Source organism: Python bivittatus, unplaced genomic scaffold (assembly GCF_059951505.1).
Source record: "Python bivittatus isolate LINGU-HERP-01145 unplaced genomic scaffold, Pbiv_v1 ctg000570_np1212, whole genome shotgun sequence".
NCBI classification, from domain to species: Eukaryota; Metazoa; Chordata; class Lepidosauria; order Squamata; family Pythonidae; genus Python; species Python bivittatus.
This window is the reverse complement of record NW_028277097.1, coordinates 20,325,221-20,438,284: the sequence shown is the minus strand read 5'-3', so window position 1 is coordinate 20,438,284 and position 113,064 is coordinate 20,325,221. Positions and strand designations below refer to the sequence as shown.

Below are 113,064 nucleotides of genomic sequence, written 5' to 3'. Positions count from 1 at the left end.
ACAATAACAAAAAAGAACACACACACCAATCCCTCCAACAGTGACTAAAATCCATAAATAATTAAAATACAAACATACATTAAAAATGTCCTTAAAAAAGCCTGTATATTTTAGCACTTTACCACTACACTAACTTGTAGTACTACATAGAAGGTAAGATATGAGTTTTGGAGTTGTAGAAGTCTGTTAAATAAAATATAATAAACCAAAAGTATAAGCCTAAGAAAAAAATTAAAGGCAATGAGATTTGTTTGTAGACAAAAAGAACATTGTGCATTTTACCTTATGATTGGAAGAACAGTTTACAGTCTCTTAGCAACACTCTTTTTAATTTTTCACACTCCAGTGAATGAAAAAAAAAATCATTTACTACAGATTGCTCCATAAACACATGAACTGCTTTAAAATTATAATTATAATGGATCTTTCTTTCTTTCTTTCTTTCTTTCTTTCTTTCTTTCTTTCTTTCTTTCTTTCTTTCTTTCTTTCTTTCTTTCTTTCTCTCTTTCTCTCTCTCTCTCTCTCTCTCTTTCTTTCTTTCTTTCTTTCTTTCTCTCTCTCTTTCTTTCTTTCTTTCTTTCTTTCTTTCTAAAATAAAACTAGTCTCTGCTTTATTGCAGGGGAAAAAAAAAATTGGATAAATTCTGATCTGTATGTGTGTGTGTTTGTGGCTCTAAAGGCAAAGTTAATTAGAATTTACCCATTAAAAATATTAAACCTTTAGTTAGCGAAGATTAACATGAGGCTGATACAATGATTTTTTGAGTGAATTTGAAATATACTTTTTCTCCTACAGAAAACAAAGTTTCTAGAGAAATGTATTGAAGGATAAGGTTTTTCACAAAAGAGTGTTAATTGGTGCATCTTAAATATGTCTATTAATGTCTTAGTAACAATGAAAACATGAAACACAACACTCAATTGGGGGGGGCTCCCCCTTGAGGAATTTTCTCCCCCTCCCTTCCCATTAATATTTTGCTTTAAAATGATGAAACATTTTCTGGTATGTATGTGCATGTGTGTGTATTAATATATAGTGTTTGCTTTTAGAATCAACTATCAACAGTAAAGGAACAGACTTTACTTAGTCAAGAAATATGCCATAGACCAGCTCTGGGTAGAGTAGCCATGAAGGCCTAGGGAAAGTTATTCAGAGGCACAAATGACCACACTCAATTATCCTCCTTCAGACACATTATGCAATGAGCCAGCTCTCTGGAGAAGGCTGTGATGCTGGGAAAGATGGAAGGAAAGAGAAGAAGAGGATGACCAGCAGAAGGTGGATGGACTCAGTTTTAGGGGCAATGAGTGCACTGTTGGGAACCTGAAAGACCAGGTTAGGGAGCGATCATCAAGGAGAAAATCTATTTATGAGGTTGCTAAGAGTTGACATCAACTTGATGGCACATTATGTATTATTCTATAAACCAGTATTCAGGCTATCTTTAAGACAAGGCAAAAATAAATAAATAAAATAAAAATTCTACTACCCTTTGAAATCAAACAAATCAACACAGAGTTCTCACTCGAGACCTTAATGACCAGGCTCAAATTATCCTACTTATGTGAAGACCCAGCTCTCTGGAGAAGGCTCTAGTGCTGGAAGGGTGGAAGGAAGGAGAAGAAGAGGATGACCAGCAGCAAGGTGGATGGACTCAGTTATAGGGTCCAATGAGTGCGCTGTTGGGAGACTTGAATGAACAGAACAAGGGATAGATTATCATGGAAAAAAAATCTATCTATGTGGCTGCTAGGAGTCAGAAATGACTTGATGGCATATGATCAATAATTTAAAAAAAGCTACCTTTTGAAAGATAACAAGTTTGATGCTGTTTCAAATGGTACTGTGGATGTTCTTTGAGAAGCCTAGTAGCTTCCCTCTTGGCCATATGATCTAGATCAGAGATTCTTAACCTTTTTGTGCCCTGGATCCCTTTGAGAGCCTGGTGAGACTCTCTGAACAATGTATTTAAATCCATTAAATAAAATGCATGGATACAGATTGTATTACAAAGGAAAACAATTATGCTCAAATAGAGTTATCAAAATATTAAAAGGAACTCAAGTAATTATGGATAGTGAAATTTATTGATGATACAAACATTTTTGGAGTCTAGAGGCCATTCATTGCTTTGTTGCCTACAGTCACTGTTGAATGGAATCCAATTTTTCAGATCCCTTGAAATGGAAGCTTAAGAACCCCTCATCTAGAGTCATCCCATTGGCATTTCTTTGAAGGGGAGGGAAAAGGCATTTCTTATTGCTCAGTGCAGAGAGATATCTCTCCTTCAAAATACCCATGATCCATGCTGTAGTCTACTGGGGGACAGGAGGAAGGAAGGAAGGAAGGAAGGAAGGAAGGAAGGAAGGAAGGAAGGAAGGAAGGAAGGAAGGAAGGAAGGAAGGAAGGAAGGAAGGGAGCTTATTACTGCTTTGATTCAATGAGCTATTCCAAAGGAAAATTAACAGCATTTCTCTAATTCCCAGCAAAATGAAATGAATAGGACACATTTTCCCCCTCTGGTGAACTACACAAGAGAAGAATGGTCTAGACTACACTGACAATCTTTTCTGAGCCCAAGCCAAAACAGACAGACAAGCTTTTCTCGGCCATAGAGTTGAACGAGGACAAAAAGATAAAACCAAGCAAATAAATCAGAGGGCTTCCTTCTTGTTTGCTTGCTTGCCTTGTTTTGTTTCATTATTGATGTTGTTGGGTTGGATCAGTTGCTGTAGTGAGAAAACACTCATAAGGTGTTTTGCTTTCTTTTTTTCTTTTTTTGTCATTTAGACATTATGATCTGCCAACAAGGAAAGGTATGCTAATCTACCCTTTTAAAAACAAGCATGAACTCCATTACGCTTTAAAAGCTAATCGAGTGGGCACAGAAATCAACTTACTGTGAACCATAACTTCTCCTTTATTGCAAAATGCATTTCTAGTCCATATGGAAGCAAGATATTTAAAGTATTTGGGCCCCCTGTTCAGTCTCAGGGGGCAAAGCATTTATTTGAGTAAGATTTATGATGATTAAGAAGACAGTTTCATTACGTTAGGTGGCTCCTTGCAAATCTGAAAATGAATATGGAAGCATAGGTTCAAAGGGTGCTAAATATTGGCTTTATGCAAATTGTTCCATTTGCATCACTGATTCAAGTTGCAGAATTGGGCTTTGGATGCTGCATTTCAAACATTTCATGCAGTACAGTCATCCTTGTGATGATCAGGGTAAGTAAACGTTGGGGAAGAAGTCCTCTTCACTGTCCCTTTCCCCTTCAGCCAGTTGGATTCTTGCCAGCAACTTCCTACATACATATTTTGGTAGTGTAATTGCATGTGCAATTATGGGATGCCGTGGCCACGGAGCAGGTAATTGTGTGTGCAAATGTCTAATGATTGGCCTTTGTGTGCACAATTAACCAATTTGCCTATACTGTAGCCAAAGCTTTGCTGCTAAATTAGACTTGCATCTGCATATACAAATGAGTTGCGTGTAATTGCACAGACACAACAAAATCAGACTGATTCATAGATAATTATTCTGCGCAAGGTTGGTTTTGTCCTGACTTCAAGTGATGTAACTCGGAAGACAGGCATGTTGGATCAAAAGAAAACCAGTAAAATGTGAATGGACGCTCCGGTCCTGGTTTCCTAAGCGATTTTGCGTTCTTGTTAGAATGCTTATGCTACCATCTAATCTTCATTTCTTTTGCTTCTATAGGAAAATGTCATGTGGAACTGTGCCTAATGCATTAGGAGATTCAACAACGACTTTTGTCTCCCACTTTTTCTTTTCTCTCTCTTTTTTTTTTTATTTCAGAAAAAATGAAAATGCCTTGGCACTTGTTATCTTTCAACAGGGAGGGAAAAAAAAAAAACTTTCAAGGGAAATGTCACTATCTGCAATTAAAATTCTGGGTTATTGGTGAGAGCCGGTATGTTCTAAATGAACACGGACCTGGGCGAATGGGATCGAATTTATCATGACCCATTGGCAGACCTATCATGGATCCTAAGAAAATAGGATTATGAATTGGGATGGTTTAATATATAAAAAAATAAACAAGCCTTCTTTTTTCTCTCTCTCTTTAGGCTCAATGATAAAGAAAGGGAGGGAGGAATGAGAAGAAAATGTAGAAAAGAAAATATTGTTAGTTGAATGGATGGAAGTTGTCTTATGTTCTTAAATTTGAAGGCCAGGATGTGTTGTTTATTGATGAATATACAATCAAAAAAGAATCTGTACAAACTTGACATAAATCCTCTGAGGTCAAAGATACGGGTCCTATGTGTTTTTAACCCAGCAGCAGCTAGCTTCAGTGGAGTCATTACATTTCTAAGTTTTATTGCATTGTTTTTAGATATACTGTAAACTGTTGAGATGCTCCTTGATTGTGGCAGGCAGAAATCAAATAAATGAATAAATAAATACAAGATTCAGCATTGCAAGTATTTTTGCATCTTGCAACCCATTGTTTTCAGTGGGAGGGAGATGAACAGCGCTTAACTCTGACAACAAAACCATAGGACATTTTTTGGCTGGGTTTGCACAGTTCTGTTTCATACAGATCGGTTAAGGACCTTGTAGCTGCCTTTGAATCACATGCTAAGGTTGGTTAGTTTTAATTCCTCCCCACCCTCACATCCTTTTGGTGGTATCTCAGGCTGAGGGGACTCACTTTGTTTGGTTAGTTGATGAGTCAATGGATTCTGCAGAAAATAGGTTCATTCAGACACCAAGTTAAACATCTTGCCTAAATACAATAACTGAATCTGGATTATTTAGTGTTCTGATTGCAGATAAATATACTGGATTAAAGAAATATCCTGATCACAAAACAAATGGTTTTTTGATGTTTGGACAAAGAGCCTTCCTTCCTTCCTTCCTTCCTTCCTTCCTTCCTTCCTTCCTTCCTTCCTTCCTTCCTTCCTTCCTTCCTTCCTTCCTTCCTTCCTTCATCTGGGAGTTGTTTATGTCTTTATATCTGCCATTCTTCTCCTTTCTGCTGATTTTTTTTCCCATCCACCTCTCCCAAATTCCATATTTGCATTTTATATCTTTTGCTACTAGCTCTGTTTTTCTAACTTTCCTCCAGTGACATTTGCTCTTTAGCCAATTGTCATCCTGCCCTTCTTCATCCTGCTTCCTCCCCTCGCAAAGAATTCCAGGACTTGTTCCATGCACCAAATTCCAGTCTGCAGTTTGAGATTAAACATTTTCAAAAGCAAAGTTGTGCTGATGGCTATTAAAAGAGAAGCAGAAGTTGAGGAGTAGAGGTAGCGTCGTAGCTTTGATTTACTGGAAAATTACATGGGGATGAAAAGATTCTTTAAAAATAAAAAATAGGCTTACTTGTATACTTCCTAGCAAAATACAAACACAGGGACCACCCTGGCAAGCTACCACAAAATTCTGTTTCATAAAATATTAGCTAAGGTTTGATGGTTGGTAGAGGATGATCTATGAAGTACAGTATAGTCAAACCAGCCTGTTTCCATCTATATCAGTTTTATATGTGGATCTCCATTTCCATATTAATCTGCAGACTAAAAATGAGCAGAAAAGCACTTAAAAAAAACACAATACAGCTGCATTTAAGTATGCATTTATTTTTTTCCAAATGTACTTTCTCTCAAAAGCCATAATTCTAAACCTCTTTTTTTTGTCTCAAAACATGCATCTTTAATATATTTTGATGCTTCTTTTCCCACTGAGCATTAACTCAGAACTTACAGAAAATAGAAAAGCTGGTGGATAACTAAGTTACAGTCAGCCTATTATTTCGGGAGGTGAAGAGGTGGGTCTGATCATATTGGAAGCTGCAGAAATTGAATCCTTGAGTCTCCCTAAAGGATGAAGAGTTCCTCTCCTTTCCTACCTTTTATTTCCCTAATTCCCTCTTGTATCACATTCATCTCATCCCCTACCATGATTCTGAAAGGATATAAACTATTTGATTTATGGAGAAGGAGATGGAAAAGGAGAAGATTTTTCAAAAATGTATATTTTAAATTTACCAAGCATACATGTGCCATTTTGTTCTTGCCACTCTTAAAGGGAGGACTAATGCTTCAAATTCCTAAATCATCATCATCATCATCATCATCATCATCATCATCATCATCATCATCACCACCACCACCACTATCATCTTTTTTGTTGTTGTTAAATCTCATTCTCAGAGTGCTTTAGAATTTCTTCAGAAATTATTCTGAATTTACATTTCTATTGCAAGGAGCTGGTAAATGCTACTGCTGGTCTTCTGCCTGCCTGGATGGACTCTCCCTTACCCTGGTGTCTCCCAAAACTGCATATACTTCTAATCTGAAAAGGACCTAATGGGAAAAATTGCTTCTTAAGATCTTCTCATGGAACTGAGCAGGTGCATGTAATGCCAGGGAGAATACAGTTTTTGAAGAAATGCGTGTACAATGAAAGATAAGACATGCACACATATTCCTAATAACTCAGATAAGGTCAAGTCCCTTGCATCACACTTGTAAAAATATACCAACTATTATAACTACCTTTATTAATGTACTTTTATTTAATTATTTTTTGTTGTTTTCAGTTATACCTGCTATCTCGGTAATAAAGATTCATTCATTCATTCATTCATTCATTCATTCATTCATTCATTCATTCTCAACATCAGGACACCTAAAAAGGATGCAGGGCTTCAGTCAAAGAGTTGCGAATACCATCTTATACATACATGCACCCCTAGAGACAGCCCTGAATTTTACTAACTTTTTCTTATCCCTTGAGGGGGAAAAAAAGGCAAACATTTAAAATTTTAGCAAAGCACTAGACTGAGCTAGTTCCCAGAAGGAATTAGTTTGGGTTGTCAAAATCCATCTTTGATCATAATTAAGGGAGTTAGAGTATTTTCTCTGTTAAGGTTTTCAACCTGAGGGTTAACAGCCATTTCTTATGGAGACTTCAGTTCCCAGTTTCCTGAATGGACCATCAGGATTGTCCTCTATTTCATGCCTCACTTTATAACTTGATTGTCAAATTCGTCCAGATAGTGTTGTTATCCAAAACAACAACTTTAAGAGAAGTTTGGAATGTCCTTCTGAAACTGTTGTCCTGTGTCTTCTTCAGTTCCTCTTTTGGACTCTCTGTTGGGTGTTCACAGCAATTTGGGTGCATGGTTCAGCTTGAGGAGGTGCAGTTCTGAGTTTCCAGTCTCCTGGACTTTCCCTGTTTACCTTTTGCCTGCCCTGTGCAGAAGAGGGTCTGCACTCAGCCTTTTGTAGTGCTGGTGGCCATTTGGCTTTCTCACACAGACCCTGACATAATATGTTTCCCATTTATCTCACCACCACCACTAGGAGGAGACAGGATGAACCTCCATCACTAGAACATCAAGTGCTGTAATGGTATGTGGGAAAGACTTTGAGAGATGGGGTGAAGAGATGCTGCCTATGGAATGGTCAGATAAGAGAGGGCATAGCCCACAGCTGTATAGTAGGCAGAACAAGAGGCTCAGAAGGGACCCTCCCAAGTTTCTCAAGCTGTAAAGGAGACGGCGGGAGATTTGTACTTTTAGACTTGCAAGATTCTATTGACGTAGCCTTTCAATAAAATAGAATTAGCTCATCTAGTTGTGCTTCCTGTCTGGTTTACCTGGTAAGTGCACTGTTAAAACACTGAGGAAAATCGCTCCTGATGTGGAGATATGCATGTTTGCATTAACCAGTTTTGTATAAGATTTTATGAATTTCTCCTTGAGTAATATGTCAGCCCCTTCCTGATTTATTTGCAGAACTCCTTGTACTTGGGACTTACCAGGCCATTATAACCATACTACTTCCTGAATTAGGCCTTTTTTTAAAATGAGACACGAGTAACTGAATCAAAGACCATACAAAGGCTCTATTACTCACATCCAGTACTCTATGATCACATCCATTTGGAAAGATGTATGTATTTATTTATTTTTAAACAAACTTATATTATACGGTTCCCCCCATCTACCCAAAGGAACTCTGGGCAGTGAACAAAATAATAATAACATTAAAAAATAATAGTATAAATTAGAACAAAATAGATAATGAGAACAAACAATTGAAACAACAACAAACTAAGGTTGAGTCACCACTAAACCTTGCATCCATCAATCAACCACACCATACTGGTTCCATGACAGAGAAGATATGTTTCCAAGGTCCCACCAGGCAACACTGTTTCTCCAAGGGGACTTGGAGCATGCTCACCCTGTCAGATCTAGGGGACAGGAAGAAACCACAGGGGATAGGTGGTTCTGCAAGTAACCTGGCAGTATATCATTTATGGCTTTAAAGGTGACAACCAGGATCTTGAATTGTACCCCGAAGCCTGCTGGGAGCCAGTACAGCTCATGCAACAAGTGGTGTTGGACCAGCTGCAATTTCTGAATGCTGTTCCAGTGCATTGTAGTAATCCAATATATTCACTGCCTGTGGAACGAAGCAAAATGAAGCTAATAAGATATGTATTAGATGTTTTCCCATTCTTCCCATATCTGGGGAGAGAAAGAAGCAGGAGGTTCATGCAGATCTAGTGATCTGATATACTTGTTTGGTTCAGTGAGATATGGATTTGTTTGGGGCTTCGGGTTGTTTGGAAAGTATATCACCCACCATACCACGGAGGTTAGCTTTTGTTGTTGGTGTTGTTTGGTTGGGGTTGAACCACAAAAAGTGGACAGACTGACAACATAGAAGTAGAAGTAAAATTGAATTGATTTAAATTTAATTGATCAGACGAAATGAAATACTTCCAATGTCTTTCATGATGTCCTCTCCTTTTGTTTTATTTTGATTGATTGACTAGGTGCCATCAAGTCTGTGTCCACTCTTAGCAACCATACAGACTTACAAAGTGGTGTATGTGCAGAAAGTATGCATACAAGCACAAATGAGGATAGAACAGAAATACACACAGAGATTGATGGCTGGTGTGGGTCTTCCGGGCTGTGTGGCCGTGTTCCAAAACTTCCAGAACATGGCCACACAGCCCGGAAGACCCACACCAGCCATCGTATGCCGGCCGTGAAAGCCTTCGACAATACACACAGAGATTGATTGATTGATTGATTGATTGATTGATTGATTGATTGATTATGTGCTGTTAAGTTGTTTTTGACTCCTAGGGACCACACAGATAGATGTTCTCCAGGATGATCTGTCCTCAACCTGGCCCTTCAGATCTTCCAATGGTGCACTCATTGCCACTGTAACTGAGCCCATCCATCTTGCTGCTGCTGGTCTTCTTCTTTTTCTTTCCACCTTTCCCATCATCACATCCCTCTCCAAAGAGCTAGGTCTTTGCATAATGTATCCAAATCGATTCTACTAGAAAAAAATCTGTAAAGTTTGGGGGAGTTTAGGAGAACCCATCCAAAACTTTAGGAAAGAAGACAGTGTGTACACTCTTCTTCTATAGTGTTTCCATAAACAATGTGGAGTCTAGGTCTTTTTCTAATTGGATGTCTCATAGCATGTCACACATATCCTTCTACCCAGCATTTCATATTCTGTTAATGATTCTCTTTCCAACAGAAATCGTACGAGTCACCCAATCATTTGGAGATGCCAAGAATTGAATGTAAGTCCTTAAAGATACAAGTATGTCCTTCCAAATGGCATGTGCAATTTTCAGAGTTATTATTTGGGACAAGAGAGAATGCGCATTTTCTAGGAAACAGAAAGAAAAAGCTACACAAAGCAATGATGAGGAAAAGGAGTCTTTATATTCTGAATGTCATCAGTTTCCCATCCATTTATGATTTGGTTAATTCTTTTTCTTTCTGTCTGCCTGCCTCCCCACCATTGTAAATCTTATTTTTTCTTGAGTTATTTGTCATATCCCAGCTTACTCAGGAATGGATAAGAGCTACAGATTCCTCCTTAGCAATGATCAGGATTCAGTTGTTCTTGTCAAATTGTGTGCCACCACTGTTTATGGCCAAGGGGACTTTTCTTGTATGCTTTGTGTATGCTCTGATCAAGGTGTTCATTGTGACAAGAGGCAATTTCAAGTGTTGTCTGTGACAGAATGGGATGAATAATAGGGGTGGTGTTTGTGACAATGTGGCACAGCTAAGCAACATCTACTAACCTGTCACATGATTTCCAGCTACTCAACTACCACTACCACCATCCAGAGAGTTTCTCACACTGAGGAGGGGAGATGGCTGTTTTGCAATGTGGCTTGCAAGATGGCTCATTGTGGTCAATGAGATGGAAAAAACGGTAACGGGTGGCAAACTAAGTGGAATGTAGGCAGTTTTGGTTGTTGAAGAATTGCTTGTTCCAAGGTGGTTTGGAAACTACTGAAGACTTTGGGGTGATGCAAAGTTCACCAAAGGACTCTTCTTCAAGGGATTATATCTACCTGTCCATAGAGGAAGAAAAGGATCAGAAGAGCCACGGAGAAGATCAATGTGTTGCTAGTGATGAGAAACTGCCAGCTAAGCATAAATAGCATCCTTCTGGAGGACAGGAACTTAGTGTAGTTATCCACATAGCTACATTCTAGAACAAACACACTGACTTCAGAAGTGTTAATTTGCAGGCAACAAAACAGTTGATCACTGGATAACAGAAGCAATTAATGTCTTAAAGTGATTGTTTTACTTCATTCCAAACTTACCTTTAAAGTCCAATGCAGGGCAGAGGAAGATCCATTTGTTTATCTGCTAAAGGCCAGTTTCATGATTAGACTTGCATGGCTGAAAGAGAAACCAAGACTTTCCTACAATAGCTGTGAATCAAGCGGAAAGGGTCATAAGCAGGTCTTTGCATGCTGGAATTTGGCTGGCTGGATCCTCAAAACCCCACACTTCCACACAAGGTCTTAGAGGAAAACTAAACAACCTGTGACACACTGGGTCATCATTTCAGCAATATTGCCTTACCTAAACAGAGAAACAGAATGACCAAAAAAGCAGTGAGAGTGTGAGCAAATTGCTGCTGGGTTTCCCATTGACTTTGCCATTGGGAAGCTGACAGTAGTCTCCCTCCCTCCCTCCCTCATGGCTGGCACAGCCAGAGTGCAGAGGGACTGGTGGAGATTACATGGTGCAGGAGCCACTGAGTTGTGGGAAGCTGCCAAGGACAGTTTGAAAAGAGGATCATGTGACCATGGTTGGCTGGCACAGTGAGAACCTAAAGGGACTGGCAGAGAGTGTGTGGGTTGGGGAGACTTACATGAGCAACTTGCAACTTCCCCTGCCAGTTTCTCCATTGACTTCACTAGCAAAGGTTTTGTTAGCGGTAAGGTGGCAAGGAGCATTGGCAATTATATCAGTTCCTCCCAGCTTCCCCTTTGACTTGTGGGAAGCTGTCAGGGAATGCTGGAAATGTGGTTCATGTGACCGCAGCAGCACCGCTGAACAGCAGCAGCAGAACAGCACTGAATTGGCAACAACTTTCCAAAATTTCATTCCCACAGGAGTCATGGGTCCCTACATTCTGTGAGGTAGCCCATTTGAGGTACCTTGGTTGGAAAATTGTTGCCCTATGAAGCACCGTTTTGCCCAGTTAAAGGTTACAGACAGGAGAGTTTTAGTAGTATATAGATGCAATGCATTTTGAAAAGAAACAACTTCATGGCTTTGTCCATAAATTAAAAGCAAAAAAAATAAAAAAAATTGCTAAATGACTTATTAGGAGGGATTATCTATATTGGATTTGTATGCTACCAAATTGAAGGACCCTCATTGTGGCTTACAAAATAATGCTTAAAATGTCCACAGTGTAACATAAATGTAAACACCCACAATAAAACTTAAAATATAAAACAATAAAATATCCACAGTAGGTATAAATGTAACATTCATTATAAGTTACACACCTGAAAACAATCAGTACTAACAATTAAAATCCACAATAATACTTGAATACAGCCATTAATTAACAATATTAAGGGCTCTATAAATGATCCTTCAGTAATGCTAAAACAACACTTTCACAGATACATAGAAGGTGTCATTCTACTTCCAAGGCCTTTAGAATAGCTTAGTCTCACTTTTCAAAACAAGACAAAACAAAACACTTCAGGGCTAATCTGCTGTGAAGGGGAGAAGGAGAAGGAGATATCCCACATCCATGTGTCTTCTTCTTCTTCTTCTTCTTCTTCTTCTTCTTCTTCTTCTTCTTCTTCTTCTTCTTCTTCTTCTTCTTCTTCTTCTTCTTCTTCTTCTTCTTCTTCTTCTTCTTCTTCTTCTTCTTCTTCCCCCCTCCCTCCTCCTCCTGCAAATCCCATTGAAGGAGGTTTGTGGAATAAAAAGTGAGTACCTTCCTAATATTTTCAAGGAAGCATCCATTAAGCACAGCTACTTACAGTGCATGGTGACATTACCATTCCTTCCTAATGGATAAATACATCCGTGGTGGATGCAGTGAGCTCCAGTTAATACTATTACTATACTAACAGTAATATATACTAATACTATACTATTAATAATAGTAAATGTAGGGTCGCATGGGCATTCCAGGGAGTGTCCAAAAAAGAGGAATTTTTTTTATAGACCCTCATACTGCTATGAACAGGGTACTTTAAAGTCAGGTATAAGATGGAAGACCACAGGCTAAATATATATATATATGAAGGAAAAAGTTAGGGTCAGGGTTAAAATTAATGTTAAAGGTATGGGAGGAGCGAAGTTGTGCGGCACTCCTCTGAGCCACCTGAAATATATAGGCCAGGTGTGGCTCTCTACGCCCTGATGAGTGAAAGGTGATTCCCATGTAATTAAAACATTCACCTTGTTCTATTTTGTTACCATTAATAAATCAGCTATTAACCTTAGGTCTCTTGCTGAAGCCCATAATTTTCAATTTTTGGTAATTTATCGTCAGTTTTATTTCTTCACACTGTTGAGCAAAGGATTTTAAGTCCCTTCTCATCCCTATCATGGACTGTAAGAGAATTATCATAAAATAAATGTTGAACCTTAAAAAGATAAGAACATAAGCAGTGCCCTGCTGGATGGAAACTCTGGCCGATCTAGTCCAACAATCTTTTCTCACAGAGGCCAACCAAATGCACAGGGAAGCCCACTAGTCTCTCAGCTGATGGCCTTCAGAGGCAGTCCCACTGCCATCAAGTCTAATAGCCATGGATCCCCAAGACTTCCATGAATTGGTCCAATCATGGGCTGCAGCCAAAGACCACAAAGAATGCTGGACAGATGATTTAGAAAGCATCTAAAGATGCCTTCATTCTGCAATGGATATATTTGGGTTGCAACTGCTGCTTACTTCTTCTTCTTCTTCTTCTTCTTCTTCTTCTTCTTCTTCTTCTTCTTCTTCTTCTTCTTCTTCTTCTTCTTCTTCTTCTTCATCATCATCATCATCATCATCATCATCATATCTCCCAACTCTCTTCTGCCCACAAAGCATCTGACAATTTTTCTACAGAATTCTAAATAAAATTTGTGAGCTTCAGCTAGACCAAAATCTGAATATAGACATCTTACAGCCAGTGATCCCAGGAGACAGGTTTAATAAGATACTTCTATTGCAAACAGAAGAGCACATTCTCATTGGGAGAAGTGATTGGCCTCTGTGTGTTGTTGCTGACCAATCTGGTCTTGGGCCTTTTGCTTCAGACCTTGCCAGATCTTGCCCTCAGAAAAATATACATAGAGGAAATGTCCAGACTAGAAATCTGTCCCTGAAAATAGGTAAGATAAATAAAGTGGTCATACCTTGCCCTACTCATCCTATTCTTCCATGATTTCTCTTTATTTTAAATATAATTTTATTAAAGCTTTTAAACAAGAAGATAAAAACTAACACAAACTAATATAAAGTAAGAAAGAAGAAGAAAAAAGAAAGAAATCAAAGAAAAAGGAGAAAGTGCAAAGAAAGAAAAAGAAGTTAAGGAAAAAATAGAGAAGAAAGGAAAAAAGATATAAAGAAATGGCTTCCGATATTCTTCACAGCAGTTATAAGTACAAATATATTTTAACATCTCTGTCTAAAGGTACATCATATTACTCTTCTTTCTATAATCTATCCTGTCTAATCATCAAAACCATAAATCACAAGTTCATTTTTTTCATTCTTGTGCAAAAAGTCCATAAGAGGCTTCCAATCTCCAATAAATGTTGATAGTTTCTTTTCTGTAATCAAAGAAGTCAATTTATCCATTTCAGCAAAATCTGTCAACTTTACCAACCATTCCTCCATAGAAGGTAGTGTTGAATATTTCCATCTCTGTGAATATACAGTAGTAATCTTGCCACAGTAATCATATATTGAAATAATTTTCCATGGCTTTTTTCTAACTGTTTATTCATTGATCCTAAAAGGAAAAGTTCCAGTTTCAATTGAATATTAAACTTTAAAATTCTCTGTATCAATGTGTGTATTTGAATCCATTTTTTAAAACTTATTTACATGTCCACCAAGCATGATAAAATGTCCCTTCATTCTGTTCACATTTCCAACATACATTTGAAATGCCTTTATACATTCTAGATAATTTCTCTGGTGTCATGTATCAACAATACATCATTTTATAAAAATTATCTTTGAGATCATAACACAATGTAAATTTCAACCCTTTTAACCACATATTTTCCCATTGATCCATTTGTATATTATAACCAAGTTCTTAGCCAATTTTATCATATATTCTTTAACATGTTCTTCCTCTGTTTCAAATTTCAACAAAAGTTTGTACATTTTAGCAATTACACGTTCATCATGAGTACACAACTATATTTCAAATTCTCACTTACTTTGATCCATACCATGTATTTTTATCAATTTTAAATCTTTCAAGTAACTGTCAATGGGAAAACCATTGACAACTGTATCCTTTTGCTATTCGATGCTCTCTTGATTTGATCTTAAATTCCCTTTGATAGTTTTCCAATAAGCCCCAGTACATGAACCATTTATCTTTATCTGCCATTTCTTTTCTTGAAATATACTTCTTGAGCTGAGATCCATAAAGGTGTTTTTGGGCACAAACTGCATTTATATTTATTCGATATTCTCAATATGGCACATCTAATAAAATGATTTTTTAAGTCCACATTGATTTTTACTTCATCATACCATAAATATCCATGCCATACAAAACTCAGGTCATGACCTCCTAACTGTAAAAGACTCTTGTTTCTCAGCAACTTCCATTCTTTCATCCAGACCAAACAGCAAGGAGCAAAATATAATTTCAGATCTGGTAAACCCAATCCTCCTCTTTCCTTTGTACCTTATAACACTTTATATTTAACTCATGTTTTTTTTCCCTTGCCATATAAATTTAGATATGTCTTTCTGCTATTGTTTAAATCGTACATCCATTGTCAAAACAGGTATTGCCTGAAACAAAAACATCATTCTTGGCAAAACATTCATTTTTAACACAGAAATTCTCCCCAACAGTGACAGTTTTAATTTCCCCCATCTTAACATGTCCTTCTTAATTTCAGTCCACGTCTTAACATAACTATTTTGAAATAACATACAATTCATATTTGTCATAGTAATATCCAAACATTTTATCTTTTTTCTTAATCTTAAAGCCAGTTTTCTCCATCGGTTCTATTTGATCTTATAATTTCATATTTTTGTTAACAACTTTGTCTTCTGATTATTAGTGTTGAAACCTGCTAATATACCAAAGTCCTTTAATTTTCCCATTAATGCTTATACTCCTTCTAGTGGACCTTCTAAAATTAATGCCAGATCATCTGGAAATGCCCTTAACTTATAAGTTTCTTTTTTAATCTAGCTTCCATAATTCTCTGATCTTATCTTATGTCTCTATGCAATACCCCAAGAATCAAAAGGAAGAGAAGTAGAGACAGTGGATATCCTTGTCTTGTCCCTTTTTGAATCTCACAAAATTAGTTCTTCATTAACAATTACTTGTGCTTTATGTGAAGTATAAATTGACCTTACCCATTCCCCCCTCCTCTATCTCCAAGGTTTCTATGTTCCAAAACTCTAAACAAAAAATCCAATTCAAATTGTCAAAGGCCTTCTCTCTTCCATGATTTCTCAAGTATGCACAGGGAGACAGCTGAGGCAAAATGAAGCTGTTCTATGCTAGGAAGCTCAGGGAGGACTTTAGATGCCCTTAATATTTCCACAGACTCCATTTTGTCGGGGAAAATGGTGTGCATCCCCCCCCCCCACCAGCTTTTATTGAAAATCCAAGATCCAAATGCAATCTGCACCTATCTGCATTTGTTAAATTTAACAAGTAAATCTATTTCTAGTACACAAGAAAGATGTCTTTCTAGAGAACTCTTATTAATTTACTATTAATCGTCTGTGACCTTAAAATGGCATAAATGGATTTGGATATTTCCAGTTGGGTCCTGTCTGTTCAAGACCCAAGGTTTCACATGATGATATCCATGTACATTATTCTGAAGCACTATATTGTTTTAGTAAGGTGAGACTTCCTTAAAGTCAGAGGAAGGAAGGAAGGAAGGAAGGAAGGAAGGAAGGAAGGAAGGAAGGAAGGAAGGAAGGAAGGAAGGAAGGAAGGAAGGAAGGAAGGAAGGAAGGAAGGAAGGATCATATTCAGTTCCATTCTTCTCATTCTTCTGCAGTGATGGCTGAAACCAGGATAATTTCTTCTTAATAACCACAAGTTTCTCTCCTCACATCTGTTGCTCTTAAGCACCAGCTCTGAACACCTTTCAGAGTTTTCTGCTGCTCATCCCCATGCATTTCTCCCCTGACTCTTTCTTTATACCTTTTCTCCCTGGTCCTTTCCTTTATTGTCCCTTTCTCCTTTGCTAATTCAGTATCTAATTTCCCCTCTCTGAAGCTGCCAGAATTCCACTATAAGTCCTGAAATGTTTTATTCCTGTTCATTCATAATTTTATTGCAACCTTTTTGATGCTTTGATCATCTTTGGCCTGGTTACATATCTTATTGTATTATACATATTGTATCATATGTATTTTATTGTACACCACCCACCACTCCACACTCTGGGGGATAAGGGTGTCCATATAAATTTACAAAATAAATAAAATAAAAATATCTTCAGCAAATTTTCCCTACTTCACTATTGCACTTGCTTTCCTCTCACTTGTGGCTACACAGAAGGAATTGGGTCTTGATCCCTCTCTGTCACAAGGGATGCTTAGAAAAGCACATGATTTTATTTCTGCCATTTTTATTGCCTTCTGTTTTTCCCCCAGCCTCTCTCTAGAAGTCTAGAAAGTCTAGTCCTGGGCAAAAAAATACAACATTGACTTCTGTTACAAACACTTAGGACCTGCAGCTACAGTTGTGACCTCCAGCTATTGTAAGAATTAAAGAAAATGTGTTGCCTACTTATAATCAGTGTTATCTGGAGATGAACTTATTCTTTTTTCCCTTCCTTCCTTCCTTCCTTCCTTCCTTCCTTCCTTCCTTCCTTCCTTCCTTCCTTCCTTCCTTCCTTCCTTTTTTCCATCTGAATGATTCAGGAACACACTGGGCAAGGGGAGGGGTAGCAAGGAGAACTGTGCCAATCAGATTCATAAATTTGAATAGAAAAGAGTTAGCTAGAAATCATTTTGGGCAACAGAATTACCAACAAATCCTTGGGACACATTATAAATTCTTATTTTAAGGTTACAGGACAGATGCATGGTTTCACTATGCACTACAACCTATTTTATTTCCAAGTTTGTTCTACAGCTAAAGGTGAAATAAGGGGAAAGAAATATTTTGCCTTCATGTGAAAGCAAACGGACCTAATACAGACACTCAGAAGACAGTTGAGTTAATGTTACTTGTACGGTGTGTGTGTGTGTGTGTGTGTGTGTGTGTGTGTGTGCTGTGTCTTCATATTCCTGCTTTGGAATGAAACCTTTGAACTAGAAAATAATATACTTAAAGCGAGAAACAGCTTAAAAACGACAGTTCTAAACCAGATCAGATTGTATATCAGCATTACTTTGACCAAATACCTGGATAATGGACACATCTATATTAGTATCACAATGAAACATCTTGCAACCCACTATATCTAAGCAGGGAGGAAATTTAATGATACAAGCAAGTGGATTGTTTATTTCAAGAACACCGTCTTTTGAGTTGACAGACAATTGATCTCTACAGATGTGGCACCCTTAAGTTGGGATCCCAAGTTGATCTTAATCATGACATCACTCAAAAGGAGGGACAGGCACTCAATTTTGTGGACCAACTGGGAGATAGAGGTGGCCATTAGAGCCAATGGTCTATGAAATCCCAATAGCATAACTGGTGCTTTGCATCATGGTGCTACAGAAAATCGTTTAGAATATCTTGGATCAGAAGAAGAAGAAAACATATAATGGTAGATGAAATAAAACCCAACAGCTCACAGGAAGCATTAATCATGAAGCTAAAGCTTAAATATTTGGAATGGATGTGAAGGCAAGTGTCACTGGAGAAGTTCCTGATGCTTGGAAATAAGGAAGGCAGTTGGAAAAGAGGCTGATGGAAGACTAGACACCATTGCTGATGGATCAAGTAGGAGTAATTAGAAGTCAAAGAAGCAACTCCTGAAGGACACCCCTCACAAAATGATGTCCATTGTATTATAATGAGTCAGAAGTGATTGAATGACTGAACAACCATTTTATGCAATCTAGGTATCTTTATATAAAATATATTACCAAAAAAAAAATGTATTGACAATTTAAAGGTAGATGTGCATGTCTGCTTTTAAAGAACCCTGTGGCATGACTTCTGAAGAAGTGAGAAACATTTGCTTAATGGTGGATTTTATTCTTTTCCCTGAAAAGGTTTATATTTGTTATAAATTCTGCAATGAAAAGTGTACCTTAAAATATACCCCACATTGTCAGATGGTAATGGAGCTAAGTAAACAGATGCCAACCTCTTCCTCCATTTTCTTATGACTTCTCAAGAGTTTTCAAGCAGATCTCCTCCCATGTATCCTTCATCTCCTCTGCCCAAATCTGTCAGTTTTAATGAGTGAGGTCCATATTTTTCTCAGGCTATTCTTATCCAAAATAAGCCAAACCAAACAAACAAACAAAACTGTGAAGAAGGTTGGCATTTAGTTTTAATTTCTCAATGGTTCTAACGTCTTTCAATAGTAATTTGACTCAAATTCCTTCCATCTGCTGCTGCAAAGCTAATCTAAATGTAAATGAAAATAAATACATTTCTGAAAAATAAAAGAGAAGAAAATGCAATCTTTAAAGATTCAAAACTTTGGCATGCTCAGAAGTGTCATAATGACTGTTGTCATCTGTTTTTCCATATTCTTTGCTTCATCTCTGCCTAGATTTCTAACAAACTCTCAGAAAACAAACACAAACAACTCTAGGCTAACAGGGGAAAAAACTTCCTATGAATGTCACTTTTTTTAGGAAGCAAGGAGTTGCTAAATTGATAAATCTTCTGAAATCCTCAAACTCTGGAACTGGATGGAAATGTTTTTTTTGGGGAAAAAATCTCTGCATTGTTTATCATTAAAAATCAGATACCTGTCTAACAAATTCTGGGTAATATAAGACGTTACTATAGAAAACTTTGCTTATTTACTATAGCTGAAAAGTTAGAAATATCTGGGCACTTGTGGTATAAAGTTTGCCATTCTTCCCTTTGTATCTTCTTGTTCTGAAAGCAGAATAAGACGTGCCGTATCTAAAGGACAATGATCTCCATATATAGTAACAGTGTCCTGCAGATGTCAGTACACTGCATGTTCCTCCTAGCCGGTGGAATGAGTTGTTACACAATTTTCTGACTAGCCCTACAGTTTTATGAGTTCCACTTATAGTCAAGCACGCTCCTTGTTCTCTTTTCTTGCTGGCTTTGATCAACTTTGATCAACTGAACAAGCATCTTGAAGGAACTAGTTTTGCACAGCTCAGGTGAAGAAAAAGATGGGAGTTCATGGAGGGATAACATGCACACAACACTTGCTGGGACCCCTTTTCCTTATTTCCCCTTAGATACTAATTAGAAGAGCTTTTAGAATTCCATAGGTTACAATTATTAATGAAATACAATTGTGGCCCTCACTGTCACTTTCACTCGCACACTCATTCCTCCAAACATTCACTTGACTCTTGCAACTCAACATTCCTCAAACATTTAGCCCAACAGCACAAGGAGTTTGTTTTCCAGTTCCCAGGGATTGATAGGCCAATATCTGATAAGATGTTAACCTTCTTCTCTTCCTTCCAGTTAATAACAACTTGAACTCTCTTTCATTGATGCTAGATCTCACTTGTTTGGAGGCCTTCTTTTAACTTTTGTCACAGTGAAGAATAGTATAATGGCTTGTGAGGCAGTCTCTATATTAAATATCCTTGTTGGTGAAGCTTTGGTACTTCCCTATCTCAAGCAGGTTCGAGAAGAGCACCCTAACAGTCTTTGCAGAAATTGCTGGTGAGATTTGATTCTGCAGATGAAGCATGAAGAGGTGTTTGCATTGGGGAGAGCTACTGTCCCTGTCATCTGGCAGTCATCAAGGTTTCCTAAAGAATGCCAACTTTCACATGAGCCAAGAGGAGTCTAGTGGCATCTAACAACTGCAAGTTTTGTTAAAATCACTTTTGCCAAGTAAATTTGTTTTGTGTCAAGCTTGGATGCCCTCTGGTTTGGTTCAGTGCAGTTTTGACATCTGCTATAGCTCTGAAATTTGCCGGGGATTCTCAGTGTCATTGGCATTCAAACATTTGACTCCCATCCTATGGGTTACAGTTCCTAGCAAATAATCTGAGAATAAGGGGGGGGGGGGGGAGTCAGAGTCAGAGTGCTGCAATGGAACTGCAACCCCCCTGGAACATTGGACTGCTACCATTTTGAAGATGTACAGTAATGTTTAGCTTATTCACTTGACCTTTTTGATAAAATCATGGAATGTAAGGCTTGAAAGGGATCTTGGGAACATCTAGTCCAACCCTCCTGTCCAGAACAGAAATAAACAGCTACAACATTCTTAACAGAAGGCTATTCAAATGCTGTTTAAACACCTTCAGTAGAGAGTAATCTTCCGATAGAAGAGAATATATGTAGCTCAGGGTTGAACCGTGCAGTCCTGGGTGCTCTCTGAGCCTGGTTGTTTGCTTGCAGACGTTTCATTATCTGACTAGGTAGCATCATCAGTGCTAGTGAGTGTGGGGTTTGCTCCCTGTTTCTATACAGTAGCTTGCCCAGGCAGTTTTGGTGGGGGTGTAGCTTTTTCCTTGGTAATCCCTTGATTAGAGTATCATTTTCTGCTTGATTCTTTGTCTGGTGTTAATCCCTGCTTATCTGGGTGTAGGCTGCTGAAGAGGATGTGTTCTGGTCTTTTTGTTTCCTTCTTCGCTTTTTTATTGTCTCTTTTGAATCTTGTGTAAATGTGGTTTATCTCTGTGTGTCTATTGATGGCTGATGTGTCTGAGTGCCAGGTTTCCAGGAATTCCCTAGCATTTTTGGATTCAGCTTGGTCTAGGACGCTCACAGTTTTCCAGTTGAAACTATGGTTGAGTCTGTAGATTCAATACTTTTTGATTTGGGCAGGTTCAGTTTACTGAGAACTCTTCTAGTACCCATGAAGGGAAACCTGGATCCATCACCCTACCACAGATATGGTGGCAGGGATCTGCTTAGTTATCTTTGGAGATTCCTATTTGGGGAGGAATGTGAATTATTATTATTATTATTATTATTATTATTATTATTATTATTATTATTATTTAACATAGCATTTTTTGAAAGTAGAAAACTGGGCTACTAATCCATGGAGTCAACAGGTGGCAAATATATATAGCAAGAGTTGTGAGAGCCTGTTTCCCAGGGTGGATAAGCAAGATGCCAAAATATCTGAAAGTGCAAGAAAGAAAGCGGAAGAATTTAATTAAATTTTGACAATTCCAATCCAAAACAGGGTTGACAGTGCTGAGAAGGGGAATCTGTGGGTTAACCCATCTATTACCCTGCCCTTCCAGTCAAACCCCTCCCACTATCACCACCCCCAGTCACCATCTCATTCCTGGATTTATATTAAGCTTTATGGCTGGGGATAAAACTGAGTTTCTTTAGAAGTCCCATAATGAAAAGGTGCTAAGCAGAGCCAGACTATGTCAAAGGCACCCCTCAGTCAACCAAAACCTGCCCCTCTAACCAAGGCTGGAGGATGTTTTGACATTTTGCATTTTTTACAGAACAAATGAGGTGTTATTGTAAAAATGCGGAAGTAGAGGTGGAAAAAGAAATTTGAATTTCCAAAGGTGCCGTTCCATTCCAAGAGATTTCTTTGAGAAAGTCAAAACACTTTCTTCCTCCCTTTGTGACAGAACTGATGAATATTTCTTTCCTTTGGCAAAGATCCTGATGATCAGGCATTGTGGATTCATACAAACAAATCCCTTCCAGGGTGAATGTATTAGTGGGAAGATGATTAATCTCAAGCCTGGACCTGCTGTTGGTGCTCTTCTTCATTTTGTGGGTGCTGATATTTTAGCAGGCAGTGAACACCTGTATTCTAAACCTCTTCTTCCTCCTCCTCCTCCTCCTCCTCTTCCTCCTCCTCCTCCTCCTCCCCCTTCTTCCCCCTTCCTCCTTAGAATAAAATCTATTAATCTGGGGGTGAAGTGAAGGGAAAATACCATTGGATCCAAACTTATATCTGCCTATGATTGATTCTGAAGTCTTGATTGTCACTTTCCCACAGCCTAAGTAGGTTATAACGAGCTAGCTTCAGGCTGGAAAAGGCACTGGAGTGCAGAGGAGAGAAATAGTTGCCTCCAAACTTGTCTTAAGCCTCAAGAAAAAGAATGATTTGGCTGGGTGGGGGGGGGGGGGGTAGGGAGGCAAGAGAGGGAGAGAGAGAGGGAGAAATGAAATGAAATGAAATGAAAAGAAGGAAGCTATGCTGGGGGAATTATTTAAAAATGTAGAATAAATAAAATAAATAAAATACGAAAAGCTCTTGTCATTAACTTCAATCTTCCTTTTCTCAAGTTCTGTTGTTGTGGCTTTTTCTTAATTGATTTGCTGGTTCTCTTTCATTTACATTTCACCTTCAGGGAGAAGGGAGAAAATGATCTCACAGACAGTGATAAAATTATTATTCACCTAATCATTCACAAACAAGGGTTGTTGTGGTTGTTTACTCTTTCTTAGAGCCACAGTCAATGCAGAGTTCGGAAATTTGCTTTTTTTCCCTTTCACATATCGTATGACAGCAGCAGTCAAAAGGAGAGCAAGATACAACAAATAATAGGCAGATAAACATAGGAAGCAGAATGGGCAAAACTGTGTCCCTAATAAGCATTTTAAATTCACTAAAACAACAGAACACTGCAGCCCTACGTATGTACTTGAAACCTCAATCTTATTTCCTTTCACTGGGAAGTTAGGGGTATAAAAGAATTTGGCCAGATTCCACTGGGATTTTTCTCCCAGAGGCTCAATTTCAAAATAAGTACAAAGGCATCAGTTATTAGGTCTCCTTCTCCTTCTCCTTCTCCTTCTCCTTCTCCTTCTCCTTCTCCTTCTCCTTCTCCTTCTCCTTCTCCTTCTCCTTCTCCTTCTCCTTCTCCTTCTCCTTTCCAGAAAAATTCCATCCTTGCAGTCATGGATCCAAAGAAAGTTTAAAAAAAAAATCAAGATGGTAACCTGAAGCACCACCCCTTTTTCACATGCCTTGCCCCCCCCCCCACACACACACCCTTTGTGTCTTTCCTGCCTCTTTCCCACTTGCTTCCCCTCTGTGGCTTTCCTCTAGCAACCATGTGAACATGCAGCAATGCCTCATGCTTCTATAAATGTGTGGGACACACACACACACACACACACACACACACAGAGGAAAAGAAAAAGGCAAGCATAACCCCTTCTACCTCCACTCACAAGTAGGTCAATAGTTATTTCTTTGGATGATGATGATGATGATGATGATGATGATGATGATGATGATGGTGATGAAGATGATGATGATGAAGAAGAAGTTTAACTCTATCATAAATCTGCTAGAGAGAAACGTCTGCTGAACATGAACTCCAAAACTCCTACCTCCTTTATCCTTCTATCCTCTTTTTATCTATCAGGGTTCTCATTAAACCATTGAGTTATATGTGTGTGTTTCTGTCTGTGTGCATGCATGGATGCACACATTTAATTCCAACCCTTCAGTATCATGGTAGTCATCCTCTGAACTTGCTCCAGTTTGCTACTGTCTTTTTTGAACTGTGGTGCCCAAAATTGGACACAGTACCCCATTTGGGCCAGCTCAGGGTAAAGTGAACAATTACTTTCTACAGTTTGGATTCTCTGCCCTTGTTAATGCATTCCAAGATAGCATTTGCCTTTTTAAAGCAGCTACATCACACTGCTGGCTCATGTTTAACTTGTGGTAAACAAGGATGCTAAGATCCTTTTCACATGTACTACTGCCAAGCCATGGCTGAAAGTATTAGCCACCCATCCCACCTTTGTGTCCTCTGCAGAGTTGATCAGTATCCTTTCAGGTCCTTCATCAAAGACATTGACAAAACCGTTGAACCATGCAGAGTTCAGGACACAGTCCTGTGGCACTCCACAGACCATTAATAAATACTATTTGGATGTAGTAATTCAGCCAATTGTGAGTCCATTTAACAGCAGCAGCAGCAGCAGCAGCTAGCTCATGGTTTACTATTTTATTAAGGAGGATGGCATGACTGTCAATAGCTTTGCTGTAGTCTAGTTACCATATCTCTATAGCAATCCCCTGAGGCTAGTATCTCTTACCAAAGAAGGAAATAATGTTAGTCTGGCACAATTTGTGACAAATACCAGCTCCTGTTAATTACAGCATGACTATCCAAGTCTTCACAAATATGCCATTTAATAACCTGTTCAGAGACCTTGCCCAGTATACATGTCAAGCTGACAGGTCTGTCGTTTCCTGGATCCCCTTCTTCTCTTTTTTTGAAAATGGGGGTGACATTTGCTCTCCTTCAATCTTCTGGGATCTCACCAGAGATACCAAGAATGGTTCTACAATCAGTTCCACTAGTTCCTTCAGTACCCAGTAATATAATCTATCTGGACCATGATATTTGAATTTCCTTATTTTAGCTAAGTTCTCTCTTACCCTCTCCTTGTCTGTCTTAAGGTGCAGGGCCCTCAATCCCCCAGTGGCATAATGATGATCATCTAGGCTTCCGTTTTTCTTCTGAGAGAAGACAGAAGCAAAATAGGAGTTAAGAAGTTCTTCCTTCTCCCTCTTTCTCCTCTTTGATTTCCTTTTATTTCTAACATACTCAAATAACCCTTCTGTGTTGTTTTTTGGGATGTCTCACAAGACTTCGTTCATTCTGAGCGTTAACCTTTGTGACATGGTTGTGCAGTTTCTGGACACAGCCCAAACCCTGGGACTTGGGGGGAGGGGTTGTTTACGATTTTGGAAAACTTCCTCACCCAGGAAGTAGCTGGTCAAGTGGAACAATAATATTTTCTTGTGCCTATGGCAAGGTTAGCTTCAGGATCAAAGTTAGGACCCACAGGAGTAAGTTGAATACAACTGTAGCCTCATACACATCTAATATATATGACCTGTCTCTTAACTCCTGCTTGAGAGCACAAATGTGAATTTCAGACAGTTCTTACAAAGTTGTGGTTTTATCAGTCCATACAGTAACTCCCCCTCCTCTCTTTTCTCCCAGTGGAAGTGAATAAATCATGTTAACTTTGCATTTGACAAAGCTGACAAAATCCAGTTGACAGAAACTCTTAGCACAAAACACTGTTGTCTCAGTAATGTTCATAAGCCAAAGGAAACAATGGTTAAAGAAGAGAGAGAGGAATATAAAACTACATCCTTGAGAAATGGACCAGATTCTCTCTTTTTAATATGCTTAAAAATCATTTGTGTATATCTGGTTTTCTTTCGGTTGAAAGTGGGTTATTCAAAACAGAGAAAGAGAAACAAGCTGCAGTTTAGAGCAAGAACATGGATCTTGCATAGAAATAGCTTTATATACCTTCTAGGGTATTTTCAGATAAGGCACAGAAATGTCCTGTGCGTAAGCTTTCAGTGGTTAAGTTCACATATTATCCAGAGTTATGTCCTGATTATTGATGCTTTATTGGATAAACCACAGTTGTCTGTATTCACACAACAGCCACTTTCAAGAAGGTAAAAAGGTGGAGTTGCTTCTGGCCATTCCTTCTAACATTTTAACATATTCTGTATCCTATCATCAACCTTCCTTCCTTCCTTCCTTCCTTCCTTCCTTCCTTCCTTCCTTCCTTCCTTCCTTCCTTCCTTCCTTCCTTCCTTCCTTCCTTCCCTCCCTCCCTTCTGATTCCTTCAAGTAATAAAGTGGCACGCTTCCAATGTACTTTTTTCCAATAAAATAATTCAATAACAAAATAATTGGTTAGCGTAAGTAGCCTGGTGGGTATTCAAGATGATTATGTATGTATTGTTTCTGTTGTTATGTGTTCCACGGTGCTTTTAACTGCTGTTAGCCACCCAGAGTCATGAATTTGAAAAGGGCAGCCAGATAAATGAAAGGCGGGGAGGAAGTCAGAACGCACACTGATGTCTACAGGTCCTACATTGGGCATACAGGTGCTAAGCCATACTGTAAACTGTTATGCAAAAAACATAATGGGAATGGATGAGTTTATTGAACACATTAAGCTGCAATCAAAATCCATCATACAGTAGCTTAATGTGTTGCTTGATCCAGACCAGTGTGATGATATTAGCTAAGATGAAACCAGCTTCCCTTGCTTCCAAGTTGATACAATTAATTGATACAATTGTTCTGAAATGTAGCCCCCCCCCCAAAAAAAAAATGTTCAAGGAAATATGAAGTGATGGGCAGCAACATCAAAAATTCCCAATGGACAGAATTATTCAGCATATCCCTAGGGTATCCCTGGACCCTACCATCTGGATCTGAGATTACTCCTCTGGCTTTTGGCTGTTTTGCATTTTTTGGCATGCCATATAGACTTCTATGACATAATTTCCTTCCTTAAAATAAGATACAAAGTGTCTTAACTCTGCATTAGAGGTAGGACATTTCTAGACATGGTATACTGAAACAGTTTTGCTGACTTGAAACGAAGTGGCAGAAATGTTAATGGATGCTCTATCATTTTTTGCTCCTCAGTCCAGAGAAAGAAGTAGGAACATATCACTAGATTCCCTATAAGGAAAAGTCTTCATGAGTTGTGAAGTACAGGTAAGTGCTGAGCTTAATAGATGAGATCAAAGGCATATATCTGTATAGTTACCTATGTCTTCATACAGGGTATGTATAAATTTTCCTTTTTTTTTTTTTTTTTTTGGAATAAGGACTGTCTTTGAGGGTCAAAGCCCTCAACACAGTAGTTGAGCTGTGACAAAATGTTATTCCATTTCAATGAAACTGAATAATGTCTCCCTTTTCCATGGTGAAAATAGAGCTTGGTAGCAACTCTTGGAAAGCATCTGGAAGATACACTCAAAGCTTTGGAGGCCACAGTTTGTGCATGAAAGCACAAGTTTATGAGGAGCAGAAACAAGGATTGTTTTTTTTTGCCTCACCAGAGTTCTTCTAGCCCCTTTCCTTAACCCCCCTCCCATTTTTTTTAATTTAAATCTACTTCTCTCCATTAGATTCTCAGCAGGAGCATCCATTTCATTCTAGCAAGGCCAGCAATGTCAGCTGCAACTCATTTCTAAGCTATCTTGGTGTCTTGAGACCCTCAATTGCTCAGCAGTCTTCCTGAAGTTTTTTTCTGTCTCAGTGGAAGTCTCAATTAACCAGCTGATCCAGGCAGGACTATTCACCCAACAGCTAATGATAGCTCAAAACTGAGTAGTTAGATCAGAGACAGCAATTATCTAAGGTTAGGTGGCATTTCAGGTCAACTGATTCTTGTAGACCTCAAAGCAACCATGCATTCTGTCTGAAAGACCTGAAAGTAACCATAACATCTACAGTGCTGAAGAACATTTGAAAGCAGGTCAATAGTTTTATCTCCCTCAAGTACCCTGGTGCTGCCCTGAGCAGTTTTAATAGACATTTCTCAAACGTGGAGATGTTGGAGACCACAGAAGGAAGATACAAGGATGTGTTTCTTCTTGGTCAATTCATTCAAAGTATTCTCTGTCACCTCCAATTAGCCGCCCTTATTCAACAGTCTTCTGTCAAGTGACATCTAATGAGGCCTTAGAAGTATTTCTAACACTTTTCAGTTTTTTCGGGGAGCATCTATCCCCCTCTTGAGAGCTTCCTTTGGGTATCTGCAGATGAGTGTCAAAATGGGCAAGGTAGTGGGCATTGTGATCCAAGCTCCAACCCTTTTGTATATGTGTGTGACATTGATGCTGATGCAAAAAGGCTGGCATGATGACACCATGCTTGCCATCTTGCCAGTTTGGACTCCATCCTGAAGATTCTGCTAAGGCTTCCACTTTTATTTCGTTCTCTTCAACCTTTGTCTTACACCTTGAAAAATGGAAACCCAGAGGATGGAGCTGAAGTCCCCTGATGGGTCAGACCCATATTGCATGAAGTTATGGAAACTCACGTAGGTAGGAAATACCTGAAATCTTCCTGAAATCTCTTATTTTGTATATCACCCCCTCAACCCTTTATTGTAATTCTGATCTCAATGTTCTCAGCCCAAGAGATGAACCATTCCAGACCTTTACTCTTTTCACTGACAACAGTTTTTGCTAACTCATTTTTTTAGTCTTTTCCTCTAACTTTGAGGTCCATAGAATTCCAACTTGCCTATCCAGGCTTCTGTATTTGTGGTCTGAGTTCCTGAACCCCAACCAATCTCTTTCATGAACAGGTCTAGCTAGGGGTGTCTGCAGGTGGTGGTAAAGACATCCAAGATGGTAGCCATGACAGCTGTTGTTTTATGTGACACACATAAAAATGGGTGGAGCTTCAATCACATGTCACGGCCACCATCTTGACTTTTTTTGACAATAACCCACAGACATCTTGGGATCTGTTTGTGACCTTGCTTTCTATGTACATGGTTAATGAGCAATTTTTAACCATGTTTCTCCTTTCAGCCAAGTTATTTCCCCCTTTTCTTTTATAATTTCGCAGGTACTTCTCTAGAATGGAAGCAAATGTGCTCACATTTGTTGACTACTCTGACTCTCCCTTAGCATTTCTTGTAGCTAACTTGAAAAATTAATCTCAAAACTTGGATATTATTGACTGGGTCATTAGTAGTGTGGTATGGATGCACTGTTTTGATTGAGTACCTGGTATGTTTCTCTAAATTTGCCAGAGTTAAAGGTCCCATAATCCACAGGCATTGGAATGGAAGCAAAGCTTGATTGCATGTCTGGAGAACAGTTGAGGTAACGCCATACTACGCCCAAGGTGGATAATTGTTGATGCCCACTCTAGAGTGAATTCTTGAAATGGTTTCTTAGTGTTTACCTTCAATGTGTTGAAATAGGCTACAGCTATTTTAAACGGTCTCAAGATGTACCCAAAATGGCAGTATCATGAATGTCCTTGGTCTCTTCAGATTAAGACATAGGAGCAGGAAGCTGTTTGACTCTTTGCTCCCTCAACTCTTAGACATTGGGGCTTATTTACAGCAAATATATGTAAAGACTCCTCAACACAGTTATTATCTGTTCTTTTATAAGGAATGGTGGCAGCCAGTTCTAGAGATCAGACATCTATTACAAAAAGTGCTTTATTCTACAGTTATACATAAAATATACTGGATGTTCACATATTAAGATTGTGATTTCTTATTAGTGTCAACTTTAAATCTTATCTATTTTCTAAGGGTCTCTTTCTTTCGAAGTTATTTTAACAATTTCTGTCAGGCCCAATCCAAGAACAAAAGGGAAACAGTTCATCCAAATTCAGTTCTTTAATTGCTTGCACGTTATAGACAGAATCTTGCCAGACTCAATCTGTACTATTGCAACTAGTGGATCTACCCTGGGAGATTCTATGGAGAGGCTATCCTGAACCTCTTTCGCTTCCCACACGCCGGACTGTGTTGTCTCTTGTCTCTCTGCCCTTCCTGGAATGCCCCCCTCCTTCCTGAGAACCATGGTCTCTACTACAATCCACCACAATTTCTTATAGGCTTCAGTTGTTAACCTTGAAAGTGTCTCTGTGCTTAGTATCTTTCTCTACCTGATCACTATGTTCTTCCCTTCACACCCCTGTTCTCACTCCTCCCTGATTATTTATCTCTGTTAACATTTTATTGACTTTTTATTGCTTAACAGTTTAACTCCTAGACTTTTATTACTTTTACCACTATCTCTCCTCTCTTTCTTTCCCCTCTGTCCTTCCCCAGAGTCAATTCGCTTCTTCCAGCTTCTTCCTTCATAATCCTGAAGACTGCACAACAAAGGCTTGGAGAAACCACATCACTCTCTCTCCTTTGTGTCTTCTTCTCTCTCAGGTTAGCTTTGTCTAGAACTTTTGAGAGTTTCAGTACCATAAGGGGGCTGAGTTCTTAGGATCCATCTAAACAAACTCTAGCACACAAATGCCTCCTTTTTAGCTTTTTAGCGGGGTGGGGGTGGGGCTTTATTTTTTGAGATAAAGATAGGAAAAGTTTTTTTGTTTTTTGTTTTTCTTTCAGCCATGCAAGGCTAATAATGTAAGTGGTATGGAGCTTAAGTAGATAAATACATTTTCCTTTTCTCACTTTCCCTGCCTGAAAAGTCTCCAGAAGGAAAGTTAGCCTCTGGCAACTTGCTTTATAAGTATAAGCTTTGTTGGGTCCTTGCCTATACAAGTAATACTTCAACTACTCCATCAGTGTGATTGTTCTAGAATCATTCATCCATCCATCCATCCATCCATCCATCCATCCATCCATCCATCCATCCATCCATCCATCCACTCCTATGCTGTCCCAATCATTAATTAACTCTAAATGGCTTTAGAAGGCATAACTATATAGCTATGTAGCTATGGATAAAGTTCCTCCCCCCTGTAACTTAGAGTTAATGAAGGTTCTTAATTATGCTCAGCTGGCCATTATTCATGATTAGCACAGTGTTTATCTTTTTGGAGGGGTGTGGTATCCCCTTATCCCTAGACAGATGGACAAGATCCCTCTAAGTATGGTCTTCTTCCAACTTTAGTGATCTTCTGAACACTCTGGAATTCTTCTTTGGTCCACTCTGGAACAGTAATTCTTCAGTAGCTAACTGCTTAAAACCAGTTAGTTGGTCAATTATTTTCATCTCTGTCTCTCCAATAATAGCTCTCTCCTCTTACTTATTGGTCCTGCCAACTCCTCAATTCCCACCCCCCATCCTGAAAAACTCTGTGTGTGCATATGTGTGTGAGAAAGACACACAGAAAGAAACATGCACATACACAAACTTTATCAGCTATTTTCCTTGTCTGAACTTATGAACTCCAGGTATAGCATGCATGTCTGGAAAGTCATCTGGTGGGAAGGCAGACAGTGCTTAGATGGTCCATTCAGTCTAATGGATTCCTGAGTAGGTTTTCACTGCTTCCATTTTATCTATACATATCCAGAACTCCACCAACAATTGTCTTTCCTCACCTTACCATTTTGTCTCCTTTCTTCTTGGTCCTGTTTCAAAAAAATAAATGGGTCAGGGCAAATCTTAAGGTGATTTTTACTTTTTTTTTTTTTAATCATTGATGAGTGTAATACAGATAACAGGATTGCTTATCCAAAATTTAATAATTTGCCCTCCCTTTCTGTCACATTAGTGTTTACAATTGGGTGACAAACCTTTTGAGTGATTCTGGGGATAGGTTATGTACCTCGGCTACGAGTTATGGGAAAGTGGTAAAATGTGATTGAGGCATGAAACCTTTGGCCCAATTTTCACATGGACAATCACATGAGAAGAACATTCTACAGTGGCTGCTTTGTTCCTCCGCTCATCTAGACCACCACTGTTCAGCTGAAAGGCAGCTATGACCAATTTTCCTGCTAGTCACTTCCTGTACTATTCTTCCCAACACCATCCTGCCAACACTCCATTTTATTCAAATATTGGGACAAATTCAGAAAAGAGCAACATGAATGATCAAGGGACTAGAAGCAAAGCTGAATGACGGGGGAGTTGAGGACCTGAGTACTTTTGGACCTAAGAAAAGATGACTGAGGAGGAATATGGCAACCCTTTTCAAATACCTGATTTGAAGAAAGTGAAGACTTAAGGACATGAGTTAAGGTCATGAAATAATGGATTCTAATTACAGAAAGGGAAATTTTAGTGGAATGTTAGGAAAATCTTCCCAACAGTATGAGTTCTTTATTGGTGGAACCAATAACTGACAGAGGTGATAGGCTCCCCTTATTGGATAGGTTTAAGCAGAGGCTGGATGTCCACCAGGCTGGGATACTGGGCAGTGAGATAGACTTGAAGGGTTAATTGCCTCCTTCCAATTTTAGAATATTGAAACTCTGTAAGCTAAACCCCCTCTGGGAGAGTTACTTTTGTGTAGTGGTTAAGGCATCAGTAAGTCCTAGTCCTGCCTTAGGCACAAAGCCATCTGGGTGACCTTGGGCCAATCACTCTCTCTCAGCCCTAAGAAGGAGGCAATGGCAAAGCACTTCCGAAACTGTTGCGAAGAAAACGGTATGGGATTGTCCACATAGTTACCAAGATTCAAGACTGAAGGCACCAAAATATATATGAGAGACAGTTTGGTCTAGTGGTTAAGACATTGGACTGGAAGTCACAAAATCTGAGTTTTAGTCCTGTCTTAGTTGTGGAAGTCAGCTGGGTGTTTTTCGGCCAAGTGCTCTCTAGGGAGGAGAAGGCAATGGCAAATCACTTCCCAAAATGTTGCCAGGTGCAAGGACTTGTCCATGTAGACACCAGCAATCAAATGGACTCAAAAGCACAAATACAAGTAAACTTCCTCTTTAATACATTCTCCAAGTCAGAACTGGAGCATTGATTATAACATGTTCTTTTTTTTTTTTCTTCCCCACTCCACCTGAAAAGCTGATTCATTACAATCAACAAGTGCATGTGGAGTCTTTTATGGTGTCTTTATTTGATACTAAAAGAAACACCATTCTTAATTCATTTGACATTTTCTTAGTTCGGTTCTCTGAAAAGAAATGAATTATTAAATATTACTGGTGAGGTTCTTATTGGACATGAATTGGAAGGAGTGGGTGGAATGACTATGCACATTGCAAATTCTAGCCTAAATGTGTCATAATGCTTGAAACAAGTTGTTAATATTGTCCTTGAAAGCAAGCTTCCAGTGAGCTTAGGTAGACAGGGGTACTGGTGTTCTTCAACAGAGCTGACTCCCAAACTCTCATGGTCTCCATCTGTTTTATGGAGAATGGTATAACTATAATGTCTTCTATTTAAATGGAACTAAGAAGTGGAATGCTGTTGAATAATCCTGGGCAAAAGGTATGATGCAGATATTGAAGGGTGACTGGTTATTTTAGACATTTTTATTTAACCATCTTTTTTCCCTTTAAAACTGCCGAGGAATATCACCAGGTTTCAGCTTCTTTTTGAAGAATGCCCATTTGCTCTGCTGAAGATTATCCTGCAATTCCCCCTACCAGTTCTTATGCCGCATAATGAAAGAAACTGTGATTTTTCAAAGAAATGAGAAGTTGGTGAAATTCTCATAGATGAGGTGTGGTGTTCTTCCACTTCTTAATGACCAAAGGGCCAAGGCATTTATATATGCACCTGTGCATGTGTGTGCGTTGTGTTTATTTAATCAATGTATACAGTTGCTCATCTCACAACTGTGACACTGGTCAGTGTGGATAAGATGAAAACCAAACCAAAACAAACAAATGAACAAAAACCATGGTGGCCAAGGATATACCCAACTCAGATATAAAGCAAAACTCACAAAAGCAGGGTCACCTAACCTCCAGACCCCATGGCTGAGGGAACATCCAGATCTTCAGGGACTTACCAAATGCTAACACGATCAGGCACCACAAATCTCAGAGGGTATGTTGTTCCAGAGGCCAGGTGCTGTGCCAGAGAAGGAACACTTCCTGGGTCCTCCAAATGGCACTGTTTAAGGAATGGACCTGAAGCCTGCCCACCCTGTTGTATCTACTGGGATGGGTAGGAGAAGGTGGGACATATCTCTAGAGGTCTGCAGCTTCCTTTGCTCTTCATGTTTCCATTAAAGCCCAATGAGAGTAGAGGTGCTTCTCCCACTGCTAAGGGAGCGCCCGTCCTTGATCGTGTATTTTAGAATTGCATGCATATATTATCGAGGTCACAACTTTAACTAGTTCCATGCAGAAAAACTCTCCTAGGCTTACCCCCCAAGAAGTTCTCTTTCAAGGTGGTGAAAGAGAATTTGCTTTTAGTGTTCACACTAAAGGAAATGAGAATGTCAAGTAGATTTGCATGAACAGATAACTGTTTTTTGTACTTATTCGGTTATGAAACATCACACTATCCTGCCTTTCACCACACAATCCATTCTCCTGAGCAGAAGTGTCTGTAGGATCTGATGTTTTCATCAAAATGACAAAAGCAGCATTGTACCCACAAGGCCACAATGTAGGAAAAAGGCTTATTGGTTACTGGCCACCAAGGTAAATCAAGTTCCCCTTCCTCCTAAAATTCCAAACAGAATTTCTTCACTTTTTGAGACGGGAGCAGAAAAAGATGCTGGTATCTCAGTAAATGTATATTCTGCCTGGCTCTGAAAATTGATTTTTTTGGGGGGGTGTTGGTGGTGGTGGAGACTTTTCACATCTCTTTCATTCTTACCATTATTCAAGCTGCTCATCTTTAGGGAAAAAAAAAACCCATAATATTTCCTCCTATCTCCCACCTATAATAATATTGCTTTTGGAGTAAAATTAGAATTACAGGAAGACATTTTGGCTGCTGTTTGGTCACCACTGGAGAATCCCCAGTGAGCACATATAGACACATAAGATCTCTAAATTTCGGTTTTCCTCATCTTAAACAATTGTTCCTTATTGCTCTAAACTGACAAGAGCTCTTAGCAAACTCCAAAGTCCAGAAGAATGTTCCTACCATTTTTTTGGGGGGGTGGGCAACCAAAGCTTTTCTTCCATTCTTTCTCTCATAGTTTTGGATGCAAATTAGGGGAAAATATTCAATCCGCCCCCCCCCCGACCCCCGGTACCTCTGACATTGTTGACTTTCAGAAATCAAACATGAACTCATTTTGAAATATCAACAGTGTTTGAATTTTAAATTAACCTATTTACAATGAAACCATGCCTGCTGATTGCCATCATCTTAGGAAAATTAACAGTAACGATCATTGGCGTCATAATGCAATTTCCCCGCAAAAATCACATAGGCTTCATTACTGTTTACATAAATTGTCATAAATACCAATTATAGCAGAACATAAAATGTAATGCTCTTCTTCTTCTTTTTTTAATCATAATCACACAATCGTTCTTCTAATTCCTATTAGAATGCTAGGGAATTTGGGTTCAACCTTGGTTGCGAACAAAATGTCGTGCCAATACTTCGTTTTGCTCAAAGAGCATTGCTTTCTGCCTCTTGCCACTTGGAACAGAGAATTTGTGTTCCCTGCTTCCTTCGTCCTCTAATGCACGGAGAAGAACATGTAGGAAATCCTACTAATAGGAGACAAGGAGAAACATTACTGTGTACGTCCTCTAGACATCAGGTGCTAGGTGGGAGACAAAAGGGCCAATCATTTCAAGACAGGATTTACAACATCATTTTGTGCAATTACGTTGCAGACCCCATAAAGGAACAATAGAATAATAAACCTGTTCAAAGGGCAAATTTGTTACACCAATTTCTGTTTCCCCCGTAAGTCAGCAGAAGAAATAACTGATAAGGGGAATAATGGACTAAATGACTAATTTAATGCAGCTGGTGGGGGGTGGGGGCTTCAAGGAGCCAGGTTTAACTATTTGGGTGAAGTTGGCTGGGGAAGGTCAGCATGAGTGCCTATTTATTTATCAGTTTGTTGGTTGGTTGGATTGATTGATTTATTTTTGAGGCTTCCAAACCCCAGCTGATGGCCTAGGGCCACATCTGAAGATGTATGTGATGATCTGTTCCTGCACATCGCACCCAAGCAGTTTCAAGGCCTGCAATATGATCGAACAATTTGTGGAACAGCGTGCTCATGCTTTACCAATAATGGCAAGTTACTTCTGGATGTGGCTCAGATGTCAACAAGAGACATTCAAGAGATTAGATATCCTTTAGTATAACTGATGCAAGGAGGTGCAAAACAGTTTTCTTAGCATCTGCCCACAATTCAGCCACTAACCCCTCTAGTGCACACCATAAAGTGAATGGTGGAAATGTATGCAGAATTGCCAAACAGATAATTTTTGGTAAGGGATGATAGATGGATGGATGGATGGATGGATGGATGGATGGATGGATGGATGGATGGATGACAGAGAGAGAGAGAAAGAGAGAGAGAGAGATGAATGATAGAAATAGATAGATAGATAGATAGATAGATAGATAGATAGATAGATAGATAGATAGATAGATAGATAGATAGAAAGTCCCTGCTAGTCTACTTGGTACCACTAGTTATCTGGAGCCCTATTGCTAAGGTTAGCTGAAACTGTTGATTTTACTTTGCCAACTTTCTCAGTTCAAGATTTTTCTCCTAAAATACATGTTCTCTGCATAGTTTGGGGTGGCTTTCTCGAGTCATAAACTGTGTTGCAAATTTCTGCAAGGTGCAAATGGTATAGGCATCCCAGGATGTTCTACATATTTGGTAAGATATTGAGATTTTGGTATTGATCCCAAAATTGGGATTCTTAACTGACAACTGGTGAGGCAGTCAAGAGAGGATCAGGGACCAGTGTCTGGCTGCGAGGAATGCTTTTAAATTGTTCAGAATTTTTCCTGCTGAATAGAAACACTGAAAAGGAGAAAGCCGTTTTCATAAACCTGTTAATCAGGAATAAGTTTGGGGATGGAGAACTTTTATGAATGGGATTGCACAGGAACAGGTTCATTCTGAGAATGATACTTGATTAACTATGACCAGCCACGTACAATGTTAGAATTGCCTTCATTTTGAAAAGTACCATTCTGCAGTGGTGAGAACAGTTTTTAGCTAACGTTTACCATGTATATAGTTTAATTATTGCATTACATAGGGTCTGTGATCCCTCATTGGCTGGGATCACTTCAAGAAGAATAAACTGGAAGGAAAAAAAATGTTTACACATACTGCAACTCAGGAGAAAAGAGTAGGGAATCCACCATTCTGAAGAGTAGCGTTCAGCCAGATATACAAGGATTAAGAGTTTTCCCTGGGGAGATGCCACCATCCAAATTAATTCCAAAGTAATTAAACCTAGGGAGGATTAAATCCAAAAGAACTCAGTCCTGCTTCACTATCCAGTAAATCAGGTCACTTTACCAGATTACAGGTTGTCCCCAGTTTAAGAACGAGTTCCATTCCCAAGGTCTGTCCTTAAGTCGAATTAGTATGTAAGCTGGAATGGTATTATTGTATAAAACTATATAAGTAGTACTGTGTAATGAACTTGAACCATTGTGCATTTAACTTGAATTTTGCTACAATAGGCTCTGTTCTTAACTATGGGTTGTCCTTAAACCAGGCGTTCTTAACCTGGGGACTATTTGAAAATAGTGGTTTTGGAATCTACAATGTTGTATCTCCATGACTTACACACACACATCTTGAAATCCTAGCATAAATTAAGTATGTATGTATGTATGTATGTATGTATGTATAGGATTGGCCAATCATGTGCTTGCTATTTTTTGAAAGAGTAACTGTCCTATCAAAGCACATGAGATCAGAATTGCATGATACTCACCAAGGGGAAACATCATACTCCAGAAATAGAAAAAAAAAACCATACTTATTCATAGCCATCCCTGTTGTTCTAGGGAAATGTAAAAGGACATTAACAGGCCATCCCTCTTTTCATATAAATGCCATTTCAGCAGAAGTTCAGCAAAGCAGTTGGATTTTGATATGTCTCTTTTGTTAAAGCCTAGGTGAAAAATTATGCCATTTGTCTCCAAGATGATCTGCAGCAGTTTTAGCAAGATCGTCAAGGCAAACATCCTTTGACAGAAGCAGGGAAATGTCAAGAATTGTGTATGTTTCCTTATGAAGCCTGTTTGTCTTCAACCTCAAATATCATTCTGAAATATTAATGAAATAAACCACATGTTTACATTGTCAGAGTTCCAATCTGAGTCAGAGAAAGAAAATTGTCTCATTTTTTTAAAATAGTAATTGTTTATTATCTGTTCTGTCTGCCATTGTTTGCTCTGTCGATCGATTGATTGATCGATCCATCCATCCATCCATTATCTAAGTAACTACCTACACACACATACACACATGCACACATACATACACGTCCTATGCAAATTGCATAGATGGAGTTCTTCAATGACATTTTGATGAAACCACCCCATCAAAGCAGCTTTGCAGATCAAAATGGGGACCTGCTTTGTAACCATGAATGAAATCAGGTGGCAGTGGAGCACCTCAGTGTCTTTCAAAGTGTTTTGCAGGCTCAGAAGCTTTTTGAATGTTTCTGGAGCTGCCGCAGACAATATTGTATACACTATTTGCAACTTCACTTCCATATATGGAGATCTCTGGAGAGGGTCTTGAGTAATGTGACAGGCTCTCTGACTTCATTATGAGTGGTCACGCAATGGGTTTCATCACCCATTAAATTCTCTGCCTCTCACAACTCTTTTGAGGTGGCACAGCTAATATTGCTTTGGGCTCTGTTCACTTTCTCAGCTCTCAGCTGCTTCAATGGTGGCCCAACACAAACCTTACCTTTGCTCCTTCATGTGCTGATGGAGTGATTCACATCTTTGCTAGCCCTGACCACACAGCTGGAAGCTCAACTCTTCTCTCAGTCCTCAGAATATGAGTTGAAGCTTCATCTTATTTTTAATTTGGTCACAACTGTGGCAGGGTTAGGTCTCTTGTCACTACATGAATGCGTTAATACTTAAAAGTCAATTTCTTCTAGTATCTTCCCATTCTATACTTCCTTCCTGAGAGGGGAAGCTGAAGTGTTCCATCTCCTTTGAAGTGACAGGGGTGAGCTCCTAGAGGTGGACCTTCTTGACAGCTGTAGCCACATTATGGAACTACTTGCCCTCTGACATTAGAGGCCCCACAACCTATTACCTTTCATAAGATCATGAAAACCATCCTGCTCTGGTAATGTTTGAGTGCCAGTGGTGGTGAGGAGAAGCCTTTTTTATCATTTTATTTTGGGGTAGGTGGGTAATGAAAATTTGCTTTTTATTGTGGTATTTTTATCAGGATTTTGAACATTTGCATTTGGGGATGTGTTGTAATGTTAATGTTTTATGGTTATTGTAAACTGCCCAAACTTATCTATCATCTATCTATCTATCTATCTATCTATCTATCTATCTATCTATCTATCTATCTATCTATCTATCATCTAATCAATCATCTATCCTTCCTTCCTTCCTTCCTTCCTTCCTTCCTTCCTTCCTTCCTTCCTTCCTTCCTTCCTTCCTTCCTTCCTTCCTTCCTTCCTTCCTTCCTTCCTTCCCTCCCTCCCCCCCCTCTGCCCTCAAATCACAAACTAGCTGATTTTCACAGACCAAATTGCAGGTACAGATGTACACACATACACTATATAAGTGTATAACAAAAGTCAGATCCCATAAGCCAGTCACAAAAGCTCCCCCCTCCCAAGAAAATGCTGCTGTACCTAGGAATATTCAAAGGTTATGCATCAAATGAGTAAGGAAATGTTTAGAGGAAAATGGCAACCTACAGAAACATTAATGTAATTTATATAATAAATTGTCCCAATAGAAGAGAATATCTGTAGCTCAGGATTGAACCATGCAGTCCTGGGTGCTCTCTGAGCTTGGCTGTTTGCTTGCAGACATTTCATTACCTGGCTAAGTAACATCATCAGTGCTGGTGAGTGTGGGGTTTGCTCCCTGTTTCTATACAGTAGCTTATCCTGCCACTGTTGATGAGGGGTGTGGTTTAAATAAATTGTCCATGGGGTTGACTTTGATACACCCTATATATGCATATAGGACATAGAGATAAAATTACCACGGGGACAATTTGGAAAACTATTTTATATTGGTATTCATGTCCACAATTTCCATTTCAATTAAAAAAAAAAACTTATGAAAAGAAACTTTTAGCACTGTGCTCAACGTTATGGTTTTTTTTTTTTCCCCTTAAATGCAGCCATTCAAATCCAAGAGTCCCTAAAGGTGTTGATAAGGTAATAAATAGCTACATATCCAAATATTTTACAAAGTATCATCATCTGTAGTTCTCTTCCCCTCCCGCCTTTGATGAGCTAAAAAAACCAGAGGAATGGGATCCTTCCATGGAGCTTAAACAATTAAAATCATAAGATATCTAGAAGAATTATAGGTGCTATTTCTGGAGAGCCCTGTTGAGGATGGGGGAGAGAGAGAGAAACACCAGAATAATTTTAAAAATGAAGACCCATCAGGCAAGGAGGCATTAAAAAAATGCAACAGATCAAAAATAACTACCAACTTTATTGGTCGCTCACCTCCAGGGGCCTGGTTTGAGTCCTGCTCTAACGAGAATGACCAAATGTCACTCTAATTACAGGGCAATAAAAGATCCATTGCAAAATGAATTCCGTGGTCTGAACTCAGTTCCAAGTGGACATTTGTCTTCATTACGATCTCGGCATATGTTTGGCACAGCCTGGATGTCTGTCTTTAAAGAGGCTCGTAAGTTAATGAGGAGGAAGCCTGCAACGTTGTCCCTGAATGTCTGAAGCTCAGGCTTTGGGTATCTAGAATATATGAGAGCAAAAGAAGGATCTTACCCCATTCCTTCCTTCATTCTCCCCCCCACTCCAATTACAAGGTGGACTTCCATTTAAAAGTGCTCGACAACTAGAATAGATTGTCAAGACAAGAGACAGATTCATTTTTGCTAACTGTTTGTGCACCTCCCCTTTTCGCTGACATTTTGACAGGACATTTAAAGAATGGAGAGACATTGAATAAAAGGAGATATCATTAAGGACAGCTGCTTCCAGCATCTCATCATAGGGCACTTACTGGCAACTTCATTTTCTCCAGATTTTATCTGTAGCTCAAAAGTGGCCATTTTGTCTAACAGGCCTTCAATTCTTTCTTTTCTCAAGAATTTTCAAGGTTGTATTTTGTTCTGTTCTCCCCCCCCCCCTTAGCTACTGATTGTAGTTTCAATTCCTGCAGCTGCTTTGTCTTAATTCCACCACCCCTGTTACATTCTTCAAATTGTTATAGGTAATCCGGGAACCTATATCATGACATCACAATGCCAAATAGCCAATCAGATGTGAAAATGCCAAGGGCAAATTAATCTTGTAACAGGAAGGGGAAATATTTCCTGACTTGATCATATGATTCATGTCAGCCACTAGGCTTCATCCTGTTTGTCTTGAATCAAATCATTGTCAACCATCTTCCCAAGTCATTTCTTCATCTGCTCACAACAATCTTCCCCCAAATGTCAAGCTACAGAGCAATCTGTGAAAATTCTCAGCTCATTCTAGATCAGAGCTAAGTAATTTACATTTTTCTCTTCCCTAATCACCAAATGCATTGGTAAAATACTTCATGCCTCATACACATAGACGCACACACACCCAAAACTAATTTGGTGGGATTTCAGTGGCAAATCAAGGTTATTTTTCTACCATGTTTTTACAATGCAGAGAAAAGTTTTTATAGGCTGATAAAAACAGGGTGTATTAAAAAAAAATTAAATCAAGGTGATAACCACAATCACTCAGTCAATGCCATTCCCTTTTTAAACAATGGATGCCTGTGTGTCACACTTAAAAAAGGGGTAATGCTTCAATTTTGTGGTTGCAGACACCATCCTGACCTTTTTGACACCTCCCTGCCAAGCAGGTGAGGCCTTTTAACCAAAGAGCATTTGAGAACTGGATCTTGGGAATGACAAGTGCACGTGTCTCAGAGAAGGGGCTGAATTTTAACAAGGAACAACTTCATCAAAGGATGTCAGTGGGAAAAGGCGATAAAGGTGAACATAGCAGTCACTGGGCTATTGTAATAATTGGGAAATAGCATTCAATGGGGGAAAAGGGGAAGAAAACGAGAAGCTAGAACGCCGTAAAAAGCATAATTGAAGAGGGAATGCTAGTCATTTGTCAGCCCTTCAAGATAGACCAGGCCAAATAACAGAAGAAATACTAAAATTCTACTTTATTGATATAGGCTATAATAGCAGAATCTTGAAATCCAGTTGCAGTTTCTCCTTCTGTCCCTCTTATACCCAAGAGGGTCAAACTGGGACAATCTTATGTTTCTTCCTCACTCCTTCCTGACTTTCTGGACTAAGCTGCTGTTTTTGTAATGGATGTAGCACATTTCCTTCAAGGCCGTCTCTATATTCTTCTATACCACCTAGCTGCTGCTTGACTTAGGTCAGCTGGAGGTGGAACAGTCTTAATATGGAGTTTCTGCTGGGCTAAACAAAGGCTTACAAAGATCCAGAGCATTCTCAATTCAGCTGCTTCCCCTTGAGTAATTTCAGCTAGCGATGGGAAGAAGCTCAATGTGAATTCTGTGTCTCTCTTTCTGGCCAAAGTTAGGGTTTTAATGCTACATCTACTCAATGTGGATTATTTGGAAGGGCTCCTGGATCATCACTAAGCAGTATTGGGATTTCAAGCATGAGAGACTTTTAGGAGAAGCTGACCTTTCTGATACTTCCCTGCCAAGCAAGTGAAATCTTTTAGAGAAGAGATTCTAGATCAAATTGGGAGCTTCGTTACAAGCCTACAGCCCTGAGATTTCCAGGTGGTTCTCCATCCAGCTCATAAGCAGGTGTGACTCTGCTTAGCTTCCAAGCCCAGAGAAGGTAAGACTCCTGCTTCCAGCTGCTGAGGAGCCATCAGTGAAAAAGAAGTTCAATGCAATTTAATACACAAACTCACATCAGGAGATTTTTGCTTTCACTGCTGGACAGTTTACGTTGGAAATATCAGGGTATATGTAAGTGGAGGGGAAGGGAAAGATTGATCCAAATAAATAGGAGAAACACAAATCTCACATCTTCGTACTTCCCCCAACTTTAGGGGGTCAAACAATGATCTATGCATGACATGGTAGCCCAAATGACACAACTTATGCATTTGTATCAGACATCATTACATAAGCATGCCAATTGTGCCATGACATGATGCACTTTGACACCATTGTAGCTTGTTTCAGACACCACTGAATAGTGTGCTGTTTCTCATCTGGTACTGCTTCTTCACTTTCTTCATTTCATTGGCCCTTCTGTGAGACTATCCCCATTTTCTTTCCACTGAAGTGCACTGATTCCAATCTTGCCAATATCATCTGGATGCCTTGTGAGTTAGAATCACAAGGGGTAGGACAACCCCCATTGGGGTTATTAAAGGCAGAGAAGGTGCCTTTGCCTATAAACAAAGGATATCACACATGAAGAAGCTATCCAAATGACCATGCCTGAAGATGATGCTCCATGGGACCATATCTAAGCAGATTGGGCTTAGCAAGAGTATTTATCTCAATTTTCTCCCTATAAAAAGCAACTGTGTCTCTCTTATTTAAACCATCAGACCCTAGGAATTCAGGTACCTGCAGGTGGGGAGAGAACAAAAGAGACCTAGTCCTAAAATGATGATGTAACTAGCACACCATGCTTCCTCTAATGAACTAGCTGAAGGCTCACTAGCAATGGTAGGCAAAGCTAGAAAAAGCAATCCCCTAAAAATCAGGAGAATTATAAAACTGCGACACATGGGGCCCTGTACTCAACACTTTTGCTGTGCTTCTCCAGGGCTAATACAAAAACCCATCATTTCTAAATGCCCTTTGCTTAATCCGATCTACTGTTTCACCATCACCTGCCTGCATCCAATCAAAATGCAGGACCCAAGCTTAAGAAGTGGAAATCCACAATTGTTTGAAATCTTTCTGCAGCACACCATCTTTTTGCTTTTCTCTCTCTTTCTTTCCTCCCCCCCTTCTGTCTTTTGTTTTCCTAATTGAAATTCAGAATTCTGTAGGGGATACAGCCGATTGAGACATTAACAAGTCCGACAGCTTAGCTGTATGTTTTTTTTAAAAAAAATTTCTTGAGTAATAGATTTATTTTTACAGGCTCCTGCTGTGTCTTCTGCCTGCTATGATGATTGCCATTAGTTGTCAGGGCTTTGCTCTAGAGAGCAAAGGAGGGGTGGGGAGCACAAAGGATGGATTTGACAATTATGTCAAAACTACACGAAACATCAGAAAGTTCCAAATTTGCAATCAAGGCCTGTATTTTCTTCTCCTCTCCTCTGATATTGTTCTAGGGTACCATGGAGAATAGAAAAATCCAAGTCCACATCCTCTCTTTAATTCAGTTTCTGACACAGGTGTAGTTCTTTGGGTGTTTCCAAGTATACCTCAATGTTCTGATCCCCCATATGCCTCAGGGCCTAGGTGTCTCAAGTAGATTCCACCTGCCCAACCCAGATGACCAGGGAGCACCTTCAGAAGACCCTTCCTATCATGAAGTATGAGCAGGGGTTTGATGGTGGTCATTCTCTCTAGGGGCTCCCATCCTCCAGAACAGTTTGCCCGCAAGGCAAAAGTGGACTTCAGAAGGCTCTTTTGGAAAGCCTTCTCCTAGAAGAAATAATTATTGTTGTTCTTGTTGGTTGCACAGTCAGCCAGATGTTTAGCTGGATTTGGCACTTTTATCCCAAGGACCCGGGACAGGCAGTTGTTGTTTGATGGTGTGAAAGGTATTGTCGCAGGATATAAGCTGTTCCAAGTAAAGCTGCCTTTTGCAATTTGTCAATGCTGATGGTCTTCAAGCGGTGCTCCAGATGTTTTGGGCTTGTGCCCAAGGTGCCTATTACTAGTGTACTATCTTTGCTTTCTTTTGCCATAGTCATTCTACTTCTATTTGCAGGTGTTTGTATTTTGTGATTGTCTCCAGTTCTTTCTCTTCTCTTCTTCTGTCTCCAGGTATTGCAATGTCCACTATCCAGACTTTTTGGTCTTTCTTATCAACAATTGTTAAGTCTGGGGTGTTGTCAGGCCTAGCCTGAGGAACTCCAGGAGACCATGCAAATTCTGTTCAGCAATGTTTATTAGCTACAACCTCTATCAAGAATCTTCCCAGATTGAAACTCTGTTCCCACAGTAGCTGTAAAAACAGAATGAATTCCTCAGGGAGGTGCCAGCCTCATCCTCTTCTCTCTTCCTCGTCCTTCAGGAGACGAAAGAGGATGCTTGCCTCCCTGAGTGTGGCCTTCATAATTCCATTCCATCACAGGTGTTCTGTGGCATGTGTTTGTCTGAATTCTAAAGTCCCAGAGCTCTTTAGCTTCTTCATTTTCTATTACTTTGTCTGTTTTGTGGTCCCACCAGTTCTTGCTCGTAGGCAAATGGTATTTCTTGCAGATATTCCAATGCACCATTGTTCCTACTTTGTCATGCCGTTGTTTGTAGTCAGTCTGTGCAATCTTCTTGCAGAAGTTAGCTAGGTGGTCCAGTGTTTCTTCAGCTTGTTTGCAGAGGCAACATTTGCTGTCTGTTGCTATCTCTTCAATTCTGACTTTGAAGGCATTTGTTCTTAAGGCTTGGTCTTGTGCAGCCAGAATTAACCCCTCTGTCTCTTTCTTCAATTTTCCTGCTCTTAGCCATTGCCAGGTCTTGTTCTTACCTGCTTTGCCTGCTAGTTTTATGTGTGTGTGTGTTTGTGTGTACTGGCTATGTACTACTTTGCCTTGCCATGTCTCTTTTCTATTCTTCATTTGGTCTTTCTCGTAGCCCAGTTTGGGTTCTTTGGTATTCAGCAAGCCTTCATGGTGTACTAGCGTCAGTGCATCTTCTTCACTGTCCTTCAGATATTCTTCCAATTTTTCTTCTTCAACTGTTGGATGTACTTGCAACATTCCATGCCCACCTATGCTCCTTGTTAAGTAGAGTCTGTCAATGTCACTGCGTGGATGAAGGGCATGATTCATTGTCATTATTTCTCTGGTCTTCCTATCCAGGGCTTCTAGTTCTGCTTGAGTTCAGTCCACTATTCTAGCTGTATATCTAATGACTGGAATCGCCCAGGTGTTAATTGCCTTGATGGTATTTCCTCCACTGAGTTTGGACTTTAAGAACTTCTTCACTCTTGTGATGTATTCACTACTAACCTTCTTCTTGGCTTCGATGATGATGATGATGATGATGATGATGATGTTGATTCAGGGTACCAACTAGAATCCCTGTTATAACTAAATCAATCCCTTGTTCTTTGCTACTATCCTGAATACTCTGAACTGCATCAGGATGAATTCATCATTGGCTCTGAGTAACTGAAACCTTCTCAAAACTAGACCTAGGCTACTTTTTGTAGCTGCCCTTTCTATTCCCCTCCCCCGCCTGAAAAATTAGTAAATCATATAGTAGACAGGGAACTCTGGAAGTTCAGAATTCATTTCCTAAAGACTGAATAGGAAATGACTACTCTCCTGAAAATGAAGCAGTTCTTCTCCAGACCATATCAAAGAGAAGTTAAGGATATTTCTCTCTCTCAAGTTGAAACAAGTTTTCTTAATGTTAAGTTTAGGCAAGACATTATTATGACTATGAATGCCAGTAGAACCAGTTGACCACAATTTTGTAAAGGAGTATCAAACAGTGGCTGACCACTTTTGGTAGCTACTTCTCAAAACTTTATTCTTCTTTACTACAGCTCCATGACTCTTTTGATTTCTCAACCCAAGCAATTACTTTGTACCACTTCACTTTTGTCCTTTAGATATGATCTAACCTTCTGATGAATGATTTGTCTAGCTACCTTGGCTTCATCACCAACCACAGAAATTTTATTTAAAGTTCCTTGTTACCTTTTCTTCTCTCATCTAATTTTATCTCCTCCTAAATCTATAGACTATAAACCTGGGGTGGGCAAAACAGTCATGATCTAATTCAGCTTAAAGATTTGAAGATGATATGATTCCATATGCATTTGTATTCAAGATTCAGAGGCCACAAGCTTTAAAACCAATTCAAGACTGGGTTTGATAAAATATTTTACCATAAGCTATAAGGAAGAAGCATCAAATTGCATGCAACGATTTTGGGTTTTAGCAGAATAGGACAAAAATAGCAGAGACATCAACACTCTACATCTTCAGCCAGATAGCTGCAAAGGGTTTATGCCAATGGGAAAGAAAAGTCTTTGGCTTAACCCTAACATGACCAAGTGGCTGTGGGTTTTACACCCCCTAGATTTGGGGATCTTTTATCTTTAATGAGGGTAGCACTCCACCAGACAGAACTGGTGTGCAATTTGGGAGTCCTCTTGGACTCTTAGCTCAAAAGGCAGGTGATAGCCATGGCCAGGATGGCCTTTGTATGAATCAATCTGTACACCAGTTGCACACATTCCTGGATCAGGAGACCCTGCTCATGGTCACTCATGACCTGGTCACCTTTCATTTGGACTATTGCAGTGCACTCTATATGGTCCAGAATGCAGTGATGTGGGTAGTTATGGGTGCACTATGGTATGCCCATGTAACATCTCTACTTTGTGGGCTGCACAGGCTTCTAGCACATCTTCTTCATCAAGTAGCCAGTCTGATGGTTTTCTCATCTCTCCCTTTCTTTCCCACTACAGCATATTTTGATATGGAAGTGAAGAATAGGAAAATAGAAGACTAGCCTCACATATGCTTTAGTTCAGTGTTTCCCAACCTGGGCAACTTTGAAATGTGTGAACTGCAACTCCTAGAATTCTTAGCAACAGCCATGACCATAAAACTTTCAGATCAAAGTTCTGAAGTAGGCTTTAAGTGTGATCAGCTAGAGGTGCCTTGAAGCTCCTTGAAACTTTCCCTTATAATGCAAGATAATCAAAGTGCAGAAGTCATGACAGCATGAATGAAACATTAGAAACATAATCCCTCTATCTGTTGTCCTCATGCATTCAAATCAATACTTATACAGTATTTAAAATCTATAGTGGATGGTTTAGGGTTCTCCTGCGGTTGTCCTTATTTTTCTCTGAATCTCTTCTCTAATTTCCTTGTCAGATGAAATTTCCAAGGCACTGTTTCAGTTTAGGATTTTGAGATACTTATTTGAAATTCAGGACCCACCTTTTGACCTGGATTAAATGTTAAATATGCATTTCCAGCTGATGTGGCAAGAAACTATTTTATGCACTTCCTAATTTCGTTAGGCCCTTGTAAAGTTTCATCAGATAGACCTCAAACTGTATGATGATAACATTGAAATGCAAGTCACAAGCTTTAATTAGGTACAATCAGAAATCATGCGGTGACTTCATTAAGTATCATTAAGAATGATCAAAATATTGCTCTTAGGAAAAATACATCAAAAGCATGAATTTACACATTGATTAAACAAGATCTGCAATTTCTAAAAATCTGGTGTGAGGAGAAAAGAAAGAAAAAAGAATGTAGCAAATTAACTGTTCCTACCATACTTAGCAACCAAGGGGCTGCTTAGCAACCAAAAATGTTGGGTAGAAATAAAGATGGCCGGGTACACATTCCCATTCCTTTACAAATGGATAAATAAGTAAATGATGCCAAAACTGAGGAACAGAAAATGACAAGATTCTTTTCCTGCATCTCCAAGTGCAGGTCCTAATTCATGAAGCATGATAAATATTCATGCAGAGTTCTGAAATCTGGGAAGACTTTTCATACCAAAGCAAAATTGTCTTGTAGGGGACTGTCTGTATGCTCATTGGAAGCAACAATATATATTTGAGATTTTGGGTAATAGGTTATTCCTGGTCATCCCTCCAGTCATTAGACTGATGTAGGATTTAAACTAGGGGCGAAAGAGCAGTGGGACTGAAGAACAGTGAGGACAGGTTGGTTATGGAGATGCAGGTTACATGGGTGACAGATCATCTGTACCCCATCAATTAACAGTTGTAATGTGTTCAAAACCTATTGTTTTTGTAGAGACCTTCTGAGACTGCCTATAACTTTTTGATGTACAGTATGCACATTCAGCAATCTCTCACTCAATGGTGGAGTTCAAGTCCATTTTTTCCCAAAGCATTCACTTTGACATCTGCTAAAGAGCATCCTGGGAGGTTGAAGTGCTCTGATTGTGCTTTGTTTTGAGTCTTAATGTCAACTGTGTGTCCGTTAAGTCTTCTGTGCAAAGTTTGTCCCATTTGTCCTATGTAGAATGCAGAGAGGGATTGCCGGCAGATGATTCCATACATCACATTAGAGGAAAACCATGTAAAGGGGGCTCTAATATTGGTGCGTACTTGGTGGGGTCCCTGGTGGTGCTGTTGGTGTAAATGTGGAAGCAATGTAGGAATCTGATTTGTTGCAAGATCTGGTTATTATTTATTTATATAGTTCCCATGTCCTGTTGTTTCTTGTTGCTTGTGGGAATCTGCTTCAGTATGGGCCTGCCACCCAGTGCCTGAGAAAGTGCAGTGTCCTTGTCCAGAATGGATTGTAGCTTATTAACAATGTGCTTGAATGGTTTCAGCTGTGAGCTGCAGGTGAGAACCAGTGGTGTTCTGTTGTTCTAAGGTCTGGGAAGTCATCTAGCTCTCTTGATTTGTCTATTGATCTTATTGGGTGGGTAATTCAGTCTCCTGAAAGCCTAGTTTAATTCCATCAGTTGAGCATCTCTGTCAAGTGGGTCATAAAAAATGTGGCTATAGTATAGAGCCTGGTATAGACAATAGATTTGGTGATGTGTTCTGGATGGAAGCTGGAAGCATGTAGATAGGCATGGCAATGTTTAGGTTTCCTGTAAAATATATTAACCATTATGTAGTGTTATGGTCACCTCAAGGAAGTGGACTTGTTCTGTAGATAGGCCTAGGCTGAGATTAATGGTAGGGGTGGAAATGGTTAAAACCTTGATGAAATTTGATAAAAAGATTCATTTCCATGGGTCCAGATGACAAAAATGTCATCAATTCATCTCAAGTAAAGGAGGGACTTCAGGGAGTGAGAATTAAGAAAGCGAGGTTCTGAGTCAGCAATGAAGATATTGGCATACTCTCCCTTTGGGGGAGATGGGCAGCATATAAATTTAATAATAAATGAATAATAAATAAATATGCAAGTGCCCAACTCTGTGCTGCTAATTTGCAGGTACACATTATGGGTGAATACACAATTGCACAGTCTCGTGTGCTGTTTTGGCATCAGAGATGATGTTCTTGATTGCCTGAAGTCCATATTTGTGGGGGATGTTGGTATGTCAGGCCTCAACATCCATGGCCACTAAAGTGATGCTGCTATCATCAGAACAAGTCAACATCCTTGATATCACCCTGGGAGAAGGCAACAGCAAAGCATTTGTATAGTATTGACCCCCCACACACACACACACACATTCACAGCTGTGTCCATGCCATCAGCAGGAGTCAAGCTTGACTTGAGAGTATCTTTATTTTATTTTAGATTTTTTAATTTATCGAATATTTCATGTATATCCTATATCCAAGTACTGCACTGATCATGAATTAGGACAGCCCTGCTAATTTCATGTGATAATGAAAGAAAAGCATGGTTGGAAGGGGACATGTAGGCCACCAAGTCCAATATCTTAATCAATGCAGCAACACAGTTATGGTGCTTTAGCTTCTATTTAAACATCTCCAGTGAAAGGGAGGCCAACACATCTGGATAACGGCTTGCACTATAAATTACCCTTATCATTAGGAAATCCCTGCCCACTGAATGTTCAACTGGAATCCATTTCCTACAACTCAGCTACTTCATTCTGCACCCTGCTTCTTCAAATAAACCTTTAGGTATTTGAATAGTGCTATCATATTATTCCTTAGGATTCTTTTCTCAAGGCTAAACATACCCCCTTTTTTCAATTGTTTTTAACTGGATTTTGTTTCTAGTCTTCTGAACCTTCTAACTCCTTAGAGTGTGGTGCCCACATCGGGGTGCAGTGCCCAAGGTGGGGTGTAGATCATGCAGAATAAAATGGACTTATGACTTCCTTTGATCTGGAGAACCATAGTTCTGTTTAAAGCAGTCTAAAAGTATGGATTTTTTGCAGTCACATCACTGTCCTAATTCATATTCAGGTGCAGTTCAGCTGCTGTGCCAAGTTGTTTTTCAGAAATACTACTACTAAGTTAGATATCCTACAGCTGGATAGCTAATATCTGCTTCCAAAATGAAGAATTTAAGAATTAGGTTGGTGTAGTGATTAAAGGCACCAGGCTAGATATCAGGACACCCTGAATTCTAGTCCTGTGTTACTTATGAAGCCAACTGGATGACTTATTATTATTGTTTCTGTTTTCTCTCTGTCCCATCCAGTTTTTGGTCATCTGGCAACCTGATCAACAGTCAGATCCAAGCCATTATCAAATTGCTAACCTTTAGAAGTTTCCTCAGATATACAGATTCTTTTGGACATCCAGGAGAAGGACTTAATCACTACATTCACAACAACAGCAATTAGGCAGGTCTAATCCATTTAAAAAATAAATAAATAAATAAATAAATAAATAAATAAATACACACACACACACACACACACACATACACACACACACATGATCAGGGTATATTTGACTATTTATTTATTAGCCTCCATCCAGTACACCAGAATAGCTGCCAATGTTATTAGAAGTTTCAGAAATGACACCAACTGCATTTCATTGTTCTAAAGCTTAAACTACCCAATTTTCCCATCATGGTCCTCGAGTCCAAATAAATTTCTCTCATTTTGTATAGCAGGAAGGGTCACTAATGCAATCACAATAAAAATAGGAAACTTGCAGGAAAGAGCGAATATCGCTTCACAGCAGAAGCGGAACAATTTAAACATGCCACAAGGGTTCTCGTAGTTCCTTGTCATATAACCCACTGAATTCTTCAGCTTAGCTTCTAAAGGTCTGAACTGCAGATGCCATATGGCCACCTACTCCAAGTGGTGGAGTTTAGAGGTGTGCATTTATTTCTAAAACAGGAATTCCAAGAAGCTGATAAAAATAAGGAAGCCCTGGGAGCATTGAATGAAACATATTTTGCTTTTTCCCTTCCATTTATTTGGATACCAGGGGCTAGTTTGGTGTGGTGGGTAAAGGCACTGGACTAGAAACTGGGAGATCATGGGGTCTAGTCCTGCCTTGGGCACAAAGCCAGATGGACGTCTTTGGGCCAGTCCCTCTTGCTCAGCCCTAGGAAGAAGGACGCAAGGACAAAGCACTTCTATTGAAGAGCCTGCACCAGGCTAGAAAACAGCAATATAAGTCTAGCTGTGTGTCTATAAGAATGTTTGGCTGTCTCCAGAGCACTGTAAGATACTCCCCACCCCACCCCACCCCACCCCACCCCAAGGTACGGGAGCTTTTATTATTATTTGGGTGATGGGCTGTTACAGTTTTCAACTTTGCTGGCAGGTAGTGGGCAACCTCAGGGGCTATATGCTTATATAGTATTGATTGATTGATTGATTGATTTAACCTGCCACAATCAAAAGACTCTTAGTGGGTTACAATCTTAACAACAAAACATCCATGCTATAGGTAATTTTACATAGCAATGAGTAATAATTGAAGCATGGATAAAATCGTAAAACGAGCCATCAAAATGCACTTGAAAGAGAAGGTGGCATCTGTAAATCAGAGGGTTTTGAAGAGTTTTGTTTTTAATAATTTCCTAGAGCCTAAGAAGGTTGGGGCTAATTAGATTTCAAGAGGCGGGGTGTTCCATAACATTGGCATGTCTACAGAAAAAATGGGTTTGCAGGCCACCATTCCCTTAATTTTGTGGAAACAGTGGATGTCAACCCTACTTGTTGTTGTTCAGTCGTTAAGTCGTGTCCGACTCTTCATGACCCCATGAACCATATTGCGCCAGGCCTTCCTGTCCTTCACTGCCTCCCTGAGTTTGCTCACTTTCATGCTCATTGCTTCAGTGAGGCTATCTAACCATCTCATCCTCTGCCGTCCTCTTCTCCTTTTGCCTTCAATCTTTCCCAGCATCAGGGTCTTTTCCAAAGAGTCCTCTCTTCGCATTAGGTGGCCAAAGTATCTGAGCTTGAGCTTCATTATCGATCCTTCCAATGAGCAATCAGGGTTGATTTCCTTTAAGATTGATTGGTTTGACCTCCTAGCAGGTCTACTAGGTAGACCAATACTGGAAATCTACTCCACAGGAAGGCTAAAACTGCTTTTGACTGGCTATAATAACAGTACAGTCTGGAGCACAAGGGTGGGGAGCTGAATTCTGGATTACCTGAGGTTTCCAGATAGTCTTCAAAGACAACCCCACATAGAACACATTTCAGTATTCTAACCAAATGGTGATGAGGGTGCAAGTAACTGTTGTGGTATCTTCCCATCCCAGATAAGACTGCAGCTGGTGCTTCTGGTGATGCTGGGCAAAGGCCCCCCAACCACAGCCTGCATTTCACCATTTGGCAGTAGTTGTGATGACTCCAAGTTGTAAATTTACTACTTCAGGAACAGGACCATCCTATCAAGAGACATAACAACAACACAGTCTCAGTCTGCTTTGTTCCATCAGCTATTCACAGTCTTCAAACCGTCTCAAGACATTGACAGTGTCCTCTGTCTGGTCTGGGATAAAGATGTACAGTTGGGCAATATCTCCATTCTTCATTCTGATAATACTAAATAAGGTACTAAAGTATCTGAAGACTTCTTCCAGAGGCTTCATGTACATTTTAAAGAGTAAAGGAGACTAATGACTTCCCCCCACTGGCTGGTGTCCTGAAAATATCATGTTACTTGGATGCTAATACCAAAGTTACAAGCAGAAGACCCATAATTAAGATGAAACTCTTTTGTCTTCTCTAAACTATTCCTGGCTGCAAACATTGGACACTGAAGCAGAGGAAGGGGAAATTGAGTGGGGAAAGGTAGAAGTCAGCTAGGCAATAGAAATTCTGCCTCTAATTGTCCCTTCCATTAGAGCATCAAATGATTCCTACAGACTTCATATTATCTTATAATAAGAAACTACACAAGCAAGTAATGGCTTCAGTAATTTCTGGTGGAAGGAATAGGATATGTAGGAATGAAAGGCAGCCAAGAATGATTTAGATGAGAGGGCTACAAGGCTGGTTTAAGAATGAGGGGTGGTTTGGTTTGGATTATTTTGCTTGGATAAAAGTTTACTCAAAAATAATTAGAACTGAAGACATTACTTACTATTTTCTTTATTCCAAATTATTATTTTTAAGCAATGCTACTCATATGAATTACCAGGCTAACAAAGAACACTGAAAAGACTTAAGCAAACCATATTTGACTCACAATCTTTTCTCCAGAGAAGTTTTATAAAAGATTTTTAAAAAAGGAAAAGGGAAAATCATTCCCTTGACCAATTTTTCTGTAGATTGGGTGATAGGTAATATTCAGTATGGAATAACTCCCCACTTATTTTTGCAGCCTTAGACTGAAGCTAGAGAATAAGGCTTCCCCCCCCCCCCCGTTATTTTTTTCCCCTTTGTTTTGATTGTTGCAAAAACAACATGAAGCAAAACACATTGATGGGTCTGGTCAATTCTCTGAGAGTTTTGGTGGTCTTATCTCTGCAGAGACATTAAGGATTATATTTCATCTTGTCATGCCTGTTGTAGAGCAAAACCAATTCCTGGTAAGATGGCTGGATTATTGCAGCCACTAGAGGCCTCATCACAGCTTTGGGACTCTCTTTCTCTAGATTGTATCACTGTTCTTCCCCATTTGCCTTCCTCACATCATCTGGCCCCCAATGGAGAATCAGAGAGGGTTAACCAACTGTTACAGCAATATTTAAAATGTGATATTTCATTTCAGCCAGACAATTGGACTGACCTCATACCTCTTGCTGAATTTGCTTACAATAATGCAGCACACTCCTTGATTGGTATGTCCCTATTCCAGGCAACTTATGGATTCCACCCACAGATCTTGCCAACAATAGCGAGGCAAGAAAGCACCATTCCTTATGCCACAGATTTCCAGCATGAGAGGCAAGTGGCCCAAAGCCTCTTAAAGGAACAGCTGGAACTAACAAAGGTCACATACAAAAAAGCAGCAGTTGCGTACAGACAAGAGGGAGCTATGATGGCTGTGAACCAAGGCTGAACCATCTTGAAACATAGAGGATTGTCCAAAGTGAGGCAGAAGTGTGTACATGTGAGTCCTGCCTGGTGGAACCCCCCCCCCCTTCTGTATCAGACAGTAGAATGTGTACATAGATGATTGGCTGGAAGGAGAAGGGAGCAGATCACGTCACGCAGGTAGGGGGTCTTAGAAAGGTGGGCTAAAATTCCATATAAGGGAAGAAGTAGAGTTTGAGCCAATTGTTGCTCATTTCCGTGTTATCTTGTTCTGAAGCGGTATAAAAGGCTGATGTAATCGGTGTTCGGGGTCTCGGCTCCTTTCGCTGCTGGGACCCTTTTGCTGGAGCGTTTCAATAAACGTTTTTTTAGAATATTGCACCTCGTATCTGGATGTCTTAACTGGCTTTGGCACCAGGCGAAACCCATTTTGGGGACAACAGCTAGAATTGCAGAAGGGGGTTTGGTGTGGCTTTTGACAAGGTTTTTGGCTTCCCCGAGGCCTTCCAAGAAGCTGAACTCAAAATGTATTGGCCCCTTTCCAATGATTAAGCAATCAACCCAGTGGCATTAAAGTTGCAATTGTCAGCATCAGTGAAGCTCCACCCTTTATTCCATCTGTCTTTGCTAATGAATGAGGCACGCACACACACTGTGTTCACAGGCAGCCCCCCACTGGTAAATGGAGGTGAAGAATATGAAGTGGAGACAGTGCTAGACTCTCGACACAGAGGGAAGCGGGCCTAGACCTGATCCACTGGAAAGGCTACCCAGAGTCAAAGAGGTCACGGGAGGTAGTTACAGATGAGTACACACTGCAATTGGTGCATCACTTTCACAATCAATACCCTGACAAGCCCCATCCTCAGCAACTATAGGCCTTGGAGGCACTGACAAAGATGGACAAGAGGCGTTCTTCTATGGAGTGGAGGGCATCTCAGGGATAACAAGAGACAAATAGGGGGCAGGGAAAATGACCCCACTCCTTCCACATCAGGCATATAGGACATGGGGTTACAAGTTATGGGTTGCATGGAGGGGAAGGTGATCACCCCATTCTTCTTCAACCTGAGAAGCAAATTAAATGTTTCTAAGTTATTACTGAACCTGAATGGAAGCTAGAAACATTAAACAATTTAATTCCACTGTGGGGTTTAAAGAAATAATTTCAACAGGAAATGTATGAGGAAACATCTAAATTCATCTCTACTGCTGGTCCCAGTCAGAAGAGGAATCTATAACAAAAATGTGGTATTTTTAATAAACTGATTACCTGGTGGCACCATGAAAAAATAACTAAGCAGATTCATTTAATGGGCTGATGGCTCTCATACAGGCCAGAACAGTCACATTTGGTCTCATCTACTTCGCATTAAGAAGAGTTTTCTTTCTGAGTATGTTTTATTTACAGCCAGGTCAGTAAGCATAAAACACCAAATAAATAATACCCTAAAGAACCGTTCAGACAAGTGAGATCCTGGAGGACTATTTTTTAAAAAGCAAACAAGCAAACTTCAGGCTATGTGAACACCAGTTTTCTAAGCCTCCTTGATAATATTCTTTCTACCACAATTTCCCCAACTCAATAAACATTTTTTAAAACTTTCTTCTTCAGTTGTGTCACTTTTTAAAAGTAAACATTGCATTCAGAAATATAGAATAGGAAGCTTTTAAACCTCAAAAAGTAGTAGCAGTTTCTTCTAACAATGACAAATCTCCATCTTCAGAGAGCTTTGGGAATAGATCACTTCAGGCTCTTCAACCTGAGGTTTTTCCTCCACTCAAATGGATGTGACAATCTCAGTAATAATCCCAAAGTGGTCTTTTCATAATTTCAAACTCCCATTACTGCCCAAATAGGAACTACAGTTACGGAGGAAAATTCTCCTGGATTTTTTTTCCCCCTCCCGTACCAGTGGTTGGATTTTTCTCCTAATACAATGCAATTGGAGAGAAGTTAGTTTTGAAGTATCTTTTATTTCTTGATATACATATATTAATTTATCAAGAATTTTCATATAATAAAAGACGAATCAAAAGAAAAAAAGAAAAGAAAGAAAAACAAAGAAGTACAAGAAAAAAAAATCTAAAGAAATATATAAATGATGTCTGACTTTCTCTTCAACAGTCTTATTGTCCCTCCTCTCTCTTAAGTATTTTACAAATCCCCTCACCTCTTCATTTAATCCGCATTCATTCTTTTTTTAATCTTTAAATCCATAAATCATCAATTCATTGTTTTCTTCTTTCAGCTAAAAGCCCGTATAAGGTTTCCGGTCTTTCAAAAAAAGTTATTGTTGTTTGTTCTCTACTAAACAGGTCAGTTTCACCATTTCTACAAATTCTGACATTTTCACAATCTATTCCTCCACTGTGGGAATTTCATGATTCTTCCAGCTTTGAAGTGTCTTTCAAGGGAAAAGACAACTGAGTGGAGTGGCATGTTTTCATTAGAAGGTGGCCAAGGGATGTGTGTGAATGCCCTTTCTTTCACTCAATGACTTTCTCTTTGGGGATGATCAGCTTCTCTGCTTTTCCATGCTTCCATTCAATCCTGAGGAAAGGCACCAGAAGCAATTTTTTCTCTGGACTTTCTTCAGATGAAGAAGTATGGCCAACCATGGAGGCTTTGAAAGGATGGAAAAATGTCTTACAGAAAGCAGTGGCCTCTGCAGGAACACTCTCTAGCATTTCAAAACTAAATAAGCTCTAAAATAGCACTAAGAAATCCAAAAGAAATGTTCCCCCCACACCTGAGGAATGAGGGAGAAAAATATAAGTAAGTCCAAAGTTCGATTTGGGGGCTGGAGCAGCTGGCAGTGGGGCAGCTTTGGAAAAGATATGGCTGAGTTAAAGAGTTGCAAACAGATGTTGTGTTTTGCTTCAGGTATTCCAAAGTAGCTTTTCCTAATTATTTGCAAAACATTGCATAGCCCTAGAAGCTGAATTTCATTTAGCCACAATGGAGCTAGACCTATTCTGAAAACACTGTGGAGTAATAAGGATGATCTCTTTTCAAGCCCATCCTCCAGCAATTGGTCTGTTGTGCTCTCTATAATAAATAAATAAATAGATACATAGCTAATCTATCCCTTTCTTTAAATTTTCTGCACACTCATTTATAGTTTTTATACACAATTTTCCCCAATGTGTGCATTTTTGCAAGCAATTTTCCCTAATACTTGCCTTCTTGTACTCCATTTTCTCCAATCTGCACATTTTTATCTTTAATTGGAGAGCTGCTCTGCATTACCAAATTTGGAGGAGGACAAAACTCAACAGGAAAGTGGATTTATGTATCCATTTAAAAGTCTGAGCAGCTGGCAATAGCTGGCCAATCCAGTCTGAGCTAAGTAGTTAAGCAGAATCAGGCCAGATGAATACTTGGATAGGAGACCAAATCTCAGCATTGGCAGCAGGATTAGAAAGTTGACAAAAAGGGTCCTGGAAGAAGTCACTGGTAAACCACTTCCATATTCAGTGGTGATAAGCTGGATGGCATCTTCAGAAGTAAAGTGATCTGTATTGTAGCATACTCCTCGACAGCTCATAGACAAGGAACTAACAACCTGAGAAGTGTGCTACAGTGCTGATCACCTTACTTCTGAAGATGCCAGCCAAGTTCCTGGAGAAATGTCAGGATACCAGATAATTGGACCATGGCCTGTTAGCCCAGAAGCTCATCATTGACACTGGCCATGAAAGCCTGCATTGATACACTTCCATATTGTTGCCAGGAAAATTACAGAGATGTGTTTGACAGGAGTCCAGCTTGAGGTGAAATAATCTTTATATTGTATTCTTTTAAAAAGTGTGATTTAGAGAACTAATTAGAAATTAGTTCCATGTATATCGCAATTTTGGACACCTGATATGAAGGCTGAGCTCTCTGGAGAAGTCTATAATGCTGGGAGAGGTGGAAGGAAAGAGAAGAAGAGCAGCAAGGTGGATGGACACAGTGACAATGGTGATGGGTAGACTGTTGGAAGACCTGAAAGACCAGGTTAGGGATAGATTGTTATGGAGAAAATCTGTCTCTGTGGTGTCTCAGAGTCAACACTGTCTTATTGGCATAAATCAATCATCAATCATTCAATATCACAACACCCTTAGCTGTTTCTCTTCTTATTTATTTATTTATATATATTTCAAATTTGTCACTGCCCATCTCACTACAGAGTGAGTGGCTTTTGGGCTTCCCTGGTAATGAACAAAAGTTATAGGAGCTATAGCAGGGCATACCTGAATCGATACATATCTCAAAAGTAGTGGTTGGTTAGTGTGGATCCCTGGAAGGGAATCTCTAAGCCATTTCCTTAAAATCTTTTCTAAGTTCTCGCATACTCCTCAGGGAGATTCAGCTCAATAAAGGCTGCCTCCAGCTACTTTTCTCAAGATGAATCTTCTCAGGTGCTGAAGTACTCAGGAAAAGGCAGGGTGGCTTTGGACGGTGGGTCAAAACAGTCAAAACATGATTGAAGCCCTTGCCTTTTTATGTCTGTGGTATGAGTGACATATATTAAAAAGGGGCAAGTTTTTTTTATCATGTGGTTGCAGCTGCCATTTGGGGATTTTTGACCTTCGGTTAAGCACCCCTGGAATAGGTAAAGTAGAACCCAGGTTAGCTCCTTTTACCCCTTTTGGTAGCTCAGTGAAGGGAGGAGAAGCAAGTAGCAAAGTTAGAACCCTTCCAAAATGAAAGTGGCTAATTCAGTAAGAATTCAAGTTTTTATTACAGGTAATCCTCGCTTAACGACCATTCATTTAGTGACTGTTTGAAGTTAGGATGGCACTAAAAAAGCTACTTATGACCGGTCCTTGTACTTACAACCATCACAATGCCCCCACAGTCATGCAATTGCAATTTGAACACTTGGCAACCAGTTTACATTTAAACAGTTGCAGCATCCTGGGGTCACGTGATCGCCATCTGCAACCTTTCCAGCTGGCTTCCGGCAAGCAAAATCAGTGGGGAACCATATGATTTGCTTAACAACCATGTGATTCACTTAATGACTGCAATGATTTGCTTAACAACCACTGCAAAAAATGTTGTAAAATTGGGTGCAGTCACATGATGACTCACTTAGCAACCCTCCGTGCTAACAACAAATGTTCCAGTCCCTACTGTGGTTGTTAAGCAAGGACTACCTGTATGTATATCAAGATGAAAGAACTAAAGGGGAATTGAAAGAACAAAAGAAAAAAGTGGGGGAGACAAAATCACACTGATGTTCAAAGAAGTTATTCCAGCTGTTCCGTCATCTCAGAATATTCACACACATGTCTGCCCAAGCACAGAGAAGAAATTATAACAAAAACACCCCATCTCAACTCATTCTCCAAAAAATTAAACTAGAGTTTTAATCAACTTCTACCTCACTAGATTGACACACTTTTTTTCCTGCATTTCCAACACAACTTCTAGGGGGGGCGCCTCAGACGTCTGCCAAGCATACGAAAGTAGCAACATGCCGTCACAACGCAATCGCCACACCGTTGCGATGCCCCTTTCATACATACAGGTGATGCCACGACACAGGTACAAAAAGAGGGAAGGTTGCCTCGTCTTTGCAGAACGCTGCTTCTACCATTCCTGGTGTAGAGAGCCACCAAGATGGCCTTGAGGGAAATATTCAGAAACGGTTACAAAACGAGGCAGAAACACTCCTTGAAGCCCGGGAAGGAAGCAGCATTAGGAAGAGACCTGGGCTGGCTCGTCCCTAACTCCCTGGGGTTAAAGAGGGTGGGGGGTAGGAGACGCACAAAAGACTTGCCAGATTCCGTGAAAAAAGCTTAGTCTTCCTATAAAGTCTATTTTCAGGTCTGGACAGCCTCGAAAGGATGACATCCTGCCACACCCCCCACCCCACTGGTCCTCTGGCTTTGAGCCAGCCCTGGAAGAGATGCCTACCCCCCATGAAAGAAAAAAGCAAAAGAACAAGACAAAATGGGGCTTCCTCTTTCTTTTTCAAGAAAACCCCTTCTAGGGAAATTTTCCAGTTTCCGACTGACTGTTTCACAACTGATTTCCCAGGCTTCAGATATGTTTGCCCCTTTATCCAGACTGCCATATCAAGTTTTCCTTTCATCCCTTCCGGGTCTGAATCTCTTGGGATAGGATTTCTCCCCATCCTCTAAAGAAGCTGGTGCCTCTTCACATTATTGCAGCCCGTGCCGGGTAACGAAGCAAACTTCGAACCTGAAGTGCAAAATTAACATCTCTGCCTTTGAAGAGGGGAAGATTATTTGAATTTATATACTTCCCTCTTCTGAAGCAGACTGTTGTAAAATGTCATTTGTTTTCTTCAGCTGACAAAAGCAACCCCCCCCCCCCTCCAAATAAGGACAATAATATAATAAAATACCAAACACTTGTTGAGTTTTTGCTTCCAGAACAAACAGGCACTGACAAATCCTTAGCACATTACCATTCTTGATTGCTCTAATGGAACTCATTTCCATCTTCTGTTTCTCTAATTACATGAAAATTGCATTCTTCTTATTCATGACACATTTCCCATGGCTTTGGAAAACAGTTGCAAAGAGGAGAAAAATCCTTTATTTCTTTCCCCATTTGTAGCTGTTGTATATCTCCCGCCCAGCAATCAATCTGTGTTTATGGGCTGCTTTTTGACAGTATGGTAGCAAATGAGCAGAAAAACTCAACTTAAAAAAGGGATGCTTTTTAAGAAAGGCCTCTTCCCCTTACAAGTGGAGAGTTTGGAGATTTTTCCTCTTCAATCTGTTATTTTCTCCTTCTACCTCCCATCATTTCAATTTTAGATGAGTGATGAAAAAAAGACGACTAAGTGGAAAAGACTAACTTCTGTGATTCCGTTACACCATGTTTGGCTTCAAAATTACTTTAATAGTCAGATGCAAGGTGGAAATTGCAGGCTTCCCGTGGCAGCTTACAAAACTGCGCGCAGAAAGTAAATAAATTGCAAGCAGAAACATAATATATGGGCTTTGCATATTGTTGGAAGTTCTTTTGGTTTCCCAGCAAAAAACAAGAGCCTTGAGAACTGGAAGGTGGGAAAGAGGGAGGGAGGGAGAGAGAAGCATCTTTGGTGACTTTTGCCAGGAAAAAAAGAAGGCTCTCTGTGAAACGAAGTTGGCTGTTGATGGAGATCAACCTCTCATTTTCAACCTGCTGTTTTCCTCACCTTCTTGCACCACAGGCGCAAATGTTCAGGTGAGGACAATAAAGATGGAACATGAAATAAATGCCAATAAATAAAGGACCCATTGGTTGACTTTATGTAAAACATTTAAGCAACTTAATGGACACTAACATGGAGAAAGAACATTCACTGTATGGGGTTTCCCCAACTTGGCTCCCTTAAGATGTGTTAGACTACAAGTCCCAGAATGATAGCTCGGCACCTTTGGAAGGTGGTGGGTTGAGGAGGACAGCCCTCCTATGCTTTTCAGAAAGAAACTAGTTCTCACAATCCTATTCACACAACATTCATAACCTGGATATGGAATTAACCCATTTTCTGGCTTTACAGGATACCCTTAAACCTGGTTACTGGTGTAATATGTTTTTCTGAGTTTGCTCCATATATCAAAATATAAACAAGTCAGATAGGATAGGTTCCCAAAATACATTCACACAGACACGCACACAGACACACACACAAACACACATCTAACCAACGGTAGCACTAAAGATGTGAGCATACATTTTGAGAGTCTAGAAGATACTTAAAAAAATATGGTGAGTTAAGGGAAAGGTTGTCAGCATCCTAGCCCAGCCCTGAGTCTCAGGAGAAGTGACAAGGTGGCCTCTTCATTATAAAGATGCTTCTATAAGATTTGTAGAACCTTGTAGATTCTACAAGGTTTTTGTGCCACATGTTACTAATAATGTTATGGGCCTAGTTAATCTGACCTGGTTTCTTTATTCCAAGTGTAAATACACCCTCTCTTGCCTACACACCCCAATTTATGCAACCTTTCCAAAACAGGATAAATGCTTAAATATGGATTTTTATATTAACATTAGTCCTCTGTTTCTAATGTTAGACATTTGGAATTAAGCAACAGACATCAGCATTGGCTTTCTTGCTATTGTAGGTTTTACCTGCCAGATTTTTGAATGCTAAATTCTTGCCGTTAACCCATCGTGGCATAGTCACCAACTGGCATGCAAGCTGAGAAGGCGTTATCTCAGATCTTTAGAGGAGAATATGGAGAAGCTTCGGGAGCAGTATTTTTTTTTTTTTCCCAGATCCCAAATTAATAATGGCTGATAAATCTGCTACAAGGATTACTGTGATATTATACATACAGGCCCTATTTGCACAATGGTGTTTAACAGAATAGGGATAAATAATTGGGAGATGTGAGCATAGCTAATTGCACTTGGATTGCCTACAATGCGGGATATAAATGCAGCATTAATTTTCTTCTATAAAAAAGAGAGATCTGGCTCAAAATGAATTAAAACACAGATTTAAAGGATTAGGCATCAAATTAAAAGATTCTTGGGAATCGCTGACCATCAGACTTGACCAGGAGTCTCCAATCATTTTAGATTATTTGGCATATTAGGATTTTTGATAATACGTCCAAAACCTTGAGAAAATGGCTACCACAAGGGAAGACTTAGCTGTTTATAAAATGACTGACATGGTAGACATGGACATTTACAGAACACCCTATTTTTCAGAAAGCAAGCTAGAAAGGGAGATTTCTACCTTCACCTGTTTTCCCTCACCTCCAAGGACCTCACCTCTTAAACACCCCAAAACATGTTCTTTCTCTCTGGATAGCTAAATTGAGTTTCCAGAAAAATATTTGACTCCCATCTGTCACCAGATTGATTATTTCTAATAATCTTTATGGAGGTTGTGTGTGGTTCATGAGGCGTTTGACAAGAAAAAAAAAAGTGATGCAAGGGGCTGGAATGTGATCTATCTATCTATCTATCTATCTATCTATCTATCTATCTATCTATCTATCTATCGGCTATATATGTACAGAGAGAGAGAGAGAGAGAGTTTTGAGGCATTTACCAAGGAAAGTAAGTGAACACTGGAGTCGAGCAACCTCAATTAGATGGAGAAATTATTTTTTTCCAGACCTCCCTGGATGGGGTGGGGGCTGAATAGAAATATGGTGAATGTTTTTCTTCCCTTCTTAAATATGGGCTCTATTTGTTCATGGAGTGAATGCCCTGGGGTGAAATCTATCAGTCAGCACACTCATCTCCTACTTTAAAACACTTATTCACAAACCCATATCTTTCTTTCTCTTCCTCTCTGTGTCTTTGTGCTTCTCTGTTGTTGGTTTTGCTTTAGCAGTCTCTGCATAGATCCAAAGGCAGAGAAGATCTTACAAGAAGGTCTCCAGGGAGCCCTGTGCATTTTTAGCTTCCCTAGTCCTAGAGGGAGAATAAAAATTCACATTAACCATCAGTAACCTTTGCAGATAGACTCTTACAAACTTCATTCTGTAATTCAGGCTACATAGACAGATCCATACCTAACAAATATATCCAGGCACAAGGGCCATGCAAAGCTTCGAATGGGCACTTCACTTTGAAAAAGTTCCGATTGATGCACCTCTTCCAAATACCTTGAGGGAGAGCAGAGGCACCCTTTTCAAAGCAGTGGCACAAGTGGATCACACCACCTTAGGATCGTGAGAACTTTCATAAGTTTCTCCCATTTTTTCCTCTAGGAGCATGCTTCCCCCCCTTTCACCCCCCCCCCCCCCGCCCTAATTTTTAAAAAGTAAGAGAGCTTTTTCTCAGTTCCTCAGGCAAATCAAGCAAGAGAGAGGCTTCAGTCTGAATCTAGCTTCTCATTCAGGTCAACACTGAGGGAGGCAACCTCAGCTTCTACTCAAAGCAAAACAGACATCTTAAACCAGTTTTGTCTGACTGATGCTTCATGAACTCATCAGCCTAGTTTAACTGAACACACAGACAGGACGGGGAAGGTCATATTGAGTAGCTCAACATGATGTTGCCCCAGTAGACTTGGGGACAGGCTGATCTTGGTAGGAAGGAGTTGTTCCACTGCCCCATGCACTCTGTGATGTCTCTCTTTGCGGACATGGCAGACGATGTGACATCCAGATGCATCAAACCTGCCTCCTTGCAAGCCTACCTGTTACATGCATGGATGCTCACTGTGGACCAAAGTCACAGGCAAATGATTATTTGTTATCCTCATTCCTCTTTGCTTGTTACATTACATGCTTGGAATAATACACAATCAGTTCTTTAGCCAGTGCTGACTGTGAAATCTCAGTTTCACAACTCACTTTGTAGTTTTGGACATAGTTCAAAACTTGTAATCTCTTGGGCATCCCCAGGGCTTTTCTTTTTGCCTTTAGGGGTTAAGGGGAATTAACCAACACCCCACACTTCTGGCAAAGGCGTGGATCCCATCCATCTTGGCTTCAAGCAGTCTGAACTTTTATTAAAACCCAATTCGCTCTCTGAATGGTTCTCAGTAAAACGAAATTACTGGCATTTATCACTAATTAGCTAATAATAATTATCCACATCTAGCATTGATACTCATACTGCACAAAAGAGATCATCAGCCAGAAAATATCTAGTATAAAATTGCTGAATTTAGGAAACTGGTAATGCTTAAAAAAAAAAAAAAAAAGTTTTGCCATTATTTGCCTCAAAAAGTCATGTGCGGGGAGGAAAAGAAGAGATATGAACACCCTTAGTAGATGATGATGGTGATGATGATGATGATGATGATGATGATGATGATGATGATGATGATGATAAGAAATAATGGGTCCCTTTTTCCTATACAACATATATAATTACATAAATATTAACTAGTTTAATGCAGGCATGACAGATTTATTTATGTCTTCTAGCAAGCGAACTCATAAAGCTAGAGGACTTTGTATGTGGAATCCATTAATTCATCAGTGTATACTTGGAACAGCACTGATTTATAGTCAACAGGAGATAACCATCTCCCATTCTTGAAGGGGACATGCATAATTTTAGATTTATTGCTGCACATCAGAGCCAATCTGAAGTGAGAAAAGGAGAGATACAAACTTAAGCTGTCAGTTTGGGTTTGCATCTTCATAGTAAAACTATAAAGGAGAGAAATGACATGTGCAGTAACTTTTCTACATGGGAACTTTACAACACTCAGGACTGTGAGAAAGAATGTCGCTATTGTGGAGATAAAGCCAGGGAGAGGGTGATTATTTTGTGTGAGTTTTGTAGTCATGGCAAAAATATTTTGGTTTCCTCTATGATCTGGAAGAAAACCAGAATTTGCTGTGAAAAGTTTTGGAAGGTATCCTTAAGCTGGTTGAGTGGTCAAACAAATGGCAAATGCAATTCAATTGAAATAAGTGTAAAGTGACGCACATTGATGTGAAAAAACCCATATCTAATTTCACATATATAGAGAGCTGTGGGTAGCAAACCAATAGAAATATGTTGGAATCGTGATGAATAACACAATGCAGATTTCAACTCAGTGTCTGGCTGCTGTAAAAATGCCAAATTCCATTCTACAGATCATTAGGAAATGGACTGAAAATGAAATTGCCAACACTGTAATGTCCTTAACCTAATCTATGGTACATCTACTTCTGGAGTACTGTGTACCATTCCATTGCCACATTTGGAAAAGGATATAATACAGCTGGAAAAAGTGCAGAAGAGGACAGCCAAGATGAGCAGGGAGGTCAAATGCCTTCCTTATGAGAAAACACTAGAGGGCAAAATGTTGAGATGGAGGTTGCGAGTCCACAATTGAAGCCCCAACCTTTTTAATGTGGATTGTTGTATGGTTGCAGCTGCCATCCTGATTTGTTGACCCCCCTCCTCCCCCCCCCCCCGATTTCCCTGTTTAGTTTGGGTTTCTTTGTCTTAGAAAAAGGCATGTAAGAGGGAAGATAGCACTGAGGTGCATAAAATCATGAATGACCTGGAGAAAGTTCATGGAGAAAATCTATCCATGTGGCTGCTAAGAGCTGACAACAACTTGATGGCACGTAATCAATCAATCAATGGAGAAAAACATCAAGACCAGGAATCACCCAATGAAACAGGCTAGAAAGAGAGTTTAGAGCAGACAAAAGAAAGTATTTCTTCACACATAACACATAATTAACCTATAGAATTAACTCCCGCAAGTCAGGGTGATGGCCACTGTCTCGGATGGGGGGACTGGAGTCATTCTTGAAGGACAAGTTTCTCAAAGGCTTTTGGAACAGAGGTGGAACAAGGGCCCATCTCCATGTCCTGCTGGAGAGCACCCCAGAATCATCTGGCTGGCCACTGTAAGAAGCAAAATGCTAGAGTCAGATGGGCCTTGCCGTGATCCCAGGAGGTTGTCTTTCATTGTAACGTTATGCATGCTGCTGTGAGTTCTACACAATAAAGTTGGGGTATAAATAAAATAAATAAATAATCACAGAAACATGTCCTTCCCCTTGATATTAGTGTATGTGCTTCTTGAAGGGAGAGAATTCCTCAGTTTTTTTGTGTTTTTTTTCAGTATTGTTATAAAAGTGATAAATATTTAAGCCAGTTAACTTCCACAGAAGGGGGAAAAAAAGTAAACATGTTTTTAATGGGGCCTCTTGGCAATAAAACCGTTGGCCAAAATTGTAAGTTCTCCAGACTATTGGAGAATTGAAAGATTGGGTGTCCTGTCCCTCTTGTAGTATCAAGTGTTGTTTCCTTTTGGTTTTGGCAATAAAAAAACACAAAAACCCATTTCTCTTGTGCTCTTGTTTCTTTCCAAATTATTTTTATATAATTGAAAGTAACAAGAGCATCAACAAAAATCAATAACTCTTCCAGAACAAAATGACTATGTGAAATAGCTTCTGTCCAAAATGGAGACATTCTAACACAGGCCCCCATCATGGGAAGCAAGGTTGTATTTTAATCACTGTGTTTCCAGCAATGAATAGAATAAGTCAGTTTCTGCCTGTAAAGGCATCTATGTGCCCCATCAACACGAAATATTACATTCTGTGATTCCTGTGTATTTTTGTACCATTCACTGCTCTCAATGCTTCATGGTGTGGTAGAAATTCAAACAATTTTTAGACTACAATAGCTGAGCAAGCCTTTTCAGATAGGCTAACCTGCCATGACAAAGAAGACCTCCCTATCTGTAGAGGGAATGGCCTTAAAGGACAGGAGGAAGACCCACTACCAAGGCAACAGTCAGAGAAGTGGGGCTTGAGCCCTGGCCAAGAAAATAACTTGAGAAAATGTCTCAGACAAGCCCCTCCCTAGTTCACACAAAGATAAAGGGAGGGAGGGGGAAGCAGATTCATACTTGCAAGATCCTGTAACTATAGCTGTTTTATTCATTCATTCATTCATTCATTCATTCATTCATTCATTCATTCATTCAGTTAGTAGACTTATCCCCGCCCATCTCCCCGCAATGGGGGACTCTGGGTGGTTTACATCAAATTAAAACAAATAAATACATAATTAAAATTTATAAAAAGAATTTTTTTTAATAAAAATTTATAAAAAGAATGTTACAATAAAAGTAGTCCTGATCTATATGTCTTCTTAGTCTGGTCTACCTTGCTGGGCTGAGACTATTAAAAAATAGGATCACTTCCCTAAACTTGCCTAAATATATGTCCTAATATTAGATAAACTTAATCATGGCCTCTGACAAGTATGTACTAGTGTATTAAAAAGTCAGAGAGGCCTTCAAATCAAGCTCAGCCCTGGTGACTATGCAATTTTCTTGGCAATGGTAGGAAAATGGTTTCCACTGTTTCCATCCAGCATGTTTTCTCGCTTATGTCAGCCTTTCAAAGTAGGTAACATCAGAAAACAGGAGTAGCTAGCTGCTTTGGAATATACTTTAAAGCAGTTAGGGTATTGAATCTGGAAAATCTGGCAAAGCCTCTCTATATCTCAATTTGTACCTAATATAATCAAGATACAATTGTTCTGAGTTTCTTTCTCATGCTTTCTACCTTCCCAGGACATTACAGATCTCTTTTTCTCTAATGACTCAGCATTCCTCTTCACCTTCTCTGAATCAAACTCACATTCCATCAAACCTTTGCAGTCTAGACTGCTGTCCTCTTCATTCAACTACTAACCACGTCAGACTCAGCCTAATTTCTGAGGCTAGAGGAAATCATACGGGGGCTCCTTTCTGCTCAGAACCCATTATTAGCCCTCATATATCTCATGTTGAGAAAGCCGGTGTGGTATAGTGGTTAAGGTGCTGGACTAGGAATGGGGAGCCCAACGTTCTAGCCCTCCCTTAGGCATGGAAGCCAGCTGGGTGAGTCGCTCTATTTGGTCCCCAGATTCCATCAAGGTCTGCAACAAGGTGGTTGAAGAAAAATTTCCAGTTGCATCATGCACTGAAGGCTTTGTTGTGTGAACCAGGCAAGTGCAGTGCAGAAAGAAATGCAAACACTGCGATCAAGAGGTAATGACTAATAGGAAGATAGATGATAGATAGATGACAGAAGATAGATGGATGGATGGATGGATGGATGGATGGATGGATGGATGGATGGATGGATGGATAGATAGATAGATAGATAGATAGATAGATAGATAGATAGATAGATAGATATGAAACATATATCTATGACTATAAAGTTGTTCACATGTTAGGTCCTTCACAATAAGCACATCACTAGTCTTGAATTCATTCATTCATTCATTCATTCATTCATTCATTCATTCATTCATTCATTGTTTTTAACTATCAAGTGGAAAGATGACTGCTCCAAGACCAGTTGTTTTTAGGAAGCATGCTATTGTTTTAAGCCTTTCCTTCTTCATCCTCCTGTCTCTCTAGCTCTGTAGCTATCGGCTGGTGTTCCCATCCAGGCTGAGAACAACTTTCTTCCCTCCCCAAGACAGCTCCGAGGAATATGTGATCATCTGAAGCATTAAGGAGGTGAAATTTCATTACCCAAATGGAGATGACTGCAACGTCTATCATCAAGACACAGCAGGTAGAAATAATCAGCTAGACCCATTCCCCACCATAAAATTATATATGTATTAATGTCACTCTAGATTTCATTATGCAGAAAATGATATTGCACAGGTCTTGGGCACAAGGGTGATTCAGGCTGCCTAGACAAGAGAGGAGATTGTGGATGGAAGGAAGGAAATGCTTACATTAGGAGAAAGAGAACAGAACAGGAATAACAACAAGACAAGAAGATTAATCCATGTATTTAAGTATCACAAGGATGCTCAGTTTTGTCAGTTTTGTTTTGGTCAAATTCCTTACCTTACAGCTTGCAGGTTCTTTTCACTTCCACAATAGGCTTACTTAGTTCCACTATGTCCAGATTCAACAAAAAAAGGATTAAATTATTAAATATTAAATATATATATTTAAGTGTAAACCTTCTGAAATGTGTGCATTCTGAGGTGTATCCTGGGTCCTCTTTTATATTTAGAAGACCTAATGTGAAATTCCCAACTTATTTTGAATTAAAATCCATTGTGAATATCAAGATTCACAGGGGGCATTTGCAGAAAATTAAAGAAAATTTCAGTTACACTGGTGAAATAACTTCCCTTCTCTTACCCCCCACTTACTTACTTACTTATTTATTTATGTATTTATGTATTTATTTTTGGCTTACATCTCTAGACACCATTTGAAATTTGCAGTTAGCATATTCACAGCATATTAAATATTATTTCTCTGGAAGTGTGGGTGGAGTCTTAAAAAGATGTGTTCCATATGATCAACATTTATATACTTTAAATTAGCCAACAATGTGATGCAGCTGCAAAACAGCAAATGCAATCCTAGGTTGCATCAACAGATGCATTGTGTCAAGACCAAGAGAAGTTGCGCCTCTCTCCTCTGTGTCGCTCAGATTGCAATTAGAAGGCCCAGTTCTGAGTACTCCATTTTAGAAAGGACACTGACAAACTCAAATGTGTCCGGAGGAGGTGGAGGAGGCAGAGGAACAGGAGGAGAAAAGCAACTTATGAGGAGTAGATGAAGGCATTGTGTATGTTTAGCTTGAAGAAGAGAACCCTGCAGGGAGATATGATAGCTGCCTTCAAATCTCTGAAAGGTTGTCCTATATAAGGTAAGACAGGATCATTCAGGCTTGTTCCACAAGACAAATAAGAGACAATGGTTTTAAACAGGAAACAGAATCTTTCAACATCAGGAAAAAAATTCCTAGTGGTGAGAGATTTTCAGCAGTGGAACACCGTGCTGCAGAAGATGTGTAAGTAGAGGCTGGGCAGCTATCTATCAGGATGCTCTAGTGGTAGGTTCCAATGCTGGATTGGACTAGATGATCTCTGAGGTCCTTCCAATCCTTCCATTTGATGATTCAAGGTCTCCTTAATTCAGGCAATAAGAATTTACAGAACCCGAGCTGGCGTTTGGAATGCACAGCTTTTTTAAAAGTAGGACAAACTTGCAGAGTTTACATCTAGAATTCTTTTCAGCTCCTTTATCAGCAGTGGCCATAGCAGGTCTCTACATTTTCTTCTGTATAATGATTGAATATTGTTTATCTCTCTGTGTGTCCGTCTCAAATTATCCTACTTCAGACACATTATGCAAAGTCCTAGCTCTCTAGAGAAGGCTTTGATGCTGGGAAAGGTGGAAGGAAAGAGAAGAGGATAACCAGCAACAAGGGGATGGACTCAGTTACAGTGGTGATGGGTGCACCATTGGAAGACCTGAAGGACCAGGTTAGGGATAGATCATCATGGAGAATATCGATCTGTGTGGTCACTAGGAGTTGAAAATGACTTAATGGCACATAATCAATCAATCAATCAATCAATCAATCAATCAATCAATCTCTGTGTGTATTTCTGTTCTCCCCTCATTTGTGTTTGTATGCATACTTTCTCCAGATACATCACTTTGGGTCACATGACTTAGTGGTAAGATGATTAGGATTGGACAGTTGCCAGCATTCTGAGTTGTTCCCAACTGTCCCTTCCATCAAGATGCAGACCCTAGCCAGTTCCACTAGTCCAGGAACTCGTTACTTTGTCCATCTTAAGTGGCAGCAGCTACTGATTTTGGCTGCCTTCAATGCTAAGAAGGGTCAGGCTGGTAATGCATGGATAGGGAACTCTTTGGACATCCTGGGACTGTGGACTAGACGAAACTTTACTAAACAACTGAGAAATCAATAGCAAAGAACATCCATATTGGTGGAGAGAAAACTATGCATCTGTCCATCAAGTTCTCAGGAGTCAAGTTCTACTTGAAGGAAAGTTGACCTTATATTCAATTCCAGTTGGTCTTTCTTCAAGACTCCTTTTTTTTTTTTTTTTAATCCACTTCTACTGGTGTTGTATGTGTGATTTCTGGCAGTCAGCCTTCTTATCACCTATCAAAATCTCAGCAAGGCAATGGCAGAAACTTTGCCCTGCTTCCACAATTTATGTCATGTCTTTGAAAAGGCATAATTTCCTTTTCTCACATCCATGCTATATATTTTTTTTATTTTGTTTTGTTTTGTTTTCCTTGCTGAAAAGCAGAAGGAGAGCCTTGAAGAGACTACAGAGGAAATAACTTCAATATTACAGCTTACAGTCTACCTTTTTTTTAGAGTCACTTGCAACTACTATGTAGAAGTTAATCAATGGTTAAAATTAGACCATGTGCTAGATCCAGGGCAGAGACCAGGATGAAATTGAGATGCTCTTTATGTGCCACAGAATTACATTGCAAATAATTTGTTTGCTTTCTCACAGGACACTACTCAAGTAGGGAAAGGATTTGCTGGCTTGAAAACTGAGATCCAGTTGAGGTTCCAAGGAGAAGGTACAGTATGTGCAAAACCTACAATTCTAGGAACAGAATGACCTGGAAAACTTTAGAATATTCCATTTCTCCTCTAAAAAAGGCTGATCAGTCTGTCCTGGGAATGATCTGGCAGTTTTCCAAAGTCATTCTCTGAGCTGGAAGCAATGCATGGTATTCAAGATAGGGCATTTCAGAGAAAAGAGTCATTAATCAGAATTGGACCCTATTCAGAACACCATTTCTAATTCTTCTTTCCAGAAAATTGCCAGATTACCTGATCACCTCCAACATTGTAGAATATTGCTGAAATTTAGGTTTGAATATCTGCAGAAGGAGGGTTCACAGTCTAGTTTTTCCAACACCAAGTTGCCTGTCCTAACAAGGTATGACACCATACTGAAACGTTTTAAACCTGTCGCAGACTTCACTAATTCCTTGAAAAGTGGAAAACTTTGAAGTTACAGAGCTTCTGGTCTGGACAATAAATTATTTTCTGAAAATTCTTATATTGTTCCCAGATGTATCATCATACTGGATCTAGGAACTGTGAAGCACTTGTTAAGTAGTAGGCTGGTACTTTGGTGAAGCTATGTTCATGAATTACACTTAGTATTCCAAACTTGAAGATCTTGGACATGAAAGCCTCCAGTATCTTGAGGTTGGGGATCTCCAGTTACTCAGTAAAGCTATGACTTGGTGCCTCCAGCACTAGCACCCTGTGTTCTTCATAAAAATCATGACTACTAAATCCTGACAGTGACAAATAACAGAAGATGTAGAAAAGTAGCAGCATCAGTGGAAAGATTTATTGCTAAATTACCGATCCTGAACAAATCATGTCTCAGAGAGGGCCATCGGAAGGATTTGAGATGCTTTTGCTCCTGTCAATAAAGGAGGAAGCTTGGCTTCCAAGGAAAGAAATAGAAGTCCCACAGAGTTAATAAAGACCGCAGTATTCTAAGGTGGAGTCACCAAGGATCTAGTTTTCATTGTGTGTGTGTGTGTGTGTGTGTGTGTGTGAGAGAGAGAGAGAGAGAGAGAGAGAGAGAGAGAGAGAGAATGCTAAGTTCTTGCTAAGTTAGGCAATTCATATTGCCTATCTTAGGAATCTATCACAGTATCACAGGAGTAATATATTTCTGAGTCTTTTCAGCAAGCAGTTTGATAAAATAGACTAATTTGCATCAGATTGAAGTGTCCACTGCTTTTCCTATTTCCTGAACATGCTATTAGAGTTATCTGTCATATCTATCTGTTGTATCTCTCTCTTTCTCCCATCCATCCATCCATCCATCCATCCATCCATCCATCCATCCATCCATATTATGTTTTGAGCAAAAGTATATTTAGAAACAGAAAAGTCATGTCAATTTTTTTTAATGCAGTTACAGTAAATATGTAAATGAATTTACATGACAAGTAATTATTTTGCCTTAACCTACCATTCATAATCTTTTGTTAACTGAACGTCCTGCCCATCCTGGGACTAACTTGGATTATCCAAGACATTTCACTTCCAAATTCTTAGCTAGATTAATATCATCTCTTGGATTTACATTTGAGATGGTCATGTGCTCTTTGGGGGGACTGAAACTCATACCTCAATCAAAGTTAACCCCCTAAACTGTGACATTAGAGAAATGGACAACTGTGATTTTCACTCTCTCAAGTATGTTTCTCCTTCAGTCTAGCAACAATGAGCAAAATATGTAATACAAATACAGTTCGGTTTTATCATCTCCCTGGACTGATAAGAAACAACAACAACAGAAAAAAGAACACTCTATTTGATCAATGGTGCTGTTTCTTCCAATTTATCCAATCCAACTAACTGGAATAAATTTGAACAAATGTTCTGAGCACTTTTCCAAAGAAAACATCTGAAGAGATAGATGCTGAGCTAGTAAGCCAACATATTTACTTGCGATCATATGTAGTAGTTGAAGATTCTTTATGGCATTTTTAAAGCTTAATGTTAAGTCCAATTGAAATTCGGCATACTGTGTCCAGCTTTGATACAGGGACATGGACAAATAGAGGCATATCATGAGAAGAGGAATCAGGATGCTTTGGGGCTGGAAACCAAGTCCCATAAGAAAATGGGGCTTCAAAGAGCTGGGTATATTTAGCCAGGAGAAAATAATTTTAAAAAGGAATATCAAAGCAGTCTTCAAACATTTGAAATGTTGCCATGCAGATGATGAAACATACTTTTCTCTGTAGCTGAAAAAGATAGAGACTGCAAGGAAGAGGTTTCAGGGAAGCAGATTTTGGAAGAAATATCCTAAGGGAGAACACTGATAGAGGGACACTTCTAGTGAGGACGTGGTGAGCTGGGTGTCCTTAAAGGAGCAGGGAAGGCACTGAGGAAGAGATTGGTGACCAGAAGGTGAGTTCTGGCTGCTAAAATCTCTCCAGAAAAAGAAGAGATCACGAGGTTGCCTACCGTGTACTCCAGATAGCTGCTTCTCACAAGTAGACTGCAGGAACCAAGGTTTTTTGAGGTCGGCTCATGAGGGGAGTGGCTGGGAATCAAGAGATTCCTTTAAGCTCACTTTGAACATAGCCTATATGGACAAAAAGCTCAACAATTTCTTAATCACTTTTGGAATTGTTTTTTAATTGCTTTTCAACTATTAAGAACCTTTGGATCAACAAGTTTTACAACATTCACTAAGTGACTGTCCTTCAATCCTTGGAGAAAGAAGTTTTAAGTGCAAGATGAAGGACTTTAAAAAAATGGGGGGGGGGGATAAACAGCAAAAGTGTGATTAGAAACTTGATTTCAGAAAGTTTTAAATGGATTTAGGGTCCTGAGGGATTTCAAATAATTTTGGAATTAATTATATGAAACCTTTCCATGAGAAAATGCTATTGTTTAGAAGGGGGAAAAAATGGTAAGATGAGACTTTGAAGGTTGGACACTAGGAGGAACCAGAAAGAACTAAAGATTATAATTAAAGGAGAAGAACGCTTAAAAGACTCAGAAGTTAATCTTAAGAATGTCTGCTATCTTAGACAAAATGGTTTTAAAAGAGGTTATAGAACAGGAACAAGTTTTACTGGGCAAGATTGAGACTGAGGCTGATTTGAATGTGGATTTAAAAACAACAGGTTACAAGAATAAAATGGAACAAGATGTTACACTGGATATACAAATGAAACTGGCTGATGACTTAACAATTGGAAGGGATATACAAATTACAAGTCTTGGATAGCTTTGTTATTTTGGATTTAGAAAAGACACTTGTTGAAGTTTTAAATGATTTCCTGAGATCAAAACAAAGAGTCAAAGAGAAAAAGAAAAAAAAAATAGTAAGTTCTAGGATATTGTTTAAAGGGATTAAAGATCAAGATTGTTAAAACCAAAGGGAAGGAATATAAAGTTGGTTTATTTGATTAAGGTTTTATATACAGTGTGTGTGTGTGTGTGTGTGTGTGTGTGTGTGTGTAAACCTTCTATATGAAATCTAGGACTGCAAGTCTATAACTTCTGTAGAATTAGAACAGGCTTCTAGTCAGTCTAGGCTCCTCTCTTTAGTGGATGATTTAAGACATTTGATTGAAATTAGTGAGGATTGAAGATATTTAACTGAAATCTACATTACTTACCCATAAATCATTGCTATTTAAATACTATGAGCATGGGGGGGAGGGGGAGGAAGGAATGACATCATACATGTCACAATGTCATCAGGCAAATGACATGAATTGGGTCATTTGCATCATTTGCATCATGTGACCAATGCAAATTACATCAGTTGCCTCATTTTCATGATGATGTTATGAGGCAGGTGACACCCTTGTGGCTTAGCTGAATGTTAGCTTACACTGAGAAGATCAATGAAAAACTTCAGTAGTGTCTTTTTGTCTAATGCTGCACCCATTGAGCCTCTGGTGCCTAGCATATTGCGCTCTCTCTCTCTCTCTCTCTCTCTCTCTCTCTCTCATCTCAGTGTCATATAGTAGTTAAGGATTTGTACTAGCATGAGGAGACCCAGGTTCTAGTCCTGTCTTAGATATAGAAGCCAGCTGGGTGACTTTGAGGCCCTCATGCTCTCTCTGCCCTAGACTGAAAAGTAAAAAAAAAAAAAAAAAAACTAACTGTTAAATCTCCAACCAAACTTTGTTTGAGGGAAGACCACTTGCACCTGTGCCCACTGAAATGTCGGTGCTTGTGTACTTCTTTGAGTCAAAATGACTGAAGTGGCATGAAAGCATGTTAAAAGCCAACCGACCAACAAGCTACTTTGTCCCAGGGATACTTTTGATTCCTTCTGGTCCCCTCCCTGGGGGGAAAAAGAAAAGAAATCAGCATAGCAAACATTGTTGCATGTCTCTCTGTGTGTATAAGGGTAGAAGGCTGACAATTATGAAATTCATATCATGCTCCTGGAAATGCCTTGACGCTCTGAATCAATATCTGAACAATCGTATTGGGCGGGGTGGGGGAGCTGAACCCATCACTCCACTCCAATTACGGCATTCAGCTAACCAGGCGTCCCCTGGTTTCATTTTGGAAAGAAGAAATGCAGAACCAGGTTGATGGGAAGCAAACGCCAGTCTTGTATAATTCCTGCAATCAAGCCTGAGCTGTGGGATGGCGTCATTATGCCCATAAAGGTGCCATTGTCAGATTCTTATTCTGGCAATATGCCTCCAATTAGACAGATGCATAACTAGATCCTGCAGCTGGAACATCCCAAATTCAGTGTGCATGACATTTGGGGAGTAACTGCTCAAAACAGCATGCTTCCTTGTTCATTGTAGGGCTACCCTTCCAAAATCCATGAATATTTGATCAATGAATCCCCCCATATGTGCTCATTTCCTTAAAAAAGGGAGGAGGGGGGAAAGTACCCTGAAGCTTCTTCTCTGCTGTGCCTTCTGATGGAGCCTTTCCTCTGTTTCTTAAGAAGTGGAAGAAATGCTGCTGCCTTTGTTCAGGGAAGGAAGGCGAAAAATGGAAATCAGGATATTTTCTAAGGATTATTCCCTTCTTTCTTCTCTCCTGCTTATCCCTTCCCCTCCACTCTGAATTTCATATACTGAAATAGTGAATGGCTTCCAAGTCTCACTTGATCCATCAAGGGATGGTACAGATGGACACTTTTCCTGCCCAGTCTGACTCCAGCACTTGAAGATTCATCAGAGAAAAATCTGTTGGCAACAATTAATGGAGCCCATCCAGAACCAGCAGGTTTCACATCTCTGGAGAGCAAAGCAAGAGTGAAAATGGGTTGGATTGCTAAGGGGAGGGGAATAAATCAATAATAACCGCTCTAAAGCCTATCGCCATATTTGCTGGCATCATTCCTCACTTTGCATGTAATGATTCTTATTATTTTAGAGGAAGGTGCAGTTTCTTGCAAAATGTTTTCAGGTTGTTGGCCCAAGAAAAAGGAAGAGGAGAATCAGCTAAGTGTGAAGGCATGGCTTCCAGTCAAGCAGTAACTTGCGCAACTCAAGAGCATGGCCAGAGTCAGTTTCATAGATTTCCTTTGTCAAATCTGGTACTGTGCGAAACCCACATCTCTTTCTGGAGAATGGTTTTTCTCCAGATCTAAGCAGCTAAAACCCATTGTCTGCACAAACAATAAAAGGAAGTAGTCTCAGTTAATCCATATCTTCAATCAAGGGAGGAAGCTTCAGGGCATCCAGATGTTACATATTTAAGATGGGTGGCTGTATAAATTTTCTAAATAAATATATTAGTAGAATGTTTTGGATGACACCATTCCCCACCTCCCACCCCCAAGTTATTGTATGGAAATCATCCAAGGATTATTGTTGGCCAAAATCTTTGGAAACTGTAGGCTTGTTGTTTATTTTGTTATATCTGCATGAAGGCTGAATCTTAAGATACTTCAAAAGTGCTTTCAGGACTCATCTTCCTTGCACACCAGACCTCAATTGGAAAAAGAAGGGCAAAAACTTCATTTCAAACTGGTGCAATTGAGCAAGAGACACAATGGAAGCCTGCTGCCTGCCTGCCTGCCTGCCTGCCTGCCTGCCTGCCTGCCTGCCTGCCTCCCTTCCCCTTCCTTCCCTCCTTCCCTCCCTCCCCCTCCCCTCCCCCTCCCCCTCCCCCTCCCGCTTCTCCCTTCTCCCCTCTCCCCTCCCCTCCCCTCCCCTCCCCTCCCCTCCCCTCCCCTCCCCTCCCCTCTCCTCTCCTCTCCTTTTTCCTTCTTTCCTCTTCGCCACTGAATCCCAGTGGTTGAGCTGTTCACCAACTGTGCAGGAAACAAATGATCAAAGCAAGCTTAACCCCTGGAGACCACATAAATGAACTTTTTTCTTGGTGGTGTTATAGAAGTGATTTGCCACAATCTCCTTCAGCCTTGCTTTTATTGGTGGTAGACAAAGAAACACTGTATTATTATTATTATTATTATTATTATTATTATTATTATTATTATTATTTTATTTACATTTTCATGAAATTTGGTAAAAGAGAGGTTGCTTTTGAACTTCTTTCAAAGGAGGGGAAAAGTTGGAGATATTTTCATGGGTTGGGATGTCATCTAGTTACAAGATGATCCAGGAAATGTCAAAGATGGTGTTCTTCAGTTTCCTGGTTTTTGTCATGCTATTTCTCCCACAATCTGGAGCGTTTTGACTTCCTACACAGTAATGGTATGTAGGAATGACCTTGGGAGACAAGAGGCAGAGCCGTGGACTAGACAACCATCATGCAAAAGGTATCTGAGCCCACAGAAACAGGGGGGTTGGGAAGGATTTCAGAAGGGACCCTCCCTAGTTTTCTGGAGAGTAAAAGAAAAGGAGGAAAGTAATACTCTCCAATTTGCAAGATTCTGTCAATGTAACCTTACAATAAAGATAGAGCTAGTATTCATTGTTGTGGTTCCTGTCTGGATCACCTCAAAGTCTTGCAAGTCTGAAAGCTCATGCCCTTAACTCTTTCACGGCACACTCGACTTTAGTTTTCAGCACGTACTAAGTCTTAATGTCTTGTCAGTTAAGCAATGGAAGGGCCAAGAGGCACCATTGTTGGGTTGTGTTTAAGGCATCAATTTGCCTTAGTCCAGCCCTGGATGCCCTGTCAAGAACCACACTTCCACAAAACTGATACATTTAGACCAAGTTCCACAGTTCAATCTGCACAGAAGAGGAGGGCTCCAGGTCTTTCAGATCTGGGGTCAAGAGCTGAATAGCAGTGTAAGAGCAAGTGGGGCAAAGGACAGGGAAGAAAAGATGGGAAAGGATTCCCTTTTAAGGTTGGTGGCTTGGGCCAAGGGAGGCCACACAAGGAAAGTCAACCATGAGATTTGTAGATGAAGAAGTTAACTGGATCTGAATAGGACCAGCAAACTAAGGTATAGCTACTGTGACCCTCTACAAAGCTTAGCATTGTACACCTCTGCATTGTCGGCCCAAAAAGTTGTGCTTCACAATTGCCTCTGAGCATTTTTGCAGAGTAGCTGCTAAAATGACAAGTTCATAACAGAGCCCTCTGGCAAAAAAACAAAACAAAAATGAAAACAAACAAAAACCCAGCTATTTGATATTTATGCATTGATTTGAGGAATATAAGGTATAATTTTAATTATTTGGTTTGCTTTCTTTTTGGATCTCTTGCCTTTTTTCTTTTCATTCCTCCCTTTTTGAGACATGTTTGTTATCCCCGTTAGGAAGCACAACAGCTTAGACATCTATTTTCCTCCTGGCTTAATCCCACCCTAATCCTTCTGAGCTATAAAGCTAGTAAAATGCTGATTTCCACCACCACCCCCTGACACACACACAAACACTTCTTATTGTATACATTTACAGTTTCTCTTCTAAATGACTTCAGTGTTTTAGGAATTTCAATCACCGAAAGTCCTTGAGTAGGAGGGGAAGGGAAGGGGAGAGAATCAAAGTTTCCAGACCCACAGGGAACAATTCCATTGAACTCGGCCCTACAATGCCAGCTCCAGAGAAGAACAATCAACACTTGCATCTCTCTGACCATTTGGCTGGGTTGCTTTCGCCGCTTGACTTGCCTGCATCTGCCACTCTCGTGAACGTGGCGTGTTGTGTCAGAAATTGCCTCAGAAATGTTATTAAATTTGCCCTCCCGCTCACATTTGGCCTTGTAATGGAGTCAGAAAACTCCAGCTCCCTATCAAAGCAAATGGCTTCTGTAGATCCATAATTGGCATTAGGATGTCTCCTAATTTTCCTGGTATTGTTACAGGGGGGAATCAGAGAGCCACAGCAACTGATTTATTACAAGTTGGCCCCGGAAAAGGAGCTTCTGTTTTTCTGAGTTCTCCCTCGTTTGCTTGTCTTTAAGTTTGGATGGTCTGATCCAAAAATGTACCTCACCACACAGACACAAATCTTAGCCTGTTTGCTGTCCAACACTGGATGGAGGAAAGTTGACATTTCCTATTTGTATTTTAAATATCCACATAAGAGGCTAAGAGTCATTGTTCTTTCTTGTTACAAAAAGGCTCAGAGCTGATAATATCCCATTCATAGGTAGCTGTCCCTGCAAATATATATTGCAGGTGCCATCTTGACTTTTTTGACTCCTATATGGATGGTGCCTTATGTTTTTCTTTGGACAGTCTCCCAATACCCTGGCTGAAGAATCCAAGTCCCATTCCTTGGGACTTCCAGGGAAGAAATGGAGAACTGAATATGGCCCCGTGAAAACCGGAGCTGACGACCACCAGCTTTGAGTAGACTGGCTCTTCGTAATTCCTCTACTGACAAGGAGAGGACTGGAGATCAGCCAGAAGTTGCTCCCCCTGCAAGGGGAGACAGTGGTCTTCAGTGGGTTTAGACCTCTGGGAGATGAGGAAATACCCATCTTGTTCAAACCATGGTTAGTGCCTTTAAAAGGACACTGGGTTCACATACTTCCTTTTCTAATCACTTTTGGAAATTGCTTCCTAACTGCTTTTTAGCTATTAGGAACCTTTGGATTGATAACTTTTACAGCACTGGGTGAGTTTCCTTCAATCCTTAGTGAAAGAAGTTTTAACTAAAAGTTTAAGGACTTAATTTTTGTGGGGGATGGGAATGAACAGCAAAAGGTTGATTAAAACTTTGATTTTAGAAAGTTACAAATGGACTAAGGATGCAGATAAATTTGAAATAAGATTTTGGAATTAATTATAAAGATTCCTTCCCATGGGAAAATGATTTTGTTTTGATATAGTAGTAGTAGTAGTAGTAGTAGTAGTAGAAGAAGAAGAGGAAGAGGAAGAGGAAGAGGAAGAGGAAGAGGAAGAGGAAGAGGAAGAGGAAGAGGAAGTTAAGATTGTAAAGATTGGACACTAGAGGGAACCAGAAGGAACTAAAGATTACAATTAAAGGAGAAGAACACTCAAATTCGACTTACAATTACAGTATGAAGCAAAATATTGGAATATTGAAGGATATTTTTGAACAATGGACCCAGAAGTTAATTTTCATAGTGTTTGCCTCTATAGATAGACTGTGTCTAAAAGATGCTATGGAAGAGGAATAAGTTCTACTTGACAAGATCAAGACTGATTTAAAAGTGGACTTGAAAATGACAGGCTAGAAGAATGACATGGAAAAAGATATTACACTGGATATACAAAAGAAACTGACTGGTGTCTTAATAATTAAAAAGGATATACAAATAACAAACCAAGACAGTGACTGGGATAATTTTCCTATATTGGAAAATTATCCTATATTGGGAAAATGGATTTACAAAGGACACTTGTTAAAGCTTTGGGAAGTTTTGTGAGAAGGGACAAAGAAAAAATGAAAAGAGATCAAGTTCTAGGACATTATTTGAAGGGTCTAAAGATCAAGATTCTTAGAAGTAAAAGTGTCAGGTCTAGCCCAAAGAACTCCAAGAGACGATGCAAATTCAGTTCCACTGTGTTTATTAGCTACAACCTCTAGACAGAAATCTCCCCAGACTGAACCCAAATTCCCAAGCCAGCCAGCCACAACACCGTGAATTCCTCAGGGAGGTGCCAGCCTCATCCTCTTGAACTTCCCACGCTCCTCCAGTGAACTAAGAACACACTTGTCTCCCTGAGCTTGGCCTTCATAATTCCATTCCATCACAAAAAGGAAGGAATATAAAGTTGGTTTATTTGACCAAGGTTAGGGTTATCTTTGATAACCCTTAATAGACTTTTGCTGACATCAGGGCAGAAATGACGAGGTTTTATGGATTTTTTTTATAAATAAGAGATGGGATATGGGAAGAGATCATTTGTTGTATTTTAAGAGAAGGCGATAAGTTACTAAAATTATTTATACTTGTTGTGATGAAGGGGAAAGTCACTTCTTTATATACTTATTTTCTTTTTCTTTACTATATTCTTTTCCCCCTCTTTCTCTTTCTCTTTTTTCTTTTTTTGTCTGCACTTTTTTCTTTTTCTTTTTCTTTTCTTTTAGGTTTTTTTCTTAGCTTGTATTAGTTTTTATTGTTATAATTATATTTCTTAATAAAATTACTATATATTAAAAAAAAGAATTTGTATTAGTCTGGAAATCCAGCTGATTCAGAGGGTTGGGAAGGAACTAGGAATGAAAATGACATATCTCAAAAATGAATGAAAAAAGACAGAAGGATGATGATGTTGATGATGATGACGACGACCTACTATGCCTTTTGTCATGATTCATTTACACTCATTCATCATCATTTTCCTCTTCTGCCCACATTTAACATTTCCTGGATAGCAACATATTTAGATGTTTTTCATAGATGTAACTGGGATATATCTTTTTTTGTTTTTCCATACCTTGTAGAGCATCAAGAGTCATTTTTGCTTGTGTCAGGATATAAATGTAAATAAATGTCTGTATTTCAGATTCCTTGTGGCATACAGAGAGCCATAAACCTCAGGCTTTTTCAAAGTACTGTATGGTGGCTGCATTGGTTGCTAATAGGCATCCTGGCCCAATCCAAGATGCTGGTGATTACCTTTAAAGCCCTGTATAGCTTGAGCCCTCCTTGTTTTCAGGAAGGTCTTTTCCAAGTAGAATCTGCCTGCCCTATATGGATAAGGAGAGAAGGGATGCATTGGGTTCCAAAGGAATCACATGCCTAAGAACAGGCTCCTCCCTCTGGAAGAACATGTCCCCCGAGCTCAAATGTGCCCCTAACCTTACACCATTTAGAAAAAAATAGTTCAGATAATTCTCTTTCAGAGGACTTTCAGGTTGGAAGATCTTTGGGTAGGGTAACAAGAGCTCATGGACAATATTCAGTCATTTTATTGAGATGACCACAGAGACTAGGACCTAGAAATATGGGGTAGAAACTGCAGCTATCTATATACAGTAGATAGATAGATAGATAGATAGATAGATAGATAGATAGATAGATAGATAGAGCCATTAAGTCATTGCCAATCCTCAGCAACCACATAGATAGATTTTCTCTATGACTATCTATCCCTAACCTGGTCTCACAGGTCTTCCAGTGGTGCCCCCCCCCCCATCACCACTGAATCCATCTACCTTGCTATTAGTCATCCTCTTCTTCTTTTTCTTTCCGCCTTCCACATTAGAGCCTTTTCCAGACAGCTGGGTCTTCACATAATGTGTCTTAAGAAAAGTAATTTTAACTTGGTCATTTGTCCCTTGAGTGTGAACTCTGGGTTGATTTGTTTGATGATTCATTTGGTTGTTTTCTTGGCTATAAATTTGTTTGTTTATTATCAGGCTATTAATCTTGAACTCTGAATGTTACCTGTGTATTGGGACTGCATGCCTCCAAACTACAATTGGAAGGGAAGAGTGGTGAGAGATGGGTATCTCTCTATTTCTTGTTACAAGCACTCCACAAGCTTCTGGTTGGCCACTGTGAGAAACAAAATGCTGGTCTAAGAACAGCTTTGGTCTGATCCAAAAGACCTATGCCTGTTTTATGGTCCCAAGTATTAATAATAGAATTAACTGGTTCTGTAGATTTTTGAATCTGCCTTTCCCTTCTTGCTGAAGATAAGAATAATACTGTCCCCTAGTCACCTTGCAATTCACCATTTCTCCAGGTTTTCTCAGAGACGGTGTGTAAAATTTCAGTCAGTTCCTTTGGATGCAGTTCATTTGGCTCTGAAAATTTAAACTCATTCAAAGTAAATCAGTGTTCCTTGACCACATTCCTAGCAAGCTTCTACCCTGTCCTTTCATACTTCTTTTTAAGAGTTGCCTGGAGGGACACATGCTCTCTTCTTGGAAAAGACTGAGAAATGGGAAGACCCACCTTTCCTTTGTTATCTTTAACTTTTGCTGCCTTCATTCATCATTCAGAATTTTGTTTTCTCTTATATTTTATTTTATTCTGAATTTTTTTGGTCTTGTTTTTCTTAGCATCCCTTATCAATTTTAGTCCCTTCTGAACTCTGAGCTTTCTGATACCATCTCTGCAATTTTGGACTACGTGTATCTACTCTTCCACAGTGATCCATCCCATTTTCCATCTCCTGTGTGTCTCCTTTTGGAATGTTATTTTTCCTTTTTTCCTCACTGCACTTGTGCAGAGTTGTCTTCTTAGCATATCTTTTTTCAGGAGCTCCCATTCATTCTGAGCTCTTTTCCCTAGGAAAATAAGTAGGATTCTTGCCATAGAATCCTGCTTATCAAAGTTCTGGGTTTGTTAAAATCCAATTTCTGTTCAACTAAGCTGGCTTTTGGTTTCCTCTAAAATTAAGGATGCCACCATCATATTCTCACTTTCCCACAATGTTTCTGCTACTTCCAGTTTCTCAACTAAATCTTCTGTATTGATCAACTAGCCCATCATTCTGTAGGAAGCAGTCAGCTGGGCAAGGCTGGAATTTCCTGGAGGAAACATGGCTGAGAGACTTTGTCTTCCAGTGTATTTTGGGGAAATTACCCCCCCCCCCAAACATACACATACACACACTATACCACTTTCATGGTCTTTAAATCTGCATTATGGTTCATAAAAACATAATCCAAATGGCCTTGATTGGGTGGGTGATAGCAGACATAATGAAAAGCACTGCTTCTATTTGTTCCTCCATTTACTTTAACTGAGTGGTTCTCTATAGTATTGTGAAGTACCTTCTGTTCTCTTGGGTTTCTGAGCAGGTCTGGATACTTTTAACCTCTAGTGCAATTTCTCCTCCCTTCTTCCTCTTTCTGTTCTTTTTGAAATTCCTAAACAGCATGGAAGACCATTGAAAAATCAACTTATGCAAAAACCTCAGGACACAGGCTTCCGAGGCTTTCTAGACTTCAGGCTTTCAGAAGAGGCAACTATGGCTGCAAATTCCAATGACATCTGCCAAGAGGTAAGCATGTTACCAAGTGTAAGGAATATCTTTATGTGAAATTATCTCAAAAGAATGGTAGGAGTAGTGGGGGGTGAGGGGAAAGAAAGAGAGAAGGAACCAGTATGGTGGTTAAAGTGTGGGACTAGGACATAGGAACCCCATATTTTTTTAATTAATTAATCCTATTCATATGGTCCACCCATTTGAGACCAACCCAAGGCATAGAAGTTCCACAGATAAGCTAGTGACTTGGAAGAAGGAGTGTCATTCATCTTGGAAGAAAGATGGGATATAATTCTAATAAATCAATAAGAAGAAAAGGAAGAGGAAGAAGATGATCCCCCCCCCCATCTTCTGCAAATCTAAAGCTATCTTGGTTAAATGATTTGGGTCATTCTCAGCAGAAGCTGGTAAATCCTCTCTGAAATTTTCTTGTGGCAACATTTCAGTAGCAAGTTTCACTGATAAAACTTGGTATGAAACGGTATAGATGTTATGAGACTTCCTAATGGCAGGGGGAAAAAGATTTGATTCAAAAAAGCTTTATATACAAATCTTAATGTAGAAGAAAGGGTTAAGGAACCAGTGAAGTTTAGCTCAGAGGAAAGGGGGAGGAGGGGAGAGATCTTCTGAGAATTTTCAAATTCCTGGAAAAAAAAAATCAATGAAGAAGAAGAGAAGAAGAAGAAAGGACCCGTCTCAGAAGTTAGAAGATGAAACATCACAAGGCTGCTTTCTAGGATGGCTCAGAGACTGCAACTTGTGAAACATCGCAATTCCTCTTGTAAGGGCCTTGAACTGCAAACATCCTTCTTGCGAGGGACACTGGAGCTGCAGCTGGAGGTAGGAACTCTCCCACCCCACCCCCATATAAATCCACAAGAAAACATGCCAAGCTTCACACACATAGGCAAAGAAGGTCAAGTTGTCCCACTTTTCAAAAACTTTCCCACCATTCAAGACTTATCCCTTTTAGCAGTGTATGTACATTTGGTACCTAGACTAATTTTATTCTTTTACAGACTCTTGCAGAAAGCAAAACCTGGTGTTTTTTATCCTATTGGAAGTATCAACAGGTAAAGCTGACGTTTCAACTCCATTGCTCTTAGATTGTGCAAGCTAGTTTTTATTTGCATGCGGTGATCATTTGGTACATATTTATGTGGAACCTACTCCCACTGAGTCCATTTGTCCCTATACGGCTTTATCTTCCAAGGATATTTGGGAGAAGGTATTCCTCTCACCTGCAATCTAATACTTTTAATCAGAAGTTCTCAAGATGAAATCTCTGGCCTGTTACGTTCCAAAATTACCATTTGGTTTCATGGGAAAAAATCCCCCCAGCTGAAATCATATTAAAATACCAGTGGATGGGACTGAATGACTGTGGTTACCCACTTGAGGCTGCCTAGGGCTGTGCATCAGTGCCCTGTCCTTCATAGTTCAATTGTCTTCAGGGGTCTACAGCCTCCCTGGCTTCTCCTTCTCCCATTAAGGATGGGGATCTCCACCTTTTTGTGGCATGGACCCCTTTGAAAGTCTGGTGACACTTATGCACCCCTTCTTAGGGGAAAAAAAGTATTTAAATATATAAAACAAAATGCATAAATATAGACTCTATTACAAAAGAACCCAATTATACTCAAATACAGTTATCTATCTATCTATCTATCTATCTATCTATCTATCTATCTATCTATCTATCTATCTATTTAAAAAATAATAATTCAAATAATTTGGATAGTGAGATTTATTGATGTTAACAAACATTTTTGGAGTCTAGCGTCCACAGATTACTTTGTTGCCTACAGTCGTTATTGAATGAAAATTGACATTTTAGTTAGAGGGGAGTGAAAAAAGAGATTATTTTTCCCCATCTAAATTCACTACCCACAGGATTAAGAAATCCTGCATTAAGAAATCTTAAAGGTACTCCTCTCAAGAATTATTAGATCAAGAAGCAGGGAATGGCAGGGAAAAGTGATAGAAAGATCTGCAACAGAAAGTTAACAGCCACACCAACTTGTAAGTATAAACTTAGTTCAGAAATATCCCAAAGAGAAATTCTAAGACTCCTAAGATTGACATAAAAATAGAGAAGCTTCTTGTGCCTTGATTGAAAACATTCAGAAACTTGGAGGACTGAGCATTACCAGTCATGCATCGATGGAGAGGCCTTATAGAGTGTATTTACATATGAAGTGACATACATGTATAGCAAATTTGCAGTGTAATCAATTCTTTTTAATTGAAAATACCCCCCCTCCCCGAGAGAGAGAGAGAGAGGGAAGCAATACCCAAAGTTGCATGCAACACTCAAGGTGACAGATCTCTAATGAATGACTCAACTCTCAGCTAAAAATCTGTTGACGGGATCCTTGGGACGTTAACTCATATTGAATCTAAGTTTGCAAATGTATATGTGCCCTGTTATTATACTGGCCCCTAAATCAATGCCTTTAGAAGCAGGAGGACTAAAGTTCTCATACCTTCTTCAGTTGCTGACTTTTTCTTTTTTAAGGTTAATGAAGCTTCTGTCCCAGTGGAAAAAAGCAAAAGAAAAGAAAACAAAAATGGACTATTACTATTTAACATCTGCAAAAATTGGAGTTCTGTTAATTAACATTAATGGAGACCACTGCTATTCTTCACAACAGTTCTATCAGAGCAGATAAGAGGATTAAGTGGACTGCCGTGGACTTTAATGATCCCCAGTTTCCAGTTGGGAAGAGAAACACACAATTGCATTGTAAATAGCACTAGTAAAGCTGAAGGCCTAGAGATCTGAGCTGGAGAGACTGAACCAGTTACTCTCACCATCCTTTGCTTATTGGAAAAGACTGTGTGGATAAAAAGTAAAGGCTCCTTTAAACTGACTTTAATTCTAAATGACTTTATGGATATGTCCATAAAGTTTTCTGGGCAACAAGATGGAAATGGTCCTTCTCGTTCTCTATCTAACTTACACCCTTACTACTCTTTTGTCGTCTTCCATCCAATTATTAAACAGGTCCAACCCTGTTAGCTTCCAAGTCTGACTGTGGTGAGCCAGTTGCTGGGACTCTGGGTATATACAGATACAAAAATCATGATACTTGTCAAGCCTCCATTGCCTTATCCTAGGTTGTCATGTCCCGAATGGTCCCTCACAACCAAGAGAGAAAGACTGGGTCTCATTAGTCAGCTTTATTGCAAGGAAAAAGATGTTAGGTTACAGCAGTGTTTCTCAGCCTTGGGAAGTTTAAGAAGTGTGGACTTCACCTCTCAGAATTCCCCAGCCAGCCATGCTGGCTGGAGAATTCTGGGAGTTGAAGTCCACACATCTTAAACTTCCGCAGGTTGAGAAACACTGGATTACAGAAACTTGTAAACTAAGTAGGTCAGTTTTACTACCCATTGATTGCAGCAGGGCCTCACTGATTACTTTGATCTACTTCGTATCTCTCTTTTGATGCACAGAGAAGTTGCTACCTATTGGCCTAATAAGGAGGAAATAATGTGCACCTGTTCTGGTCATGTATTATTTTGTAAGCATCCTTTCCAATTCCAAGGTTCAAAATATTCCTCTATGTGGAACTTCAGGTCATATTCTCACATGGAAAAAGATAAGGGGACATGTTTGTACGCTTTGGAAGGCTTTCAGAGCCTCTTTGCAGGCTTAGGGTCATAAACAGATGTGTGACAAGCATCCAGCGTGTGTAGACTGGAATGAAATACCTTTATTGTGGCTACAAAATGGTATCATTTGATAGTTCTAATTACAGTTTGACTATAACATTTAATTAGAAGTCAATGGCTACTCCCTGGCATGGTCTCATATTTTTGAAGCCACATTAATAGCTTCCAGTGTTTCAGCACAGGGGAAAGGATCCACTTCTATTCTGGTGTATAGTCTTCTCATAGAGAGTTCAAAGGCTGCTGCTTTGGTAGAATCAAGATTAATTGCAAGAGGAAAAGGAATACAGCAAAAAGAAAACAAAGCTGATGCTCTCTTTCTTTAAGATGTTTGTTTCTGTGTGATATTGAGGAACATGCAGTAGGCTAAGAGTCGCCTTGATGATGCAATGCACTCCATTGGCGGAGACTTGATTCACTTTGTTAAAATAAGGACGTCACTACATTTGCCTCTATGAAGAGATTTGAGTAGACACAACCTACTTTGGGCCAATATGGAAGGAAAGCTCCTCTCAGCCTACTCCCCCATTATTGAGATGAGAGATAGATAGATAGATAACATAGATAACATAGATAACATAGATAACATAGATATAGATATAGATATAGATATAGATATAGATATAGATATAGATATAGATATAGATATAGATATAGATATAGATATAGATATAGATATAGATATAGATATAGAAATTTAATCAATCTGATGTTGAGGCTTCCCACCTCGGATGACTCTGGGCAGATAACAGTTAAATGAAGTGTGGGGGGGGGGCGGGAGGAAATGCAAAAAGAGAACATAGTCAACCGGAAGAACTAACACTCACCCTTAAACACAGGAAAACTAAACTGAACTCAAAAGGGCTCCCCAATCAGCCTTTCCAAGGCCTGGGAGAACAACCAGGTTTTTAATAATCTCCCAAACCCCATAAGGGTGGAAGCTGCATGAATCTCTTGGGGAAGATCATTCCAGAGGGCAAATGCTGCAACAGATTAGGGGTGTCTTCTACTTCCTGTAAGATGACACATTTTGATTAATGGGACCTCGAGTGCACCCAGCCCGTTTGATTGTACCACACAGGCAGAAGCAATTGGAGATAAGTGGTTCTCAGCCACCTGGGGGACTTAAAGCCAGTCCCGCTCTGTCAGGCCCAGGAAGAAGTAAATGATCAGATAAACAAGGCCTGAGCCCGGGCCAAGAAAGAAGTTTGAAAAAACACATCTGATACCCCCAGCCTCCTTAATTCAAATAAGATAAGATAAGGAGGAAGGGAAGCACACTGAGACCTGCAAGATGCTGTTACTATAACAGTTCTGAGAAAAATAGCTTCAGTTCTACACAGTGTCTTTTTCTTAGATATGTCTACATTATAGAGCTGATATGTATGACTTGAAGGCAGAGAGAGGGAGAGAGAGAGAGAGAGACCAGGCATGATCAGGATGGACCTAGTTGCTCCTGGAGGCATTTTTCCTCCCTAAGACACATTTCAGATTTCTTGGCCAAACTTTGGGAATGTAGAGGGGTATTTGATCTTGGCTCCTCCAATGCATTCTGTGGGATTCTCCCAGTTTTTGCTGGAGCCTCCTAGCCTGGAAGATCCCTCAGGAAGCAGGGCAGGAGAAGATATTCTCAATTTTCTTGCATAGTGCTCACAGAATAAGGCTCCTGTCTGCCTTCTTGCAAAGGAGAAGTTCTGCAGAAGAAGTGTGAGAAGGGCTGCAGGCTAATCCAAAGAAACCATGTTGTTTTGCTCTGTCTTAAAAGCAAAGGGACCTTGGTGGCATCATAAAGCAGCTGGGGAAGGGAAACACACCCCAGAAGCTTTGCATCCTGAGCAATTTTTCTAGGCATCAGAAGTCCTTCTCATGCTGGAACCTTAGTTTTAGCATGAGATAGGTAAATTTCCCCTTGTTCAACAAAACAGAGAATTGAACATTTAACTGCAATGAAATACAAATAATATAAGAGATTCTTGTTTCTCTCCCCTTTATTTATTTATTTTAAATGTAACCTTCCAGGAGAGGAGACAGAGTCACCAACAACGCAACATGTACTATCATAGCTGGTACAAACAAACAAATAACAGAAAACTCTCATTGTTTATGGATCACCGACTGCCCCAGTTAGCTTGTAATTGAAAAACATGCACACGCACCTATTAAAAATGTTTCCCTTCATGAATGTTCAAGCAAGTTAATTTGAAGAAATGATATGCATTTTTTAAAAAAAAGCAACACAGAGATAAACTAACTGCCAGTTGAAAATTAACTAAAAGGCAATGAAGTCAACGAGAATGAAAGGTTTTGTGCCTTCCTCTTGCATCCTCCTTTTTCTGTTTCTTTCTGTCTCCTTCAATCTCTTCACTAATTTTCAAACTAAGTTCTCTGAACTCTGTAGTCCACACGTAGAGGGAAGAAACAGAAGAAAAATAGATACATAATCACTTGTTTCTTGATAACTTTATTAACATCTCATTGGCAATGTTCAGGCAAAAGAGAGCTAGCAATGTATGAATGTTAGTTACAACTTTGGTTAGTTTTCTTATGGCTTGAGGCATTAGGAAACCCAGCCTGTTTCATTAGTTTATGGATGGCCCAATGTATTTTCATATACCCATAGAAAATGAGTTAGTTCAGCAACCAAGAATGGTCTGCAAATGTGTGAATGGACAAACTACACTAAAATAACTTAGTACAGATAGTCCTTGCTTAGCAACCAAAATTGGGACTGAGAACTTTGTTGCTAAGCGATGCACTTGACCATGACAGACTTATGGTGTTACTTCCTATTTGATCATTAAGTGAGACATCATGTGACTGTGACTTGTAATTTTATTGTTGGCTTCCTCATTGACTCTGCTTGTTGGAAGCCGTTTGTGAAGCATGCATATGGCATTCACATGACTGCAGGACCTTGCAACGATTGTAAATATGAAGACTGGTTGTAAATTTACTTTTTCAGCACTGTCATGACTTTGAATGGTCACTAAACAGGGCAGTCGTTAAGTGAGGACTACCTGTACTGGGAGCTCTAAAAGCAGAGATGAAAGCATTCTCTATAGCTTTTTTGGCCCATTCATATATGCATGTTATCACTTGAATTTAACAAACATTGACTCATTAATAGTAGAAAAGATTATTTCTGCATTTCTGGCTGGGTTGTTTTTCTAGTTCTCCTTCACTCACCTTCCCTTCTTGCCAGTATTCTAATCTTTGCATGCCTTGATCACTGTTAGATGATAATGATCAGACTTGGGCATCATGATAAGGGAACGAAACATTCTTTCACCTTAAAGTTGCCACTGAAAATCAACTTTCAAAGTGAATGTGATGGTTAATCCTCTGCGGAAACTTTTCATTCTCTTTGAGAGAAGCCAATACCATTTTCAGGAAATGAGCAAATTGGACTCTGAGAAGAGATGTACACCCAAAGGTTTTCACAGAATGACACCTAGGCTGAAATGTTACATGTGATCTCAAGGTCCTTCCAGCCAAACCTTACGAGGGATTTTCAAGGGGAGCTAAGCAAGAACTTTGATAAGACAAACTATCAGTACATACCTGCATATATAATCATGTCCAGAATGTCTAAACCTATGACAGATTTTGGGCTTCTTGTGATTACATAGGAAAAGGACAATATACTGTGCACAATGGAGAATCTTGAGTTTGACTTCATGTTACACTCATTAAGGAATAAGCATACATAGGTGAAGAGGAGTTGTAGAGAGTTAGGAAGATGATTTTGATGGAAATGTGCAAGAACCCTTATCCTAGGCAAAGAGGGCTGAAACTTTTGTTGTTGTTTTAAGAGCAAAGCCATGAGACAACATTTTTGGCCTTCCTGTGGAGTTGATTTCCCAGTCTGGTCTACCTGTGGTGGTAACAGACGACTTCAGAACTTTTCCCCAAATTGTGCAAGGAAGGAACCTGATTGTTTCTTTGTGATGGTCATCTCTCCTCACCAAGTACTTCAACATGAATCTCCAAACCTGGAGAGAAAACCAGCAGTCCAGAATAAGATAAAATAACACTCAAATGTAAAGGCAAAGCTGCTGCTTCATAGTTTGATTGGGGCAACTGTCACACTATTTGTCATGCTGGAAGGATAGAATGAAGACAGTCCTTGACTCAGCCTTCAAGTGGGTTAGTAGATATCCTGGTCCCCCACTTTCAAACTATATCCAGATGTTGCTCATAGACCAGTTGCCTTGTGTTACAGTGCATGTGGCTAGGTTTTGTGCAGCAGCATGGAAGATCCGATGGACCCTGATGGACCCATTTTCTGCTAGCCAAACACATTTTGTGTAACTGTAATTCATTTAAATTTTATATATTATCACTTTCTTGTAATTTTAGATGTTATTATGCTTTATATAATTTTAGTGTCTACTTTATAATTTAAATATAGACTGCATCCTGGACCTGACTCATAGATGCTAGTTAGGCTGCTTTATAAATGCATTTTAATTTTGTCTTAAATTTTATTTCGTTTATTATCTATTGAGATAGATTTATATATATTCACAGAGCACTCTGCTTGTACTGGTCCATGACCGTGATGATTGAATTGAATTGAATTGAATTGAATTGAATTGAATTGGAGCCTTCAAATGAAGAAGAGCCCAAAGATCAAACCGGAGAAGTTTAGGCTTAAATGCCACCTTAATCCAGGCAGTTCCACTGAAATCAAGCTTGGAAGAGAAAGCAAACAGAGTATGAAGGTTTATGGCTGCTAGCAAGTAGATGGTGAAATGGATTAGTCTTCTGACAAGCAGGTGATACTTTAGGGTAGACTTGATGGTCAAGATGTCACATGTAACCTTTGGGGGAGTAATGGTTGTAAATTGGGTGGGGCAGAGGTTAGAGTAGAGTTTTTTGAGGGAAGGTTAACTAAATGTCTACAGATTTCATGTTTTCCTCTTCAAAAGGGCAGAAACTGGGGCTGCCAGGTTCCAGCATTACAGTCAGAGGGAAAAAAAAAAAGTTGGGTCTGCAGGTTTCCCATCACTGTGATAGAGTCTTCTTCTGAATTTGAGTTTCTTCCTCCTTGTATAGAAGCTCCTCCCTGAGGTCTATGTCTTTTGTTCTGTTCTCCTGTAGTTCTTATAACTTGGCTTTGATCTCCTCAATATTCTGTGGTCAACACCCTGGAAAGTCCCTTGTAAGTTGACTTGGGTTATAAATATTAGATCATACTTGGATCTTGATTCCACTCTTGCTCCTTCACCAATATATCATGTACAGTGTTCATAGGTTGCTACCCCTGCAATAAATTTAAAGGTGATTTCCTTAGCTTGGTCCTAGAAAGGGCAGCGATTGTCTCCTGGTCAGATTTAACTGCTCAGAGTAACACATTTATTTACTCTGTTGCCCAAGAAGGGAGTAGCATCTACAACAACGACAGGCTTCAGACTACACCATGGAATTCACTGAAGTACATTCCCAAATGGGACTATCCTTGAATCTGTACAGTAGTCCAGGAGCTGTGAATTAAGCAAATCTGATTTAGAAGTTGGACTTGGGGAATTCTTTCCCATTTTGACTCAGATGACAGATCTTCTTCTACTGCTAGAACATTATTTCCTACCCTCTTTCTCTTCCCCCTTCTTCCCCCAAAACCCCCTAAACAAAATAAAACACATTTTAAATCTTTGGGAGTCCTTTTGGGTGTACACCCATAGTATCTTTGGGATTTGTTCAAAACTGTGTTCTTTATTTATCTGAGAATTGAGACTTTCAGAATGAGGTCTCCAAGCCAATTACATGTCTAACACCATATATTTCTGATAGTTAGAAAGGGTGAGCATGTTAAAACCCACATGCTTAGGTAGGAAAATTAATGATTTCTTGTGTGTCCAGCTCCTCAAATTGCTCACGTTCTTTTTTTCTTTTCCCATTTCTTTTCCTTTACTTCTCAAGATAACAGTAGCAAATAAATACAGATTTTCATCTCCATCAAGGGGATATGCAACATTTGATTGAGCAGGAGAGGGGAATAATAAAATAGACAGAAACAAGTTACAAGAAAAATGGAGAAGAGGAGGGAGAACACACTCAGTTGATCAAATCTTTCATTCCCAAGCAGAAATAATTACAGTCATGGTCAGTGGGGATGTTTTGACAATTTTACAATGTAGCAAGTTTCTTTCAACAAGATTTGATATTCAGGGCAAAGCACATAAGCCCAGGTTCAGAAGCAATGCCCATAATCATTATTGCATTTTCAAATATTATGCTGTAATCAAATGTAAAAGGAAAATCTGCAAAAATTTGCAGAGGAGGAGGAGGAGGAGATTTGAAGTTGAACCACACCTGTTTGATGGGGTCTCTTCCTAAGGATATGCAGGAAACACAGACTTTGAAATCAATATAATCAGATATATCAAGGCTGAACACCAAAGTCAATTTCCCCAAGTGCTGTTTGACTAGCTTTCCTATATAGACCTGAAGCTTTGGGAGTGCAAAATGCCTTTGGAGTAGGCTTCAGAAATAGATTATTCATACCAATTTCATTTAGATGACTTTTTATAACACTGTCACTGAACACTGATTCAGGTTTTTTTTTTTTTTTTGCAATAATCCATAAATAAAGAAGTGTCAGAGAGATGGAGATTGAGACCAAGGCTGCATGAAAGGGAGGGGGTATCTTAGTATGTATTTCTTCCTCTTCCAGTTAAATAATCTGCTAGCATCATTTTCAGATCATTTCTAGCTGCTTTGTCTTCTCAGCAAACATCACAGCTGCTGATGTAGTGGAGGGGACATTTAAAAAAAGCAAGGGATGGGGAACCAGTGCAGTGTAGAAGGAAGCTTCCATTTCATTTCATTTTTGCCTTTAATTACACAAAATATTTTAAAAAAAAGCCTGAAAAAGCAGAACAAGAAATATGTATAGTTATTGAGTTTATATATTATACGTAGTTGTTGAGTTTAGGCACTAGGCTGGGAGGCATTTGGGCTGACATGCATTATCATGGAAATGAATGTCCCCAAAAGCAAAATGTGGCATCCCCTTTGTTTCTTTTTCAACTTTCCCTTTGCTAAACAGCCATACACACACACATAAACACACCCATTCAGATATTGAACATGGCAAACTACCAAATACTTCTCTCCAAATTTTGGGTTTGCCTCATTGAGTTGGAAAATTTGGAAGGGATTTGGGGGTGTATTGTTTGTGGTGGGGGAGAAAAAACACTCCATGTGGCAAAGCACAGCATGTCTCATTCCAAAGTCCTGATTAAAATGGGAACTGACAGAGCTTCAGACTTCCTGGAAGATGCATAAACTATGGCAGATGTATAAACTTATTCACGGTTGCTTTATGCCAACATTTAGAGAAACATCCCAGTTGGATCAAACTCTTGATTCTTGCAGCTAAGGCTACACAAAGCTTCCATTTTGTAAGAAATTGTTTTCAGACTGATAAAGATTCAGGAGACTGGCATGTAAACAGCCAGCTGCAAGTTTCTCAATTGTCAGGGTGGAAAGAATGTTGTCTGTATTGGATGATAGAAAGGTTGTTAGAAAGAAAATCAAAAGGATTTCACTCTAGTGTACACAGGGATATTGTGGTTCTAAACTGGAAATAATCCAGTTGCTGTAATTCTTGTAATTCCATCCCTTTCATCTGAATAAATCTTGCTGAAGAAAGCACTATGAGATTTGTGCTTGGAAGAGAATGAATTTTGGTTTTAAGCAGCTCTGAAAAACTGAACGTATTTGAAGATTTGCTTCAGAGCAACGCAACTGAACCATTCCTGGGAATCAAATCTTTGATTCAAATTGTTGAATCTAAGTGTCAAATAGAACTGGGTGTCTCTGAACTCTGTAGAAGATTTTTTTTGGGGGGGGCTGTTAGATGCATGGGGACACTTTTTTTTTTTTTAAATCAAACTAGCTCTTCCAATTTATCTGACGATTCAAATCAATGTTTTGGATTGATGCAACTTGGTTGAATCCAATTGTAAGTTCAAATGGAAACATGAAAGATTTGCCCACTCCTTCACAAAGCAGCACAGATGATGTTATATTTGAAACTAAAGCTATTTTCTAGGCTGAGCTCACATGTACTGTGTTGTTTCAGGGGCATCTGGCTATCATGGAATATTAGCTAGTAGAAAAGGACACAAATCTACAGTAGTTGTTGGGATACAGCAGTTAAAAATTTTGTTGGATATTTGTAAGTTTTTCCTATGGAATTCCTGGTCTGACAAACTACTCTGATCTATTTGGAAGGGCTACCACCTCTTGCTGGGAAGTCAAAAGACATCCCTAAGAAAGGAATGGCAGACCACTTCTTACTCTTGCCTAGGAAACATGGATGTGTCCATTAAGACACCAAGAGACAAGCTGGACTTGAAGAAGACTTTACCTATTACCCTGCCAGATTCGGGCTGCAAAAATTTGAATGGCCTCAAGATTCATGACAAAATCTCAGAGCATGCAGAGATTCATAACAAGATCTCAGAGGTTGCAAGTAACTTCAGATAGGAAAGTGGAAATGATAAGAAAACCTCTTTTCCATTGACATTAAATAAACAGGACAGGAGAAAGAAGTGAGCAGGGCCAGGAATAAAATAAAGTGTGTTAAAATGAAATGAAGTTATTAGCATTACATCCTGGGTATTTCATAATTTTCCATAAGAATTACAGTTTGGTAGGGGGTATTTAGGGAACCTAAGGCCCAGGGAGGCTGCAAATACACCTCACTCCTCAATCTGAACCAAGACATCAGCATCTTGTTAGCATGTCAAGATGGAAAAACTAACTACAAAGATATGCCATATGAACAGAAGATTTCACTTCTTTGAAAGAATATCATATTAACTTTATTGGATAAAGCACATTTGGAGTGCACTTTGATCATGTAGAAAAGCTCTTGTAGAAAAGTGGACAAAACAAGATCAAGAGTTTAAGCTCATTTGGCTACACATTCATAATTTGCTATTTTTTTTAAAAAAAGTTCAAAAATATCAAGAAAATACAGATTGTGTGAAGGTGAATGCATATTTAAATTTCTCTTTTATGTTAATGACTTTTCATTATTTATTAAACATCCAGCATGCCAAATTCACTTCAAAGTGACTGTTGCATCGGTATCTTTGATCTTGAAGCCAGTGGGCTCTGGGCCACCAGTTGTTGGAATGAGAAAAATACCAATTTCTCAAAGGATGGGCAACCAACTTACTCCTGCCAGCCTCACAGGGGCTTACTGGCAAAACTCAGAAATGATGTTGGCCAGAAAGATGGATAAGTAAAAGGTCATTAATTCCAACCACTTTGTTTCACAGTTCTGCAATCTCCATGGTTAAATGATTCCGAATGACAAAAGAAACTTTTGGATGAAAGCCTCATTGCAAATCCCACAGGAGCTTGGACTGGTTATTAAGCCTACTGGACCCCATTCTTCATGGGGACTAGCTTACAATGGTTTCTCTGTTGAGCATCTTAATGGGAAATGGACTGAACACTTGGTGGGAAATGGATTGAACACTATAGCTTCTTTGGGTCCAACTTCAGCTTTAGCTACTCAGCAGATTAAGGGATTTGGTTCACCTCTGAGAAAAGAGATGGAACTATATGATAGAACAAGATTAGGATCTTTCCACTGGGGAATAACAGTCAGTGGATCATTTAAAAAAAAAGAAAAAAAAGAAAAATGGAGTCCCACCCAGCTTCAAAGATGATAGATAGATAGATAGATAGATAGATAGATAGATAGATAGATAGATAGATAGATAGATAGATAGATAGATACCAAAAGGATGCCTTGGGGAGAAGATAAATTAATGTTGATGGAGTTAATGGGAGAAGATTTGATTTGGTGGGATCTGGGTAGATATGTAACGGCCAATGTAAATTAAATGGGTAGCAGTTTAGGGGGCTAATAAATTGGAGGAAAGGAAACAAATGGAAAAGCAATGACCTGCACTAGAGGTACAGAATAGGCAGTAAATTAATTGAAGGTAAATTGATTTAGGTTGATTGAGAGGTAAATGAAATTGGGGAGGAAATGAAGAGGAATAACATTTGAGAGAGAAGTCAGGGAGTAATGAACAAAACTGAGACCCTTCACTTCTCCTTCCAGACATTTACCTCCCTTGAGTTAAGGAACTACAACCAGATTCTTACCTCCTAGGAAAGAGCAAGAAAGGAGCAGTGAAAAGCTGAGTACAGGTTCTATGATACCAGTGCAAGAAGCCACGTACCCCTGGACAGATGAAGAGATAATGCTTTGAACGGGGTGCCAACTAAGACCAATCCAGATGAACAAGCATTGCAATACGTTCAAGAGAAGGACGTTCTTCAGAGGGAATAACTGCATATTTAGTTAACTTGTACCCATATCTAAAGAGACCAAAGAGCAATTATGTCTGAGTAACACCATAAAAGAGGCTGTTGGAATATCATAACAAGCCTTACTCCACATTTCGGTTTCCTTCTAGATGCCTAAGTATTTCCTTTTCTATACCAATAGATATTTAGCAAAGCCATCGGAGCACAAATTATATGCCGGTGCTGCAAAAGATGCCTACTTACCTGGCAGTGAGTTCATTTGAGTTCAGTGGGATGTAGTGGTGCGGAGACAGAGACTGACATTAGAGAAGCAACAGATTTCTATTTAATGGATAGATGGACAGGGATATTGGAGAAAGAGGTCATGGATTTCTGGGGAGGAAGCATAGTATGATGGACCATGATGAAATCTGTATTGCTCAGTCAAATAGATAATTCAAAGAGTCTGTCAATTTCCCATTTCAAAATAGTTCAGAGTATAAATTAAACAACATCAACAAGAACTGCATATATAAATGGCTATATGGGAAAAATTGGCTTAGCAAAAAGCATGCATTTGAGAAAGCAGCATGCAGAAACATACGCCTTAAGGAAAAGATATGTAGAAGATACAGACAAAATGCATGCATAGGGAACATGTCATCCAAAAGTGACAGCATACGCATTGCATACCCAAAAAAAAAAAAAAAATCTCAGAAAAATGAAATGGAATGTTTCTGATATAGGCCAGATAAAGCCAGATTTACACACACCTAAAGATAGAATCCAGTTGAGCTTACTCGAATAGAAACTCTGTGATCTTACATTGGCAGGGTTTGCCCAACACAGAGACTGGGCTAAAGTGGGGTTGCATTGATTGTGCTAAATACGTTGCAACAACCCAACCGTTGTCTTAGCATGTTGTAGGAACCAGGCCATCATGCTATGATTTTTGGGACATGGCTTGTTCTCTGAACCCCCAAATTGTGCTGTCCTAATCTAAATTTAGGGGTTTAATGTGTCATGTGACCTTACCATTGAATGCGTAAGCTAGCAATTCAGAGATAAAGTTTGAAGGATAGGAGGCAAGGCTAAGAGCAAAAATATTCAACAGGCCAGTGGAAAGAAATCTCATTCTCAGTTCTGGCCTCCTCACTCTTTTAATTGTTTTCTCCTGAGAGCCTTTAGAAGAAAACAAGGCAGTTCCATATCAGTCCTACTGGTATGGTGGACTCGCATATGTCGGAGATGCAGCTCTGTATCTTTTATAGCACTAAGGGCATTAGAGTAGAGAGAGAGAGACCAAACAAGAGACTTCTTTTGGGCTCCTTTCTTTCTTCCAATACTCTTCCAATCACGTGAATGCAAGGCAATTAATTTTAGGGCCTCCCCTTCAACTTTCCTTCTCTTCTCCTTCTCCTTCTCCTTCTCCTTCTCCTTCTCCTTCTCCTTCTCCTTCTCCTTCTCCTTCTCCTTCTCCTTCTCCTTCTCCTTCTCCTTCTCTTTTGTTTCCTCCTCCACCCTACCCCAATGAGAATAGAACAGAGGATAATATGCCAGGACTCTATCAGCGCATTTAACTTCATTAATAAACTTACTCACGCTTTTGGCCGTTTCAGCAGCTGTCTCCCAGCACTCTTAATGGGCTTGTTTCTACTCACACATGCCTGTTTGGCCAAACACAGGCTCCAGTGGGCGAACTGGAGAGTTCTAATCAGGGTTAACTCATTTTCTTCCCCCTACCGATAATGAGACTAGTCAGCTGGATTCAGAAACTTGCAGATCCAGTGAAATGCTGCTAAGCTCGGTACAGATGTTAAAACTAATTGACCAGCAGCCTGGGAGTCCAAAGTGGTATATTAAAAGGATGAACAAGAATAAGCATGATCTAGCAGGCAGCCCTAGTAGGGAGATTGGCGGCATGTGGAAGCATGTGCTCCTTGTTTGTGCTGCTGAATTGGGAATGGACGACCGTCATCAGCTTTGTTCCTGCAGAGCAGAGACAGTGTGCTACTTTCTGAATCAACACTCCCCTCAGCAGAGCCTGTGTGGGCGAACCAAACGTGCAATGCCGCTGAGGCTAAAGAGCATAAAACCACTGATTCTGCAGTTATGGGGTCATAAAATCCTGCTTTCTATGTGAAAAGCATTTAATAGTGGACATGTTTAATGTCTCCTCTCAGCGAAGTTGCCAGACACAAGGGACCTGGAATAATTACTCAGGATAAAATATTAGGACTAAATGCTTGTCAAGGAAACAGATGGTTCCTCCTCCTTCTCTTTCTCTCTCTCTCTCTCTTTCTCTCTCTCCCCACCAATGTTTTCCACCCACAGCTCCCAGCCCCAAATGTATGCTGTGTGTTCCTGACAGTTTGACAGTTGATCAAGAAAGAGACATTTGCCATTATCTCTAAATGGAAGCAAGCAATGCAAGATGAGAATTGGGCCCAGAGATGAGCAGAAACCAAACTTTTAGCCAGTCAGTCTTGGTTGCACTAGCTAAAACAATACTGGCTTCTCCTGTGAAAACAGGGTTTTTGAGGGGGGGGGGCAGTCATAAATAGAAACTAACAGAGAACTTAAATCTGGTTGTTTGCGCAGCAGCTCCTGAGACAGTTCTTCCTGCATGGACCACGTGGATGAGGCAACACCATTTTCTTCTCCAGATTCCTCTGCATGGAAGACCACATGCTTCATCAGAAGAGGCGAAGGGGTCTGACGGGGCCAACCTAGAACTGTACAGTCCAGCATTCAAGTCCCAAGATGGACAAAAAATTAAGGCAATGGTTTTAATTCATCGCCTATCTCCAGTCTCATTTAGACATCATCGAAGTAAGTTTTACTAGGATCTGTGGGTTATTGCTTTGCCTATTTCCCTAAGCCAATATTTTTGGCTCCTTAGTATTTTGGGATCCACGTGGAATTTTGAGAACATATGGTCGGTATGCTCACCAAGTGTTGGTCACAAAAAGAGCAAGCGCTTGAGCACCCCAGGATGCTTTTTTTATTTATAGGATGACACATTTCAGAACAATTATTTGGGCTGTATCCAGCCCCATTTTTAATTTCTAGAAATGGCTATGAAGGGACCTGAGGCATTCTGGTAAATAAAGGCAATATTAAAAGGTGATGCTTTTCTTTGTTTTAAGCCAGCTTCCAATTTATTACTTATTTATTACTTGTTCCTTTCTTATTTATTAGTATTTAGTGAAAACAATGTAAAAAGGGGGTAAAGGTCATGCCGAAAATCTGGTAACCCCAAAGGCACCATATTGGCAACCCTCACTTAAATTATAATCATTTCCAATGGAATTCCAGTGAATTATGTTTGTCTTAAGAGGAAAAGAACCTCATGAAGAAATCCATTTTGCATTTGTAAACTGTGTATTTATCTGTACTTTCTCGTGGGGCTATTGAAATGCAGTTGACATATGTCTGTCTTTGCAAAGTATTTGGAAAAGGTGGTTGGTCCAAACTGTTGCAGCCAGCTTGCTGTCTGGTGCAAGTTGTAGCAAATCCATCACTATTACAACAATGGTATCAGCTGCCAGGTTGTTTCCGAGAGCAATTTCAGACTCTCGTGTTCACTAGGAAAGCTTTCAATGGTTAAGGTCGAAAGTACTGAAGAACGCCCCATCTCTCAAAGAAATGTCTCTCAGCAGTAATCTCTGCAGTTGGGTTCTTCTCTATTATGAAGGTTCTTCTTGGATGCTAGGACATGCTTCCATAAACTGAAGGAGGTCAAGTAAGCAACAGAGTCACAACCAGGATGTGGCTGTACTTTGCATTTTCTGCTATAGATGGGGGCTGGAGCTGAGCCTGATGAAACTTTGTCAATGTTGTCTGTTGTATTGGGTTATTGGTAAAGCTCTATAGCATTTATACTATATTCTATACCCAGGTACCAAGAGTTCTTTGCACAAAGCTACTAAGATTCCATCTCTTCGGATCAATCCAGCTCCTTTCAAACAATAAAACAAGTTTAGGGTTCATGGATAAATCTATGGCTGGTGACGGCCAAACTACAATATAAAACAAGCTTCCTCTTCCTCTTTTTGAGCTTCTTTAGATTCTCAAGGACTTTAGGACTGAATGGGATGATTGCTACATGTGACTCCTCTTGTTTGTCTGAATACAAAGACTGAGGAAGGTGGGTGTGTATCTTCCATTTATTGTGTTCTTAAGATGTTGTGTTTGGAATATCTCCCTTCCACAAAATGTGTCTGCTGCATTTCTTAATCTTTATGATTTATTCTATTACATTAGCCCATCCCATTAGATCTGGCAGAGAAGGCATGCTGCAGTTACCATCTGCCTGGGACTTATATTTGGTGGGTCCCAGGAGGTGGGCTGAGCACCGAAGAATTGATGCCTTTGAACTGTGGTGCTGGAGAAGACTCTTAAGAGTCCCCTGGACTGCTAGGAGGTCAAACCAGTCAATCTTAAAGGAAATCGACCCTGATTGCTAATTGGAAGGATTGATAATGAAGCTCAAGCTCAGATACTTTGGCCACCTAATGCGAAGAGAGGACTCTTTGGAAAAGACCCTGATGCTGGGAAAGATTGAAGGCAAAAGGAGAAGAGGACGGCAGAGGACGAGATGGGTAGATAGCATCACTGAAACAATGAGCATGAAACTGAGCCAACTCAGGGAGGCAGTGAAGGACAGGAAGGCCTGGCGCGATGTGGTTCATGGGGTCATGAAGAGTTGGACACGACTTAACAACTGAAGAACAACAACAAGGAGGTGATCCTTCTCTGTCGTGGTGCCTACCTTGTGGAACATTCTCCCCTCTGAGATTAAGTTGGCTCCATCCCTCCTGATGTTCCATAAGTCCCTCAAGACCTGGTCATGTCATCAGGCCTGGGGATCCCAGGGAAGCGGAGACATGGTTTAGATGGCTCCATTACCGAGGTGGATATACTCACTCTCCTCCATGCCTGGGGTCTGTATTTTTTAACTTTAATTTTAATCATGTTTAATTTCAACACTGATTTTTTATATATTTATATGAATGTTTTTATATATGCGTTGTTTTATTGGATTATTATATGCTCCCGAGAGTCCCTTCAGTGAGATGGGTGGCCGTATAAATTTGATTAATAAATAAATAAATTTATTATTTTTCACTTAAGTTTTATTTTCATTCTGTTAGTGTTGTACAGAAAAATCCCTGTGTCAGAGTGCAGCAGTTAAGCACTGTCTGCAATCCTGTTTTGTTGTCTCTAGAGGGGATAAAACTGGTCGGGGAAAGTAGCTGGAATAGAAACAGACAAGCAGTGCTACTTTTATTGAAAAGCAATAGCAATAAAATCTTGCAAGTCTGAATGTGCTTCCCTCTCCCTGCCTTTATCTTCATGTGAACTAAGGAGGGGCTTGTCTGAGACATTACATTCTTGGCCTGGGCTCATGCCTGGTTTATCTCACTGTTGCCTTGGTCACAGCTCTTCCTCCTGTCCTTCAAGGCCATTCCCTCTTCCCTCTATAGTTTCACATACATGCATACAGACATGCACAAACACGTATGCATGCACAGTCTTTCTCATGAGGAAAAAAAATTGAAACAGGCTAAGGAGCTGGCATAAAACAGTTGGAGTTGAGGTTGGAGTTGGACAGGTAGAGAAAAAGAAGATGGATGGTAAACCAAGCTGGATTTAGACATTTTTAAATGATGACGACATGATAGTTCCTAGGTAGATCGAAGACTCCTGAAGAGATTCCTGGGTGCATGAAATCACAGAAGATGGAGGAGGACCATGCTTTGACAGATCAGTCAGATTTGCAGACTTCCACAAGAAGACCTAAGAAAAAGATCAGTTTTCTGCTAGCCATGAGACATTGCCAGCAAAGTTTTATCTGAAGCTCTTGATTAACTCTAAGGAAAATTTAGTTATCACAGAACACATAATAGCTTAGGATAGGCACACTGATTTCAAAAGAAGCACTTCTTTGCAGACATGGATACAGTTAAACAAGGAACAGCAGAGCAATTAGAGTCACAATGTAATTTACTGCTTTTATTGCATTTCAATATTTTATGGTAGATACCAGGATAATAAAAGAGATAGGGGTGGAAGGAGATCTGAAGATCTGTTTGTTCCTTTAGCTGCATGCTGATTACAGAGCTATCTATGTATAAAAGTTAAAGTCTCAAAGAAACCAAGGTTTTCAATCTTTAAAAATGAATAAATATAAAAATTGAATTGTTTCACCAGAAAGATCTTATGGGCTACATTTTGCCTGTACAGTCTTGAGAACTCTCAAGTCTCTCTCATAACCCCCTCAATTGTGTTTCCCCCTACAAGTTCTTATCCACATTGGTGAGTGTAGATTTCCTTATTTTAAATAAGAGAATTCCATTTAAATTCTTATAGGTGCAAAATGGTGCTTTTGCATTTCTATAGTTACCTCTTGGGCTCTTTCACAAGGGAAGAAAATATGTGCTAAAGTTCTAGCTAGGTATTTGGAGACCAGTACTGTTAATTTATTTTGCATTGTTTTGAAAGCATAGTAGCCTCTTTCAGCCCATTGACTTACTTTCTTTTATATATATATATATATATATATATATACACATACATACATACATACATACATACACACACACACACACATACATGCACACACACATACATACACACACATACATACACACACATACACACACATACACTCACATACGCACACATACACACACACACATATATACACATATATACATACATACAATCATTTTATTAAAAATTACAATTAAAAAGATAAAAAACTAATACAAACTAATACAAACAAAAAAAGAAAAGAATAAAAAGAAAAAAAAATAGAAAATGCAGAAAAAAGAAAAAGAAAAAGAAAAGTAGAAAAGAAAAAAATAAGAATGTAGTAAAAAGAAAAGAAAAGAAATATATAAGAAATTACTTCCTCCTTCATCATGTATAAACAATTTTAGTAATTTATCACCTTCTCTTAAAATACAACAAATGATCTCTTCTTACCATATCCCATCTCTTATCCATAAACAAATCCTTAAACCTTCACCATTTCAGTCCTGATGTCAGCAAAAGCCCATTAAGAGTTACCAGAGATAACAACATACCTATTTTAACTTTAATCAAATAAACCAACTTTATATTTCTTTGGCTGGTGTGGGTCTTCCGGGCTGTGTGGCCGTGTTCTCAAAGTTTTGTTTCCTAACGTTTCGCCAGCACCTGTATTTCTTTCTTTTACTTTTAACAATCTTGATCTTTAGTCTCTTCAAATAATGTCCTAGAATTTGATTTCTTTTCATTTTTCCTTTGTCCCATCTTCAAAATTTTGAAGACACTCTCCGTGGTTTGAGCAAGAGGGCTATTCCCTCTTCTTCCAGAGCTCTAAACCCACTGGAGACCACTGTCTTGTGGTCTCCTCATGAGAGGCAACTGTCTGGAGCACTTGTGGGCAATCTCAAGTCCTCTCCTTGTCCAGAGATGAATTACGAAGAGCCGATCTACTAGCTGGTTCTTCATTTGACTGTGGTTGTCAGCTCCATTTTTCATGAAGCCATCTTCAGTTCTCCATTTCTTCTCTGGAAGTCACCCCATTGGTTTGTTTTCCAAAGCTCCTACAAATAGGTTTGCCATATATGTGCAATGGGGCTATTAGATAGCACCAAAGAGATACAGAAAATATTAAGTCTTTAGTGCCAACCAGTGGTCTCCTAACTCAAGAAATCAATCCCTGTAAATCACAAATCTGTTCAGACTCCTGGGCTTTCTCTGGCTTCCTTCCATATGAGTCCAAATCAAGGGAGTGATGCTGGCAGAAGGGAGAGGGACAGAAGGGAGAATGGGTCATTTTAGACTCTAATCCAGTGTATTGTTAGCTTCAATCCTTCTTCATAATCACCTGCTTTCTCACCTCTGAGAGAATGTCCATGTAGACAGAGGTGGGGAAATGTTCACCCTGCTTTAAAAGGACTTAGGAACTCTGCTGGCTCAGACCAAAAGGGGAGGGGGATCTTACTCAGGATTCAGTTTTCATGCAACCAGTCAGATGCCACAACACATTCATCAGAACACTCTTGGGCTCAAATTTCCCAGGTACAAGCATATTCCCTTTGAAAGAGTATAGAGACATTTTGTCCTCTTCCAATATTTCCTCATTTAATGATGTTTTAATTGTAGCTATTACTACATCTTGTAGTAGCAAAGATCCCTGTATCTCCCACTTGCTGGCCCAATAGAAGCCATTTATCTTCTTTCTTTTGAACCCTTTCCCTCCTCACCTAGGACTGAACTACTTTCCTAGACTCCTGAGTACTGGGGAGATATGGGGTAAGAGGACAAGTGGTCCTTATCAGTAAAGTTAAATATAGAGCATATTGGCGGTGGCCATCAATCCTTTCTCTCCCAATCTACAATGCTGGGCTGAAACCAATAAATCACTTTCTGTGAGTGGACAAATAGATCCCATTGCTAGACCAACAGTAGGTTTTTTTATCCCATTGCTACTGCCTCTTTGTCTCAACTGCTGCTGAGATACTTAGGAAAGTTATTCTGGTCTCCATCTCTATTACTATCAAAGGACATTCAATGCATATGGAGGCATCCTGAAGCAACTGGCATTCTCCTAAATTTCATTACCATTCCTCTAATCTTATGGGAACAATAGTTTGCTAACCACTTAACATTTCGGAGGATCTGCAGTTGGCTGAGTGAATGGGCTGGGGTGGGATTATGATTTTGGTTCTTCTGGGATTGGAGGGAGAGCTTTGAAGTCTTGATGGTTTCTAAAGCTATGTTAAGCCGACAATTTCCATATGTTTGCAGCCTCACATGGCAGAAAATCACACCGTTTTCAGAAAAGATGGTCAGAGGAGATGCTCAGGACTCTGCAAAAAAGAGGGGTCTGAAGATACATGTCATTCTATAAAACATGTGACTCTATAAAACAAGATCATCTTGAAGGTGGAGGTGTGTGCTGAATATTCCTTTGGCTGGTAGATGGAGAATACAATGACAATGTTTCTGTACATCTCTTATCCAGAACAGCAGGGCTGGAACCTCCTAAGAACCCAGTGCCATTGCAGAGTGCTTGATCTCACTTTCTTGTCAGCTGCAGCAAAGATCCCACTGGTGGCCCTGGAGAATGCGTCTCTTGGCTGTGGGGTATCCAGAGGGGGAAATGAGTGACAGAAAATTGCTATGATTTCTTCCAAGTATCTCCTGGAGTTTCTGAACTTTACCACACATAAAAATGGCATTTCTGCCTAAGAGAAAGAGAAATCTATAATGGGCCAGTTTAGCTCCTGGAATATATTACAGATCTCTATTTTGGGAAGCCTGGTCAGAGTGAGACAAGGAAACTTTTCAACGAGGGAAAAAGGGGGAAATGAAAAGAAGAATGGACTGAATTAATAAATCAAAATGCTAAAACTTGGAGTTAAAAAGTTTCTTGGAATTTTCTTCATAGGCCACAATTCCAATAACACCCTTGATACAAATTCATCCATTTAAAGCTGCTATGCTTAGCGATGCAGAGAAGATACTTTGATTAACAGGTTGACGCAGAAATAACAAGGGAGGAAAGGAAAAGGGCCAGGAATCTGAAGGAATATTTTGGAATCTATTTCAAAATATGCAACAGGTGGGCAACTTTTGGGGGTGTGGGCAGACTTGGGATTTTGAGAGCACGTGGTCAATGCACTCACAAAAAGTCCACCAAAGAGATGTTTCTGCATGCAAGTGGTTAAATAAGTTTGACTATTTTTTTTTTGGAACAAATAATGGGTGATTAAGCATAATACCTATCTATCCCATGTTACATACCTGTTAACATAAGTTGCCCAAGAAGCTCTTTAAAAAATAAAATAACATTAGTTTTCTTTTTAGCACATACATTTCTCTAGTTCAGAATTTTTTTAAAAAATATATTTTTTCCCCAAAGTAAGCTCTTCTCCAAAAGAATATGTGCAAGGCACTAGCTGGAATTTGTATAATGCTGTCATTCATGCCGTTCTGAAAGCAAGACTTGAGTACGCCAACTCACCTGTTTGCCCACCAGCACCGAAGAACTTAAAAGGTTCACGATGATGGGTGAAAGTTGGGCCATCCCTAACTTAGATCTCAATAATAGGAAAATACTTCAGCTATACCTAACAACTGGTGAATCGATTGAAAATGCTGTATTTTTGCTACGGCAGTTCTGAAATTTTTACTTAAAACAAGCTTGGTGATTTAGACATAGAAATTGGTATCTTTATAGACTGATGATTACCAGTATTATCCCAATGTACCAGATTTATTATAAAGCTTCATCATCAGACCTTCCAGAAGTTCTTTAGAGATCAGTTAAATAATTCCTGTAGCCCTTTAGAAGCAGAAAGAAGTAACCCAAGCTGCATGAATTTCCTGATGGAATCCAAGTAAATTTCAGAACTGAGATAGATTCCTAATCGTTGCAATCCAATTCAAGACCCCAAAATTTGTTCTACAGTAGAGCCCATGGCCTTCCAGGGTGAGTGCCACAAAACATATTACATACATGAAATTGACCTCTTTCTTCTGGCAAACCCATTACAATGCTCTGCTGGTGTTTTAAAGACACTCTTGAAAGATCTCTTGAGTTTAGCTTCCTTATACCTTTAAATCCCTGGTGTTTATATTAATTAATATACTTGATGAAGGACCAGAGGTTGAAAGAATCAGCAGCATGCTTATCAGTTCTCCCCGTTGCTGCAGAGTGAGCAGAAATAGTGACCTTCCTTGTCTCGGAGGCTACTGTTGCACATTTGACACTGTCCTAGTTTTTAGGTAGCAATTTTTCACGTTGATGAGTCATCAGGGATTAGGAGAGAAAGAGAGAGGGGGGGAGAAACAGAGAATAAAAACCTTCTCACACAGCACATTAGACCTTTAAATGAGTTAACCTAGAGTGCAACAAGTTTAACTTAGATATCCTACTGAAGATGAGAAACTTCTGTTCATTGAAACTCTTTGGGCTTTGTTTCATTCTTTTAAAGCATTCCCCCCAAGGAGAAATTTGTACATTCAATTCAAATTGGTGTTAAGTGGAACTTTTAATTATCATTTATAAAGTATATGTTGAGCACAGTAAGGTGTTTTGATGACCATCTAAATCTTTTATCTTCTATGTCAATGTGTCTTGGAGATTTCATCCAGGAAGGAATGTGGATATTCACCCTGATCCCAATCTTAAATAACTGGTAGATAGCTTGTTAGTTAACATTTAACATAGACTAGCTCAAACTGAAACCAAGGCAGACACTGAACGTGAACTTCTGCTTTCATAAAAGAAAGAGCAGGAGTTATTTGTTTGTTTAATCAATGTTTTATACTTATATATGTCAGGAGTGGAATGATAAAAGCATAAACTTTCTACATCCATCTGCAGTGATATCTCAACCAATGTACATATTCATGTAGGGTGAGAAGCAGTAGGAATGCTTGGTTTAGAAGACCCAAATGCAAAGAATCAAACACATGAAATTATAACATTATAGCCCACCCTTATGATGTTCCATTAATTATTCAAAGCCTGGTTGTTCTCCCAGGCCTTGGGTTAAGGTGGTTCTATCAAATATTGATCCAGATGATGATGATGATGATGATGATGATGATGATGATGATGATGATGATGATTGAAACTTATGGGAAATCCCTCCCAAAAATTTAACAAATGCACTAGGATAGCTATGCTTATGAATGGGCTGCACAATCTTGGGTTGAGCTGTGGGTCCAGTTTCATTGTTGTGTAAGATTATTTTAATATAATTAAGTCTAGGGCACTCATCAGTTTCAGTTTCATTTCATTTTTTGTGAGTTAGTAACTTCTGAAAAAAAGCCGACATAACCATCCATCCACATTTTTGTGTGCATTTCTCCTAATATGCACATTTTGTATATATTTATTCTTTTATAAATCTTTTTTTTTTGTACCATGTTTAATGGCAGACATATTTTTTGAATACACCTCAATGGAGTTTTCTTGGCAGCAATGCAGAAGTGACCTCTTCTTATCTTGTCCTGGGCTGTTTTTTCCAACTCCCCAGTCCAGCCCGCCACCTGGGGGTTTCATGATCGTCTCCCTTCCGAGAGCTCACTAGTTGTAACCTTTCTTAGTTTTGCAAGGTCAGCCAAAGTCAGCTAAGGGTGTGTGTGTTTAAGGATGCAATTTTATTTTGTAATAGTCATAGACCACCCCATTCAAACAGACTCTCGATGGGGTAAAGCAAAGTCAAACCAAGAACAGGACATTAAAAATCATGTAGCAGTAGTAAAAAATCAATAATAGAGATCTAATGCATCAGGGATATGTTCAGTTAAACTAACCTAGGGGCCCAATGCCTAATGGAAGAGCATGGTTTTGGCTAGTTTTCAAAATGCTGTATAGCATGAGCCATCCAGACAGCTGTGTCATAGAGGGGACAAAGGGACAGTGAATGACAAAAGCAGTGTTGCATCATCATGATGCAAGCCCCACCCTTTTTACAGGTTTGTGTGATGCTGCAACACATTATTATTATTATTATTATTATTATTATTCCTTAGTGTTCTCCCACATGTGAAGGACCCACTTTTTTCAGTTCAGTTGAAAGTTGATCCATTGGTTGCAACAGGAACTGACTAACTGGCTTGTTGCCTAACCCTGACATTGTGGGCTGAGAGAGGGAGTCACCCACCCTCACTCACCCACCCAAAGTCACCCACCCGGCTTTCATGCCTAAGATGGGACTAGAACTCACAGTCTCCTGGTTTCTGGCCTGGGGCCTTCACCACTAAGCCAAACTGGGTTTATTATTGTTGGTCACACAGTCAGCCAGATGTTTAGACTGGATTTGGCATTTTAATCTACCTATTGAGTCTTTGCCAAGGACCTGGGATAGGCAGATGTTGTTGTCTGATGGTGTTAAAGGTATCCTTGCAGGATGGAAGCTATTCCAAGTAAAGCTGCCTTTTGCAATTGACTGATGGTGCATTATTATTATTATTATTATTATTATTATTATTATTATTATTATTATTTTGAGGAAAACAGCAAGATCCTGTGGACA

General features: G+C 39.5%; 1 protein-coding gene across 1 annotated transcript; it reads right to left on the bottom strand.

Moving 5' to 3' along the window:
- Positions 1–44,152: 44,152 nt before the first annotated feature.
- On the bottom strand, positions 44,153–110,102 carry LOC148214336 (uncharacterized). The gene is made up of 7 exons (XM_088152999.1): positions 110,040–110,102; positions 100,280–100,332; positions 100,026–100,087; positions 99,872–99,874; positions 45,275–45,994; positions 44,882–45,030; positions 44,153–44,284 (listed from the first exon to the last, which is right to left on the bottom strand). Exons 1-7 carry the CDS (start codon positions 110,100–110,102, stop codon positions 44,153–44,155), a joined length of 1,182 nt encoding a protein of 393 aa, XP_088009125.1.
- Positions 110,103–113,064: the final 2,962 nt, after the last annotated feature.

Coding starts and splice junctions, on each gene's coding strand:
- LOC148214336 (XM_088152999.1), bottom strand. CDS start 110,102: ATGGCCCAACTTTCACCCATCATCGTGAACCTTTTAAGTTCTTCGGTG. Junction 100,333..110,039: donor CGGTGCTGGTGGGCAAACAG/GTGAGTTGGCGT, acceptor CTCTAATGTCAG/TCTCTGTCTCCGCACCACTA. Junction 45,031..45,274: donor CTTTAGAATTCAGACAAACA/CATGCCACAGAA, acceptor CTGGAGTTCCTC/AGGCTAGGCCTGACAACACC.